The following is a 144,179-nucleotide window of genomic DNA, read 5'->3' on the forward strand; positions in this document are numbered from 1 at the left end:
TTATTACCCTATTATTTCTAGACTTCTGAGATTTGCCTACATATCTGTTTCTCTATCTCCCTCTGACTGTTTGGGGGCCTATAGTACACTCCCAGCAAAGTGCTTACCCCCTTTTTGTTTTTATGTTCTACCCATATGGCCTCATTAGAGGAACCTGCTAAGATATCATCCCCCCCCTTACAGCAGTAATTGACTCCTTGATTAATATTGCGACACCCCCTCTTTTACACCCCCCTCTGTCTCGCCTGAAGATTCTATACCCTGGAATATTGAGCTGCCAGTCCTGCCCCTCCCTCAACCATGTCTCTGTGATAGCAACAATATCATACTCCCATGTGTTCATCAACACCATCAAATCAAATCAACTTTTATTGTCATTGTTAGTGCACAAGTGCAGTACAATGAAATGTAGGCTTGCGGCTCCTGAGAGTGTACATTTAGATTAAGACATTTAAACATTCAACATACATTTGGCTTGTAATACATTAACATAACCATAATAAAGTGCATTGGCAGATGTGCAGGCTTTAGAGTTTATTTGTGGAGTTCAGTAGGATGACAGCCCTGGGAAAGAAGCTGTTCCTAAATCTGGTCGTACGGGTGCGAATGCATCTGTAGCGTCTCCCAGATGGCAGGAGGGCGAACAGACTGTGGCTGGGGTGGGTAGGGTCTTTGATGATGGACCGTGAACTCCGTAAACAGCGTTTCTGGTATATGTGCTCTCTGGTCGGTAGCCGGGTGCCGATAATGCGTTGGGCAGTTTTGACTACCTGCTGCAGGGCTTTCCGGTCATAGCTACAGCTGCCATACCATACTGTGATACAGTTTGTCAGGATGCTCTCTATTGTGCAGCGGTAAAAGTTAGAGAGGATCAGGGGTGACAGGTTACATCCCTTCAGCCTCCTTAGGAAATATAGGCGCTGCTGGGCCTTCTTCACCAGAGAGGAGGTATTGAGGGACGAGAGGTCTTCCGTGATGTGGACTCCGAGGAACTTGGCTGTCCACCCTTTCCACCACAGCCCCATTGATGTGGATGGGGGTGTGACTTCCACCTTTAGACTTCCTGAAGTCCACAATGATTTCTTTGGTTTTCTTGATGTTAAGGGCCAGGTTGTTATCGGCGCACCACTTCACGAGATGCTGGACCTCCTCCCTGTAGGCTGACTCATCGTTGTTGGTGATCTGGCCTACTACCGTGGTATCATCTGCAAACTTGATGATGGTGTTGGAACCATGAACAGCCACACAGTCGTGGGTGAAGAGGGAGTAGAGGAGGGAGCTCAGCACACATCCTTATGGGGCCCCTGTGTTCAGGGTCGGGGAGGTGTGGTTACCTAATTTGACAGACTGGGGTCTGTTTGTTAGGAAGTCCAGGGTCCAGTTGCAGAGGGAAGTGTTCAGGCCTGGAGTTTGGTGGCCAGCTTGTTGGGGACGATAGTGTTGAATGCTGAGCTGTACTCTATGAACAGCATTCTGATGTAGGTCTCTTTACCATCTAAGTGATTCAGTGCCAAGTGTAAAGCAGTTGTGATTGCATCCTCCATCGATCTGTTTGCATGATAGGCAAACTGGTGTTGGTCAAGAGAGGCGGGAACACTGGCTTTGATGTGAGCCAGGACCAGTCTCTCTCAACACTTCATTATTACTCGCAAGACTCCTTGCATTAAAATAATTGCCATCCAGCCTTGCCATACTCCCTTGTGCCATTTATATATTTGCTCTGCCTTACAGGCAGACTTGTTTTTTCTTCTATATTTGGCGCTGCATCACCCCCTACTAGAGCTCCACTCCGTATCCCACCCCCCTGCCAAGTTAGTTTAAACCTCTCTTCCCCCTGCCCCCCCTCCAGGATGTTGGTCCCGTTCCGGTTCAGGTGCAACCCATCTGACTTGTACAGGCCCCACCTTCCCCAGAAGCAGACCCAGTGATCCAGGAAACTAAAGCCCTCCCTCCTGCACCAACTCTTCAGCCACGCATTCATCTGCTCTATCCTCTTATTCCTATACTCACTAGCACGTGGCACCGGGAGTAATCCAGAGATTACAACCTTTGAGGTCCTGCTCTTTAATCTGCTACCTAGCTCCCTAAATTCTTGTTGCAGGACCTCATCCCTCTTTCTACCCATGTCATTGGTACCAGTGTGAACCACAACCTCTGACTGTTCGCCCTCCCGCCTTTCAGTGACATCCCTGGCACCAGGGAGGCAGCATACCATTCTGGGGTCACGTCTGCAGCCACAGAAATGTTTCTGTTCCCCTTACGATAGAATCCCCTATCACTATTGCTCTCCCACTCTCTTTTCCTCCCCACCTGTGCAGCTGAGCCACTCGTGGTGCCACGGACTTGGCCCTTGCTGCATTCCCCTGAGAAACCATCTCCCCCAGCAGTATCCAAAACGGAAAATCTGTTGAGGGAGATGCACCCAAGGGACTCCTGCACTACCTTCCTAGTTCTTTTACTCTGTCTGGCGGTCACCCATTTCCTGTCTGCCTGCGCACTCTTTACCTGCGGTGTGCTATCCACGAAGATCTCAGCTTCGCGGATGCTCCACAGTGACTCCGGCCGCAGCTCCAGCTCCGAAACGCGGATTTCGAGTAGCTGCAGCTGGAGACACTTCCTGCACATGTGTTCGCCCTGGACACCTAAAGTGTCCCTGACTTCCCATATAGCACAGGAGGAGCACTCCACGCTGCCCTGTCATGTCCTACCCTAATTTACTCCCTTTAAATTAAAGAATATTAAATACACGGGACTTTGCTTCACTTTACACACTACTTACTAATCAGCTCCTTCCCTGGTTGTGACGTCACTTCAGCGGTTTCGCAGTTGTTGTTCATCCGCTGCTGAAACCCTCATCCATGCCTGTTTCCTCTAGACTTGACTATTCCAACGCACTCCTGGTTGGCCTCCCACATTCTATCCTACATAAACTTGGTGGTCCTAACTCGCACCAAGTCCCGGTCACCCATCACCCGTGTTTGCTGACCTACATTGGCTCCTAGTTAAGCAACGCCTTGATTTCAAAATTCTCATCCATGTTTTCAATTCCTCCATGGCCCCTCTCGAATATCCTTCAGCCCCCCAACCAAGATAACTGCACTCCTCTAATTCTGCCCTCTTGAGCATCCTTGATTATAATCGCTCAACCATTGGTGGCTATGCCTTCTGTTGCCTAGGCTGGAATTCCCTGCCTAAATCTTTCCGCCTCTTTCCTCCTTTTTAAGACGCTTCTTAAAACCTACCTCTTTGGTCACCTGCCCTAATTTCTCCTTATGTGGCTCGGTGTCAAATTTTATCGTCTTATAATACTCCTGTGAAGCACTTTGCGACGTTTTACTACGTTAAAAGCGCTATATAAATAAAAGTTAATATTTACACACCTAAAATTGGCAAACATTTATTGATGAGGACTGTGCCTATTTAAAATGCAAAAGAAAACAATTTTTTTTAAAAAGCCTCAAGTAGCAATGGAATTTGGTAATTTTTTCCACATTAAACATTTCATGTTCTTAAAGCAAGGGATGTTAACAGTGGGGAATGGAACACTTTCCATATCAAACGGCTAAACCCCGATTCTTAACTGGGGTTGGCAGGGGGAGCAGCTGGCTTGCCCCGACTTGCCAATGTGAGGCCTGGACCATTAACATAGTCCATACTCTGACTTTCTTACAAATTATTTTAATTTGTTGTTTTTGCTGAATTAAACTGCTTGAATTTTACACCTCCAGAAATTCAAACAAAAGTGGGGAGACCCACGACAGCTGAAAAATTCTTTCTTCTAACTTGCAAAGCAGAGAACCTGTATGCACCTTGCAGACAGATTGTTTCTTTTCTTCTTCGTATGGTAGTAATAAAAAATAAATTAAATATCTATCTAAATCAGATATCCAGGCCAAAGCTTCTGTGAATTTCCTCTGAAGACAGTGCTCCAGGGTCAGATTAGGATGCTTTAATCTTCCATGACCAGTTCTGAGGCGATTGATGGTTGTCCACTGTTTGCGAGGAAGGTTTGATCCGTCAGGTTGTACCGTGGGGTCCTCTAAGGAATCCATTTGGTATGTCACGGTTCTTCCAAACCTTCTAGAGTTGAGACAGGTTGGTTAAGTCAGCCTGGATCGGCATGTCTTTGCTGGTTTAGCGGTTGTATTCTCTGTAGACTGCATATTCACGGCATCAGTATGGTGGTGTAATGTTTGAAAGCACAGGCACCCAAGGTGTTGGTGTAGATAAAAGCGCACTGGTGATCATTCTCAGTCTTGTTCAGCTGGACATCAACAGATTTGACATGCAGACTTGATAGACCATACCAGAGAGGAGTACACCTGTTGTATGGTGGGTTTGAGCGCATGTGTCCCATGTGGATCTGGCAAGTTTCTGGATCCGGTTGATGCTACTCTTTAGTTATTACCAAGGTTCTGGAGATGATGTTCATATGACTGGGTGCGTAACTAAGGGCTTTTGGCATGGTTCACCTCTGCGCCGCTCATTATATAAAATGTAGATGAATCAGGGCAGTTTCATGCATTGGCTCCTCAACATAGACAAAAGAACTCAAGATACAGCTACAAGGCCAATTCCAAGTCATAGAAACATAGAAGATAGGAGCAGGAGTAGGCCATTCGGCCCTTCGAGCCTGCTCCGCCATTCAATGTGATCATGGCTGATCATCCAAATTCAGTACACTGTCCCTGCCTTCTCCCTGTATCCCTTTACCCTCAAGAAATATATCCAACTCTTTCTTGAATATATTTAATGAACTAGCCTCCACCACCCTCTGTGGCAGAGAATTCCACAGGTTCACCACTCTCTGGGTGAAGAAATTCCCTCATTTCAGTCCTAAATGGCTTACCCCTTATCCTTAGACTATGACCCCTGGTTCTGGACTCCCCGGCCATCAGGAACATCCTTCCTGCATCGTCTGTCCAGACCTGACAGAATTTTATAGGTTTCGATGAGATCCCCTCTCAATCTTCTAAACTCCAGTGAGTATAAGCCCAATCGACACAATCTCTCCTCATACGTCATTCCTGCCATCCCAGGTATCAGCCTGGTGAATCTTCGCTGCACTCCTTCCATGGCAAGAACGTCCTTCCTCAGGTAAGGTGACCAAAACTGCACACAATACTCAAGGTGCGGTCTCACCAAGGCCCTGTACAACTGTAGCAAGACATCCTTGTTCCTGTACTCGAACCCTCTTGCTACGAAAGCCAACATACCATTTGCCTTCTTAACCGCCTGCTGCACCTGCATGCTTACCTTCAGCGACTGGTGCACAAGGACACCCAGGTCTCTTTGCACTTCCCCTTCTCCCAATCTATTGCCATTCAAATAATCTGCCTTCCTGTTTTTGCCACCAAAGTGGATAACCTCACATTTATCCACATTATAGTGCATTTGCCATGTTTCTGCCCAATCACCCAAGCTGTCCAAATCGTACTGGAGTTTCCCGACATCCTCCTCGCAGCTTACCCTCCCGCCCAGCTTTGTGTCGTCTGCAAATTTGGAGATATTACATCCAATTCCCTCATCCAGATCATTAATCTATATTGTGAACAGCGGGGGTCCTAGGACCGATCCTTGCAGTACCCCACTAGTCACTGCCTGCCACTCGGAAAACGACCCGTTTATTCCAACTCTTTGCTTTCTGTCTGCCAACCAGTTCTCTATGCAAGTCAATACCTTGCCCCCCCCAATCCCATGTGCCTTAATTTTGCACGCTAATCTCTTATGTGGGACCTTATCGAAAGCCTTCTGAAAGTCCAAATACACCACATCCACTGGTTCTCCCTTATCTATTTTACCAGTTACATCCTCAAAAAATTCCAGTAGATTAGTCAAGCATGATTTACCTTTTGTAAATCCATGTTGACTTTGTCCGATCCTGTCACTGCTTTCCAAGTGCTCTGCTATTACATCTTTTATAATAGACTCTAGCATTTCCCCCACTACCGATGTCAGGCTTACCGGTCTATAATTCCCCGCTTTTTCTCTACCACCTTTTTTGAATAGTGGGGTAACATTAGCTACCCTCCTCCAATCCATGGGTACTGTTCCAGAGTCTATCCAGTTCTGGAAGATGACCAGTAATGCATCTACTATTTCTCGGGCCACTTCCTTAAGTACCCTGGGATGTAGACCATCAGGCCCTGGGGATTTATCGGCCTTCAGTCCCATCAATTTTCCTAACACCATTTTCCTACAAATACTGATTTCTTTCAGTTCCTCTCTTTCATTAGACCCTATGTTCCCTGACATCTCTGGGAGGTTATTTGTGTCCTCCTTTGTGAAGACAGAACCAAAGTATGTATTTAGTTGGTCTGCCATTTCCTTGTTTCCCATTATAAATTCCCCTGATTCTGACTAAGGGACCTACGCTTGACTTCACCAATCTTTTTCTCTTCACATATCTATAAAAGCTTTTACAGTCAGTTTTTATGTTCCCTGCTAGCTTACTCATATTCTGTTTTCCCTTTCTTAATTAATCCCTTTGTCCTCCTTTGTTGACTCCTAAACTGCTCCCAATCCTCAGGATTATTGCTTTTTCTAGCCAATTTATATGTCCTCTCCTTGGATCTTATGCTATCCCTAATTTCCCTTGTTAGCCACGGTTGAGTCACTTTTTTTGTTTTATTTTTATGCCAAACTGGGATGAACAAATTCTGTAGCTCATCCATTCGGTCTTTGAATGTTTGCCATTGCCTATCCACTGTCAACCCTTTGAGCGCCATTCCCCACTCAATCCTACCCAACTCGCTCCTCAGACCATCGTAGTTTCCTTTATTTAAATTGAGGACCCTTGTCTCTGACTCAACTACTTCATTCTCCATCTTAATGAAGAATTCGATCATATTATGATCGCTCTGACCCAAGGGGCCTCGTACAACAAGATTGTTAATTAATCTCCTCTCATTACATAATACCCAGTCTAAGATGGCCTGATCTCTGGTTGGTTCCTCGACATATTGGTCCAGGAAACCATCCCGTAAACACTCCAGGAATTCTTCCTCCACAGTATTGTTACTAATTTGGTTGGCCCAATCTATATGTAGATTAAAGTCACCCATGATGACTGCTGTGCCCTTATTGCACGCTTCTGTAATTTCCCTTTTAATGCCATCCCCAACCTCCGCCTTACTGTTGGGAGGTCTATATACCACTCCCACTAATGTTTTTTTCCCCTTAGTATTTCTCAATTCTACCCATAAGATTCCACATCATCAGAGCTAATATCCTTCATTACAATTGTATTAATCCCTTCTTTAACCAGTAATGCTACCCCGCCTATCTTTCCTGAATATCGAATACCCCTGGATGTTGAGTTCCCAGTCTTGGCCATCCTTGAGCCACGTTTCTGTAATCCCAACCAAATCGTATTCGTTTACCTCTATTTGCGCAGCCAATTCATCCACCTTATTACAAATGCTCCTCGCATTAAGACACAAAGCCTTCAGGCTTGTTTTTTTAACACTCTTAGACCTATTAGAATTATTATTTACTGTGGCCATGTTTGATTTAATCCGTTGATTTCTCTGACTGCCACTGTTGTTTTTCTCCTTCCTATCTTTTGCTTTTATCCCTGTTTTCCTTTCCTCTGTCTCCCTGCTCAGGTTCCCAACCCCCTGCCATTTTAGTTTAAACCCCCACGAACAGTGCTAGCAAACCTCCCCGCAAGGATATTTGTCCCGCTCTGGTTCGGGTGCAACTTGTACAAGCCCCACCTTTTTCCCAGAAGCAGGCCCAGTGATCCAGCAAACTAAAGCCCTCCCTCCTGCACCAACTCTTTAGCCATGCATTCATCTGCTCTATTCTCCTATTCCTATACTCACTAGCACGTGGCACCGGGAGTAATCCAGAGATTACAACCTTTGAGGTCCTGCTCTTTAATCTGCTACCTAGCTCCCTAAATTCTTGTTGCAGGAACTCATCCCTCTTCCTACCTATGTCGTTGGGTCCCAATGTGAACCACAACCTCTGCCTGTTCACCCTCCCCCTTCAGAATGTCCTGCAGCCGTTCAGTGACATCCTTGACCCTGGCACCAGGGAGGCAACAAACCATCCTGGAGTCACGTCTACGGCCACAGAACAGTCTATCTGTTCCCCTTACGATAGAATCCCCTACTACTATTGCTCTCCCACTCTCTTTTTTTTCCTCCCTTCCTGAGCAGCAGAAGCACCCCCGGTGCCAGGAAGTTGGCTGCTGCTGCCTTCCTCTGGTGAGTCATCCCCCTCAACAGTATCCAAATTGGTATACCTGTTTGAAAGGGGGATGGTCACAGGGGTCCCCTGCACTACCTGCCTGCTTCTACTGCTCTGCCTGGTGGTCACCCATTTCCCTTCTGCCTGTGCAGCCCTACCCTGCGGCGTGACCAACTCATCATACGTGTAATCCACGACACCCTCAGCATCGTGAATGCTCCACAACCCATCCATCCGCAGCTCCAGCACCTCAATACAGCCTGTTAGTAGCTGCAGCTGGATGCATTTCTGGCACACGTGGTCATCAGGGACACTGCCAGCGTCCCTGAATTCCCACATAGAGTAAGAGGAGCATAACACGGGGCTGGGCTCTCCTGGCATGACTTACCCCTTTAATTAATGTAAATTAATTCATAATTAATGTAAATTAATTCAATACCACCAGTTAAAGATATACTCTAGGGTGCTTATTTACCAACTGTCCCCACTACACCAGAGACCCAATAAATACACAACACAGAAATCTTTCCCATTTGACACAAGATGAATGGTTTAGTATATTTCTAGCATTTTCTGTTTCTAGGCAATGTTGGCAGCATTCGTGGAGGTTTCACCATGACATTGACCATGTGACATCTGCTAATACTGCATTTCCGTATAAAAGTTGGGTCCCCTATAGTTGAGTATCTTTACACATGGTTTTGCTCCAGCAACTGCTGTTATGCGAGAAGTTCCAAGAACTATGGCAAGATCCCAGGTAACTACAGGCCAGTCAGCCTAACATCAGTGGTGGGAAAACTTCGAGACCATAATTTGGGACAAAACTGTCACTTGGAAGAACATGGCTTTGTTAAAGGTTAATCGCGTCTGACATACTTGAGTTCTTCAATGAAATAAGAGGGGGCTGATGAAGGTAGTGCATTTGATATGTATATGGACTTTCATAAAGTGCCACATAATACTTAGCAAAATTGAAGCCCATGGGATTAAAGGGGCAGTGAGAGCATGGATATGAAATTGGCTAAGAGACAGAAAGCAGTGTGTCGTGATGAACGGTTGTTTATCAGACTGGAGCGAAGTATCGGTATTGGGACTACTGCTCTTTGAAATTATGCCCCAAATGTGAAAAGTAATGCATTCTGGAAGGAAGAATGAGGAGAGGCAATATATATATATATATTTTTATTAAATGATAGTATTGAAGGGGGTGCAGGAACAGCAAGACCTGGGGGGGTTCACATACACAAATCTTTGAAGGTGGCAAGCCAAGTTGAGAAGGCTGTTAAAGCATACAGGATCCTTGGCTTTATAAATAGAGGGAAAATTGTACAAGTGTATGGCAAACCTTAATAAATCACTGGTTAGACCTCAGCTAGAGTATTGTGTCCCAATTCTGGGTACCACACTTTAGGAAGGATGTAAAGATTTACTAGAATCGTACCGGGGGATGAGGGACTTCAGTTATGTGGAGAGACTAGAGAAGCTGGGATTGTTCTCAGTAGAGAAGGTTATGGGGAGTTTTGATAGAAGAGATGGGGAGAAACTGCTTTCACTGGCAGGAGGATTAGTAACCAGAAGACACAGATTTTAAGATCATTACCAAAAAATCTAAGGCGGGGGGGAAATGAGAATTCTTACGCAGCAAGTTATGATCTGAAATACACTACCTGAAAAAGTGGTGGAAGCCGATTCTGTAGTATCCTTCAAAAGGGAATTGGATCTATACTTGAGAAATTTGCAGGGCTATGGGGAAAAGAAGAGGAGTGGGACTAATTTCAAAGCCAGCACAGACACTGACCGAATGGCCTCCTGTGCTGTATGATTCTATAACCAAGAAGCCACCCATAAGCAGGTGAAGATTGGGCAAAAGTAGGAAGTGATTTGCAGAGGGGGGGAGGAACTTTCATCACAACAGCAGCTAACAGTAAATCACTGAAATTGCACAGAAACACGTTGATTCCCTTCATAAACCAACAGTAATACAATAGCTCAGTCTGGTAGTAATGGATGTAACACCCTATTATCCTACCTGTAACAAATAGTAATCCTATTTCGCACTGATATTTACCATGACTACTAGCAGAATCCCCCTGCACTGTGCACAAGATGTGGTCAGGCTTCCCAGTCGATTGACCCTGATCAGCAACCATGTAAAACTCATTCCTGTCCATGATTTGATATACCAACCTTTTAACTTACTAAGGCACAACAATTTTACATATGTAAGTTCTGTACAAAAACCGTATAGCCAATCCTAATGGCAGACAAAAAATGGGTTGTATAATTGTATCAGTAAGCATCTAGGTAGCTTCAAAAATCTTGAATACATTGTGAGAAATTAGTGCAGTTAACAGACATCAGTACCCTCTGTCTTTTGAACACATTTATATTTACCAGTTTAATACAAGAAATTCTGTATCCAGGATGGTTTCCCCACAGGATTCATCCTCAAAGTCAAATCGATTTTAACTTAAAGGCAAAACAGGCCATAATAAAATTAATAAAGATTACACACTCTAATGAGTGAGCCTGGTCCACATATAATGTTTATTGATGTAATAAAACAATACAGTTAGTGTTAGATCCAACCACAAACAGCAAAAGATGACTGAGCAAAAACAATCCAAGTTATACAGTACAATCACACGAGCAAAAAAAATGTTTGAAGACCATTTCATTCACGAACTGGTTTGGGGCTGGGGAATTTGCCGAGGGGGGGGGGGGGGGGGGGGAAGAAAAAGGAAGTGAACTCATAACCTACCTGATACCTTAATTGGGAATTATAAGTGACAAAGTGCTTCAGAACCAAGACAGAGACTGGGTAACCAAACAAACTAGGAGGTTTTCTAATACAATGCTGTTTGTTACATTTATACTCTATTACTACCTACACAATGCAGAATAAGCAGCAACATTTATACTTAAAGTATTGCTAAGAACTTCCACAACTACAGTAGGATTTACTTGCGCTGGCAAACAAGTGACTAATTAATTATCAATAAAATGTTAAACTGCACATCAATTGAGACATTGCCCATATTCAAGCTGCCAACATTCAGTTTCCAACAATCAGCTACCCGTGAGGAAGTTGGTTCCTCGTAGCTGTCCAACATAAGCCGTTCTAGATTTAAAAATGACGCACAAAAAAAAAAGTACAAAGTGATTATTTGTGTATGCATTCCATGCTTAACATGATTTTTTACTAAATAACTAAAAAAATCAGTTGGAGCTTTTATCCTCTTAAAAACTAGATTTTTAACTGCAAAACATATTGCATAAAGGACTGCTGGTACTTCTTAAGAAAATATATTTTGTGCAATTGTGGCTACAATTAACAGCTGGCAAAGCAACAATGCTCGTCAGGCAAGAATCCTGAAATAAGTGAATTGTATAGACAATTTTGCCCATCCATGTTAAAGAATGGTCACAGCCTGACTAACTAGAAAAAGGTGCTATATTCCCTTTATTAAGATTTGCTCAACATCTTAGATTGAAAACCAATATAAATTCAAGAATTAGACACTTATGTAAAATGTTATCAGTGCTCATTAAAATAGACCACTAAAATTCATTTACATAGGTGTGCCACTGTCATACAATCCATCCACCTGATACCATCCAAGGCTTGTCCATGTGCCTAAAAGCATCAAGTATCAATAAGATATTTTAAATTGTGAGTTACAGACCTAGGCCAACACTGCAAATAAAGAGCAGGTTATGGATGGGGTCAGTGGAGGAGCACTGCTAACAGGAAAAACTGCAGTACTGTAGCCAGGCTTCTATAACAATCAGATTTAGAAAATATAAATAGACTGCTTTGGGTGATGGGGCTTCACCATTGTCCATTATTTTGTTCAGCACTGTGAACTTAGTTGACCTGATCCAACGCTCTGAGAACTTCTTCACCCTGAAGCAAGGTTCTGTTGTCTTGGATAGGTGCATTCACTTCACAGTCGTAATTGGTGAGTGTTGGCAAGTTATTGCCCTCTGCTGAGTGAGTGAGAAGCCTGGTCACTATATCTGAAAGTAAAATTTAGATAAATGTAAGAGCTAAAGGTAAGTATTGAATCAAAAATATTTAAGTGCACTTTTTAAAACAGCTATAAGCTTTCAGAACACAAAACCACTTTAATAAGGGATTAAAATATTCTAATTAGCCATCTCCATTTATTTGCTTTATTCAACTTAATAGTAGCATAAATGTCAGTTTCTTTAAAAAAAAACTGAAATGCTAAAAGTTCATTTTCACATTGAAAAGAAATTACATTGCCTAAACAGAATGCAGATCAGGTCCAGCAATTTAACTTTTTTGCCTTGCATGGGACCTTTTGATTCAACCATCAACAGAATTGGCCATGCTGCATTTAAGAGCTTATTTCAGTCATGGTTTTTAGGTCATTTCTTAGTTATTTGTAGGTCAGTCTCCACATTGAAGAAAGGTAACTCTTTTAAAATTAAGGATTAGAAATTGCAATTATTGTCAATAGATGATTAGTTAAACCTAAGTGTCCAACCAGTCTTTAGAAATACTAAGATCATTGGGGGAAAAAGATACAGTTTCAGAGTATATGAAGCTGGTATCATAATAGGTTGAATTTGACATTAGATTTGGGAGGGAGAAGGGAGAGTCACAAATCCGGGTTTTAAATTTTAGTAAGGCAAGCTCTGAAGAGCAGTCACATGAGAACTGCTGAAACAAAAACCTTGAGTAAAGACACACAGTTATAGGGGACCCAACTGTTCAGGTAAATGCAGTAATATTTGCAAACTGTGACAATTGTCACGTGATTGAATGTCACTCGATCAAACCTCCAGGAATACGTCCGAGTTAGCAACCCTTGGAATCCTGTTCAGCGTGGATTGGGGAGAGGAAGAGAGAAAGAAGGATAAAGAGAAAATGGGAAGTAGTATATTAAAAGAAAAATCACAGAACAAACTTGCCTGTAGGTAACAACAGAAGTGTCTTTTGTTGACTGCTGTTGGCATCAACTCCTTTTGCACGCTTCGAAGTTTGTGGTGTACTCACTGGAGGGTCAGTGTTACTTTGGAACAATAATCCCTGTTCAAAAAAAAGTGTACTGCATTTTCACTGGAATCTAGTAATCAGCAAAACACAAATTTCTGATAGTGGAAGCTTAAACATTTTCAACTTTTCAGGTAATTAAAACATTTATAAAACACCTGATTATATTAATTATATCTGTACATGAAAAATCTATACATTAAAAATAAAGCTATGAAAATCCTTAACTTCACTGAAATTTAAAGCACTTCTCAATTACTGCAAGAGTCTTCAATTGTACTTAATTACTGTAAATGCTACAGTAACATTTGTAGCATTTGCTGTGGTTATTGACTAGTTTGTATTTGTGCATTAAGTTCACACCAAGTACAAATTCCTATGAGCAGTAATCAAGGAAACTATTTGCAATTTTCAGAGAAATGGACAGAATCTTGGAACATGAACCCAAAAACACTGGTAAAAATTCCAGGTAATAAACTGAGATTGTCCCATTCACTGCAAGCCAGTGGCTCTGCTTACAGGACTGGTGAATTATAAATGCTAATGAATACTTCAAATCAGATATTGTTGCAACCTACCATGTGTTCAGTTGGAGTTACACTGCACTTGATGTAGTCTCTGAAAGGGATCTGAAGCCACAGGGCTTTTTGTTTAGTAACCCCTGTCGCTTGTATATTGATGCACACCCAAAACCACAAAAATGCAATGTAACTTCATCTTTATCCAAATGGTTGTCTGACTGTTCTCAATTTAAGGAAGAATGTAGGGCAAGAACTACAAATTCAATTAGACAGTTATTTTTCCCCAAAGTAAGGGCTCTTTCAGAAAAGCTTAGAATTAAATGAAGTTGAGTGGTCATGCAGATATAAATTCAGCTTGTCTAGCTCCCATTTGTTTGCGTAATCTCAAAAACTGGCTTCGACAGAAGCTTAACGTTTTTCAGTAGTGAGACAGTAAAGCCAATTTGAAGTAGCTTACTGCAATTTTTTTGAAATGCAAAATAATCTTGTACCTAATTTTTTCTTAATACATAAATTCTTGCCAACGACTTATTGTAAAGTTTTAACTGATCGGAAATAAAACGGCACCAATGCATATTTAATTACAAGCCTTGAACAAAAGATTCATACAGCTGATTAAACAATTATTTTAATTCCAACAGCTAAAGGGTTCAGATACAACTATATAAGGCATAAGCCTGTACATGAAGTATTGGTAGCTATTTAACCATCAGAGTGTCATAAACAAGTCTGATCTTGATGTCACTCAGGATCAACACGGATACTTGCTGGTTAATCATATTTCCTCCCACCCCCATACCAATGCTAGGGACAGAGTTCAATTGGATGTTTCCCATTACCACTGAATTCCCAACAGGGAGAATTCACTGAGCTGGGTTCTTTGAGGAAAAATGGATGAGAGTCTGAGGGAGACAACCAATTAGAGAGCAGTTTTGGTGGAAACAAAGGGGGAACGAAAAGATGCTTACAATACGAATTAGTCACTTCTAAAATACTGCACAAGCTTCCCAGTTTCCAGTCTTAGTTTATCCAATTTCCCAGCTATTGCACAAGTCTAATTTAGTCTTTCTAATCCCAGCAGTTATTTTGGCTCAGTTTGCTGAAATCATGTATAGCTAATTCTAAGTGCTTGTAACCATACTACAATTGTTGTCATGCACTTTTAAAAACAAAGTTTGCGAAACATTACATTATAATTAGTTACTTATAACTGTTTCAGTTTAGAAGTTGCCCAGTGTATCATGGCTCTTCAGAAGTTTACTCAATTGCTGAACTTTTGTAGCTGCTTAACCAGACAAGAAATGTTTCACTTCTATGGCTCAGATTTCTGTGTTGTGTTAAGAGGATTCACAAAACTCTTAAGCTAATCTTAATGGAAGAGGTGATATAACTGCCATTTGGATTTCTGATTCACAATAATTTAAGCATGGTTTTGTACATGAAAGCCTTTAGTGATTCTGTGGGCTCCACTATACAAAGGGTTCCTTACACTTCCTTTTACAGAAACATTAATTCTATGCTAATTGTTGAACAGACAGTGGTGTTAAACAGAGTTAAACAGAATAAAAACAATGTCATACAGTTTAGGAAGTTTGTACATCGACAATCTGCAATACTGGAATAGCAAAATCTGCCATAAGGGGCAGTTTAAAGTTGCAACTGCAAGAATACAACTCAAACAATAATTTAAATGCATATCGGTTAATAGGCGTGAACAAAAAATCTGTAGGAATTTTCTAAGTTCTGCTAATTTACTTTTGTAAGCCTTCCAGCCACTGTACTTCTGCTTTCAGTCGCTCAATATGCATATTTAAGCTCCAATATTCCCAAGTATACCAAAAACTATAAAGTACTCTATTCCATAGGAAACTTTTCTACACTATTGGGGGGAGAATTCAAAACCACTCCTGCCCCTGCTCAAAAGTATGGGTATAGAATCATACTACATTTCCTCCACTGGTATTGTTGCTTGCAACCCAAAACCCACTTACTAAACATACTATGTGGGGTAGAATATCAGAAACTTTAGATGGAATATTAAGAGGCAGTACATAAAACTACACCTACAATTCCAACTGCTTGGAACAGGGAGGCTGCATTTTCCAGCTTGCGTTTCCTCGGTGAGTTGTGCAAAACCAGCAACTTGGGGCTCAGCTCTTCATTTGGAGCTCCTTCTATTGCAGATCTTTAAGCAATCAAAACACAATTATAGTGCAATTGCATTAGTACAAACCTCTCTAACATTCAGATATTTTTGAAATTTTGTGCTGGAGAATGCTGCATTTTCTTTGTAGACAGCGCTAGCATCTAGCACTCTCAGGTAATGTAATGTAAAGCACAGATGGTGCAAACTCCTAGCCATACCACATCAGCTAGGCATTTTCCTCTTTCCTCATAGAAGCAGTTTTGTGTTGAGGGCCCCATGCCCACTAAAAACTGAATTGACGCTGCCCAACTTTACAAGGCCCTCGCAGCTACCAGAAAATATTCATCCCATTAAGTCTGGGCTGAAGCCAACTGAGGTGGTGAAATGGCAGTTTCTAACCCAGTGGAGCACCAGGGTGCCTGGCCTTCAGAATAAGAGGTATCTTGCTTGGGTATGATCAACCATTGCCACAGACAAGATAACACTCCTGCGTTCATGCACAACAATCACACCAAAAGTGGAGCAGGCCAAATTAATTTTTTGACTGTCTGCAACAATGGGTGGAGGAAACTGGCTGACAATGTATTTTAAACTGGAAAAAGTTTATAGAATAGGGCATGTTAAAAGTAAAAAGTATTTAATAAAATGACAAAGAAAACATGCAAGAAGTGTACATAAAATTGTTAATTAATATATTAAATGCAAAGGGAGAAAAAAAACTAGTTTAATGGGACAGTCACATTTTGAACAAAGGACTGTGATGGAGAGTCCTTGGCCCAGAGCTGGAATCTAAAATGCAGGAGGTAATTATTTGCAGTTAGATGATGTTTCAAAAAAAGTCCGACCACAAAAAGGGACAGGCTGCATGGTTTATTATTTTCCCTCCATTTTTGAAAGTGAGATTGAATGAAGTGGAATTTATTTTGACTTACTCTATATGTTTACTTGCTGTCTATTAATAAAGCTATACAATTCATATCTGCCCCATCTCACTTAAGTGTTTCTCAGTCCGGCTTCAGAAAGATTATAGGGGCATACATGATCATAATGGGGTCCTATTGTTACACCCCTGGGTTACAATATCTTATTATTAGCTATTGGGCAGTATGGGCACGCTCCCTGACGTAAAACACTTGGACTGCTTCCAGGAGTGACCAGCACCACTGTAATCAAGGGAATATCTAAAGCAGACCTGTTACCTTACCTTTTACTGTAAGTAAGCAATGCCTTCACTGGAGACATGGGACTTTGTGGACGTGGAATATCAGTCTGTTGTGTCAGCAATCCTTTTCCGCTAGTTCGGATAGGTGAAGCCGTTCTGCTTTTCTCACTACACGGTGAGCCTGGGGTACTATCTTCTACTTTTATGTGCATGGAAGATGATGACTTTGTTGCAGCCAGAGGCTCGATATTTTCCACTGCTTTTTCAAATGCTGGCATGTATTTGTCTGGAGTGTTATTAACAGATGTTCCAGCCTGCGGGAAGATGTCAACCACAGTGTCCAGGCTCGGTGTACTGGCAGTGATGGTTTGAGAATCAGCAGGTGGCGAAAGTTGGTCCAGTGATCGAAGCTGAAAGTCGTCATCCATTGGGATGTATGGAGCCAACATCTCCAAATCCAAGTCATCAATGTCCTAGTGAAATGTACCATTACATTAACAAGTCGCCAGAACGTATTAAGCTTTGCATAGAATTTTGTGTTCAGCTAAAATTAGTAATAGTCTCAATTTTAGATTTAAAGTAATCAGAAGTAGATTTTGAATCTAATGATTCAATCAAATCGGTTACATGTGTAAACCAAATTCAATTATTTACACATCAACTGCTGTTCCTCTGTCCTAATATAAATGCTTTTTTAACAGTGTTCAGCTGTGGCTCAGTGGGTAGCACGCTCGCCCACTCAAGACTTGAGCACAAAGATTTAGGCTGACACTCCAGTGCAGTGCTGAGTGAGTATTGCACTGTCGGAGGTGCCGTATTTCAGAAGAGATGTTAAACTGAGGCCCCGTCTGTGCTGTCAGGTGGTCATCAAAGATCCCATGGCACTATTTTGAAGAGCAGGGGAGTTATCCCTGGTGTCCTAGCCAATATTTATCCCTCAAATCAACATAGCAAAAGCAGATTATCTGGTCATTATCACTATGCTGTTTGTGGGAGCTTGCTGTGTGCAACTAGCTGCCACATTTCCTACATTACAACAGCGACTACACTTCAAAAGTACTTCATTGGCTGTAAAGCACTTTGGGACGTGTTGAAGTTGTGAAAGGTGCTATATAATGCAAGTCTTTCTTTAACAGAAACACCACCCCTCTGGTGGAATTCTCTCTATAAAACACAATCCACATTGGCAACAGTAAGTGAAAAGTTCAACTGAATGTAACATGGACATCATACCTTAGTTATAGTATCCTTGAGTAATTCACTTAAACTAAAGTGCTTTGGTACATGCTGAGACACTATGGGGGTAATTTTAACCCCCCAAAACGGGTGGGTTTGGGTCGGGTGAGAGGTTAAAAATCTGCAACAGGAACCCAACCCGCCCACTTCCGGTTTAACAGAAGTGAGACCAGGGGCGGGTGACCAATCCGCTAGCAGGAGGCGGGCTGGTCGCTGAAACCTTTTATGGAGGCTGCGTGTCATCATTTTAAGTGTTTTTTTTAAACCCAGGCCTCAGAAAACCAGACAAGTAAAAGGAGGCGAGCAGGGCTGGATCCATAAGGTAAGTGCCTTTACAGAACTGCTAGTGGGGCCAGGAGGAGCGTTTCCTCCAGGCCCAACAAGCTACCCAGTAAACCTTCAGCAACCCCTGCAATCTCTCTAGACCTGCCGACCTGCTTTTTGCTTGATGGGTCCCTTGTGCTGAAACCTGGAGAAAAAAAATTAAGATGCCCTGCAGTTAAAAACTGCAGGATGTTCAGGAAACCTGTACTTCTGGATTTCCCATCCACAACTCCTCCTCCACCCCCACCCCCCTCACCGACTGCACAGTCCTGTGAATATCGGGGCCTAAATGCAAGTGCAGGGTCTTTCTTTCTGAACTGCCTTCACTTTACAGTTAAGTTTAGTTTCTGCTTTTATTTAATTAAAGCACTATAGTATAATGCACAGTTCAACTCAAAATCAGCATTTTATGCTTAGTGTATATATAACCTCTTTTGATGGTATGAAGCTATCATCATACCTGAACAGAGAATGGGTTTTTGGCCTCTGGGTCAATTGCGAAGAGCTTTTCCACTATGTCCAGTTTGAACTCGCTGGAAATGTCGGTGTCCACATTAAAGCAGTAGTCTGAAGGACTGCTTGGCTGTGAAAAGAAATAGCATGATGCACTCCAGTTATGATGAATGAGTAAAAGCCAATCGGGAAACAAAGATCATAGAGCAATATAGAACCTGAATTTTAAAATTCAAATATGGACATCTTCTCTTGCAGGGAGGGAAACAAATTGTTGGGTGTTCTGCTGTTTCTCCAGTGCTGCCATCAAGCACTTCACAGTGGCCAAGTTAACAGCAGCACTGGTAGTGGCTCAGGGGGATGCAGTGCACCCTACCCTCATACACAGAGGTGAGTGCATTTCATTGCCTGAAGGTACAGCTCATGTTAGGGTGACATACTTTTACAATTAATATATAACTCTATAATCAAGTTTATAAATAAGTACACCAGTTATATTTAGTAGCTTGTTGACAAACATTTGGTAAGAAACTTACTTGTGGTGAATTCTGACTGGTGCAAGGACAGGAAGAGCTACTTGACTGCTCATTCATTTGTGGAATGGTAAATGAAAATTCCATCGACTCTTGGTTTGTTTCAAGCTTGATAATGGATTCTAAATTCAAGGCCGGGGCCGTGCTACTGCACAGCGACTTTGTCGTGTCGGAGGGAGGCAGGGGCGACAGCACCATGTCTACAGTCTTCTGGTCAGTGGAAGAGGGCAACATGACATCATTGTAGAGAGGGACCTCATCAAACTGCTGCATTACTGAATCTAAAACAAAAAAATTTACAAACTTCATTTGACTTTGTACAGACTTATTCATCCCCTCAACAACTATGAAAGTTTACTAACCTGAATAAACCAAAACCTGACTTTGTTTCATTTATGCAAATTCACCAGATTGCAAATAGCTTTGACAGCTACGAGAATGCAATTTGGAAATCCCAAACGCTCCAAGTTGAATCCTGCAAGTCTGAATGTTCAACCCTTTCACCATTCCTTGGACAATATTGATCTCTCAACCAACATTACTAAAACAGATCATCTGGCCATTACATTTCTGTTTGTGGGACCTTGCTGTATGTAAATTGACTCCAAATTTTCCTAAATTACAACAGTGACTGCACCGCAAAAAAGTACTTAACTGGCTGTAAAGTTTTTTGAGACATCTGGGGGTCATGAAAAGCACAATATAAATGCAAGTTCTTTAATATCATAAAATAGTTGAAAGGCACCAATTCATTTTTCAATATAAAGGATATCTTCATTAATCTTTTCACTTTTTGTATATGTATATTATTTACCAATTGCTCATCCTACAGATATATTCTGCTATCTTAGGGTTCTGGATCCAGAAATACTTTGGGAGCACCTGCTTTTCCTTGTAATTCATGTAATGGAGCCATGGGAAAGCTCAAGTGTGCACTCAAACCTGTGTCTTCCTGCAACCCATACACTTATAGCTACCTATAAAAGAATTGTACAGAGGATAGGAGCACATTTACAGAAGGATGTGAAAAAGTAAAACAGAATGTAAGCTGGATAAGAAATAAATACAACTGAATATACGAGAAAACAAAGTACAAATTTTAACAAGTATAAAGATGCACTAAATAAAAACGAGTCTAAAATTTCCTGATCTTCCCCTCCAGCCCCACAGTACTGCACAGGGCTCTGCATGTGAGCTTGAACAGCAAATATTAACGGGGTATTTTGCCGTGGCAGCCAATAAAATCCTATTCGCATTAGAAATCTATAAGTGTGCAGTTCTAGCAATGCTTACTGGATAGCAATCAAGAGCAAAGTTGAATTTCTCCCTCTTCTCACCTTGAGACTTGCCAAAGGTAGTAACTCCATTCATGCCAGCTAATTCAGCAGAAAATGGGTATCATAAATGAGACTATACCATGCATTTACCCACTGACATTTCTCTTAGACCTTTAAAGAAAGATCAGGATCCTAGTCATTATTTATTTGCCAGCGCATCTCATCCAATGGCTTATCCTTCAGTCCCTGCATGCTCAAATGCTACCTCCCATGTGCACCTGAGCAACATGATCAATAATCATCAGGCCAGCTTCCATATATATGCCAGAGATATGCAGCTTTCCCTCTCGGTCACCACCCTGGACACGACAACTCTTCAAGCTGCCTGTTGGACATCAAGTCACGAATGAGCCAGAATTTCCCCCAGCTCAATAATGCTAATCCTGTATAGCTCTTACTAGAAACTTTACATCTTGGCCAGATTCCATCTTCCTTTCCAACTGCTCACTCAGGCTGAATTCAGCAGTGAGCAGCTTTGGGGTTTGCCTTTAATGCTGCTCAGACTCTCATCTACAGAGTTATCATTTCCAAGCTCCATTTCTCAAATTCTCTCACTGCCCTCAAGCTACTCTAAATCACCCAGAACGTTGCTGCCTATATCTTACTGGCCTATTATTCCTGTCCTTGCTGACCCCCATTGGCTTTCTGTTCCTCAACACACTTGGCTTTTCTCCACCATGGCTCTGGAACCTTCTTCAGCCTTCCCAATATGCGCTCAACTTCAGTCTACTAGTTAGTTCCCTCTGCTATTTCTGTATGACTACCAATGCAACAGCCTCAGTCATCGTACCCCAGAACTCTGGAATGTTCTTCCTAAACATCTGCAGCTTTTTACATCTTTCTCCACCTTCAGAAGCCTATTCAAAACATGCCTCTCCCTATTACTGCTCAGTTTCTAATCGTCCTTGTGACGTGCCCTCAGGATATTTTGATTTTGCTATTTTCAAAGGTGCTATACAAATGCAAGTTGTCATACTTGGTTCCCCTTTCTTTTCTTGGACCAGCAGAGATAGATGGGAAGAAACCTTTTTCCTGGGTGTTAAATGTTTTCAAGTTTCAAGTGTTGCTAGCTCCAAAGGGCATGCCTGGTGCACACCCCTCACTGTTCCCTGCAGAATTCATAATAGACACAAAAAAATACATTAATATGCACAGGAACAGTTTCCAACCTGAGGGGCTGAAATCCAGTGAGACAACTGTATCGCCTGCAGCTGGTGCAAGTTGAGTCAAAGCCTCTGGTTCCTCCTTCAGTTTGTCAAAAAGATTGTTGGTCTCTTCATCTGTGGATGAAACAGGGCTCTTACTAGGTTCCTCAGGCTTCTCCGCAGATACAGGTACACGCTCAGTCTGATCCAGTGAAAGAACCACTTCTTTCTCAACTAGACCACTGGGAAAAAAATGATTAATATAAGTTATCCCATGAACTTCATCATAGAATAATGAACTATGAGGCTCTTTATTCATTTCAAACATCTACTCCCCCAGATGTGAACCTTTTCACATCTGTTCATATCAACTTTTTGTAACTGCAAGTCTAAGGAGCTAGAAAAACAAAAATTAAACTCTATCTGCATTTCTAAAAATCAATTCTTCTTCGCTGCTTTATCTCTGCTACTTTCAAGTTTCCATCATGTATTTCAGGTGAAAGTGTTAAATTAGGCCAGACTTGTTCATGGCACCAAAACTACTGCTCATTATCTAAGAGGAAGCATACTTTCTGGGAAGTCTCCCTTCCCTCTCCCCATTTTGCTATTAATTACCTGTTAATGGGGAAGGTATGTTTGAAGAAAACTGCTGAGTTAAATTTATTCCAAATATATTCTGTAGTGCTACGCTTGCTTAGCAAAAAAAATTGGATAATGGGTCTTACTATTGCTGTTTCCATAAAGAGGAATGTATTGTATTAATGAAGTAATGGACACATCCATTCTAAATGGAGGCTGGATTTTGTGAATGGAGGCAGGACTGCTGCTTGTCAATGTCCCGCCTCCATCCTCGCCTGACCATTCCGAGGGATTTTTCCCTGATTGAGCTCGTTAAGCCCGCCCTGCGGGCTCAGCAGGCCAATTAGGGAAGAAGTCACTGACAGATCATGTCAACGTCAGATGTGCTATCTGTCAAGACTTCTTGAAAGAAATAACAGCATTTGACAGCTCTGTGAAGCTGTCAAACACTGACATTCTCTTTAGTTTGATGAGTCTTTGAGGTGAGGACTCATCAAACATTGCAAATTTGTAAATTTCAGCCATTACCTGAAATTGATGAGCAGGATGTCTGCTCTCCCCATCCTCTGCAGCCAAAGGCTATGGAAGGAAATCAAGGTAAGTGACCACTTTTTTAAACTTATCACTCACCTTGCATACTTACCACTCCACACTTGCACCCATCACTCACCTCTACATCTTACTTCCAGGTGCCTCTGACCACCTCCACGTCTCCTCCAACCCGGCGGGGTTCTCCGGTCAGGAAGCCTTCACCTGTGAAGGTAAAATGGCACTAATCCTTTTTTCTGCCTGTTAACTACCTGTCAACAGGCAGTTAAAAGGATTAAATGCCTTTCCCGCCTCCAGGAGACGGGACCTGAAGCTGTGCATCTTCCCACCTCCTGGCAAATGGGCGCAAAGGCGAGTTTGCCATCCGCCCCCAATTTCTCCGAGTTTACCGGCTGTCCTGCCTCCTCGGGGCTTGGAAAGTCGAGCCCATACGTTCTAATGGAAGTCATGGACACATACATTCTTCCTTTAACCAACTAAGTTGGTTAATTAAAATAATGAAAATGGCAGAAACTAGAATTTGCCTTGCATGTTTTGGAAAAGAGTGAGCATTCTATAATAATCTTCATAACCATACAAGGTCCTTATTACAGATCCTTACCTTAAAACATAGTTCACACAGACAATGCACTGGGGTTGGGAGTTTTTGGTGTTGTAGATCACTGTGGCCTGAGTCTCTACCCAAACATAGCCACCTTCCTTGCCCAACATCCTGTACTGGCCGGTGGTGGCCTGGCCTTTAGTAAACACTTAAGAAAACAAAATAAAAGGCAACTGTTAATTGTCATATTGTAGCACAGGAAGTGTTTTCAGCTATGGCGATCATTTCTCTATATAGAGTGCATACAAGTAACATGGCTATATGGTACAGTGTTCATGAACAAAGGGGGAACCTGTACTTGAATGCTATCCATCAAATCCTTTTTGGATGTGCAAGTGGCCAGCATCATACTGAGCTGGGATGGGCACAGTTCGACACAATGGCATTAGGCCAAGGGACTGGAAAGCGTTGGTACCCTTGGAACTGTATGCCAAAAAGGATTCAGCAGATTCAAAAGTGGCAAGAAAGTTATTCAAAAAAAGTATGACTTACAGTCATGATGGGTTTTGGTCAGATGGTCTGAATCCATGGCATGATAATATTCATAGACCGAGCGGCCCAACAATTCCTCTGGCTGGTAACCCATTAACTCCGTTATTCTGCATAGCAAATTTAAAAAAAAAAAAAAGAAAAAATATATATATACACACACAAAAATAACATATGTACGGTTCACTGTTGAAGTGTCATGCTGTAAAATTAAGTGCCACATCTCTCAATCCAGAGTTAGACTGTTTTGAGGGAGTAAAACACATTTTTAGTAGGTATGCAAATTTGTAAGAGAATTTACATTCAAAACGGGAAAAAAACTTGTTTAAAGCAACGATGAGAGACAAGGCGACATTGCAAATTCTAAGAGGTAGATAGCTGGAATTAGTGATTCTCGTGAGTTATCATGATCTCTTGCTTGGTTGTCTTTGGGGGTCAGAGAGAAAGAGTTTTTTTTGTAAATTGTCCTGGTTCCATTCCTCTACCAAGAGTTGCTGCAGTGTGTACCATCTACAAGATGCACTGCAGCAACTCGCCAAGGCTTCTTCGGCAGCACCTCCCAAACCCGCGACCTCTTCCACCTAGAAGGACAAGGGCAGCAGGTGCATGGGAACACCACCACCTCCAAGTTCCCCTCCAAGTCTCACACTATCCTGACTTAGTATATCGCCGATCCTTCATAGTCGCTGGGTCAAAACCACACGGACTGCAGCGGTTCAAGAAGGGGCAATCAGGGATGGGCAATAAATGCTGGCCTTGCCAGCAACGCCCACATCCCATAAATGAATTTTTTTAAATCTTGCTGTAGGTTGATGGTGTATACGGCTATCCCAGATCTGAATGGACAGGCTCGATGGACCAGATGGTCTTTTCCCATCCTTTTTCAATTAAGCTATAGCTGAAAGTAGCATTTGGTATAAAAGTGGCTTAACAGAATCATGTTGCACAACTTTGTTACAATAGAGATACTTTATTTCTATAGTATCATCTTTAATGTCCTCCTAGAAAGTATGAAATCTTTATCTTCCAGGTGACAAGACTGCAAGCAAGAGGGAGAGAATGAACAACCAGCCCCTACATTGAATTACCAGTACAGTAACCTAGCCACACTACTGTACCAGAGGCCTGGACTAATAGTTCAAATCCCACCACGACAGTTTGAGAATTTAAATTCGGTTTAAAACAAAAATAACCTGGAAATAAAGCTGTCAGAATTTTCTAAAAACCCAACTGGTTCACTAACGTCCTTTAGGGAAGAAAGCTACTGTTACCCGGCCTGGCTTATCTGTGACTCTAGTCTTACACCAACGTGATTGACTCTTAACTGCCCTCTCTTGCCACACAGTTGATCAAACCATTATCTCTGCTCACTTAAGTCCAACAAACGCAGACTTGAACAGTTATGGTGGACAACTGGTTTAACCATTCACCGCTAGATCTGGCTGGACCATATAAAGCACTACTGGGTCCTGCTCTCGCCTGCCAAAACTGCTCACTATTTCCAGGATCATCCTGGAATGCAAAGATAACCTTTTTTTCTACTGCAAACTGTCTTCTTAAAACCTTCTCCTCCATCCTCGCCTCCAACAACAAGTGCGAGGACCTCACGGACTTCTTTGTCACTAAGATTGAGACCATCCATTAAGCTGCCTCTGCTGCTTCCCTCCCTTCCCCAAGCCCACCAGGCCAAACTTCCTCTAAGGTTCCCCCTTGTCCTAGCCCTGAACTAACATCTTCCTCGTTTCTCTCTCAAGTTCCCTCATGCCCTCTCCACGCTCATCTTTTCCATGAGACCCACCTCCTGCTCACTCAACCCTATTCCCACTAAACTGGTGACCACCCAACTTTCCTTCCTGGCTCCCATGTTAGCTGATATTGTTAACGGTTCTCTCTCCTCAGGTCCTGTCCCCCTCTCCTTCAAATCTGCCATCATCCCTCTCCTCAAAAAGCCGACTCTTGGCCCCTCCATCCTTGCAAACTACCACCCCATCTCCAACCTCCTTTTCCTCTCAAATCCTTGAACATGCTGTCACCTCCCAAATCAGTGCCCACCTTTCCCAGAACTCCATGTTTGAATCTCTCCAATCAAATTTCTGCCCCTGCCTCAGTAACAAAACACATCCTGTGATTGACAAAGGTAATCTATTCCTCCTCTACCTGGCTGAAGCCTTCGACATGGTTGATCACATCAGCCTCCTCCAATGCCTCTCTACCGTCATCTAGCTGGGTGGGACTGCACTCACCTGGTTCCATTCTTAATCTATCAATTGTAGCCAGAGAATCACCTGCAATGGTTTCTTTTCCTGCACCTCTGGTGTCACCCAAGGATCTATCCTTGGCCCCGTCCCATTTCTCATCTACATGCTGCCTCTTGGCGACGTCATCCGAAAACACGCCAGATTCCACATGTACGCTGACAACATCCAGCTCTACCTCACCACCACACCTCTCGACCCGGCCGCTGTGTCTAAATTGGCATGCTGCTTGTCTGACATCCAGTACTGGATAAGCAGAAATTTCCTCCAACTAAATATTAAGACCAAAGCCATTATCTTCACCCGCAACCTTGGTGTCGTATTTGATCCCGAGAAGAACTTCCAACCACATATTCACGTCATTACCAAGATCACCTATTTCCACCTCCATAACATCACCCGAATTCGCCCGTGCCTCAGCACATCTGCGGCTGAAAGCCTCATCTATGCCTTTGTTACCTCCTAGACTTGATTATTCCAATGCACACCAGGCCGGCCTCCCATTTTCTACCCTCCGTAAACTTGAGGTCATCCAAACTATGTTACCCGTATCCTAACTTGCACCAAATCCCATTCACCCATCACCCCTGTGCTCGCGGACCTACATTGGCTCCCGGTTATCCAACGCCTCTTAAAATTCTCATCCTTGTTTTCAAATCCTTCCATGGCTTCGGCCCTCCCTATCTCTAATCTCCTCCAGCCCTACAACCCTCCGATATCTGCGCTCCTCCAATTCTGGCCTCTTGAGCATTCCCGATTTTAATGACTCCACCATTGGTGGCCGTGCCTTCTGTTGCCAAAGCCCTAAGCTCTGGAATTCCCTCCCAAAACCTCTCCCCCTCACTACCTCTCTTTCCTCCTTTAAGACGCTCCCTAAAACCTACCTCTTTGACCAAGTTTTTGATCATCTGCCCTAAAATCGCCTTATGTGGCTGGGTGTCAAATTTTGTTTTATAACGCTGTGAAGTGCCTTGGGATGTTTTACTATGTTAAAGGTGCTATATACAGGAAACTTTGTGCTATCCGGAGGTGAGCTATCCGGCAAACTGGAGCCACTGGCAGAAATCAGGTGCCGTTTTTTATTCTTGTTTGTTTTCTTTGTTTTTTTCCCCCCACAGTCAAGCAGTGCAAGGTCTGTAGCTATAGCAACAGCTTTAGCTACAGACCCTTGTAGCCACACACCAGTGTTTAGAAGCTGTTGCTAAGCAACAGTAATTGTTGTCTGATACGGAGATAAGAATCTCCGTATCTTTCAACATTAACTCTGGAGTGTACGGCACTTTTTAGGCAACGGCAGCAGCTCGGTCCCATCGGTGCCGGATAGCACAAAGTTTCCTGTAACTACAATATTTTGTTGTACAAAGGAGGACAGCAATGGTCAAAAAGGTGGCCCCCCACCACCTTCTCTGGCAACTGGGGATGGGTAATAAATGCTGGCCTTGCCAATGACATCCAAATCCTGAGAATGAAAAAAAAAAATGTCCAGGCACACACATTATTACTAATTTTAATCCAACTCCATTCCTAGTAAAATATGCATTTTATAATCTTAGTGGAATGTGCTTGACATAACAAAATGCAAACTGAAGTGTTTTTTTTTTTTTAAAAACAGCAAGCTTGGTTCAATTTTTAATAAATATCATTGCCCTTTTTAGATACTTGCTTTTGGGATAATGTATAGGTTTATGAACAGCACTTCAAAAAGATAAAAAGAAGTGCTCATTTGCAACAAAGATCTTATTACTATTTTTATTGCACAAGCTAATTAGCCCAATTTGTAACTAATTCAATATACATTAGTTTGTCTTGACCAAATTGTAACAAGTGTAGATTTTAAAGTCTTAAATATTTACATAAACTTTAAAGCTTGTATTACCATACCTCCACTATTTTGTTAAATGTAAATAAGCAGATGAGCTTAATGCACTCTCATGAATTCTAAAATACAAGTTAGATGTAATGCTTGCTTCAGTAACAAGCAAACAATCCAATAGCTAGCTACCAGCTTAATAAATGGACTAAAGTAGAAGTTAACATTTCATCTTTTTTGGAGTTATTTTAGGAATAATTGGAGGCATCTGAATGGTCCTACCCAATTATTTTTAAGATGGGAATGTTATACTATGGGCTCAAATAAAATATAAAAACATGAACAAAATAGTGTGTTTCCTTCACGGCGCAGATTACGCACTAACCTTACAGAAACCTGTTTGCAGGCCCAAAATGTTGGCTTTAACAAAACAGTGCAGCAGGTCCTGTGTCTTTAGGGAAACGAGATTTAAACAGTTTAATTTAATTTCTCACCATTAAAACTGCTTTACTTGATATTCATCCTTTAGACTTTCAAAGTAATTGCCATTTTTATTTAAAAAAATTATACCCCTTTTTCACTTCAATCTACAAGAATAAAATCTTTTATCTGAAGGGAATTTGGGACACAAATTTGAACTGTTCAAACACGTTAAAGCCTTGAGCATCCCTGATTTATAATCGCTCAATCATTGGTAGCCGTGCCTTCTGTTGCCCAAGTCTTAAGTTCTGGAATTCCCTGCCTAAACCTCTCCACCTCTCTTTCTTCCTTTAATACGCACCTTAAAACCTACCTCTTTGACCAAGCTTTTGTGGCTCGGTGTCAAATGTTTTGTCTTAGAATACTCCTGTGAAGCGCCTTGGGATGTTTTACTACGTTAAAGGTGCTATATAAATACAAGTTCTTGTTGTTTTGATAAATTCAAATAGATAAAAAGAAGTTTAATAGATGTGGAGAGGAGAGTTTATTCTGATGCTACATAACTCACCTCTCATCACAGTAGGAGAACTTCATGTCCAGGCTATGACGACTCAGAAATGTCTTGCTATCCAGTGGTACCTCTATGTTGGATGGGTGTGGAATGGGTTCACAGATCAAAACCAGACATGTCATGGGTGGCTCCTTGTAACCACAGTGGGCCTGCTCATTACTGGATTTGTACACTCTAATGTGTCCTGTGCAATGAAGGACCTATAAAAGATCATCAAAGTCAGCATTTGTTAGTTGCCAGGGTTTTAAGCACCTCACTTACTTTGAATTAAAATCTGCTTCATGAAAACTGCTGAATTATTCTGTCTTGATCAGAAATGTTTTAATTATTTGCTGGCACAGAAATACAACCACTATTAAGATACTTGCTTTTAATACCACTGTTGGCATACAACAGTTCATGATTTTCTCAGGCCATTTTAGGGAGGCAGCAACTCTTCAGACGACATGAGAAAATGTAAACTTAAGCATTTGTCTCTGTCCTAGAACAACTGCATCTCCTCCACCAGCTTATCAAGAAGAAGTAATTGTTTTTGCTGTTTCAAGGGGAAGGAAAATCTAGAGAGAATACTTTTGGTACTTCCCCATCTTACAGAAAAATCAAGAACAGGATTTTACTTTTTAAAAACATTGGGCCAGAAATTCAGGTCCCCACAGGCGAGTATGCACTGTGTACTCCAGCGTAGGGCCAACAAAAGTGCCGGTTTCGCGCATGCGCAGGAAACCAGAACTTCCGTTCCCTTGAAGGAAGGGATTCACCGGTCAAACGCGTGCGCCAGAGAGGCAGCGCGTACGCCTGGAACTTCCGATTAAAAATTTTTTTTTAACCGGTTTCTCCGTGCGGGTAAGTCCCTAGCAGCTGCGCGTGAACAAAGCAGTCGCAAGGCCTGCTTTTAACAAGGTAAGAGGTTAATTAAGTAAAATTAAAACATTTTTTCCACAAGTTTATCATTTTAAAATACTTTAAAGAAACGCAAGTTTATTTTTAGCCCCATTAAAAATTTTATTTTTTCAAAAATTTAAATTTGTTTAAAGTTAATTTATGTAATTTATAGTTATTTTTAAAATGTGATTTAAAAAAAAAAAATGTATTTGAAGTTTTGCTTAGGTTATTACATTTTCTTACTAAAGAATCACTAAATAGTAATCAGAAGTGGCAATCTTGGCTGATTCTCATTCACCAATTACAGACAATGGGAATGATGGAAGGGCCCTCCCCCCATCCCAGCTGAAACCAGATAACTCACTCCAAATCAGGGATTAAACCTGGGACATGTGCAATCTATATTGATCAGCAGCATCATGCTTGTCTCTATAATAACAATTGTTAAACTAATTTAACCCAAGGTTTTCATTTTCAAACAAGCAGGAACAAAAGTTGGACCTACAATGGAGACTTAACTAGCCACAGGCAAGTGATATCCAGTTTATTGAGCAGTGCTTGTTTAGAATAATATTTTGCATATAAATGCAAGTTGTTCATTCATATTTGTATTGAAATGTTCGTAAGTTAAAAATTGTGTAGCATTAATTCATGTAAATGTGAACTTTAAACTGAGTTTAACTATTCTGATAGGATGATCACAGGGTTTTTGTCTCTCTCTCTCTTTCTGGAAGTTTATTACTTATTTTATTGCTCTGTGTGACGAATTCCCTGTCCTAAAAGTGCTCTTCAGTTTGAATCAATCTACCCTAATTTTACTCCCGCAGTATAATTTACAGTAATATTCCAGGATCACCTTTTCCTCAACCCTAATCTCTCGGGTCACCTCAGACACTTCCTTTCCAGGCTCAGAAGCCCACATTTCACCAGTCTGTTCTCCTAACTCATACCTTTGATACTGGAGATTGAACTCGTGGTTCTGCTCGGCGCTGCTTCCAGCACTTAGATGCCTCACCTGGCAACCAGAACTGGACTCGGTATTCAAGAAGCAGTTTGACTATAAAGTTTGTTCATTACTTCTTCTGACCTATAATCCACTGTTTTGGCTATGTAGTTCAATATCCAATTGGTTTTGTTGATTGCTGCTCTGCATTGGATGGACATGTTTAGCTAAGATTACTGAGGTCTCCTTCAGATTCATCCTTAAGCTATTGCAACACCATTCTCACTGTGTATATGTCAGTATTTTTTCCTTCCTATGTGTAGCACTTTACATTTGCCTGCATTAAATTTCATTTGCCATTGTTCTGCCCACTTACATATCTTGGCCAACTCATTCTGTAATTTCTGAGTTGCCTCTTCCGATTCCACAGCCTCTCCCCCTTCAACCAGTTTCTTATCCTTTCTCAGGATTTACCTTTTAATACCCACAGCTTTTGAGTTTTTCTAGCTTTTCACCTAGAACTTTGTCAAAAGTCTTTTGGATGCCAAGGTCCAACATGTCATGGGGCATGCCACAGCCCACTTAGTGTCACTTAAAGAAATTAAGGTCTCAACTATACAAGATTGCAAGTCCAATTCTGCTTTTGGCAAAGATACAGGAAACTTTGGTTTATCCGGAGGTTATATGTCCGGAATACTCGATCTAACGATAAAAATCAGGAGCCGTTTTCTATACGTTTTTTTAGTTCTCGTTGCTTTTTTTTCCCCCCCCCAGTCAGGCACTGCAAGGTCTGTAGCTATAGCAACAGCTTCAGCTAGAGACTCTTGCAGCTGCAGTAGACTGTTTATGAAGCTGTTGCTAAGCAACGGGGTTTGTTGATTCACACGGAGCTTTTCAGTTCCGTATGTTTCAACATTATGCTGGTATGTCCGGCACTTTTGATGGTACGGCACCAGCTCGGTCCTGTCCGTGCCGGATATCAGAAAGTTTCCTGTAACTATTTTTAAAAACTGCTTGAGATTAATGAAAGCATAGAATTAACAATTATCATAAACTTCACACCTTCCATGTTGCAGACTTAATATTGACAGTGCGGCCCCGACTCGTTAAAGTACATTTCATTCGTAGGAAGAAGTTGCGTTCAATGTTCTGATCCTTCCCCTTCTTAAGAAGTCCTAAAATGCAGAAACCACAACTAGAGTTACTAACATGGACATGGCATTTCCAAGTAACAGAAACAATGCTGCAGTGATTAAAAAAAGAAAATCTTGGATTGAGATGATAAGTAGAATTTTCTTCTAGTTTGCCTTTACCAAACAGGTCAGAATTGTTTGTTTTGAACGAAGTTGCTCAAGAAAGAATGATGTGTTAAGAGTTCTCAATGTTAATTCAACACAGCAAGGTTGGGATTTATCAGTTAGCACTTAGTTGGATTGATGCATAACTTGAACTTTCATAACAATTTAAAGAGGTCAAATACTGAGAAGCAATTAGTTCAGCTAGTCATTCATTGCAAAATGTATCCCTAGGATACAGAATATTTTCATGAGCAAGATATCATTTAATCTGACAAGATGCAATGATGAAACCGAAGACATGTATAATTAATTAGAATGCTGATGCAGGAACCCAATATATATACAAGCAGATAATATATATTTGCACCAATGTCCACAGGCTAGCAATGAGCACAATTATTTCTATTTCAGTTTAACTCAGTCAACTAATTAGATAAGCTGCGTCTTCAACATTGGCTGCATTTTGAGACTGTGCTGTCTGGTGCCCAAGTCAAATTCATATCAAATTACACCAATGCTTTTGCTGAACAGCTCGTGGCAAATATTACAGACCATTTGCTGTGTCACAAAAAAAATCAAGTATTTGAATTACTTGGTTACAACACTAACCTTTTGCTTTGACCTGACCACTTGGGCCCATGCTCATTAAATTACTGCAAGAACTGTGGCCACACATTTTAAGTTAGTAGTTATCTCTTAATCAATCTGATCTGTTGTGTTTCAGCTCTCCCATATGCCCACACATGATTCTAGTGGCTGGATCTGCTGTATAATAGAAAACTGACCAAAATCACTCCAGATGACATTGTCTCCTAATACAGGAAACACTTTTATATCCGGCACCGGCGTGGTGATCAAAAAGTCCGGATTACAGAGAGGTATACTTACCAAGGTACGAGAGCCCCGTACACGGCCACAGGTGCAGGAGTCCCGGTTACACGGCCACTAATATAAAGTAAAACTTACCTGAACCTACTACTGAATTTTGCCGGTTGAGAGGTTTGATTACAGGAAACTTTCTGATATCCGGCACTGACTGGACCGAGCTGGTGCCGTAACATCAAAAGTGCCGGACATACCAGAGTTAATGTTTAAACATACAGAACTGAGGAGCTCCGTGTGAATCAACAAACCCTGTTGCTTAGCAACAGCTTCAAAACAATCAGCTGCAAGCGTCTGTAGCTGAAGCTGTTGCTATAGCTACAAACCTTGCAGTGCTTGACTGGGGGGGAAAAAAAAGCAATGAGAACTAAAAAAAAAACATAGAAAACGGCAAATAACAACAGAAAATGCTGGGAAAACTCAGGTCAGGCAACATCCGGGGAGAGAAATATAGAAAACAGCTCCTGATTTTTGCCGTTGGATCGAGTATTCCGGACATATAACCTCCGGATAAACCAAAGTTTCCTGTATTTAGGTGCCGGTTAAGAGTTTCCTGTAGTATGCATTCAGCTCCAGCAATCCTATTGGTAACATTGTTAATCACCATCAAGCTGCTAACTTTAACTCCTATATAAATCAGCTGTGTGTGTTGATTCTTCAATCTTTCTCTTTCTTCCCCCCCACCCCACAGCAGTTATGAAGAATAAAATTAAACCCATTTTGTCTTGTATGATATATACCGATAATTAAGAATACAAAGGAAAGCTTTTAGAAATTATGTGCAATTACTTCACGGCTTTTAAATAAATTAGTATCTAAAGTGAACACAGCAATCAAGTCCCAATAAAATGCAGAAAAGGTTGAGCACAAAACAACCCCAACTAGTGGATGCAGGCTGAAGCACAACAAAAACCTGCCCATAAATCTACACAAAATTGGCAATCTCAAAAGTCAGAGACTATTTGCCTAATGTGAGGAGAACATTCACAGTGATGCAGCACGTGTTGCCTTTGAGGCTGAGGTTCAGCTAGTGTGCGGGCATCAGTCCGTGCTATTCCTGGTCTGAAAGCAGCTTTAACACTGGGCCGGTGCTTAGGATGGGGATCCCCTATGGCTGGTGGAGTGGTCCGTACCCCTAGTGGTCTACCCGCCTTTCTCCACCACATTCCCAGGCCACGGGAGCCTTCTCTGCCAGATTTTTCATGCTTCCCTTCCTTATACAGATTGAGTATTATGCATTAAAGCACAGGAAAAAGTGCATCTTTTGTCAGCTGATCAGAAAGCAGCATTAATTGTGTGCACAGCCCAGTGGAAGGAGGAGGATGGTGCCAGAAGATACCAGCAAAGGTCTTTAAAAAGAAAATGCACAAAAATGAGCAGCAGAGTACACTCACTCATTTACAGTACAAAAAGCTAAAAGTCTAGTACTGCGAAAGATTGTGGCATGAATTGCTGGAGATCAAAGCCAGGGACCAGCTGCAATTAAATGAGTCATCAGCTATGTCTACTCAGGACAAGTATTAATGCCAAAATGTTTTCTTACCCTGTCTGTGAGAGAGCATTTCCCGCATCTCTTCATGATCACAAGGGTGGGTGAAATCAAAAACACTGTGCCCAATCAGCTCAAACTGCACACATAAAGGAAAAAAAAGCATTGATAATCATAGGTACTAAGAAGGTGCCAAGTGTATAAACTGAAATTTGAGTTTCTGGATTTGTGCACAGCTAGAAAAACAATTGGTTAAGACAAGCATTTTCCTTCATAATTCTCAACTCGATTTATCTGTAGCACTTCTAACGAATCAGAATTGATATTTTAAAGTATTGAACAGGTACTTCACAAAAGTGAATATAAATATGATTTTATTACAAAACTGGCACATTCTCAACTCCTCCCATTTAGACACCCTCCCTTTGCACAGAAAAGCGTCACAATCACACAAGACCTATTCTGAATAAGCAAACACGATCATCTATACCTGGGTGAGTCCCATGCACTTGTTGACATTCTCAGACATGTAGATCATGTCTCCATCCTGTGTTAACACCATGACAAATCCTTCCAGGGCCTTCAAGTAAAAGCTGTTGAGTTGTTTCTCCAGGTCAGCTTCCGTCTCAGCATCCCCTGTACAAGTTACATACAAGTCAAGTAAATTTATTTTTTTATCACTTATTTGATTTCAAGCTTGAAAGTAGTGGAGGCGAATAGCATTGATGCATTTAAGGGAAAGCTAGGTAAACACATGAGGGAGAAAGGAATAGAAGGACATGTTGACAGGGTTAAATGAAGTAGGAGTGGGGAGGTAGGCTTGTGTGGAGCATAAACACCGGCATGGACCAGTTGGGCCGAATAGCCTGTTTCTGTGCTGTAAATACTATGTTGTACTACGTTAAAGTGGCTATATAAATGCAAGCTGTTGTTGTATAAATAGGTTCAAAAACAATGGCCCGGATTTTGCTGTTCACCTCACGTATAGTTGCCCAGAGACTTTTTGCGGGCTTGTCAGCCGAGATTTCTAGTAATCGAGGATCTGTGGCGTGGGAGCAGACCAAGCAGTAGCATAGCTCTTCAACCAGATTGAAGAATCGTCACAGACAATAGGGCTGGATTTTCCCAGCCCTGAGGAGGCAAGTTTGGAGGCGGGACTGCTGGGAAAATGGGAAAAATTGGGAGTGAGTCCCAACCCACCTCCAAACCATCTTCCCGGGAGGCGAGTCCCCGACTCACGCAGGGACCAGTCTTCTAGTGGCGGGAAGGGGATTAGAGCCAATTAGCTGCCTGTTAACAGGCAGTTAAGAGGCTTTTCCCCATTTTCAGCCTGATGTGGGCTTCCCGAAACCCTGTCAGGATCAGCCGAAGTGCAAGTGTGCAAATGACAGCTGTAGAGGTAGTGTGATGGGTGCAATGGTGCACAGGTAAGTATGACCGGTGAGAGAATGTACTGAGAAATATTTTTATTCTGTTTATGTATCTGCAGGTGACAAGATTTGATGTTTCTATGAAGCCTCATCTGATCGGGAGAATTGACAGATGGCTGGCTTCTGCTATCTCACATGCAGCTGCCATCTGTTTTCTCCTAAGGAGAGTCATTGGTGATCCTAGGTACAAGGGCTCACCTTTGGACAGTGTTTGACAACACCTCAATGCTGTCAAACACTGACAATTCATCTGTCAAAAAATTATGGGGCCTGTCCCTTTTAAGAAAACCGGCAGGTGAAGTGTCATGCACTGATGTCATCTGACACCGGCATTCCCTTAATTGGCCGGCAAGCCCGCAGGGTGGGCTTAACGAGGCCAATCAAGGGAAAATAGCGTCTGTTTCTCAGACGTTGCTGGGGGGCGGGACTAGAACCCGGAAGGCAGCAGTTCCGCCCCCAACTCTCCTCGGCTGGCAAAATCCAGCCCATAGTCTGCAAAGCAGGAAGTAAAAAAAAAAGGAAATAATTACAATGAAATCATTCTACAGGAAGAAAAATGAAGGTTGGGACATTCACTTATGTCTCTCCTTTAATCCCATGTGGAAGAGAAAAACTAAAAAAATTACTATTTTCCCCCCAAATCTGCAACATTAATTTTCTTGAGGGAATGAGACTCCGCTCTTCCATAAAAAATTTACCAGGGCCAGAGAGGTTGTTCAGCAGTAATCACTTATTACGCAATTAAAAACTAATTTACTAAGATTGCCCTAGCCCTAACTACTACCATCTTTAGTGTGGGACTAGTGGGTAATTACCTTAAGTTCACCCCATTAGTGATCTCTCCGCAACACACCGGTCCACTCCTCAATCACCCTCAACAGCCCCTCCCCTCCCCATGGTACCTTCCCGTGCAAGTGCAGGAGATGCAACACCTGCCCTTTTACCTCCTCCCTTCCCACTGTCCAGGGCCCCAAACACTCCTAGGTGAAACAGCGATTTACTTGTACTTCTTGCAATTTAGTATACTGTATTCACTGCTCGCGATGCGGTGTCCTCTACATTGGGGAGACTAAACGCAGATTGGGTGACCACTTTGCGGAACACCTCCGTTCAGTCCGTAAGGGTGACCCCGAACTTCCGGTCGCTTGTCACTTTAATTCTACGTTCCACTTCACCTCTGTCCTCGGCCTCTTACACTGTTCCAATGAAGCTCAACATAAGCTCGAGGAACAGCACCTCATCTTTCTATTAGGCACTTTACAACCTTCTGGACTTAACATTGAGTTCAACAATTTCAGACCATAACCTCTGCCCCTATTTTTTCAGGTGGCAGCTGTTGATGCAAATGGGGATAGCAAAATCACCATTTAACCACTCCTGCCTTCCACCCCATCACAGACCGTCCCTTTTGTTCTTTCCTCCCCTCCCCCCTTTCCCTGCATCTGCCCTGCTTAAAATCTGTTACATCTCTAACTTTTTCCAGTTCCGACAAAGGGTCACAGACCTGAAACGTTAACTCCGTTTCTCTTTCCACAGATGCTGCCTGACCTGCTGGAATCTGCACAGAGATCACTGTAATAACATCAGTGAAGGCTGCAACAGCACAGCCTGTGGAGGAGCAGGGTATCTCTGACAGCAACTTCTTGATTTCCACATTTAACTGCCCGTGTGTGGACGCCAGAAGTTGCTGTTAGTTTTACTCTGGAGTAACGGTGAGCACCAACAGCCTCGTCATTATTAGTCCAGCAAAATCTGGGCCATGATTTTGCAGCCGGGGCAGTGGGGGCCAAGGCGACTGTGAGACAGTGAAAAGGTAAGAAGCAGGGGTTGAGAACAACAAAAGGCCAGGTCTATTGGGCCAAAATGTGTTTTCCCATTCTTAAATAGTTGATAAAAAAGCAAGTACCTTTTTACTTCTATTAATTTTACATAGCTGCATGAGATTATCTTTTTTTTAAAAAGTTCCACTATTTTGCAGATTAAAAGTGGCTGCCATTTTACACAGGCTTTTTGAACAGCCCAGCAGCATAAGATTCCATTTTGCTGTGGTATTATGGCTCTACAGTATATTAATGTGACATTATTTGAATATTCATGCTTTACCTGGTCTACAAATTAGGATCATCTCATCTGCTTAATAAAATCATTTATACTCCACAGAATCAATTCCACTGAAAGTCGCTGCCTAATATGTTAGTTCCTGCGGTGCTAAATCTGCCATTTATATTTCAGGCAGATTTGGCAATGGATAACTGCATGTATGAGATTGGCACACATGTAGCTTCCCTAAGGTCATAAACACAATGAACTGGTCTGCTACAATCTTATTGGCGTCTATCTAGGTCTCTAACTGAACAGTCCTTTTGGTACATCTGCTCAATATCACAATTATCTAAATCCAGTTAGCAGCGCAGTATACTTACTTGTGCAAACCATTTCAAGAAACAAATCTGGTTTGCAAAATAAGCACTCAGATAAAATGTCTATATAGGGTTAGATCTCAAATATTGCATTTCAAAATTCAGCCACCCAATGCCATGCTGCAGTTGCAATTGAAGAGGATAATGGTTAGTTTCAATAAATTATTAAGCAACAGTAAAACTGAGGTTCAAAGACATAACGCAAGAAAAGAAAAATCAAACAATTCATGATTGGCTGAACTAGCCAGATTGGACTTCAATCAAGTAAAAATATCCACTCGTCCGACTCCAACCTGTTATCCCTCCCTCTCTTTGCCCCACCATTGGCTGCTAAGCCTTCAACCTCCCAGGCTCCTTGGAATTCCCTCCCTAAACCCTTCTAATGCCCTCCTTAAAACCCATGTCACCGATCAAGTTTAGTCACCACCTTAGGTTTAGTGGCCATTTTGCCATATGCCCACGTGAAGCGCCTCGGGATGTTGTTCTACGTTAAAGGCGTGGTAATAAATGTAATTATTCAAGTATACAGAAAGTGAATATTCTTTTGAAATTCCTTTTCTTACGATTTGGACTCAGCAATAAGTATGTTCTGGAGGTTTTCCATTACCATTTGATGATAGTGCTGTGCAATGTAGGGCCTGAAGGGATATTGGATTTATAATGCAGAGCATGAACCATGTTAAAAATTACCAGATTATGGGAAAATTCATTATCTTGTACACGGGGTACAATTTCCAAAATTCCATAGATTCTAGAATGGTTCCCACAGATTGGAAGGTAGCAAATGTAATCCCATTATTTAAGAAAGAAAGGAGGGAGAGAAAACTGAGAACTACAGACCAGTTAGTAGGGAAAATGCTAGAATCTCTTAAGGACGTGGTAACAGGGCACTTAGAAAATAATAGGATTGGGCAGAGCCAGCACGGATTTATGAAAGGGAAATCGTGTGAGGTTGTAACTAGCAGAATAGATATGGGGGAACCAGTGGATGTGGGGTATTTGGATTTTCAGAAGGCATAAGGTGCCACACAAGAAGTTAATAAACAAAATTAGGGCTCATGGGATTGGGGGTAATATACAGGAAACTCTCGATTTACCGGCACCTAAATAACCGGAAATCTCTGTTAACCGGCAAAATTCAGGAGTAGGTTCAGGTAAGTTTTACTTCTTATTAGTAGCCGTTCCTGGATCTGTGGCTGTGTAACTGTGGTTCTTGCACCTGTTGCTAAGCAACAGGACCGCCTGAATCTTGTGGCCAGGGTTCCTGCACTTGTTGCTAAGCAACAGGGACGCCTGGATTTGTTGCTGTGTACGGGGCTCTCGTACCTTTTACTATACCTCTAATCCGGACTTTTTGATAAACCGGCACCACGCCGGTCCTGTCGGTGCCGGATAAAAGAGTTTCCTGTACTAGCATGGATTGAGGATTGGTTAACGGACAGAAAACAGAGTAGGAATAAAACAGGTCATTTTTGGGTTGGCAGGCTATAACTAGTGGGGTACCACAGGGATCAGTGCTTGGGCCTCAGCTATTCACAATCTACATCAATGATTTGCATGAGGGGACCAAATGTAATATATCCAAGTTTGCTGCTGATACAAAGCTAAGTGGGAATGTAAGTTGTGAGGAGGATGCAAGGGGATAAAGACAGGCTAAGTGAGTGGGCAAGAACATGGAAAATGGAACATAATGTGGAGAATTGTGAAGTTATCCACTTTGGTAGGAAAAATAGAAAAGCAGAGTATTTTTTAAATGGTGAGATTGGGATATACCTGGTGTTCAGAGGGACCTGGGTGTCCTTGTGTGGTGTATGTGCGCTGTAATGCCGGTAATTGCCACTCGGGCTATATAAGCCTGTATATATCCGTTAGGTATTTACTAAGCAAAGTGGGGGGGGGTTCTATGAACCAACTCCTGTCTTCAGTGTCTTTATCAACACACGGACACTACACCTTGTACACAAATCACAAAGTTAACATGCAGGTACAGCAAGCAATTAGGAAAGCAAATGGTATGTTGGCCTTTATTACAAGAGGATTTGAGTAAAAGAGTAAAGACGTCTTACTGCAATTATATAGGGCCCTGGTGAGACCACACCTGGAGTATTGTGTACAGTTTCTGGTCTCCTTACCCAAGGAAGGATATACTTGCCATAGAGGGAGTGCAACAAAAGGTTCACCAGACTGATTCCTGGGATGGGGGGATTGTCCTATGAGGGGAGATTGAGTAGACTAGGCCTATATTCTAGAGTTCAGAAGAATGAGAGGTGATCTCATTGAAACATACAAAATTCTTACAGGGCTTGACAGGGTAGATGCAGGGAGGATGTTTCCCCTGGCTGGGGAGTCTAGAACCAGGGGTCACAGTCTCAGAATAAGGGGTCGGTCATTTAGGACTGAGATGAGGAGAAATTTCTTCACTCGGGGTGGTGAATCTTTGGAAATCTCTACCCTAGAGGGCTGTGGAGGCTCAGTCAATGAGTATATTCAAGACAGAGATTGATAGATTTTTTGAATATTATGGAATCAAGGGATATGGGGATAGTGCAGGAAAGTGGAGTTGAGGCAGAAGATCAGCCATGATCTTACTGAATGGCGGAGCAGGCTCGAAGGGCCAAATGGCCCACTCCTGCTCCTATTTCTTATTTATTTCCTGTTAAATGAAAAAGTGTACATAAGGTCAAGATTGGAACAAGTTGAGAGCACAGAAGGTGGGTTTCATTGAGATGAGGCCCAAGGAGATAAAAATAGATGGCTAAAATTACTCTCAAACATTGAGCACAAGATAAAATGTGGTGTATTGCAGGAAAAGCTACATACTGTAAATAATTTCTGAAAGCTATTAGAGCCAAATACAAAAAGAACTTTGGGATGTCAACATGAAAGATGCTGTATAAATACAAAGTGCTTCACAGCCAATAAATTACTTTAGACTTATCTTTATGTAGAAAATATTTACCTGTATTAATTAAAATAACTAATAGCTTTAACTACAAATTACTCACCAGCATTGAGCAGTTTCCTCATGCGTAGGTAGCTGATGGTCAACCTCATGATAGAGGCTTTGTCTAGATGAGAGGTGATACTGTGAGGAAGGGGCAGTTCATGGGCCAGTTCGTAGAAGACCTCGGACTCTTTGCTTCTTCGGCATCTGGCAGCATCACGAGACTTCTCCTTTCTTCTCTCCGAGTTACCACTGTTGGGATTAAAAATAAGAAGCCCCTTCAGGAGGAGATATATGGTATAACAGAGTGTGATAAATAGCTTAACATCTATCTTACATTCCCTGCAGCAGGGAATGTATGGTAAGTTACACTGAAAGCAGAGGCAGTCTCCAATCCCACCAAGGAAGCAGCAGGAAATTTGCAAAAACTCAGGTGAACAGCAAGAAAAATACACACTCACTAGACTGAACACAGCAAACTTCATTGAGGAAAACACCAAGTACAAAAACATAATTTGTCTGCTTCCTACAGGCAAGATGGGCCAAATAGCAGCCTCCTGTGCTGTATCATTTCTATGATTCTAGGAACTGTTGTACAGTTAAATTCAACCACAAAAGCACTTCAAAGAGAACTTATTCCTGCAATGCTTTACACTAGGTGGACTGAGAAAGCACAGGAGCACACATCGGACTATCCAACTTGTAGTTTAATGAATGAAACACAAAACAAGCTGCAATTTCTAAATCGTGACCTGAAAATGTTTAGTTAATATAGGCTCAAGTTACTTAGACTAACTTTTAGGACATCTAGCAAGTTCAGGGTAATTCTCCGTGGGCCATCTGGCTCTTTTCAGCTCATGCTGAAAATACTGTAACATTACTGAGCCAATCATGAATTACTGCATTAACCTTACACATTTAAGACAATTTTAGCCGAATCTGACTTTGCAGTGAGAGCTGTCATACAATCCTCCAAATAACTGCTCCGAGCAGGATCAAATTTCAGAGTTAACTGCCCTCAAAGGTCACGTGATTCCACCAGCTGTATGCCGTCTTCTAAACAAACCTCGAACTTGCTGTATGTTTGACTTGACTTCATATGGACAAATGTCTATTTAAAAGCAGTTTGAGTTACCAGACATTGACAGATATTTATAAAAATCGCATCAATGGTTAGAAACTGAAAACCTAGACCAAGGCCATAATTAATGACCATTTTTTCCTGAAATAAAAACGGCTCTATGACACTGCCAATGAGAACTTCTTTCAACAGCGTCCACACCCTAAGCCAGCAGGTTCTCTGTCGACAGCTATGGCACCAGAACATCCAACATTGCTCTCAAACTCATTAAAACAACTTGACTGCTTCAATGGAGCAACCGAGGTAGTCTTTAAAATCCTGAGCCTTAAATAGCATTTTTTTTGTTGGAAGTTCTAGATTGCCTTTGAAGCTGGCTTTCAGCTAAAAACCAATTTTGAGCATCAAGGGTCCAACCTCCAGAATGGGACCTCAAAAGGTGGATAACCATTTAAGTTTAGGAGTATATATTTAAAAATGAGATAGACTGTGAAAGAAATAATGAATGGGAGTGAAGACATGGTGAGTAGAAGTGATTAAAACTTCAATTTTTTTTATTTTAGTGGTATAAGGTTAGTAAGAAAGCAAGCTGCTCCTGACAAGTGGCATTATAAATTGGTGTCTTAGCAGCACTTCAGTCCCCGAGCTGAAAGCTGACTGGTCCAGGGGTTTGGATTTTCCTGGAGATCTAATTATCCATTAAACGACTTTAAATTGTTTTACCCTATTTATACAACATCCTGATCCCTCTCCGGTCAGGCAACACTATTTGCCGAGATGGTTTTATTCAGTCACAGGAGAAAAATTGTGAATAGTGGTAAAGGTAAACAGTTGCCTGCAGCACAGCCTACCATCAACCTTTTTATTCTGCCCATTGGTGGCTCAGCTCTCCGCCAGCCTCTGTTCCTTCAAAGTATAGTGCGACAACAGGAATGAAGCCTACTGATTTCAATTGTGTGAAAAGTGCAAAGACACTCAACTTGCATCAGAGCAGGTAAATTCTTGCCAGTGGACCCACCCCATTATGATTTTGCCAAAACACGCCACCCCTTATCCTAAAGCGGCCGATTCCCACTGGAGTACGAGGTCAACGCATCCATTCTTTACATGTTAGCTAAAACAGTGCCCTTCGTCTTGAAGGGCATCACAGACTAATCATGTTCCACGAGACATTAATACACACACTTCCCAAAGGTCACTGAAAAGAGATCAGCAGCAAGAACCCTAGCCAATTTCTCCCATCCCCAGTTCAGGGTGGAGGCTAATCAGCGAATTCATCACTGACCAAGTATCAAACCTGTGGTCTTCTGGTCTCCATACTACTCTCAATTCCAAGTTGCTTAATTTGAATGGTCTGTTAATTAAAACATTTTTGAATGCTTCCTGTGGTTTTATTTACTACAAGTGATTGGAAAATTCAACTTTTTTCAACTAAAAATGATTGAATTAATAGACTTTAGATGGTTTAGTGCTACACAGTGCCAAAGATTTAGGGGGAGAAATTCGGCATAGCCCTGTTTAGGGCACCATTAGCGGCCGTGCGCAAAGTTTCGCGCTAAGGCCGAGGTGCTACCTCAAGGCGGGCGCAGCGCAGGTGCTGCCAGTTAGCGATTGAACACAGACACACTGGCGCTGGCCAGTTCTTAAAGGGGAGGGTCGATCTTGCTCTGCAGCCACACCCTGCTCATTGGAGCCTTGAATCTCGGCCTGGGCAGACCTGTGGCTAAATCTTGCAGCCAAACACTGTGGAGAGGGCCAGGGAGCGAGCACAGCGCTTCTGTGAGCGGGCCTTGGAGACTCTGGTTGGCGCGGTGGAGCGCAGAAGATCCATTCTGTACCCAGAGTAGCAGGAGGCCTTTGCCACGCAAGTACAGAAGTGTGTGGAGGGAGGGGGCTCAGTCACCCATCTCCAATGTAGGAAAAAGTTCAATGACCTCACTCGGGTCGTTGGGGTGAGTGCCTTTTTTTCAAAACCCCTCCATCTCAACCTCACTTTATGGCCAGAGGGTCTTAAAAGCCCCAATACCCAACACTCATCCAACACCTATGGCCCTTTCATCAAACACACACGCACATTCCACACTTTGCATACAGTAAGGGCTATTCAACCATGGGAGGCATTTCAGGCAAGACCGTGGCTGTATATTTACTCAGACGCCGTCCTTTTTCTTGCAGGCCAAGCTGTCTCATAATAGACAGCAGCAACGGACCGGTGGAGGGCGGCCTCAGCTGCAACCCCTCAGCGATCTTGAGGTGCGCGTCCACAGGATTGTGGCAAGCCGGGTGATTGGTCCAGTCACCGCTGGAGACGCCGACCCCGTTCTGGACAGCAATGTTAAGGTCATCACCTTTTTGTCCTCTCTCCTTCCTTTGTTCCTCACAACAGCAGCCTTTGACACTTTCAATACAAATCCCTAAATCGCTGCACTCATGCCTCCCTTGCTGCCACCCTGTCCTCACGCTAAAGCCACTCTTGTACCTCCCTGCTTTCAGATGATGATTCACCAGGTGAGGAGACGGGCCCTCAAGCTGCCAGTGGGAGTGAAGCTGAAGGCGAGGAGGAAGCCGGAGCATTAGCGCCACCCTCTCCCGAGGAAGCCCATGCCCACACAGAACACGCCTTCCCTGGAGGGTAGCGGTCTGATGAGGGTGAAGCTCCAAGACCTAGCGGGCTGCAACAACGCGATGGGGGTAGGGAAGCTCGGGGGGCCTTCTCCCCGGAGGGAGAGTATGCCATCGAGTCCTGCTGCACTGGACGCAGAGGAGGAGCGAATCCTCGCTGAAATGAGCGTCCAGGCGGCTCACAGGCACACTGTGCTCATGGCTGCAGTGGGAAGGGTGCCCGAATGCATTGAATCACTGGCAAGGAGTGTGGAGCACTTTGCTGTAGCACAGGCGGCTGCTACGCAAATGTTTAGTGCTGCAATTCAGTCACTGGCTGCCATGACCCCATCTCCGACTGCTCTCATGCAGACTCAGATTGAGGCCACGCGAGCACTGACTGCTGCCATCCTCGCTGGTTCGGACACATTTCCCTGGGGCTCTCACCGCGCCGCAGCAGGCCAGCAATCTGTGCTCCAGCAGATTGCTCTGGATGCTGAAGTGGGAGTGCCAGTGTGTCGGTCGAGCAAGGAGGTGCTGTCCTCTCTCAAGATGACAGCATTCCTGCTGCCACCACCGTCACTTCTCCACTGCATTTGCCACCGCCTGTAGGACAGACTGCTGCCGCCCATGCAGAGTTGGTGCAGTCTGCAGCCGGGCCCTCCATGCCTAGAGCTGGTCGAGGCCACCCGCAGTCTCAGGTTGTGACAATCAGCAGCCTTCCACCAGCCTTGCTGCAGCCACTGGGGTCCCATTACGGAGGAGCTGCAGGGTGGGAAGGGGGGAATTTCGAAAGGGAAGCAGATCACCCTCGATAGGAAAAAAGTAGGAGGTGTGACGAAATGTTGTTCATTGTTTTATTAAAGGTCGAGGTTCGTGGTCAATTTTTTTTTTTTTTTTTTTTATAAACTGCTTTGGACATTGTCTCCAGGTTGTGAGAGCCAGTTATGTTAATGACTCTTTTTTGTGTTTCTTTCTATTAGTTTGTTGTGGAAATGAGACAGAGTTTGTAAAATAAATAAGTTTCTGTATTCAAAATGTACATGTTTGGTCTTTGCAATCATTGTTGCCTTGACCGGCTTAGGGGTTGCGGGATGGTTTCATGGTTTCATTCAGGTTGTTTGATTGGCAGAAGCCATTTCCTCAGAAGGGGCCTAGAAGCGACTTGCTATTAGCCTTTGACGGATGGCCCTTCCACTTTGTACATTGTGTGCCTCCCTCTCGCCTTGGTGCTGCTGATGATCATCCTCATCTTTCTCCTGCTCCTCTGGTGGTGCTCCAATGTCTGGTGGCATTGGCTGGGTCCTGAGGATTGCAAAGTTATGCAGCACACAACGAAGTGGGAGACTCGCTCAGGCGAGTACTGAAGGGCTCCTCCAGAATGGTCCAGACAGCGGAACCGTTGCTTGAGCACGCCGATTGTGTGCTCAACGATGTTCCTGGTAACTTGATGGCTCTCGTTGTACCGCAGCTCAGCAGGGGTGTTGGGCGTATGGAGCGGTGTCATCAGCCAGGTGCACAGAGGATATCCCTTGTCCCCGAGAAGCCAACCACCTGGGTGATAGTGCCTGGAAAAGGTCTGCCACAGAAGTCTGGCGCAGGATGAAGGCATCGTGGCTGCTGCCAGGAAAGTGGGCATTGACAGCGAGTATCAGCTGTCTGTGGTCACAGACCAACTGAACGTTTAAGGAATGGAAGCCCTTTCAGTTGTGGAAATCCTCGGCATTCTCATGCAGCGCACGCAAAGCCACATGTGTGCAGTCAGTGGCGCCCTGCACCATGGGGGAAGCCCGCTATCATCGCAAAGCCCATTGCGCGTTGTTGCTGCTTGTCCGGGGTCATGGGGAAAAGAGATGTACTATCGTCTCCTTTTAAAGAGGGCATTTGTGACCTGACAGATGCAGCAATGCACCGCGAACTGGGAGATATTGGCGATGTCCCCAGTAGCTGATTGAAATGAGCCGGTGGCATAAAAGTTGAGAGCCACTGTTATCTTCACTGCCACCAACAGAGACGTCCTGGTCCTCAGTTGAGGCTGCAGATCTGGCTGAAGCAGGTGGCAGAGCTCAGTGACCACCTCCTTGCTGAAGCGCAGCCTTCGCAAACACTGCTCCTCAGACATATTAATGTAGGAGAACTGTTGGCGAAAAACCCTGGGAGGGCAAGGTCTCCTGTACAGAGGCCTGTTGGCCCTCCTCCATCTGGCCACGATTGCCACTCTCTCTCTGCGTCTCTGTGCCCTCCGAATGTGATGGAGAAGGACGATGTTCCCATCCATTGCAGCCCCCATAGTATCTAGGCAATCAAAGTTATGAAGGTCGAAAACCAAAGTACCTGTAAAGTTATGGTCCAAAGCCAAAACTACCTCAGACAGCATTGACTCAATGCAGAAGTCTCTCTTTCTCTCTCAAAATCTCTCTCAGAAAGAGTGGTGCAAAAATGGCCACCACACAAAAGCCAGGAAGAGGCCCCCTTTAGATAGAGAGAGCGAGCGAGCGCGTGCGCGCGCCCCCCCCAGCGACTGGGAAGCATTCCGGTCGCTGGTTGCGCCAGGTGGAAAGGAGGGGGGCGCCACTCAATTTCCAGTCCAGGGCACCCCAAGGGCGTTGCACTCTCGAATGACGTCGAGATCTGTGTGCGCAGGAGATCGGACGGTATTGTTTAGCGCCGCCGCAAAATGTCCGGTCAATTTTGCGAGAGGCACAGATATCGCCGCGCCCGGGTGCTAGTTGCGTTGCACCCCACTTAGCGCCCTAAGGCGCTAACGGGAGGCGCAAACCAGCTGAATTTTTCCCCCTTATAATCGTAACCTCTAAAAAGGTATTTGGCATAATAAAAGGTTTGAATTTCAAATTTCCAGTGGCCTAAATAAATGGGCAAACATATGCCAAAATTGATCATGTGTGGGGAGGAGGGGGTGGAGGAGAGAGAGAGAGAGAGAGAGGGAGGGAGGAGGAGAGAAAGAAGGAGATCAGAGAGCAAGCCAGAATCCCCACCACCGTCTGGCATTATTCTGCAACATTTTACTTTCTTAATACCCATCCTCACCACTAGAAGACACTGAGTTGGCTAGATGCAGAACACAAACTGGTTTCTGACATGTTTAAGTTTAAGTGTTAATGCTAAATTGAAATGGTGTGAAAAAAATTACTTCAGTGATGTGTTCTGTTTTTGAACATCGCCATATTTTATAAATACAACTAAAATACTAACTGGAAGTAACATTGAGGCAGAATATCAACACTCACTGACGTTCATATTGTGCAGTCTAATTTGAACAGCTTGGATTCTTCTTGTAGTATTTGACTAGCATATCAACTATTGGATATATGGTTAAATTAAACAGTGCCAACAACTGTAATAATCTTGCAATCTTAAAGGGAAAAGCGGAATAAAAAAGGTGGAGCAATATACAAAATTTTAAAGCAAAATAGCATTGAAATAGTAAGAATAAAAGGCAGATAAAAAGCTTCCTTTGCCTCAAAACTGAGTTCAGTTAGGAAAAAATCCATAGCTTTCTTAGGATGATGAGGACCAGTAACTTTTTTCAGTGAGGAACCATCATCAGTCCAGATTTGCTGCACAATTACATCACCATGTTGTATATTATATATGCATGTTTAGAATAATACACACAGAAGGAGGCCAGTCAGCCTATCGTGCCTGTGCTGGCTCTTTGGCAAAACTATCCAATTAGTCCCACTCCCCTGCTCTTTCCCCATAGCCCAGCAATTTTTTCCCTTCAAGTATTTAGCCAATTTTCTTTTGAATGTTACTATTGAATCTGCTTCCGCCGTCCTTTCAGACAGTGAATTCCAGATCACAACAACTCACTGTGTAAAAAAAAAAAAAAATTCTCTCAAGTCGCCGCTGGTTGTTTTGCCCGCCAATCACCTTTTTCAACAGTTTCTCCTCATTTACCCTATCAAAAACAGTTTGTGATTTTGAACACTTCTATCAAATCTCCTCTAAACCTTCTCTGCTCTAAAAAAAGGAGACCACCACCAGCCTCTCTACATAACTGAAGTCCCTCATCCCTGGTACCATTCTAGTAAATCGCTTCTGCACCCTCTTTAAGGCCTTGACATCCTTCCTAAAGTGTGGTGCCCAAAACTGAAGAATACTCCAGTCCAGGCCTAAACAGTGTTTTATAAATGTTTACAACACCACCACCAAGTATTTATATAGCACCTTTAACATAGTAAAACGTCCCAAGGCGCTTCACAGCAGTATTAGAAGACAAAAAATTGGACACCGAGCCACATAAGGAGAAATTAGAGCAGGTGACCAAAAGCTTGCTTAAAGAGGTAGGTTTCAAGGAGCGTCTTAAAAAGGAAGAAAGCGAGGTAGAGGGGTTTAGGGAAGGAATTCCAGAGCTCAGGGCCTTCGCAGCTGAAGGCGCGGCCACCAATGGTGGAGTCATTAAAATCGGGAATGCTCAAGAGGCCAGGATTGGAGGAGCGCAGCTATCTCTGCGGGGTTGTGGGGCTGGAGGAGATTACAGAGATAGGGAGGGGCGAGACTATGGAGGGATTTGAAAACAAGGATGAGATTTTGAAATCGAGGCGTTGCTTAACCGGGAGCCAATGTAGGTCACCAAGCACAGGGATGATGGGTGACCGGGACTTGGTGCTAGTTAGGATACAGACAGCCAAGTTTTGGATGACCAAGTTTACATAGGAGGCCAGCCACGAGTGCATTGGAAGTCAAGTCTAGGAGGTAACAAAAGCATGGATGAAGGTTTCAGCAGCAGATGAGCTGAGGTAGGGGCGGAGACGGGCGATGTTATGGAGGTGGAAAGAGGCGGTCTAGTTATGCCATGGATATGTGGTCGGGAGCTCATTTCAGGGTCAAATGTGACACCAAGGTTGCAACAGATGTTAGGGAGAGGGATGGATTCAGTGGCGGGGACCGAAAACCATGCCTTTGGTTTTCCCAGTATTTAACTGGAGAAAATTCCTGCTCATCCAATACTGGATGTCAGACAATTTAGAGACCGTAGAGGGGTCAAGAGAAGTGGTTGGGGAGGCAGAGCTGGGTGTCGTCAGCGTACATTTGGAAACTGATGCTGTGTTTTTGGATGATGTCGCCAAGGGGCAGCATGTAGATGAGAAATAGGAGGGGGCCAAGGATAGATCCTTGGGGGACTCCAGCGGTAACTATGTGGGAGCAGGAAGAGAAGCCATTGCAAGTAGTTCTCTGTTTACGGTTAGATAGATAAGAATGGAACCAGGCGAATGCAGTCCCACCCAGCTGGACGACGGTGGAGAGGCGTGGAGGAGGATAGTGGTCAACCGTGTCAAAGGCTGCAGACAAGTCGAGAAAGACGAGGAGGGATAGTTTAACCTTTGTCAGTCACAAAGGATGTCATTTATGACTTTGCTGAGAACCGTTTTGGTACTGTGGTGGGGCGGAAACCTGATTGGAGGGATTCAAAGATGGAGTTGCGGGAAAGACGGGCATGGATTTGGGGGCGACAACACGTTCAAGGACTTGAGAGGAAAGGGAGGTTGGAGATGGAGCGGTAGTTTGTAAAGACGGGGGGGGGGGGGGCGGCGGTCAAAGGTTGTTTTTTTTGAGAAGGGTGATTGATGGCAGATTTAAGGGAGAGGGGGACAGAACCTGAGGAGAGAGAACCGTTAATGTCAGCAAACATGGGAGCCAGTAAAGGAAGTTGGGTGGTCAGCAGTTTGGGGAGAATAGGGTCGAGGGAGCAGGAAGTGGGTCTCATGGACAAGGTGAGCGCAGAGAGGTCATGAGGGGAGATCGGAGAGAAACTGGAGAAAGCTGCGAGTTCAGGGCTAGGGCAGGGGGGAACCTTAGAGGAAGTTTGGCCCAGTGGGCTAGGGGAAGGAAAGGAAGTGGCAGAGGCAGCTGAACAGATGGTCTCAATCTTAGAGACAAAGTCCATGACCTCCTCACATTTGTTGTCGGAGGTGAGGGTGGAGGAGGACAGGGGAGAGGGGTTTAAGACGACGACTAGCAGTAGAGAACAGAAGCCGGGGTTTATCTTTGCATTCTAGAATGATTCTGGAATAATGAGCAGTTTTGGCAGACGAGAGCAGGACCTGATAATGCTTTATGTGGTCCAGCCAGATCTGGTGGTGAATGGCTAAACCAGTTGTCTGCCATATCGGTTCAAGTCTGCACCCCTTGGGCTTAAGGGAGCGAAGATGAGTTTAGCATAAATTCCTTGCTTTTATACGCTGTGCCTCTATAAAAAAAAAACAAATGGAATCCTTGGCTTTTTTAAAACAGCCTTTTAAACTTGCCCTGCCTCCTTCAAAGATTTGTGTACACACCCCCAGGTCTCCCTGTTCCTGCACCCACTATAAAATTGTACCTTTATTAGTTCATATTGCCTCGCATTCTTCCTACCAAAATCATAGAAATTTACAGCACAGAGGGGGGGGGGGGGTCAATTAGTCCCACTCCCCTGCCCTTTCTCCACAGCCCAGCAATTTTGTCATACTTCCCTGTATTAAATTTCATCTGCCATGTGTCTGCCCATTTCACCAGTCTGTCTATGTCCTCCTGAAGTCTTTTACTATCCTCCTCATTGTTTACTACATTTGAGTTTCATGTCATCTGCAAATTATGCCGTGTACACCCAAGTCCAGGTCATTAACATATAATCAAAAAAAGGAGAGGTCCTAATACCGACCCCTGGGAACACCATTGTACACCTCCCTCCAGTCTGGAAAAATAGCCATTCACCACACCTGTTTTCTGTCCCTTAGCCAATTTTGTATCCATGCTGCTACTGTCCCTTTAATCCCATGGGCTTTAATTTTGCTAACAAGTCTATTATGTGGTACTTTGTCAAACGCCTTTTAAAAATCCATAAACACATCAATTGCACAACCCTCTCCATTACTTCAAAGAACTCAATTAAATTAGTCAACTACGATTTGTCTTCAACAAATCTGACCTTAATTTATTAGCCCATACTTTTCCAAATGCCAATTAATTGTGTCCCAGACTATTCTCAAAGTTTCCCCACCACTGACGTTAGGCTGACTGGCCCATAGTTACCGGATTTATCCCTCTCCCCTTTTTAAAAAAAAACAGGAGTGTAACATTTTGCAATCGTCCAGTCCTCCACCGCAATATCCAAGGAGGCTTGGAAGATTGTGACCAGAGCCTCTGCAATTTCCAGCCTTACTTCCCTCGGTAACCTAGGATGCATCCCATCCAGACTTGGTGACTTTTCTACTTTGAGGACTGCCAACTTTTAAAGCACCCCTTTATTTTTTATCCTATCCAATATCACGATTGCCTCCTCCTTTACTGCTGCATTGGCAGCATCCTCTTCTCTAGTGAACTCAGGTGCAAAGTGCTCATTCAGTACCTCAGCCATGCCCTCTGCCTTCACAAGAATATCTCCTTTTTGGTCCATAATCGGCCTCACCGTCCCTTGACTATCCTTTTACTATTTAATTTAATATAATATCTTTATAAAAGACGTTTGGGTTCCCTTTTATGTTAACCATTAAACTATTCCTATATACTCTCTCTTTACCCCTCATTCCCTTTTTTAGATCTCCTCTGTACTTTCTATATTCAGCTTGGTTCTCTACTGTATTATGAACCTTACATTTGTCATAAGCCTTTTTCTGTCTCATTTTAACCTGAATCTTTAGTCTTCCAGGGAGCTCTAGCTTTGAATGCCCTTCCCTTTCCCCCTCATGGGAATGTGTCTAATCTGTACCATTGTTCAATTATGGTTTTGCCTACCAATTATTGATTCCAAGCCACCTGGGCCAGATCCCTTTTCAACTCATTGAAATTAGGTCTCCTCCAGTTAAGTAGTTTTATGCTCGACTGTTCCTCGTCCTTGTCCATAACTATTCTAAACCTGATATGATCACTGTTCCCCAAATGCTCTCCCACTGAAACATGCTCCACTTGCCCAACTTCATTCCTCAGAACTAGATCCAGCACTGCTTTTTTCAGCATTGGGCTGGAAACACATTGATCAAGAAAGTTCTCATGTACACATTTCAGGAATTCCTCCCCCTCTTTGCCCTTTACATTGTTACTAGCCCAGTCTATATTAGGATAATGGAAGTCCCCCATTATCACTACTCTAGTTCTTGCATCTTTCTGTAATTTGCTTGCAAATTTGCTCCTCTATCTTCTTCTCACTATTTGATGGCCTATAATATACACCCAGTAGCGTAATAGCTGGGACACCAACATCTGGGAATCCCTGGCCCAAGACCGCACAAAGTGGAGGAGAAGCAGCCGGGAAGGCGCCGAACGCCGGGAGCAAGCGGAAGCCAAGCGCAGGGAGCGCACGTCAACCCAAGCACCCCACCCACCTGCCCCTTCAACCACCGTCTGCCCCACCTGTGACAGAGACTGTAGGTCCCGCATTGGACTCATCAGTCACCTGCGAACTCATTTTTAATGTGGAAGCAAGTCATCCTCGGTTCCGAGGGACTGCCTAAGAGGAGCTCCTCTATTGTTCCTTAATTCCAACCAAATAGATTCTTTTACCCTTCACATACATCATCCCTCTCCAATGCTATAATTTATTTAATCAATACTGCCAACCACCACCCCTCCCCTTCCTTTTTCCCTTCCCTATTTTTCCTGAATGCCTTGTAGCCAGGAATATTAAGTTCCCAAATCTCCCCTTCTTTGAGCCAAGTCTCTGTTATTGCCACTATATCATAGTCCCAGGTGGCAACTTGTACCTGAGCTCACCAACCTTATTTACCACACTACATGCATTTATGCACATGCACTCCAAACCCATCTTAGACTGCGTCGCATTTGCCCCATCTGAGCCCTCCTATTTCTGAACTATTCTTTACTCTAGTGCTATTAGTCTCTCCCAGTCCTCTGTGCACCTTGTTTCTCCTCTCTAATATGTATTATGAATCACTGTGCTATACAAACTAACATTAAGTTTCTGTAGAAATTGAAGTACGTGGCTAAGGGTAAAAAAAATACATCCATGGCAATCAAGACATATATGCCTGCAAAAGGAGGTTATGGTTGTTACCGCATGAATCAGATTCCAAGAATTATGCTGACAGAAAAACACATGTTTAAGTTTTGATATGAAGCTCTGTACATGGCATGCATGTGAAGGTTATGCTGATGTGGCAAATTGCCAAAGATAACAAAGGATACTGGAGACAAGAAGAGGAATGCAGGATAATGGACATCTGCACTCAAAGCGTGTAGTTAATTCTGGAAATTAATGGACTGCTAAAAGGTAATAAACAAAAGGTCATGCAAGAGTAAAATTGCACTGACAAATTAGAGCAACAATAAATAAACCAAGTAGCGAATTTAAGTCAAATACGTCCGTTTTTCTGACTTCCTCGACTTCTACGTTGAATAAAATTGGTAATTGCCAATACAATACAAATTTCAGGCAACTGATAAATGCAGTATTTTAATTGTCAAATATGATTAATAATGGCAGCTGGTTCTGCACAACAAAATCTTGGGCAAAGTATAAAAGCAACAACCAGGCTATATTATAGACAAGAAGAATCCAGAAAGCACAGTTGTGACTGATCAGCCACTTTTAGCAATGATAGTTACTACAGATACACTAGGATCAATTCTCTGAGCTTCCATTACTTGTGTTCCCATGTTCATACAGTACATGAAATACTCCGCTCCATTGGTCCTGCTGGCACAGCAACATCTGCTCTTCTCGGTCAGATCCCTGTTTCAATGAACTTGTACAACTTTTACCATGCCTCCAAATAGGTGCAGTTGATTGGTCCCTGGAGCAGGGAGAGTTGGTAACCAAGCATACATTTAAGCTCACCAAAGGATGACATTAAGAGAATTTTTATGCAGAAGGTTGGGAGGACAAGGAATGCCCTACCAGAAAAACAGTGTTGGAAGCAAATAGCCAAACAGTGGGAAGTATTCAGAGAGGTTTTTGGAACAAAACAAAACCAGTGCATGGCAGACTTGGTAAATGAATGCTTTATATCTGTTTCTACAATAGAGGAAGAGGGCAAAATACCAGCAGTACAAAGAAACCTAAAAATAGGTAGAGGGAAGAACTTACTGGATTGAATATAAATGAAAATGTTAAATGGAGAATATAAAGGGACTTAAGAAAGGCAAACCTCTAAGATTATAAATAAACCAAGCATGCAGGTGCAGCAGGCGGTTAAGAAGGCAAATGGTATGTTGGCCTTTGTAGCGAGAGGATTCGAGTACAGGAACAAGGATGTCTTGCTGCAGTTGTACAGGGCCTTGGTGAGACCACATCTTGAGTATTGTGTGCAGTTTTGGTCGCCTTATCCGAGGAAGGATGTTCTTGCCATGGAGGGAGTGCAGCGAAGATTCACCAGACTGATACCTGGGATGGCAGGAATGACGTATGAGGAGAGATTGGGTCGATTGGGCTTGTATTCGCTAGAGTTTAAAAGAATGAGAGGGGATCTCATTGAAACTTATAAAATTCTAACAGGACTAGACAGACTAGATGCAGGAAGGATGTTCCCGATGGTCGGGGAGTCCAGAACCAGGGGTCACAGTCTAAGGATAAGGGGTAAGCCATTTAGGGCTGAGATGAGGAGGAATTTCTTCACCCAGAGAGAGTGGTGAACCTGTGGAATTCTCTACCACAGAAGGCAGTTGAGGCCAATTCATTAAATATATTCAAGAAGGAGTTAGATATATTTCTTAAGGCTAAAGGGGTCAAGGGATAGGGTACTGAATTTGAATGATCAGCCATGATCTCATTAAATGGCAGAACAGGCTCGAGGGGCCGAATGGCCTACTCCTGCTGCTATCTTCTATGTTTCTGTGGTTTAGGGTATTAAAACAAACAGGTGGTGAAATTGTAGATGCATTTGTCATAATTTTCCAAAGCTCTCTAGATTTGGGAATTGAGCCTTTGGATTGGAAAATTGCAAATGTCACTCCATTATTTAAGGAAGGAGAAACACACCAGGAAACGACAGACGATCAGTTTAATGTCGGCTGTGGGAAGGTTACTGGAATACATCAGGGACAAAGTGACTGAACACTTGAACAAATATTAACTGATCAAAGGGAATCAGCACGGATTTGTGATGGGTAGATCATGTCCAACTAATCTAGTTTAATTTAGAGGTCACTAACATGGTGGATAGGAGAGCATCTACAGATATTGTTTATATGGCTTCCAGAAGGCAATTGATAAGGTTCTGCACAAGACATTAGCAAAAATAAAAGTACATGGGATTAGAGGTGAACCTGGTAACATGGGTCAGTATTTGGTTAGGGGAAGAGCCAGAGATAAAGCCAGGGATAAAGGGGATGTACTTTGATTGGCAGGGTGGGTCAAGTTTCCCAGGGACTTGTACTGGGGCCTCAGCTTTTCCCCAAATATATTAATGACTTGGATGAAGGAATAGAGAGTTGTATATCAAAGTTTGCAAATGATACCAAGTTAGAAGGCACAGCAAGTTGTGTAGAAGGGAGCAGGTAGTTACGAAAGGACATAAAGTGAGTGGGCAAAACTGAGCCAGATGGAGTTCAATTTGAGGAAGCGAGGGGTCATCTACATTGGATCCAAGAAAGACAAATCAGATTATTTGCTAATTGGCGAGAGACTAGGAACTGTAGCGGAGCAAAGGGATTTGGGTGTCCGTGCACACACATCACTAAAAACTATTGCAGAGGTGCTAAAAGGCTAATGGAATGCTGGCCTTTATCTCAAGAGGGCTGGAATACAAAGGCGAAGATATTATGCTTCAGTTGTACAGAGCCTTGGTCAGACCCCATCTGGAGTACTGAGTACAGTTTTGGGCACTGCACCTCAAGGGGGTAAGTGCAGATTTGTCAGAATGATACGGAAGCTTAAAGGGTTAAATTATGAGGACAGGTTGCCTAAACTTGAAATACTCCCTGGAGTTTAGAAAGTTGAAGGGTGATCCAATTGAAGTGTTTAAAATGATAAAAGGATTCAGGAAGATAGATACAGCGGAACTATTTTCTCTGGTGGGGGAAATCCAGAACAAGGCGGCATAATCTTAAAATTAGTGCGAGGCCATTTAGGAGTGAAATCTGGAGGAATTTTTTCCACACAAAGGGTAATGGAAATCTGGAATTCCCTAACTAAAGAGGTTGAGTGTGCTAGGGTATCGAGGGAAATGGATCGGAGGTACAACTAAGGGCCATGATCTAATTGAATGGCGGAATGGGCTCGAGGGGCTGAATGGCCAACTCCTGTTCCTAACTTTTATATAAAAGGGATGTGGATAAACATTTAAAACAAAATGTAAAGCTTATGGGGAAAAGCCAGAGGAATGGGACTAAGTGGATTACTAAACCAGTGCAGGCACAATGGCCAAGTGGCTTCCTTCTGTTCTATAACATTCTATGATTCTGAGAAGCATGGGAGGGAAGAGAAAGACCATACAGGAAAAGACTTATAGAAAAGGAAGAATGAAAACAAGAGTTAAGCAGATACAAAGAGAGAAAAATGAGAAGCGAAGAATTTGCAGAAGTTAGTGGATGTCAGAAGAGGTTAGCTTGGAATTTTTTTTTTTTTTTACTTCTCTAGTTAAGAATGCAACTCCCCAAGGACAAGTCTTTTGAAAGCTCAGAAGCCATACCTTGGCATTTGCTGCCAATTCCCCAGTTTTACTCTAATTATGGACATCCAGAAACACTACTGCTGAATTACCATCAATAATCTCTCAGATATAAAATGTAGTTACTGAAATAAGCGTTTAGGGACAGACATGTAAACCTTGCACAACAAAAATTCAGTACTTCAAACATTAGTTAGTTGACCAATGTGAAGGCACATTTGTAAACCATGCATAGAAACAGAAATGATTCCTGCATCTGCAGTGGTGCAATAAGCAACACCAGCAGTACTTCCCAAACTGCGGAATTCCAATGTTCAAGTGCGGCATGTAACAAATAGACTAAGTTAATTTTAAAAAATTTCCACTGGCAGCTTGTATTTTTTTTTAAAGCTTGAAAGTACAAATTAAATTAATACAGTCAGAGCAACTTAAATGTTTCCAATTCAAGAAAGTTGGCACTCATTTCTCAAAAGACTTAAAAAATATAAATACCACATATTTGCTGTACATGAAATTGGCAGGTGACCTGTACAGTAAAACATTGCTCACTTAAAGATTACTTTGTATTAAGGGATCAAAATACTGTAAAGCTTAGACCTGATGCCAGTGAAAAGGAAATCTGGTTAATGCATAGAATATGGTAACTGCCATTGGGATACATCAACTCCATTGCTCCCATGATTTCTCAGACAATAACAATTATAACATGGAAACTGCATAAAGAATGGTTATTCATGAAATGATATTATTAGGTTCAATAAATAAACTGAGTACGTTATACTGTATAGCACTTTGACACTGATGAGAAAATGTTTGTAAGTGTGTGTCACTTGGGGGGGGGGGGGGGGGGGGGAGAAGAAAGAAGAGTGCTTCAAATTGGACATGGAGTCTAAAGACTTAACTTCAATCTCTACTTCCGCTCTAAGTTGGCCATACAAGTCAATGTACAGACAGTACCAGGAGAAACCAAACACAGAGGGGGAAAATAGCTGAAGAACCAATCCCTGATGGCTTGGGTGCAGCACAATGACCTGTGGGTCGTTAAGTCTAATCACTTAGGAGCCCTCCCCATAACAGTGTCCAAACAGCATCAAATCCTGGAATTGGTTTAATACCCAAAATATTGGGCATCGATATACAGCCTCCTCCAAAGATGTGAAAAGATTAGAAATTCTGGAACAAAGACCACTTTCAAAGACGAACAGCAATGTCTCTCAAGAGGCAGAGTCAAAGGAGTCAGGTCACAGGCCCCAAATCAACTTCATCCAGACAGCTCTCTCTGCAGGATACCAATTATAATCAACTGCTTCATACCTAGACAGAATAGGGAGTGGAGACCCTAGTAACCACAGAAGATATCCACCCAAAAGTCAAGCCACATATTGATCACATTAATGAGATTTAGTGTACAGCTACTGAAAAGAAAAGAAAAATTTACCAAAGGTGCACTGAAGGAGATGTCAAGGATAGAATAGCTCAATGCACTGATAAAAGGATAGACACACGAAAGCTTCTTTGGGATTTATTAGCTTAGGGTAATACGAAGGTTTGTGCAATACACAGTTGATAGCACTCTTGCCGTAGCACAAGGTTGTGGCTTCAAGGCCTACTCAAGGACTCGAGCACATAATCTAAGCTGACATTTCATTGAGACGCCATCCTTTGGATGAGACATTTACACATACAGGAGCCACTAGGGCAAGCTGATGCAGTCTTGGTTTAAAGATACCATGGTTCTTCCCTCAACTAATTAATACATCTTGCATCGCATTACCACTTGTGGGACCTTGTGTGCAAAATGCCTGCCACATTCACCGAGCACTTTGGAATGGGGCAGGGCTTTGCATCAATAGGATAGATTTTGGTTACACACAGGATGTCAGACTCATGTTGTAGAGCACCTTATTAGCCACCTTACAGATTTATGTAGTGTAGGGGTACATTCAATGCATCACTAAGCAGTACACAGTGCACCAACTATTAGCGTAGAAAGCATTCTGCCACTGGATGCAGAATCCGATTCTCCTCCCACCCACCATCTGAGAGCAGACCCCGCCATTGGCAGCCCTATGCTCTGAAATTCCCTTCCTAAACACTTCCGCCCCACCACCTCCCTCTTCTCATTCAAGACCCTCCTTAAAACCCATCTCTGTGGCGAAGGTTTTGGTCACCCTTCCCAATATCTTGTCCTTTGGCCCAGCAATCATCATTTCCCCTTCAGCCTCCGTGAGGCACATTGGGATTTTTTTCTACATTAAAGGCGCTATATAAATACAAGTTGATGTTCCACCTTCAAGCAAATTTACCCAGAGATAACTAAACAAAACTTAGCAATATTGGTATCGAATTAGACTGGGGACATAAATGTGACCGATTCCTTAACGACTGTGACTGGATTAAAGGGACCATCACCAAGCCAATTCCATTCAACATCTGTGAATATGTGGACAGGGGGGCACAGTGGGAGGTGGAAACAAGGCTGTCCTAACCTGCTGAAAGCACCAAATCTGGATAGCCCACCAGACTGAACGGGCTTTTTAAAAAACTATATTCCAAAGATATAATTTCATGAAAAAATATCACATCTCTATGATTTGCAGAGAATCTTGTATACTTACTGCTTTATAGACTATGCCTGTTAATGTTCAATGTTATAACACATCATTAGAGACTTTGAGAACAATGGATGTGCATAGAAAATGATCAGTTTGGCACATTAAAAAGACGTGTCCTGGTGTTACAGAAAGGAGGCGACAGCCCCTGTGACGCTTGCACACAGGAATCAACTAAAAGAGAAACAGACGAAACAAAGGCAACTAAGCATTTGGAACAAATTTACATTTATGTAACACCGTATGTCCTCGAGTGTCCCCAAAGCACTTTACAGCTAATAATAGTGACTACATTTCATAAGAAAAAAACACGGCAGCTAATATGCACACGACAAGCTCTTGTAAACAGGAAATTAATAATCAGATAATGTGTTTTTGTTGGTATTGGTTGAAGAGCTTAAAACTATACTTTTCTCACCTGAAGAGGGACACAAAAATTACAGGGCTTAGCTCTGGAAATCAACTACAATAAAGACTGGAGCTTAAAAAACCTTTGCATAACTAGGAAAAAAGGAATTGAGCTATTGCACAGGTCTTAGGCCTTTACACAGTGTCGAATCAATAAATAAGATTGGTCAAGTTCCTACCAGTGTGGAGGGGTGACTGCATAACGAATGCCTCTTTCAAATCCAGTACTATTAAAAAAAAGAGGGCACACCAGAACGGAGGATATTTGAATGTTGTAATTTTCAAAATGTACTACAATAAAATAAGTTCCCCAGATACTAACCTCAAACCAGCCTCTTACTTCCTTTCCTTTGCCACAAATCGACAGGAAACCCCCATTGATGTCAATGCTTAAGTCATGACCATGTCAAGTTGATCTCAAATATTTTTTGAACCAGCTCTTGTTCAATCTAAATGATGAGCAACTTGAAACAATAGGAAAACTAAATCAGACATGTTAAAATATAGAACAATGCACCTCAAAGTTTACTAAGATACCCATCAACTATGCCAATTGATTTTGTGCCTATGGCTTGAAGTTATGACAGGAAGTGTTTTTTTTAAAACACATTATATAACCACATGTACATTACAATGCTGCTGCTGAAGTCAGGGCCACTATCATAGCAGCACTATAGCATAAAGTTTCCTGGAAAATGGCAAACCACATCAAAAGGTGGCTTGCCCCAGAAGTAGCACTGCCAGTGGCTGCTTCCAATCTTCCCCAGCTATTGTGCACATGTAGCTGCTTCTCTGTTGCCACTGGTACAGTGGGCTGCATACCACAATGTGCATTCCACAGCATCAGAAGCATTCGTATACTGGAGTACAGAATTGTTTCCCTTTGAACCCATTTTGTAATGTGAAGGTGTTGCAAGTTACGAAAGATTCAACAGTACCTGCACTGATGCTAAAAAACCCTTTGATCTGGAAGTGCATGCAAAGTAAATACTAAACACCAACCCGCACCCAAACAAAATTAGATCAAAATACTACTTCGCTCAATATTTTCTGTAGACTTATTCAGTGCAAAGTATACACGTGAATACATAAATACAGTTGACAAATTTCCCCCACCCCTGAATTTTCTTTGTAAAGGCACAGATTTAACTTAACAGACAGTGGCAACCTCATCCAAGTGATCATTTTTCCACAAGAAAGGTATCTGCATATCAAGAGTTATGCTCTTAAAAGGACCATGAGCTAAAGTTGAAGGCATTAGGAAAACCCCACAAATAGTATCACTGAAAGATGTGCCTTCAGAATTTTCCAGCAGTAGTATCCTATGTCAGTAACATTATAAAATGATGGAATTAGCAGTGTGTGGCACTGCACAAAATGAGAGCGGATTTAAAGCAGCAATAGCAGCCCTCCAATGTTGGCTTGATCAGCAGAAGGGAAAGTATTTTTTGAAAAATATCTACACTTAATGTTCAGAACTTGGCCATTAAACAAGTTTTAATCATTTTAATTACGACTGCGCTTCTCAAAACACTAAAACTTTAAGGAACCTGAAAATCTTAATTTAAATCCACCTCTGTTGGTGCACCCATATATAGTTTGTAATAATGGGTTCACTTTCGATTCTAGCCTACATAAACTTTTGCAAGGCTACATTTTAGCAAAAGCTGGTCAATGCTGAAGTCTGCTTATTTTGTATGTCGCTAACTTATTCCAGTACTGAATATCAGCAAGCAGCACGATTAGAAAGAAATCAAGAAAAATTCCAAGGTTTCAAGTTCAGAGAGTCACAGCACAATATACAGCAGAACCAGTGGTTCACAAAGAAAACCAAGAGTCACGATGCAGAGTCATTCTGTAACTAAAGCCAACATCTTTGACAGACTGTGTGCGGTTGGTAGCAACCTTGAAGTAAATTTGCCCAATGTTCCAAGGCCCATCGACCGGAAGACTAAGCAGGGATTCCCACTCCTGATAGTAATCCTGCAACTCTTGTGGAAAGCACATGGATACAGGCAGTGAGTACAGGATGAAGGCAGGTTGTTATGCCCCACCACAGTAAAATAGGCTGCCACCACTCACCAATGAAAATGGCCTTTGAGAGAGGGGCAAGAAAGAGGAAGTTAAAATTAGGCAAAATATTGTTCAATTTTTTTTATTTGAACAGTATTAATGTATGGCACACAAAGAACATAAGCAAAATCTGACATGCAAGAGACATACAGGAAACTTTCGATTAACCGGCCCCTAAATAACCGGAACGCTCTATCCACTGGCAAAATTCAGGAGTCGGTTCAGGTAACTTTTTTTTTAAACTTTTAGTTACTTTTTTTAATTGATTTGTTGCTGTGCAAGGGTGTAGCTGAAGCTGTTGCTAAGCTACAGAGACGCTTGCAACTTGTGCCGATTGTTTTGAAGCTGAAGCAACAGGGTTTGTTGCTTTATACGGAGCTCTGAGCTCCGTATCTTTTATTATAGCATTCGGTTATCCGGAATTGATGATGAACCGGCAACACGTCGGTCCCGTCCGTGCCGGATACTAGAAAGTTTCCTGTATATTCAGCACTTAACTCACTTTGTGCAATCCTTATGCTGTTCTATTGTTACACAATACAAAAAACACAACAATCTTCACGCACCTCTGTAGTCTGATCAGTTTACCAAGGAGTACAATCTCTCCTGAAGCTGCCATAGCCAGATTTACAATTCTGGTGGCAAAATGAGAAGTACAAATCAATTGGGAAACTTTAGAAAGACAGTGAATCTCTGCAACATTAAAAAACTGGAGTGTGTTAACTTCAGAAAGAAATTTTAAAACATAGAAGATAGGAGCAGGAGTAGGCCATTCAGCCCCTCAAGCCTGTTCCGCCATTTAATGAGATCATGGTTGATCATCCAAATTCAGTACCCTGTCCCTGCTTTCTCCCCCTATCCCTTGATCCCCTTAGCCTTAAGAAATATATCTCATATAGAGTCATACAGCACGGATAGAGGCCCTTCGGCCCATCGTGTCCGCGCCGGCCATCAAGCCCTGTCTAATCTAATCCCATATTCCAGCATTTGGTCCGTAGCCTTGTATGCTATGGCATTTCAAGTGCTCATCCAAATGCTTCTTAAATGTTGTGAGGGTTCCTGCCTCCACAACCCTTCCAGGCAGTGAGTTCCAGACTCCAACCACCCTCTGGGTGAAAAAGTTCTCTCAAATCCCCTCTAAACCTCCCGCCCTTTACCTTGAATCTATGCCCCCTAGTTATTGACCCTTCTACTAAGGGAAAAAGCTCCTCAGTATCCATCCTATCCATGCCCCTCATAATTTTGTACACCTCAATCATGTCCCCCCTCAGCCTCCTCTGCTCCAAGGAAAACAAACCCAATCTGCCCAGTCTCTCTTCATAGCTGAAGCGCTCCAGCCCTGGTAACATCCTGGTGAATCTCCTCTGCACCCTCTCCAAAGCGATCACATCCTTCCTGTAGTGTGGCGACCAGAACTGCACACAGTATTCCAGCTGTGGCCTAACCAGTGTTTTATACAGCTCCATCATAACCTCCTTGCTCTTATATTCTATGCCTCGGCTAATGAAGGCAAGTATCCCATATGCCTTTTTTACCACCTTATCCACCTGTTCCGCCGCCTTCAGGGATCTGTGTACTTGCACACCCAGATCCCTCTGACCCTCCGTCTTGCCTAGGGTCTTAGCATTCATTGTGTATTCCCTTGCCTTGTTAGTCCCCCCAAAGTGCATCACCTCGCACTTTTCCGAGTTAAATTCCATTTGCCACTGTTCCGCCCATCTGACCAACCCATCTATATCGTCCTGCAGACTGAGGCTACCCTCCTCGCTATTTACCACCCTACCAATTTTTGTATCATCCGCGAACTTACTGATCATACCTTTTACATTCATATCCAAGTCATTAATGTAGACCACAAACAGCAAGGGACCCAGCACCAATCCCTGTGGCACCCCACTGGCCACAGGCTTCCAGTCACAAAAACAACCTTCGACCATCACCCTCTGCCTTCTGCCACTAAGCCAGTTTTGTATCCAATGTGCCAAGGCACCCTGGATTCCATGGGCTCTTACCTTTTTGACCAGTCTCCTGTGCGGGACTTTATCGAAGGCCTTACTGAAATCCATGTATACCACATCCACTGCGTTACCCTCATCCACACACCTAGTCACCCCCTCAAAAAATTCAATCAAATTAGTCAGACATGATCTTCCCTTGACAAAGCCATGTTGACTATCCCTGATTAATCCTTGCCTCTCCAAGTGGAGACTAATTTTGTCCCTCAGAATTTTTTCCAATATTTTCCTACCACTGATGTTAGGCTCACTGGCCTGTAGTTCCCCGGTTTTTCCCTACTTCCCTTCTTGAATAATGGTACTACATTAGCAGTTCTCCAGTCCTCTGGCACATCCCCTGTGGCCAGAGAGGTCCTGAATATATGTGTTAGAGCCCCCGCAATCTCTTCCTTTGCCTCACACAGCAGCCTGGGATACATTTCGTCCGGGCCTGGGGATTTATCCATTTTTAGGCCTGCTAAAACCGCCATCACCCCCTATTTCAGCTCCCCTCTGTATCCCATCCTCCTGCCAAGTTATTTTAAACCCCCCCCCCAAGGATATTTGTCCCGCTCTGGTTCAGGTGCAACCCGTCAGACTTGTACAAGTCCCACCTTTCCCAGAAGCAGGCCCAGTGATCCAGGAAAGTAAAACCCTCCCTCCTACACCAACTCTTTAGCCACGCATTCATCTGCTCTATCCTCCTATTCCTATACTCACTAGCACGTGGCACTGGGAGTAATCCAGAGATTACAACCTTTGAGGTCCTGCTCTTTAATCTGTTACCTAGCTCCCTAAATTCTTGATGCAGGACCTCATCCCCCTTCCTACCTATGTCGTTGGTCCCAATGTGGACCACGACCTCTGCCTGCTCACCCTCTCCCTTAAGAATGCCCTGTAGCCGCTCAGTGACATCCATGACCCTGGCCCCGGGGAGGCAACAAACCATCCTGGAGTCACGTTTGCGGCCACAGAAACGCCTATCTGTTCCCCTTACGATAGAATCCCCTACCACTATTGCTCTCCCACTCTTTTTCCTCCCTTTCTGAGCAGAAGCGTCCCTGGTGCCAGGAAGCTGGCCGCTGCTGCCTTCCCCTGGTGAGTCATCCCCCTCAACAGTATCCAACTTGGTATACCTGTTTGAAAGGGGGATGTCCGCAGGGGTTCCCTGCACTTCCTGCCTGCCTCTGTTGCTCCGCCTGATGGTCACCCACTTTCTTTCTGCCTGTGCAGCCCTACCCTGAGGCATGAACAACTCGCTAAACGTGCTATCCACGACCCTCTCAGCATCGCGCATGCTCCAAAACTCATCCACCCGCAGCTCGAGCGCCGCAATGCGGTCTACAAGTAGCTGCAGCTGGATGCATTTCCCGCACACATGGTCGTCAGGGACACTGGCAGCGTCCCTGACTTCCCACATGGAGCAAGAGGAGCAGAACACGGGTCTGAGCTCTCCTGCCATGACTTACTCCTTTAATTAATTTAAAAATTTATTCAACACCCCAGTTACAGGTATACTCTAGGGCGCTTTATTTACCAACTGTCCCCACTACAACACAGAGACCCTAGAAATTTAACACCACAGAATTCAAGCTGGTCTTGAAAAGAGAGAAATACTCACCAACCAATCACTTACCTGCTTCCTGCTGACGTCACACTTGAATTACTTTTTACCTCTCTCCCGGAACCTGGATTGGTATGCCTCTGACTGCTCCCGCGCAGGTCCGCTGCTTCTCCGGTCTCGGGGCTGTGGGCCTCGGTGCCTCTGACTACTCCCTCTTATACTCAGCCGCCTCGGGCTGCTCCCGCGCAGGTCCGCTGCTTCTCCTTCTTGAATATATTTAATGAATTGGCCTCAACATTCCAGGTTCACCACTCTCTGGGTGAAGAAATTCCTCCTCATCTTTGTCCTAAATGGCTTACCAATTATCCTTAGACTGTGACCCCTAGTTCTGGGCTCCCCAGCCATCAGGAACATCCCACAGACTTCAAATTTACTAGGGCTCCTTGATGCCACACTCAGTCAAAATCAGTCTTGATGTCAGGGGCAGTCATTCTCACCTCTAGAATTCAGCTCTTTTGCCCATGTTTGGACCAAGGCTGTAATGAGGCCTGGAGTGGAGTAGTCCCGGTAGAACCAAGCTAAGCATTGGTGAGCAAGTCATTGGTGAGTAAGTGCTGCTTGATAGCACTGTCACCGACCCCTTCCATCACTTTATTGATGACTAGCAGGGGAGGCCCGGCGTTGCCAGGGCAGTTTAGAGGGCCGCGTGGTTGACGGCCGGCCGCTGCCCCGCTCTGTGTCTCGGGCCGAGCGGTTGTGAGGCCCGGCCCGAGTGACCCCAACTCACCTCCCGCTCCGGCGGGCCGACGCAGTCTCGGGCCGCGCGGTTGACGGCCGGCCGCTGTCGCTCCCCCGCTTTGTGTGTCGGGCCGCGGGGTTGACGGCTGGTCGCTGCCGGTCCCCCGCTGTGTGTCTCGGGCCGAGCGGTTGTGAGGCCCGGCCCGAGTGACCCCAACTCACCTGCCGTCTGTCCCGCTCGCTGTGGAGGAAAAGCAGGGGGAAAAATGGTGGCAAAGTTTCGGGAGGCTGCAGGATTAGGTGCCGCCCATGACGCACCGATTGGTCAACCATCAGGTCACTGAACTGTAGGATTGGTCAACCATCACGTCACTCAACGTTAATGAGCGGTAGGATTGGTCAACCGCTAATGAGCAGATTTTTGAACGTTTTTTGTATACTGTCGGAACAATTTTTGTCTGAGCAAAAAGTAAATACGCCTATGACACTCCCCTGATCATAACCTTTCTTTCCTGGACCGAATATTGAGTGACGCCCCCTGTCTTACCGCCTGCCGCTAGCAACGACAGGTTGAGGGGAGCATTTTGCACTCAGGAAGGGACTGGGGGAGCGCTATTTAAAGGTGACCGCTTCCTGCCTTTTTTTGTGGCCGAAATTTTTGCACCACACATTCTGAGTGAGAGAGAGAGAGAGAGAGACTTCTGGAGATATTCAAAGCTGTGTTGAGGAGTTTTGGGTACTGAGCAGCACTTTGCAGGTTCATTTTTATTTGATCTTCCTTGCATCGATTTAGAAGAGACTATGGGGGCTGCACTCTGAGCTCTTCCCCTGGGCCTCTCCATTGTTGTTTCCAACAGATTTGATGTACAGGTCTCTCCAAGCCGAGATTCAAAGCTGCAATGAGCAGGGTGTGGAGGGAAAGCAAGATCGACCCTCCCCTTTAAGAACTGGCCAGTGTCAGTGTGTCTGTGTTCCATTGCTGACTGACATCACATGAGTTTCGCCAGCGCTCCGAGGTAACGCCTCGCTCCTCGGCATTAGCGCCTTGAGAGGTGTGGAGCGCCTGATTTATTGCTCCAATCACCTCCAAGGGCGATAGAAGCCAAGTTTGCAGTCAGAGGCGATAATTAGCGCCAGGCGCTAAACTTTGCGCCCGACCTATAATCGCACCCCAAACGGGACGATACTGAATTTCTCCCCCAATGTGCTTAATGAATACTTTAATAACCAACTTGTAGTAAGGGACCTTTAGGGAAGAGTGACCATAATGATAATTCTGAGTTTGAAAGTGATTTAGTTAAATCCAAAACTAGGGTCATCAATCTAAACAACGCAAACTATGTAGGTATGAGGGACGAGTTGGCTATGGTAGGTTGGGAAACTACATTAAAAGGTATGATGGTAGACAAGCAATGGCTAGCATTTAAAGAATTAATACATAATTTACAACATGCATTCCTTAAAGGCACAAAAACCCCACAAGAAAAGTGGTCCAATTGTGGCTAACAAGAGAAGTTAAAAGATAGTATTAGATTAAAGGAAGAGGCTTATAATGTTGCCAAAAAGAGTAAGCCTGAGGATTGGGAGGATTTTAGAATTCAAAGGAGGACCAAGAAATTGATAAAGAAAGGGAAATTAGAATGAGAGCAAACTAGCGAGAGACACAAAAACAGACTGTAAAAGTTTTTATAGGTACTGTATGTAAAAAGAAAAAATTAGCGAAGTAAATGTGGGTCCCTTACAGGCTGAGACAGGAGAAATTATAATGGGGAATAAGGAAATGGCAGAGAAATTAAACAAATACTGTGTCAGTCTTCACGGAAGACGACTCAAAAAACTTCCCAGAAATAGTGGAAAACCAAGGTGCTAGCGAGAATGAGGAACTGAAAGAAATTAGTATTCGTAAAAAAAATAGTACTGGAGAAATTAATGGGACTGAAAGCAGATAAATCCCCTGGATCGGATGGCCTACATCCGAGGGTCTTGAAAGAGGTGGCTATAGAGATAGTGAATGCATTGGTTGTCATTTTCCAAAATTCTATAGATTCTGGAACAGTTCCCGTGGATTGGAAAGTAGCAAATGTAACCCCGCTATTTAAGAAAGGAGGAAGAGAGAAAACGGGGAACTACAGACCAGTTAGCCTGACATCAGTGGTAGGGAAAATGCTAGAATCAATTATTAAGGATGTGGTAAAAGGGCACTTAGAAAATAATAATAGGATTGGGCAGAGTCAACACGGATTTCTGAAAGGGAAATCGTGTTCGACAAATCTGTTAGAGCAACCATCTTCAGCCAGAAGTGCCAAGTGATCCATATCGGCCTCCACTTGAGGTCCCCACCATCACAGAAGCCAGTATTCAGCCAATCCGATTCACTCCATGTGATATCAAGAAACAGCTGAGTGCACTGGATATAGCAAAGGCTATGGGCCCCAACAACATCACAGCTGTCGTGCTGAAGAATTGTGCTCCAGAACTAGCTGCGCCTCTAGCTAAGCTGTTCCAGTACAGCTACATCACTGGCATCGACCACACTGGTATCTACCCGACAATGTGGAAAACTGCCCAGGTATGTACTGTCCACAAAAAGCAGAACAAATCCAATCCGGCCAATTATCGCCCCACAGTCTACTCTCAATCATCAGCAAAGTGATGGAAGGTGTCGTCAACAATGCTATCAAGCAGCACTTACTCACCAATAACCTGCTCACCGATGCTCAGTTTGGGTTCCGCCAGGAACCAGATCATTACAGCCTTGATCCAAACATGGACAAAAGAGCTGAATTCCAGAGGGGAGGCGAGTGTGCCTGCCCTTGACATTAAGGCAGCATTTGATCGAGTGTGACATCAAGGAGCCCTCGTAAAACTGAAGTCAATGGGACTCGGGGGAGGGGAGGGGAGGGGGGGGGGGCGGGGAAACTCTCCACTGGTTGGAGTCATACCTAGCACAAAGGAAGATGGTTGTGGTCGTTGGGGGTCAAGCATCTCAGCCGCAGGAGATTGCTGCAGGAATTCCTCAGGACAGTGTCCTCGGCCCAACCATCTTCAGCTGCTTCATCAATGACCGTCCCTCCATCATAAGGTCAGAATTGGGGATGTTCGCATGTTTGCACAGTGTTCGGTTCCATTTGCAACGCCTCAGATAATGAAGCAGTCCATGCCCGAATGCAGCAAGACCTGGATGACATTCAGGCTTGGGCTGATAAGTGGCAAGTAACACCTGTGCCACACAAGTGCCAGGCAATGACTATCTCCTACAAGCAAGAGTCTAACCACCACCCCTTGACATTCAACGGCATTACCATCACCGAATCCCCCACCATCAACATCCTGGGGGTCACCATTGACCAGACACTTAACTGGACCAGCCACATAAATACTGTGGCAACAAGAGCAGGTCAGAGGCTGGGTATTCTGCGGTGAATATCTCACCTCCTGACTCCCCAAAGCCTTTCTACAAGGCACAAGTCAGGAGTGTGATGGAATACTCTCCACTTGCCTGGATAAGTGCAGCTCCAACAACACTTGAGAAGCTCAAAACCATCCAGGACAAAGCAGCCCGCTTCATTGGCACCCCATCCACCACCTTAAACATTCACTCCCTCCACCACCGGCGCACCGTGGCTGCAGTGTGTACCATCTACAAGATGCACTGCAGCAACTCCCAAACCCGTGACCTCTACCACCTAGAAGGACAGGGGCAGCAGGCGCATGGGAGCACCACCACCTCCAAGTTCCCTTGCAGGTTACACACCATCCTGAGTTGGAAATATATCGCTGTTCCTTCATCATTGCTGGGTCAAAATCCTGGAACTCCCTCCCTAACAGCACTGTGGGAGTACCTTCACCACACAGACTGCAGCGGTTCAAAAATGCAGCTTACCACGCCTTCTCAAGGGCAATTAGGGATGGGCAATAAATGCTGGCCTTGCCAGCGACACCCACATCCTGGAACGAATGGGAACAAAAAGTTGTAGGCCCACATTTTCATGGGTTTACAATGTTGGCTTCGTGTAGGTTGGCTGGATTACACCATGAGTGAAGCCAATGGAAAAGAAATGCTATCTATAGCTAGCCGCATGCCAGTAATGTAAAAGCGTTGAGTAGCACCAGCCTGTGCCTAGATTTTAGCCAGTTAATGGCAAAAGACAACTGATTTCAGCGCTCGAGTTTGGGTGAAGATGATCAGGCTCAGCTGTGATCAAATAGGCTACTATCACTCTTAATTTATCATTTGGCTACCTGGAGGGTAGCTGACATGCATGGAAACCTAATTCAGTGAGCAGTCCGCAGCTTCAAGATGAGAGAAAATTGATTAGATAAAAAGTTACTGTTGTTACCCTGCTATACCCATCAAGTTGCGGGCGGGCAGAAGACAGACAAAAATTGATACAGGTAAAATAATTTTGCTGAGGTAAAGTTACCACAGAGAATCTTGCACTTTGTATTTTGGGTGATTTCCACCTAGGCTGGCCGTCTGCATTGATCTAGCTGGTCTCAGTAGATGTAGCAGCTGAACTACTACAATTAATTTCGCACCCCTTAAAAAAAAAAGGGTGAACAAAAGGCAGTCAGGCTTCCCCTCGAGACCTCTGTCACCCCTGTTTCCCCACTCTTTTAATCCCTGCTTGAAAGGAACAGAGAACAGGAGTTCAAAGCTCCACACAGACCACCAGCCTGCTGTCACTCGCTATCTGGGCCAACAAGGAATCACTGTTTTTACAAGGCAACAAAGGGCTCCTGGCACCATACCCCAGCCAAGGGTCCACATCTTCAGGTCATAGTCATAACGGTGCAGAAGGAGGCCATTCGGCCCACCGAGTCCATGCCGGCTCTCTGTAGAGCAATCCAGTCAGTCCCATTCCCCCGCTCTATCCCCGTAGCCCTGCAAGTTTACTTCCCTCAAGTGCCTATCCAGTCTCCCCTTGAAAACATTTGAGTGTCTCCGCTTCCACCACGTCCGTCGGCAGCGCATTCCAGGTCATCACCACTCACTGTGTAAAAAAGTTTTTCCTCACATCCCGCCTGAATCTCTTGCCCAAAACCTTAAATCTGTGTCCCCTAGTCCTTGTACCATCAACTAGTGGGAACAGCCTTTCCCCGTCTAGCCTATCCAAACCCGTCATAATCTTGTACACCTCTGTCAAATCACCCCTCAACCTCCTTTGCTCTAATGAAAACAAATCCAGCTTCTCCAGCCTGTCCTTGTAACCAAGATTCCCCCATCCCTGGAACCATTCTGGTAAATCTCCTCTGCACCTTCTCAAGGCTGACGAGGAGAGAAAAAAAACTGGATGTTCAAACAACTTCCATTTATATAGCACCTTTAACATAGTAAAATGTCCCAAGGCGCTTCACAGGTGCATTAACAAAATATTTGACACTGAACCACAAAGACATATTAGGACAGGTGACCGGGAGCGTCTTAAAAGGAGCGAGGTAGATGGAGAGGGAATTCGAGAGCTTCAGGAATAGGCAGCTGAAGGCACGGCCGCCAATGAACAACTACTTGCATTTATATAGCAACTTTAATGTCGAAAAACAGCCCACGGCACTTCACAGATGTATCAGAGAAATGGATGATGAGTCAAGGAACGAAATATTAGGTGGGCTTTAAGGAGGCTCTTAAAGAGGGAGCGGGAGATGAAGCGGCAGACTTGATTTATGGAGGGTGTTCCTAATCTACAGCTCTTTAAACCTGCATCGTCCTACTCTGAACATAATGTTCCTCCTCATCTCAAAATACTGTTCCTGCTCACTAACCTTCCTGATCTGACAAATTAGGAGATCTCTGCTGGGACAGTCATATACAAGAGTCATAATTAGCCTTAGCACTGCTAAGAAGGGGGGACAAATTCAGCCAGACTAGCAGGAGGTGGAGGTAAAGAAAGTGAGGAGATGGTCCCGGGTACAATTCTGGTCTGTGCTGGCTTAACTGATCTCAGCCAGGGTAACAACTGGAGTACTACAATTAGCCTTGGTGCCTTTGGGCAAGGGAGGGAAGAATTCAACCAAGGTTCTGACTTTTGATCACTATCCAGTGACTCTTGCACAAAACTGATGCATGGATATCAGACAAGGATAAGATCATAAATGAGTAGCTTGCAGACACTCACTAGCCATGTACGCGAGAAGAATAGCTATTTTACTAGAGGGCTGCTGGCACTCACTGCACCATACTCTAGCACGAGTCAATTTCTTTCATTGCAGGACTGGAAATAAAACATATATTAATCTCCATTTCCAACTACCCAACAATCAATACTTGGTACAGCATGTAAAAAATACACATGAAGAAACGTGGATGCACTCCAGTGACATCAACCACGTAGATCCATATGGAGCGCACCCATTATATAGTACTGGAGTGAGTGTTAGTCAATTTATTTCCGATGGATGAGTAGATTTATGATTATCCTGAAACTACAATTACACTTAAAACAATGCTGAATTGTAGAAATATTACTGTAGCACATTCACTTCCTCAGGGCAGTGTCCTGGGCCCAACAATCTTCAGCTGCTTCATCAATGACCTTCCCTCCATCATAAGGTCAGAAGTGGGTTTGTTCGCTGATGCCTGCACAGTGTTCAGTGCCATTCACAACTCCTCAGATAATGAAGCAGTCCATCCCCGAATGCAGCAAGACCTGGATGACATTCGGGCATGGACTGAAGTGCCAGGCAATGACCATCTCCAGAATAAAGCAAGCGTCTGACCACCGCCGCTTGACCATCAACGGCATTACCATTGCTGAATCCCCCACCATCAATATCCTGTGGTCACCATTGACCAGAAACTTAACTGGACCAGCCACATAAATACCGTGGCAACAAGAGCAGGTCAGAGGCTGGGTATTCTGCGGCGAGTGTCTCACCTCCTGACTCCCCAAAGCCTTTCCACCATCTACAAGGCACAAGTCAGGAGTGTGATGGAATACTCTCCACTTGCCTGGATGAGTGCAAGCTCCAACAACTCAAGAAGCACGACACCATCCAAGACAAAGCAGCCCGCTTGATTGGCACCCCATCCACCACCTTAAACATTCACTCCCTCCACCACTGGTGTACTGTGGCTGCAGTGTGTACCATCTACAAGATGCACTGCAGCAACTCACCAAGGCTTCTTCGGCAGCACCTCCCAAACCCACGACCTTGTCCACCTAGAAGGACAAGGGGAGCAGGTGCATGGGAACACCACCACCTTCAATTTTCACACCATCCTGACTTGGAAGTATATCGCCGTTCCTTCATCGTCGCTGGGTCAAAATCCTGGAACTCCCTCCCTAACAGCACTGTGGGAGTACCTTCACCACACGGACTGCAGTGGTTCAAGGTGACGGCTCACCACCACCTTCTCAAGGGCAATTAGGGATGGGCAATAAATGCTGGCCTTACCGACGATGCCCACATCCCATGAACAAATAAAAAGAGAGGTACCTTTAGGCTCCACAGAGATGCCCAAATATCAATTTTAAAAGAAATAGAAGATAATTCAAAAATGACGACCTCAATCGCTAAGTGTTAAGATTTGGATCACAAACTACCACTGTTTCCTCACTGGACCAGACACCGGCTACAGCTGTGGAGACAACCCAACGATGCTGTGAGCCACTCTGGAACTAAAAAGCAGTCTCAAATTTATAGTCTCTCAAATTTTATGTCCAAGCTCAGCATCTCCTGCCATCCGTTTATATTGAAGGCTCTTAAGCTGCCAATATCATTTTAATGAATCAGAAATTAAGGAATTTTAAGTGGCATGCACGGAGAAAAGATTAGTTTTCACCAGAACCCCCACCTATAAAGCTGATATTTAGGCATTTCCATACACAATAGTTTATGCTTTCACTGATCTAACAAGAATTTCCTCCTCCCAATAAAAGATCACAAACAATCTGCACACAGTGGAACCGAGATTGTGTGTGAAACTTTTGGTGGAAAATGAGTAGACCAGTCGGAGTCACTGCTTTTTTGGGGGTTCAAGAGCATGGTCTTGCCAGTTTGCAGGTCCTCCAAGTGCACACCTCCAACTACTGGAACTGTAAGATTCAAGAGAGGAGGTCAAAAAGGCTCTCCCAATTTCAACCCACCTCCAGAGTTGAGCACCAAAAGCAGCAGACACTCATCTCCTGTCGTCTTCATAGTGCTCAGAACTGATAACATTAAAAGTGAACATTCCAATGCATTCTCAGCGTCCACCTCGATAGCCAGAGTCCGTGGCTAGCATCAGTGAAGCATATTTTCCTGGGTCTCTCCAGCCTGTGGCAGGTCAAGCGGTCGGAGTCTTGGGCACGTGTAACTATGGGCTGACATATCAGCCATCAATATACAATAATTTGGGTGCTGTCGATTATCCACTAATTCCTGTTACCTGCCAGAGATTCTCCTCCATTATGGTGGATAATTGAGGTGCCATTATCATATAGATAATGAATCCAAGGATGACAAAAACTATTCCCAAATAAAAAGGACCAGGCTACTGGAAATGCAAGTCACTCTGCAAGCATAATTAAATGCCACCAAAATCAGAAAGCACGAACATTTAAGATACCAAGCACCGACATTCTACTTGTTATATAACTGGTAACTAGAACATGTTCGGAAGTCCAGTGATTTAGGTCAAGGGCATCTAAGCTTTAGTCTTCATAGGCCAATTTAGTGTGCACCAGAGCTCGGGGGTCCATGAATAAATTTAAATCAATGTTCCCATTCGTTTGTAATTTTTTATGAAAAGCTGCTGACGCTGACAAATCTTAACTATAAACATAATTATCTGTATATTAAATAACCACCATGTTATTTTTGTAGAAAGCATGCTAACAAATTTTTATACCATTAAGAATAGCTCTATTCAAACCCCACGCTCAAAAAATTAAAACAGGACAAACCTGCAAATAATGTAAGCACACACAGAATTGAATTGCTTGGGTTTTAGGAGTTGAATAATTGGGAATTTGAGAATACATCACTTGCCCATAGTTTAGACACCCCTGCTTCAAAGAAAATAAAACTCATCTTGTAGTCATTTATCAGTTATTATGTGGCATCACTCAGTGGAAATTATTATTAATGCAAAAACATTTTATGTATATACGTATGTAACCCAATGACAACCAAATTTTACCTCATTTGATTACTTCATTTGGATGAATATATATATTCCGTGTAGACAAGTCTTAGACCTCCAGCTTAACAACTCAAAAACAATGATTTGTTTAAAAATCCGGATTATCCGCGGTATGAATTGTGTCGTAACAGAAAGAGCTGCAACACAATAATCGTTTCCTCTTCGCCCCCTCCAAATGGACACGGACAGGTCGGGGATTATATTTACCATTCGACCAGATCTTACAAGTGTCCAGAAAATAAGTGATCGTGAGTTTCAAAGGGAACTTGTACAATTAACCCGTGCAACTAAATTCCACAACACAATCAACGTGACTTGTCATCAAAGCCATTAGTAGGTTTGTTTAAATCTCTGAAACTAACCTCGCACAATTCGATACACATTATTCCACACCAGCGGCACTATAAGAGAAACATCTCCATCAAATGCAATGATCTAAATTCTCTGGCTTAGAAACAAACGATTCATACTGATCGCAAAAGGGAAACAAAACTAAAATATATTAAAACTAAGCAGAGAAGTCCGGGTCTCTGGTTAATCCCTCCCGAACCTTCAGACCGGATCGAGATACCCCCCTTTCATCCGCGACCTCCCGTTCGCCCAGGTAGAGCCTGACCCCAACTAAAGCCACATTAATAAAACCAGGGGGGATGGAAGTCCCTTGAAACAAAGCGGCCCAAGGTCACCCCAGTGGCCGGCCTCACGCCAGGAGGCCGCACGGCGCCCTCCACGCCCCTTCGGACTGAGCCCAGGCCGCGCAAGCTGCTCAGCGGAGACTCGGCTCCACAAAATGGCGACGCGGGACCCGAAGCAGAAGAGAATCCGAGCTGAAGCTGGTCCCCTCTCGCCCTCAGCCCTGGGCAGCGGGAAGCGAAGCGGTAACCGGACTGTAGGGTGAAAGAGGAGAAGGAGGAATCAGCCAGGCCCGCCGACCCACCACAAAAAAAGCCCCTCCCCCAATCAGCGGTAAAGGGGCCGCACTCACCACTTCTTCTCGCTGCCGGCCTCCATCGCCTTTATTGTTCCTCCCGGTCTCCGGAAATTCAGGCCAAAAGCACGGGGCTCCGAATCTGGGTACTGGATACTGCGATCGCTCTCACTCTCTTGTTAAAATTTCGATTCCGCACAGCCGCCGGGCTGTCACATCGGATTGATTGCTCGGACACACCGCCACCACACAGAATGGCGCCCGCTAACTTACGCCGCCACCAACTTTCTTTCGGCCGCTCCGCTTCGCTCGCGCTCGCCCCCACTTGCGTCACCGGCACGCAGGTGCTGGCGCAATGACGTCAGTGCCGTGCCGTGCCCCCTCCCAGCCCCAGCTGCAGGCTCCTCGTGCCGCGAGCTCCAACAGGAGCACTGTTCTACAACAGACAACAAAACACAAGGCAGTCAGCAAACTCTCACCGTTAACTTCTGGCTGTCGTGCTCTGTATTGCCTTGCAACCTAGATCTCATTAAACATCGGAAAGAAAAGCAGATAATGCTCAGCCGGTCAGGCAGCATCTGTGGAGAGATAGACACGGAGTTAACGTTTCACTTGTTGAGCTTTCCTCAGAACTGTAAAAAGTTAGAGATGTAACAGGTTTTAAGCAGGGGCAGGGAAAGTGGAGGAAAGAACAAAAGGGAAGGTCTGTGATAGGGTGCAAGGCAGGAGTGATTAACTGATAAAAGGTATGTATGATGGTGCAAAGCAAAAGGAGATGGCAATGGGACAAGTAAAGAAACAAAAGATGAGTCTAGAAGAGGTGTAAATGGGAATGGCAGAATCATCTTATTAAACATCTGTGTTTAAAAAAACTCTTGCCTTTTGTTAGTTAGAAGGAAGTTGGTGTATAACCTACATAAAACAATGATTTTTTTGTGGTGGTATGGCAGTTTGGGTTACAATGTGATGAAGAACCAGGAGCTCTACATCACATTGATTTCTTGTAGAAAATAGCAATCATTGTAGAAAAGGCAACTGGAAAAGAGAGTATGCAATTTACTTTTTATATCGATCAATATAAAAGTCTTGTGTCTAGTGAGCACCCATCACACTTCATCAAGTCAAATATCAGAATGAAAGAGAAAGAACAGCGCCTTTCAGATGCTCAGGGCATCCAAAATATTTGACAGCCAATGAATTACTTTTGAAGTACAGACATTGATTGTCAGCTATTGCCATGGGATATGTAATGTCCACCTGTATAAACAAATGAGGCTTTGGTTTAATGTCTCATCCAAAAGCTGGCACCTTCAACAATGCAGCATTCCTGAAGTAGTATTTTTTTTTAAGAGCACTGATGTCTGCACCCAGTATAATAAATTCCAAGACCACTAAGTCCATATTTCAGTTTGAACATGAGGTGATAATTATGATAAAATCTGAGAACCACAATCATTTTACATCACAGTAACAACTATTTAATAAGTTCCTTAAGCATAATACAATGTCATTCTAGTGAGAGAAAGACTTTTTTTTAGCAATAATTCAGTATTTCGAATGCATTGCACTATATAAATTGAACTGAAACTGTGGATTTTACACAGAACCACTACCGAATACTATGGAAAAAACACAAAAAAGGGGCTGGGCTCCTCAGTGGTTCAATTTATGTAAATATATTATGTTGGTACCAAATAATGCAGAAGTAGAAGATCCCAAATTTAATCTCTAGTCTGTGACTTTGATGCACTATCCGTCCTCATCCTTATCGACCTGTCTGCAGCCTTTAACAGAGTTGACCACACCATCCTCCTCCAATGCCTCTCCTCCATTGTCTAGATGAGTGGGACTGCCCTCACCTGGTTCCATTCTTACTTATCCAGTCGTAGCTAGAGAATCTCCTGCAATGGCTTCTCTTCCTGTCCGTGCCATCAGCCATGTAGGTCCTAAGCTCTCAAATTCCCTCCCTTAACCTTTCTGCCTCACCATCTCTCTCCTCCTTTAAAACCTACCTCTTTCACCAAGCTTTTAGTCACACTTCCCAATATCACCTTCTTTGGCTCAGTGTCATTTTTTGTCAGATTACGTGCCTGTGACGTGCCTTTGGACATTTTAATACATTAAGGGGGAGAAATTCGGTATCGGCCCGTTTGGGGCGCAATTATCAGCCAGGCGCAAAGTTTAGCGCCTCACCTCCGACTGCAAACTTGGCTTCTATCGCCCCTGAAGGTGATTGGAGTGCTAAATCAGGCGCTACACACCTCTCTTAAGGCGCTAACGCCGAGGAGCAAGGCGCTAACTCAGAGCGCTGGCGAAGCTCAGGTGATGTCAGTTCGCAACGGAACACAGACACACTGGCGCCGGCCAGTTCTTAAAGGGGAGAGTCGACCTTGCTCTCCAGCCACACCCTGCTCATTGCAGCCTTGAATCTCGGTCTGGACAGAGCTCAACTTGAATTCTGCTGCAAAGAACAATGGAGAGGCCCAGGGAACGAGCTCAGCGCTTCAGCGACCAGGCCTTGGTGGCTCTGGTTGGTGCTGTGGAGCGGCGACAGGCAGTGCTCTACCCACAGTGTGGCAGGAGGCCATTGGCCCGCGATTATAGGAGAGTGTGGAGGGAGGTGGCTCAGCACGTCTCCTCCAGGAGCATGGTGTCCAGGACCCACACCCAATGTCGGAAGAAGTTCAGTGACCTCACTCGGGTGGCTGCTTTTCAATACCTCTATATCCCTCCATCTCAACCTCACTCTATGCCCAGAGGGTTTAAAAACCCCAAACACCCAACACTCATCCAAGACCTATGGACATCTCATAAAACACACACGCACATTCCACACCTTGCATACATTAAGGGCTATTTAACTATGGGAGGCACATCAGGCAAGCACATGGCTGCATACATTAAGGGCTATTCAACTATGGGAGGCACATCAGGCAAGCACATGGCTGCATATTTACTCAGACACTGTCCTTTTTCTTGCAGGCCAAGCTATCTCACAACAGGCGGCAGCAGCAACAGACAGGTGGAGGACCAGCTGAGCTGCAGACCCTCAGCAATTTGGAGGCGCGCATTCACAGGATTGTTGCCAGCCAGGTGATAGGTGCCGTGGCTGCTGGAGAGGTCAACCCCCTTGGGGACAGCAATGGTAAGTTCATCAGCTTTCTCTCCTCTCTCATTCCTCTTGTCCCTCACAACATCAGCCTTTGACACTTTCAATCCAACTTACTAAATCGCTCCACTCCTTCCTCCCTTACTGCCCCCCTGTCCTCAGGCTAAAGCCACTCTTGTACCTCCCTGCTTTCAGATAGTGAACCACCAGCTGACCAGCCTGTCCCTCAACCAACCAGTGGGAGCGAAGCCACAGACAAGGGGGAAGAGGAAGCCGGGGCCTCAGCACCTGCGCCTCCCAAGGGAGCCCATGCCCACACTGGGACAACGCCTTCCCTGGAAGGGAGCAGGGGGGAAGGGTCTGATGACGACGAAGCTCCGGGACCCAGCGAGCTGCAGCAACGCGATGGGGGTAGGGAAGCTTGGGGGCCATCTCCCCGGAGGGAGAGTAGGCCAGCTAGTCCTGCTGCACTGGACGCAGAGGAGGAGTGCCTCATCGTGGAAATGAATACCCAGGCGTTGAACATGCACACTCAGCTCATGGGAGCAATGGGAAGGGTGCCTGAAAGCATTGATGGTCTGGCAAGGAGTCTGGAGCACTTCGCTGCAGCACAGGCCGACGCAACGCAACGTCTTAGTGCTGCAATTCAGCCTGCTGCGATCCAATCTCAGACTGCTCTCATGCAGTCTCAGATTGGTGTAACGCAAGCACTGACTGCTGCCATCGTCGCTGGTTCGGCCACATTGCCCTGGGGCTCTCACAGTGCCACAGCAGGCCAGCAATCTGTGCTTGAGCAGATTGCTCTGGATGCTGAGGTACTGCCCCGGGGGAGTGCCAGTATGTCGGTCGAGCAGGGAGGTGCTGTCCTCTCTCAAGATGACAGCATTCCTGCTCCCACCACTGTCACTTCCCCATTGCACTTGCCACTGCCTGCAACACAGCCAGCGCAGACTGCTGCCGCCCATGCAGTGTTGGTGCAGTCTGCAGCCGGGGCATCCAGGCCCAGAGCCGGTCGAGGCCGTCCTTCAAGGACATCTGTAGTCTCAGCATCTGACATTCAGCAGCCTTCCACCAGCCTTGCTGCAGCCACTGGGGCCCCATTACGGAGGAGCAGAAGGGGGGAAGTACGCAAGGGATGGAGATCACCCTCGAAGGGCAAACAGTAGGAGGTCTAAATAAATGGTGGAAATGTTTGTACTAAAGGTCGAGGTTCATCTAATAACATTTGTTTAGTGTTTTGACGTTTATCTCCAGCTTGTGAGAACCAGTTCTGTTAATTAATGATTTGTTGTGTTTGTTTCTATTAGTTTGTCCTGAATAAATGACACACACAGAGTTTGTTAAATAAAAAAGTTGTTGTATTCAAAATATATATGTTTGGCCTTTGGAATCATTGCAGCTTTGGCTGGCTATAGGGGTTGCGGGTTGCTTTCCATGATGTTGTTCTCCATGCCAGAAGCCATCTTCTGAATAGGGGCCTAGAAGCGGCTTGTTATCAGCCGCTGACGGACGGCCCTTGCAGTGTCAACATTGTGGGCCTCCCTCCCACCTTGGTGCTGCTGCTGATCATCCTCCTCATCCTCTTCCTCCTCCTCGTTCTCCTCCTCCTCCGGTGGTGCACCAATCCCTGGTGGCATTGGCTGGGTCCTCAGGATTGCCAGATCGTGAAGCATGCAGCATACAACTATGAAGAGGGAGACTCGCTCAGGAGAGTACTGCAGGGCTCCTCCTGAGTGGTCCAGACTGTGGAACTGTTGCTTGAGCATGCCGATCGTCTGCTCAATTATGTTCCTGGTGGCGATATGGCTCTCATTATACCACAGCTCGGCAGGGGTGTTGGGGTTACGGAGCAGTGTCATCAGCCAGGTGCAGAGTGGATAACTCTTGTCCCCGAGAAGCCAACCACTTGGCTGATGCGGTGCCTGGAAAAGGTCTGGCACACCAGTCTAGCGCAGGATGAAAGTATCGTGGCTGCTGACAGGATAGCGGGCATTGACAGTGAGTATCAGCTGTCTGTGGTCACAGACCAACTGGACATTTAAGGAGTGGTAGCCCTTGCGGTTTCGGAAAACCTCTGCATTTTCATACGGTGCCCGCAATGCCACATGCGTGCAGTCAATGACACCCTGCACCATGAGGAAGCCCACTATCCTAGCAAAGCCACATGCGCATTCATGCTGTTTGGCCCGGGTCATGGGGAAAGAGATGTACTGGCGTCTCCTTTTATAGAGGGCATTTGTCACCTCCCGGATACAGCAATGGACCGCAAACTGGGAGATATTGGCGACGTCCCCAGTAGCTGCTTGAAAGGAACCGGTGGCATAAAAATTCAGAGCCACTGTCACCTTCACTGCCACCGACAGAGACGTCTGGTCCTCAGTTGTATTTGGACTTTCAGAAGGCTTTAGATAAGGTCCCGCATAAGAGATTAGGGTGTAAAGTTAAGGCACATGGGATTGGGGGCAAGGTACTGACTTGGATAGAGAACTGGTTGGCAGACAGGAAGCAAAGAGTTGGAATAAATGGGTCTTTTTCCAAGTGGCAGGCAGTGACTAGTGGGGTACTGCAGGGATCGGTCCGAGGACCCCAGCTATCCACAATATATATAAATGATCTAGACGAGGGAACTAGATGTAATATCTCCAGGTTTGCAGACGACACAAAGCTGGGTGGGCGTGTGTGCTGTGAGGAGGATGCCGAGAAACTCCAGTATGATTTGGACAGGTTGGGTGATTGGGCAGAAGCATGGCAGATGCTGTATAATGTGGATAAATGCGAGGTTATCCACTTTGGTGGCAAAAACAGGAAGGCAGATTATTATCTGAACAGCAATCGATTGGGAGAAGGGGAAGTGCAACGAGACCTGGGTGTCCTTGTGCACCAGTCGCTGACGGTAAGCATGCAGGTGCAGCAGGCGGTTAAGAAGGCAAATGGCATGTTGGCCCTCGTAACGAGAGGGTTCGAGTACAGGAACAAGGGTGTCTTGCTGCAGTTGTACAGGGCCTTGGTGAGACCACATCTTGAGTATTGTGTGCAGTTTTGGCCGCCTTATCTGAGGAAGGATGTTCTTGCCATGGAGGGAGTGCAGCGAAGATTCACCAGACTGACACCTGGGATGGCAGGAATGACGTATGAGGAGAGATTAGGTCGATTGGGCTTATACTCGCTGGAGTTTAGAAGAATGAGAGGGGATCTCATTGAAACTTATAAAATTCTAACAGGACTAGACAGACTAGATGCAGGAAGGATGTTCCCGATGGCGGGGGAGTCCAGAACCAGGGGTCACAGTCTAAGGATAAGGGGTAAGCCATTTAGGACAGAGATGAGGAGGAATTACTTCACCCAGAGAGTGGTGAACCTGTGGAATTCTCTACCACAGAAGGCAGTGGAGGCCAATTCATTAACTATATTCAAGAAGGAGTTAGATATATTTCTTAAGGCTAAAGGGATCAAGGGATATGGGGAGAAGGCAGGGACAGGGTACTGAATTTGGATGATCAGCCATGATCTCATTGAATGGTGGAGCAGGCTCGAGGGGCCGAATGGTCTACTCCTGCTCCTATCTTCTCTGTTTCTATGAGGCTACAGATCTGGTTGCAGCAGGTGGCAGAGCTCAGTGACCACCTCTTTGCTGAAGCGCAGCCTGCGCAAACACTGCTCCTCAGACAAATGAATGTAGGAGAATTGTTCCCGGAATACCCTGGGAGGGTAAGGCCTCCTCTACAGAGGCCTGTTGGCCCTCCTCCCTCTGGCCATGTTTGCCACTCTCACTCAGGGCTTTTATTACACCCTCTTTGCCAGTTCCTAGGTGCAGTGTTTCTGCTCTGTATTGCATTCTTGTGATCCCTGCTGAAAAAGTGCACATTTGGGAACACCAGCTGAAGATAGGATTACGTTTGGGAACATCAGATCAAGACAGGATTAAGTTTGCCTGGATGTTTTCCATGAGCAAATAGCACGGTGATGCTCAATGTCAAGGCTCACACCTGAAGAATGAGCACTTGGACAAGATACCAGAGAACTGCCAACTCCTGTGGAATCATGGCCTAGAGTGATTCAACATCTTTCGTAGAGGAGAAAAGAGAGGGAAAAGTTACAAGAAATCCATTGGATTTGCACTCCGACACCATGCTACAAATAGTTAGGTGGATGTGATTATATTTTAAAATAAAAAATTGTGACAGCAATGTTCTTTTAACTCCTGAGCAGCAAATATGCACAAAGGGTGGACAGCTTTAAATTCCTCGGAGTCCACATCACGGAAGACCTCTCCTGGTCCCTCAATACCTCCTCTCTGGTGAAGAAGGCCCAGCAGCACCTATATTTCCTAAGGAGGCTGAAGGGATGTAACCTGTCACCCCTGATCCTCTCTAACTTTTACCGCTGCACAATAGAGAGCATCCTGACGAACTGTATCACAGTATGGTATGGCAGCTGTAGCTACTATGACCGGAAAGCCCTGCAGCGGGTAGTCAAAACTGCCCAACGCATTACCGGCACCCGGCTACTGACCATAGAGCACATATACCAGAAACGCTGTTTACGGAGGTCACGGTCCATCATCAAAGACCCGACCCACCCCAGCCACAGTCTGTTCACCCTCCTGCCATCTGGGAGACGCTACAGATGCATTCGCACCCGTACGACCAGATTTAGGAACAGCTTCTTTCCCAGGGCTGTCATCCTACTGAACTCCACAAATAAACTCTAAAGCCTGCACATCTGCCAATGCACTTTATTATGGTTATGTTTATGTTAATGTATTACAAGCCAAATGTATGTTGAATGTTTAAATGTCTTCATCTAAATGTACACCCTCGGGAGCCGTAAGCCTACATTTCGTTGTACTGCACTTGTGCACTAACAATGACAATAAAAGTTGATTTGATTTGATTTGATTATATAGTACAAATGTAAACCACGTTTGATAAAATTATTAATGGAATTTCAAATACTGTAAATGTATTTGGAACCTTTGTAGTACTATAAACATCAAGTCCAACAATTCTGAGATACCTTCATAAAGGAAGCAAAATGTCACTGTTACATTGAATAAACATACACTAAGTTGAGCTTTAAAAGCAATGGGGCAGATTTTCCTGTACCTGGTGCTATTGGATTCCCTGGATACAACAAATACAGGCAACTTTCTGAAGGCGGACAATTTTAGCTTGGTCAAATCGGCATTAATGAGGTGTTAACAGCCTCAAAATAGGGTCAGTGGACTTACCCGTTAATGCAAATGTTTTGGTCGCCGCCATTTTTAAATGACCTTGTTTTATTCATTCATGGGATGTAGGCATCGCTGGCAAGGCCAGCATTTATTGCTCATCCCTAGTTGCCCTTGAGAAGGTGGTGGTGAGCTGTCTTCTTGAACCGCTGCAGTCCATGTGGTGAAGGTACTCCCACAGTGCCGTTAGGTAGGGAGTTCCAGGATTTTGACCCAGCGACGATGAAGGAACGGCGATATACTTCCAAGTCAGGATGGTGTGTGACTTGGAGGGGAACTTGGAGGTAGTGGTGTTCCCATGCGCCTGCTGCCCTTGTCCTTCTAGGTGGTAGGGGTCGCAGGTTTAGGAGGTACTGCCAAAGAGCCCTTGACGAGTTGCTGCAGTGTATCTTGTAGATGGTACACACTGCAGCCACGGTACGCTGGTGGTGGAGGGAGTGAATGTTTAAGGTCATGGATGGGGTGCCATTCAAGTGGGCTGCTTTGTCCTGGATGGTGTAGAGCTTTTTGTGTGTTGTTGGAGCTGCACTCATCCAGGCAAGTGAAGAGTATTCCATCACATTCCTGACTTGTGTCTTGTAGATGGTGGAAAGGCTTTGGGGAGTCAGGAGGTGAGACACTCGCCACAGAATACCTAGCCTCTGACCTGCTCTTGTTGCCACAGTATTTATCTGGCTGGCCCAGTTAATTTTCTGGTCAATGGTGACCCCCAGGTTTTTGATGGTGGGGGATTAGGCGATGGTAATGCCGTTGATTAGATGGTGGTTAGATGCTCGCTTTTTGGAGATAGTGATTGTCTGGCACTTGTGTGGTGCGAATGTTACCTGCCATTTATCAGCCCAAACCTGAATGTCATCCAGGTCTTGCTGCATGCGGGCATGGACTGCTTCATTATCTGAGGAGTTGTGAATGGCACTGAACACTGTGCAGTCTTCAGCAAGCATCCCCATTTCTGACCTTATGATGGAGAGAAGGTCATTGATGAAGCAGCTGAAGATGGTTGGGCCCAGGACACTGCCTGGAGGACCTCCTGTATCGATGTCCTGGGGCTGTGATGATTGACCTCCAACCACCATAACCATCTTCCTTTGTGCTAGGTATGACATCAGCCAGTGGAGAGTTTCCCCCCCAATTCCCATTGACTTCAGTTTTACTAGGGCTCCTTGAAGCCACACTCGGTCAAATGCTGCCTTGATGTCAAGAGCAGTCATTCACACTTCAGCTCTGGAGTTCAGCTCTTTTGGACCAAGGCTGTAATGAGGTCTGGAGCCAAGTGATCCTGGCGGAACCCAAACTGGGCATCAGTGAGCAGGTTATTGGTGAGTAAGTGCCGCTTGACAGCACTGTCAACGACACCTTCCATTACTTTGCTGATGATTGAGAGTAGACTGATGGGGCAGTAACTGGTCGGATTGGATTTGTCCTGATTTTTATGGACAGGACACACCTGGTCAGTTTTCCACATTGTCGGGTAGATGCCAGTGTTTTAGCTGTACTGGAACAGCTTGGCTAGAGGCGCAGCTACTTCTGGAGCACAAGTCTTCAGCATGATAGCTGTGATGTTGTTGGGGCCCATAGCCTTTGCTGTATCCAGTGCGCTCAGCCGTTTCTTGATATCACGTGGAGTGAATCAAATTGGCTGAAGACTGGCTTCTGTGGTGGTCCCCACCTGGGTGGCCGAGGCACCTGCCTGCTTCAGAAGGTCGGCCTATTTTGATATGCAAACCGAAGTTGTATGATGTACATAGGCTCCCGATTGAAACTTTGGAAGACAACTGGGCAAAGCATCACTGTGCTCGCACTGACCAGAGTTACAGATGGAACAACCAAAAAATGTAATTTTTCTCCAGTGCTCCTCCAGGCCCCACAAAAATAATCTGGACCACTGCCCCATCAGGCTTAGAATAACCAATTATTGGCCTGGATATTCCGCTCGGAGGTTTCCCGCGGACAGAAGCCCCCGACCTGCAAAAAAGAACCGCACCGACCTTAATGCTCTGGACCCACGTAAACTTCCGATGTGATCCTGAGGACTTCTGGCCAGCGTATGACGTCACGCCGCCCAGGAGCGCAGTGTGCGCGGAGCCTAGGGCTTCGCGCGTAGGGGAGACCCGCCCTCAAATGTTATATTTGCATAGGCCACGCCCCCAATTTTTTTCAACTCTTCAGAAGCATTGGCAACTGAAATTAGCTGCAAAACTCAATGGTAAGTTGTTTCTTTATAGTTTTTTGAATCTTTTGTAAACTTTTAGAAGCTTTAAAGACTTTTACATGGATTTGAAGAATCTTAAATAGTTTTAAAGAGATTTGAAGCAATTTAAAGAGTTCTAAAAGCCCTGAAAACATTTTTAAAATTCATTTTAATTAATCAGCAAAGTGAAATGGAAGGACTGAGCACAATTCGCATGATTAAGAGAGCTCAGAATTTCAGTGACGATGACATCAGCACACTCCTCAATGAAGTTGAGGCGAAGCGCCCGCGGATCCTTGGGAATGAGAAAGTCCAGGGCGCCGCGCAAAGGACAGATGACAGCTTGGACAGAAGTTGTCAGCGTGAACCCCACCATTCCACGGACAGCAGAACAATGCCATTACTTTGACTCCCGCAGAACCACCCTTACCTGCTCCCAGCACAGAAACAGTGCAGGCCCACGAGACAGCAGCTCCGCCAGTCCTGATGCAAGCAAACGTTGCCTTTCAGCAGCAGCAAGCCTGTTAGGAGACAATTGCTGAAGGGCAAGAGATGGCACACAGGACCTTTCAATTGGCAGCAGAGGGCTCCGGTCACGGGGAAGAGGAAAGCGCAGGAGACAGTAGGTTGTCACCTTTTGCACAATCCACCTCCTTTGACCCTCAGGCACAGATGCGAGGGGGCAAATCGTTCAATTCTTTAATGTTTCGTTTTATTTAAATGTTAAATGTTGTCGTTGCTTTTTTTATTGAAATATATATTTGTGACTGAAAGTGTATGTAACTGTTTCGTTTAAAAAGTACAGCCTCTAGTCACTTTGAAAAAAATTTCAACTTTTTTATTTGCAAAATATTTAAAATTACAACTGTTTGAAAATTAGAAAATATCTTGAATGTCTTTATTGCACTAAGAAACCAAAAAAGTCACTTTAAACTGTTTACAAATTTTATTCAAAGAAATTATGTTTGCGAATGTTTGAAAAGTAGAAAATAGCTAGTTAACATTTAAAAGTTAAAAACTAAGAACATCAAAACTGAACCTCAAAAGTCTTTGATGCTGCAATAAAAGTTCACTGTTTCACTTTAAATTGTGTCTGTTCCTTTCTTTGCCTTGCTGGGGGAGGGGGAGGTACAAGGCGACACTATCAACACCTCGTGAAGGTGTTGGCTACTAGCAGTTCCTGAGCAGTCTTACTTTCGGCAGCACTTGGCTCCTCCCCATCAGGCCTGGCCACAGGCACATTAGCATCGTCCATGTCCTCCATTTCAGCAGGGGAGCTCCTCTGCAGGGTTAAGGGTCAGTCTTTCCTGCAGGGCAAAGTTATGCAAAGCACAATAGGCCACCACAATCCTTGCCACTTTCAGAGGCGAATACTGCAAGGTCCCCCCTGACCTGTCCAGGCACTGGAAGTGTGATTTCAGAACCCCGATTGTCCTCTCCACCACTTGCCATGTGGACACGTGTGCCTGGTTGTATCTCTCCTGAGCCTCATTATTTGTTATGTGGTAGGGAGTCATCAGCCATGGTCTTAGCGGGTAGCCCTTGTCGCCCAATATCCATGCAGATCCTGGAGGCAATGTGCTGAGGGTGCCATATAAGTCAGAGTTACGGAGGATGAAGGAGTCATGAGCACTTCCCCGGTGATCTGCATTCACGTTTAGGATCCTGAGGTGCGCATCACAGACTATCATGACATTCAATGACTGAAACCCCTTCCTGTTGATGTATGTCACAGGTGCATCCAGTGGTGCCTTCAATGCAACATGGGTTCCATCACAGAAATCACAGAATCACAGAAACCCCACAGTGCAGATAGAGGCCATTTCGGCCCATCGAGCCTGCACCGACACATATCCCACCCGATCCCCGTAACCCCACGTATTTAATCCCCCTAACACTAAGGGTCAATTTATCATAGCCAATCAACCTAACCTGCACATCTTTGGACTGTGGGAGGAAACCGGAGCACCCGGAGGAACCCACGCAAACACGGGGAGAATGTGCAAACTCCACACAGACAGTCGCCCGAGGCCGGATTCGAACCCGGGTCCCTGGCGCTGTGAGGCAACAGTGCTAACCACTATGCCACCGTGCTAACCACTATGCCATCGACGACCCCAATCACTTTGGGAAATCTAGCAATGCTATAAAATGCAAGGGCCATCTCCTTTTGATGGTGAGTGGACAAGTCAAAGTCTATGAACTCTGAAGCCCTACGGAAAATGGCATCTGTGACCTGGTGAATGCAGGCCAACGCAGCATTCTGGGAGATGTTGGAAATGTCATCGGTGACTGCCTGAAATGGCCCACTTACAAAGAAGTTCAATGCTGTGGTTACCTTCATGTTCACTGACAAGGCAGTGCGGGCCTTCGAGCGTGTTTGAAGGTCCTCCTTTAACATGTCACATAGTCGGCCGATTGCCTCTTTACTGAAGCGCAGCCTCCTCACACACAACTCCTCCGACAGCATCTCAAATGACAGCCTCTCCCTGTACACTCTCTGGGATGGGTAGTAGTTCCTCCTGATCAGGAGATGGTAATGGTTCCTCAGTCTTCTTTGTTGTTCCCTGGCATTTCCAATTCTCTGATGCACAATCGCACTGAGGATCAGGGCAGCATTCTCAAAGGGCATGTTTCTCCCTCACAGGCTTCCTCTTTAAACAGATGAAGTACTTGTAAGGAAAAAATGGAAAGAGTTGTAAAAGTAATTTTAATAAAGTGAGTGGCTAGAAAATCACGTCGGGCTATGGTGGGAAACGTGCGGTATCGGATTGGGAACACGTCATACCCGCCTGATGAATATCACGGCCCGAGATGATTTTCTAAGAACTTTAACATTTTCACAAAGTCATACATACAATTTTTAAAAGGCATGGAAAAATTAACATATAACTAATTGATATTTTCTGGCATAATTTTTTAAAACTTCAGTAAATGTTAAATAATTCATTTTTTTAAACAGTCATTTTCATATTTAAGAAAATGAAATCTAATTCAATAGAATGATTACCTTGCACACAGCAAGAGTTGCTCTTTATAACTACACTACTCAAAACAAGATCCAAAACCGTTTTTAACAAATTAAAGTTGATAAAAACTTACCTCAGGCTTTCTACAAAGAACTTTGCTCACCTTCACAATTAAAAATGTTCCGTTTCCAAGCCCATTGCTGAAAGAGTTCTTCTTCCTGGAGCTTCTTCCAGTAGAATGCAGGCTGTACGCCTGCTTTTACTAGGCGCAGCTGTTTCGGACGTACTTGGACTGAAGCATTTGAGAAAAAATCAGAACTTTGAGCCGGTAGCGCTGCCTACCCTGTGCATGCGTTTGATCTGTCAAGCCCTTTCTTGACAGATCGGAAACGCCGGTTTCCAGCGCATGCCTGAAACCGGCATTTCCGATGTCTCTACGGGTGAGTACACAGTGCGTACCCACCCATAGGGATCGGAATATCCGGGCCAATGTTTAATAATACATATTTGGGAGAGGCATTTCAAAACATATTAAGTAGAATAGCAATGTATTTACAACCACTATTTTGCAAAACTATTCTTCAGTCTATGTGTCAATATTCTGCATCATAATTTTGCATCAGAAATTTAAAAATACCCAGATGCTGCTACAGATGCCTCCAGGAAAATATTTTTCAAGTTCAAATTTAAATTGGCTAATGATTAATAATATGCACTAGGATGAAATTAAAAGAGGCCTAGAACATTGCTGGTTTGGTTCTAAAGACTTCAAGAGATGATCTGGGCATTGCTGAGGACTCAGAACTGGCCCTGCTGAAAATGTAACTATGCCTTTCAGATCAGTACAGATAAAGTTGTACAAATCAACCAGTATGTCCTTTTGTTCAAGAGGAAACCCACTCACTAGGAGTTCTTATGTTTCCTTTTGGATTTGGCTTGGGAACTGTATGTTGTAGTCTTACTCCTGGTGCATGAAGACTATGGCCAGAATTTTCCCATTAAAAAAAGGGTGGGTTTGGAGCATGGGGGCAGTTAAATTGTTAAAAATGGGATTCCTGACTTGATCCCACCTCCAACCTGCCCACTTCTGGTTTTGCCGGAGGTGGAATTGAGGCGGGACGGTGGGGGCGGTGGGGGGGTGGGGGGCGGGCGACCAACCCACTCCCAGGGGGCGTTACCTCAATTTAAATATTGTAATGAGGCTGGCAGCCTCTATTTTCCCCTCCATTTTGAATTTAACTGCCTGTGGACGCGTTTCACACAATTCGTGAAACCCGGCAGTTAAACAGAGGCAGGGTCTGCTGCATCCAGGAGGTAAGTGGCTTTATACCTACCTCCTGCCTAACCCTCCTCCCGCGATCTCTCCCCGGACCGACCCCTTGCAACTGAGGCCTATCCGCCCACAGCCAGCCAGCCTCTCAAGCAATTCAAATTAGGCCGTGCCAGTAAAGTTGGCAGGGTGCCCCTCCACCCCCCTGTTGTCCCGAACCAGCCTCCCCGAAGAAAATTCCAGCCTATAGGTCAGGCAAAGCTTTTGAGCCTGCCAGTCTGGACAAACTGAGACAGGCTTCATGGTTTTCCAAGTACACCTTCTGTAGCACAGGCCCAGGCCAGCTGCAATCAGGTCTGCAAGATTTGAAGCTTAGACCTGCAAAATAGAAACTTGGAGCAAGCTGATGAGTATTCAACAGGAATATAATTGCTGAAGATAGACAAACTCTGGTACTGGCCACAACTTGAGAGATCTATTTGACTCAAGATGCACAAAAACAAATTTGCAGAAAGAGGAAAAGTAATTTAACTGATGTAGTGTCCACGTATCAATAACACACGGACTGCAGGAGAACAATAATAACAGGTGTTTACTGAACAGAGGGTATGCTGGAACTGAAAGTACAGAAGCCTGCTACGGCTTTATATACAGGTGTGGTCACTGCCGGTACTACAGTATAAAAGCAGTTCTCTCTTAAAGGTACATACACAACAATTCCTCCCCTTTTAGATAAACAGTACATAATATTCATTTAACAATTAAATAATAACTAATTACAATTACAATTTTCTCTGTACTATATACATCAACTGAAGTAATCATTTATAAATTCAGTCTTTGAGGAGGCTTCTTGATCCTGACTGGATAGCGCCTTTCTCGAGTATCCTGTTCTTGCGGCGGAGTCGATTCTGGCTCATTGTCATTGGTTGGTTCGTCAGCTTCCAATACCACTGATTCTGAGGTAGACGCAATCTGTACTTCGGGTTCATCACCAGGTGCGCATGCTCGTGGTATGGGTTTGACTTGTTCCTGTGACTCTAGAACCTGGTCAGCATGGCGTCTCACGATGCTCTCTCCAACATCCACTGTGTACATTAGTGGTCCCTGCTGTGTGCATATCGTTCCTGGCTGCCATTTTTCTGTTCGGTAGTCGCGGGCCAAAACTGGTTGCCCTATCTTGAAGCTCCTGGTTGGCTTCTCGTTGATGTGCTGGAATTGCATATCCTCAACATCTCGTCTTATGTTTGGTTTGAGCAAATCCAGGTGACATCTTAGTCTTCGGTTGAAGAACATTATGGCTGGAGCTTGGTTGGTGACTGCATGTGTCGCATTCCGGTAAGCAAACAAGAAATTATCCACCTTGTGTTGTAGTGGTATGTCGTCATTATACATCGCCTTTATTGCTTTTTTAAAGGTCTGAACAAACCTCTCAGCCAATCCATTTGTGGCTGGATGATATGGGGCAGATGTGTAATGTTTTACCCCATTATTCCTCAAAAACCTCCGGAAATCCTCGGACACAAACTGTGGTCTATTGTCGGAGCAAATCTGTTCTGGCAAGCCATTCCTGGCGAAGATGGTCCGTAGGACTGGAATAGTTTTCTCCGTGGTGGTGGAGGACATTTTAATGACCTCTGGCCATTTCGAATGTGCATCTATGGCGATTAAAAACATTGAGTCCATAAATGGACCAGCAAAATCAATGTGTACCCATTGCCATGGAGATGAGGGCCACTCCCATGGGTGTAGCTGGGCCTGTGGTGGAGCGTTTTGGACCTTCTGGCATCCTGTGCATCTCCTGGTCATATCTTCGATTTCTTTATCGATTCCCGGCCACCACACAAACGCCCTGGCTAGGCTCTTCATTTTTACCCCTCCCAGATGACCCTCATGAAGCTCATTGAGCATTCTATCTCTCAACTTGGGTGGAATTACCACTCGGGATCCACACATCAAGGTCCCCCGGCACACTGACAGCTGTTCTCTCCTTGGCGAGAATGCTGGCAACAGTGAGTCGTCATGTGCTGGCCATCCCTTCACCGTCAAATCATAGACCCGAGAGAGTGTCGGGTCATTTCGGGTTTCCTTCTCTATACTTGAGTTTGTAACAGGTAGACATTCGACTATGGTTGAATGGAATATCTCAACAGGGTCCACTGCAGGTGCTTCCTCCACCGTAGATAACGGTAGGTGCGACAGCCCATCAGCGTTTCCATGCTGTTTCGTACCCTTGTACTCTATGTCGTATTGATGTGCCCCTAGAAAAAGGGACCATCTTTGCAGCCGTTGCACCGTCATCACCGGAACGCCCTTCTTTGGGTTAAAAATGGAGACCAGAGGCGGATGATCAGTCAGTAGGGTGAATTTCTGCCCGTGCAGATAGTGATTGAACTTCTTCACCCCCCACACCAGGCTGAGGGCCTCCCTGTCAATCTGGGCGTAGTTACGCTTGGCTGAGGTTAACGAGCGCGACGCAAAGGCTATTGGCCTCTCTGAACCGTCAAGGAATTTGTGTGACAGCACCGCTCCAATGCCGTAGGGAGACGCATCACATGCCAACCGAATCGGTAGTGTTGGATTGTAGTGGGCCAATGCTTCTTTTGAAGTGATTAGGCATTTACATTTCTGAAAGGCACGCTTACACTCATCACTCCATTTCCATGTTACTCCAGTTTGCAGCAGGGCATTCAGTGGGTGCAGAATTGTAGATAAATTCGGCAAGAACTTATGGTAGTAGTTCACCAACCCGAGGAACGACCTCAGTTGTGACACATTTTCCGGTGCTGGAGCCTTGACTACTGCCTCAATCTTGTCTGGGGGCTTATGTAATCCCTCCTCATCAATCATGTGGCCACAATACGAGATTTGTCTCCTGAAAAACTCGCATTTGGGGCGGTTGGCTCGTAGCCCATATTCTTGTAATCTAGTGAGCACCTGCTCCAGGTTGGCAAGGTGTTCACTGTCATTTTCGCCCGTAACCAGGATGTCGTCCAAATAACACTGGGTCCCCGGGATCCCTTGCAGGGCTTGTTCCATCGGCCTCTGCCAAATAGCCGGGGCTGATGCTACCCCGAATACCAGTCGGTTGTACTGGTAAAGACCTTTGTGAGTGTTTATCGTGAGGAATTTCCTAGATGCTTCTTCCACCTCCATTTGTAGATACGCTTGGGCCAGATCAATCTTCGTAAAGCGTTTCCCTCCAGATAGTGAGGCGAAAATATCTTCTATCCGTGGAAGCGGATATTGTACTGTGTGCAGGACGGGGTTCACAGTTACCTTAAAGTCCCCACAGATGCGAACCTTCTTCGGCTCCCCAGGCGTGCTGCTCAATGATTTCTTCATTACAGGAACGATGGGTGTGGCCCACTCGCTCCAGTCCACCTTGGACAGCACACCCGAACGCTCCAGACTCTCCAGCTCTGCTTCAACGGCTGGGCGGATCGCGTACGGTACCGGTCTGGCCTTAAAAAATTTGGGGTTTGCATTATCTTCGATTTTTATCATTGCCGTTACTTCTTTTAGAGTCCCAAGTCCTTGTTGGAACACCTCTTTCGCGTCAGTTAGAATTTTTGACAGTCGTCCAGGTGTGACGTCGTCATCCTTTTTGTCAGCCACAGTTAGCGCCTGAATGGAATGCCAATCCAATTGTATTTTTCGGATCCATTCACGTCCCAATAATGGTGGTCCTCCATCTTGTAGTATATATAGATACAGTTTCTGTGTTTCCTTGCCGCTGTATTTAACGGGCACCTTTATTTTTCCTCTGGGGTAGACTTTTTGCCCCGTGTATGTCTTCAATACAATGGATGTGTCCTTCAAAGGTATGTGTGAGAATAGCCGCTCATAGTCTCGTCGATTCATGACAGTTAGGGCTGATCCTGTGTCCAATTCCATCTTTACTTGGGACCCTGCTATCATGAGGGTGACCCAAATGGTTCAGTGATCCTCCTTTGCGATCACGTTGTGTAACTTTAGACAACTTAGTCTCCTGCTCCCGGAGTCATTATCACTCTCCTGATCTTCTGAACTACTGTCTGTCATTTTTTTTACTTTGTTGTACTTTTCTTCAGTAGTTCTTTTAGTGTTGGTTTTCTTTCCCGACCTGCAGACTCTTGCTATGTCCCACTTTCCCACATTGCCTGCATACTTTGTCCTTAAATCAGCAGTCCTTCTGATCATGGGTTGTTCTGCCGCAGCGATAGCACTTTTCTGCTCCATATGCCATTTCGTTAGCGCTATATTCTTGTGGTTTCTGTTGTATTTCGCAGCTCCCCGTGCTGCTGCTTCGTAGGATACTGCCACGCTGAAAGCCTGTTCTAGCGTCAGGTCCTTTTCCGAAAGTAGTCGTTTCTGGGTTCCTTCACTCTGGAGCCCGCAGACAAACTTATCCCTTAAGGTATCTGCCAGTCCTGCTCCGAACTGGCAGTGCTTCGATAACTTGCGTAGTTCCGTAAGATAGTCAGCATTGCTCTCATCTTTGTGCTGGTTTCTTTTATGGAACTTGAATCTTTCTGCTATCAGCAGCGGTGTAGGGTTTAGATGTTCCTGTAAGATATTGACAATCTCTTCAAAATTTTTCTCCATTGGTTTAGCTGGGGTAATTAAATTCCGCAATAGGCCGTACGTTCTCGCGCCCATCAAATTTAATAATACCGATGCCTTCTTTCCATCGGCCACCTCATTTGCCTTGCAGTACACTTCAATTCTTTCCACATATGTGGTCCAGTCTTCTATTTCGTTGTCGAAAGCAGTGATACTGCCACTCTTCGGCATCTTGGGTGGTTTAAAATGGTGCCTCCCGCGCTTTTCCTTCTTCCCCAATGGATTAAAATGGCGCCTCCCGCGCTTTTCCTTCTTCCCCAATGGAATAAAATGGCACCTCCCGCGCTTTTCCTTCTTCCCCTTGCTGCCAATGCTGCTCCTAGCATTCTAAATGGTAATGGCGGCGCCCCACGGCTTCGGCGCATCTCTCTTTTCCTTCCCCTCGTTTTATTTTCTCTACGCCGCCTGGTTCTTGAGCACCGACCGCGCCCTGTGCATTCCACCCTCTCTCTCTCTCTTTTCCTCCCAACGACGCTGCACGGCCCCTTTGCAGAGCCGCTCGATCGAGCTCGAGCCCGCCGCAGTCCGGAAGGGTCAGCGCACTACCTGCTACCAGCACGATTTGCTGGAACACCTTGACTGTGGAGCCAAGCCCAGCTCTCCACAGCCTCCCCTGCGATTCTCTGAACTCCGATGGATCACTGGGCGGTTGCCCGTGGTCGACGCCCGTTGCTCTGACTTTGACCTCCAAGAAGCTTCTTTTCAGGGTTGGATCCCCGTGAGGTGATGCAGTACTGCAGGTGAGTTCAAACCTGCCCGTCGCCAGTGCAGTGTCCGCGTATCAATAACACACGGGCTGCAGGAGAACAATAATAACAGGTGTTTACTGAACAGAGGGTATGCTGGAACTGAAAGTACAGAAGCCTGCTATGGCTTTATATACAGGTGTGGTCACTGCCGGTACTACAGTATAAAAGCAGTTCTCTCTTAAAGATACATACACAACAACTGAAGTAGCAGTTTTTTTTATCCTCCCTACACCAGCATTCTAAACATTCCCAACCACCTACAGCCTTGCCCCATTTCCCAAGAAAATGTCTGGTACGAACTCTCTATTATCTTCCACTTGATCTGGAGGGTGGTGAGGCTGCCTCCGATAAAAGTATGTTGCACAAGCTAACAAGTTAAAAATATTTCCAAAGAAATAAAAGGCACTTTAAAAATAAGATAATTAGCATTAACTATTGTTTAAGCATAATATTAACATGAAGCATATACGATTTAAGTGAAGATAAATAATTTGTGAAACTGAATTGAAAGGCTCCTTCCTCCCAGCACTTGTGACAGCCTGAAAGCAAATAGTAGTCTCACACAACAGAAATAACATGCTGTTGGCCCAGCTTACATTTAAAGCTAGATTTAGATTTTCAATAAAAACTAGTTGATGACCCATGGCATTGCTCATGGGTCTGGGAAGCTGAAGCTCAGGTTTGAGCCAATCAATTGGAAGTGTGATATATACTTTGCATGTGTGACTAGATAGCTAGATAGATAGATAGAAAAAACTAGGTAGATAGGCAAGTAGGTAGCTAGGTAGGTTGATAGGTAGGTAGATAGATAGGTAAATAGGTAGCTAGGTAGGTTGATAGGTAGGTAGATAGATAGGTAAATAGGTAGCTAGGTAGGTAGGTGGGTGGATAGATAGATAAATCCTGTGCTTGCAGGATGGCTCAGCATGTTTATTCAGTGACCAGGAATTTTCAATCCCCAGCTTGATCCTTGGTTTGCACTGAGCTAGTTGACCTCATCCAGCTGAGATCAGCTAGTTCAGTGGAAACCAAGGATCAAATTGATTTCAGTGCCCTGAGTCAGGGAGTGAAAAAAAATAACCAATGGTCCCTTTCCCAACCACTGTCCAGCAACACTTGCTGGAAGTGCACGTGTGAACATTAGGTGAAGACAGGATTGGAGTCTGTTGCAATGCCCCCAGTGGTTGAACAGTCTGCCAACATTCACCATGAAGGATCACATATGAATAATGGCCACTTGGATGAAGTATCAGAAGGGAATTAGAACCAGTGAAATTGTACCCAGCAAGGAGTCATTGCCTTCAAAAGGGGGGGTGGCGGTGGTGAGAAGAGAAAACATTGACATGACAAGGAATAAAAAGTTTGCGATAGCAAAATACTGCAGATGTTGGAAATCCGAAATAACAACTGTGGTGTATGTAACCGTTCCACCTTTAAGAGAACTATTTTAAGAGTTGCACTACTTTATCTTGGCTGCTGTATACTGTAATACCAGTGGTGACCACACCGGTATATAAGTGCTGTGTAAGGATTTATTGGGCAGTTCAGCCCGGACCTTCGATTAGTAAAGACCTGTTAAAATTTACTCTTGTGGTCTGTGTAGTAATTCTCACTATAACACACAGACTTAACAGTGGCGACGAGTACGATCTTACCCTGCGGCAGAGATACATCCAAGGCAGTTTAACGGGCGTCGAGAAGAGGCATCCGCCCTCATCATTCTGCTGAGAAAAGACTTGGGTCTGCAGAGCAAAGGAAGAATTCTGACATGAAGCCTTCCATCAGCAACAGGCAGTGATCATCCCTTCTATCACGGTGGTGGGTAAGCCGATCAGCGACGAGCAGCAAGTCGGCCACGTTGGCTGTGAAGTAGGGGAGGGAAAAACGGAGGATATAAGGGCGGAGAACTTGACCACGGCCGGGGAAAAGAGCCGGACAGAAGTCGGGGCCAGAGGCGCTGAGACTGGGGCAGCGTAAGGCACGGGAGCCGCGGTGAATGCAAATGCAGCCGGTGTAAAAGACCGGGCTGCAAGCGGGCTGGGAGACGCAACAGCGTCGAGAGAGAGCTCGACCGCGACCGGTGAGAAAGGCCGGGCAGCTACCGAGGCCGCGAGGCGCAGCGACCGGGACAGCGTAAGGCGCGGGAGAAAATAAAAAAATTAAAAAACCGCGGAGAACTCAGCCGCAGCCAGGGGAAAGGACCGGACTGCAAGAGGGGCTGGGAGGCACGATTTGAGAACCGCTGGGGAGGGCGAACGCAGCAATACAGCAATCGCCATTACAGCCAGCGGGGGAGAAAGGCAAACGCGGGAAGCCGCCATTTTCGTAGGCGGGGGAAGAAGACAAGCGCGGGAAACCGCCATTTTGAAAAAAAAAATAAAAGAAAAATTTCTTTTTGTTTCTCAAGAAGATTGCAAGGATGCCTAAGCGTGGTAACATCAACAATTTTGATCCCGATGTTGAAGATTGGGCCACGTATGTAGAACGCATAGAGATATATTGTAAGGCAAATAAAATATCAAATGAAGATAAAGCACTAACCTTACTAAACTCAATGGGTGCAAAGACATACGGGCTATTGAAGCATCTTCTATCACCAGCTAAACCGGCGGATCAGACTTTCGCTAATATTGTTGCTGTCCTGAAGAATCATTTGAACCCCACACCGCTGATGTTAGCGGAACGATTTAAATTTTATGCGAGAACGCAACTGAAAGAGGAAAGCAACGCGGAGTATTTAATTGAACTGCGTAAGCTAGCGAAATACTGTCAGTTTGGAGAAAGACTGACAGAGGCACTGAGAGACAAATTCGTGTGTGGATTGTCGAAAGAAGGAACACAAAAGCGGTTGCTTGAAGAGAATGATCTTACACTTGATAAGGCTGTCACTATTGCAGCATCGCACGAAGCCGCAGCGAGAGGCACTGCGGAAATGCAGCTGAAGGCAGTGGTACTCAGCGTAGATCAAATGGCTTTGGGTACAACGAAATGTTATCGTTGTGGAAAGACAACACACGATCAGAACCAATGCTGGTTTAAAAACCAGGAATGTCGAAAATGTGGCAAGCTCGGTCACATAGCTAAAGTATGCCGGTCAGGAAAGAAGACCAGCAACAAAAAGTCACCGCAGGAAAAGTGCAGAAAGGTACATAAGGTGGCTGAGAAGAGTTCAGATGAACAGAATTCGGATTCAGACTCCAACAGCAAGGAACTGGGTAGTCTGAGAATTCACAATGTGAGTAAGGAAGCTGACCGACAAACTATCTGCGTCACACTGCAGATAGCAGGAGTCCAAGTGAAGATGGAATTGGACACCGGATCGGCGTTGACGGTCATGAATAAGCAAGATTACAAAAGGTTATTCACACATATTCCCCTACGGGATACGGAGATAGTATTAAAGACATACACGGGGCAAAGAGTATACCCCATCGGAAAGATAAAAGTCAAGGTGGTACACAAGGGCAAAGAACACCAAGGAATGGACATATATGTACTACCTGAGGGAGGTCCACCACTTCTGGGACGGGAGTGGATCAGGAAAATAAATATGGACTGGCACTCCCTAAAAGCAATAACGGTAGATTCCGGAAAAAAAGATGTCAAACCTGAACGATTGTCCAGAATATTGGATGAGGGCCTATGCAGCAGTGACAGTGACAAAGCCGAGAGTGAGAACTCGGTGAAGACAATCAGCTCAGACTCTGGAACTGATGATGGTAAGACCAGCCCATGTGCAAAAGACAAGTCTAAAATGGACTTGCAGACTAATGATGGAAAAACGAAGGAGTGCATAAATGCTCCAGAAGAGAACAAAGTATCAGAACAGAATTCCACTGAACAACAACAACATAGTTTGACAGAGAATTCTGAGTCTGTCCAGTCTACAGACATGCACATTTCGGAGAAACACCGGACTCGAACTCAACTCAATCTCAAACTACAACAGCAATTAGAACAAATGATTCGCCGTTTTGAGCAAGAGATGAATGCAAAGAAAAAGTTCTTTGACACAGAGTTGGAGAATCTGGGAAGACAGCAGAAGCAGCTGATTGAGAAAATGGATCAGGAACACACAAACCGTCTGCGCGATGAGGCCAAACGAATCAAAGCTGAGCAAGAAAGGGAATATGTCAAATTCATCGATCAGTTGAAAGCTAAGAAGAAAGAGCACCCTTTTGTGAGCAGTGTCAGCAGTAATAAGCCACTCAGGGAATTGGTGGCAGAGGCAAAAGCTGAAGTGATGGAGGAAATAGAAGACAATAGAGAAGAAGCAGAAGATGATGACTCATCTGAACCATTATCACCCCTACCAGGTCATGCACGTGGTCCCTCCGAACTGAGCCAAATCAGTCTGGAAGTAGAAAAACTTCCCAAGGTACTCGAGCCTTTAGAAGTCAGCAATGCTGGTTCTGAAGTTACGAAAGTTCAAGCTGTTAAGTCCAGTGAAGGACTATTAGATGAGTCACCACAGCAACGAGAACCTACTACACCACCGAAAACTACTACACCACCGAGACATTATCCGGACCGAGTCAGGAGGCCTCCTCAGAGACTGAATCTGTGAACTGTTTTTACATGACGTTGTGTATATATGTTATGTTATGTTTAATGGGGAATATATACTGTTAAGCTAAAAAGGGAGGATTGTGGTGTATGTAACCGTTCCACCTTTAAGAGAACTATTTTAAGAGTTGCACTACTTTATCTTGGCTGCTGTATACTGTAATACCGGTGGTGACCACACCGGTATATAAGTGCTGTGTAAGGATTTATTGGGCAGTTCAGCCCGGACCTTCGATTAGTAAAGACCTGTTAAAATTTACTCTTGTGGTCTGTGTAGTAATTCTCACTATAACACACAGACTTAACAACAACAGAAAATGCTGGAAAAACTCAGCAGGTCAGGCAACATCCATGGAGAGAAATTTGAGTTGACGTTTCGGGTCGAACCCTTCTTCAAAACTTTGCTCCTTGATATGAAAACCCATTCAGATTTTATAGTGCTTTTGTTCACTTTGCATGTACTGGCATATTTACCAGGTTAAGGTGCAGCACCATTTGTAATAAAACCTCATTCCAAGCGGACTTCGCTTAGTATGAATTTAGTGCACATGGTCCAGGTGGTGTGCAGAGTTTACGACAATGTCTGAAGTATATCTAAACACTTCAATGTGCTACAGATGCAATATCATTTACTAAAAACAATGGAATTTTACTGATTTTATCAATTTGGTTCTGCTAAATGACTTCAGACACTTGAAGCAACCATATGAAATTTATTGAAGATTTATGTATTTTTTCTTCTACCCCTCTTTTTCCACCCTTTTCTCCTGAAGATGGTGAATCATGCTGGGGTAAAGTTCCACTGATACTTCACCCATCAACATTCTTTATGTGTGAGACTAGACAGTGAGTGTTGATGGGCTACATGACCATCAGGAGTAATAATGACCGGGATTTTACTAACTTCGGCGGGTCCATGGCGGGCACCGTCTTTGGCAGATCCTGACCCTGTAGCTGGCTGTAAAATGAATTTCCCTTAATGGGACTTATTAAGCCCGCCCAGCGCGTTTCCTGACCAATTAGAGGAAGCAGATCTGGTGACGTCATTTGATGATGTGTCATCAGCCGTTTTCCTTAAAGGGACCATGGCCGATTTTAATTTGACATTTGTGCTGTCAGTGTTCTACAGAGATGCAGGGCTGCACCGAGGCTCTCCCATGACTCCCTCCATATGCTTATGGAGGGAGTCACAGCACACAGGGAGGTCCTCTTCCCTTCCCATGGACGGAAGCGACCTCCCCAGGAGATCAACACAGCCTGGTTGCACATTGCACAGGCGGGCTCAAGCAGGGATGTGGTCAGGAGGACCTGGGTGCAGTTCCGCAAATGTTTCAATGACCTCAGTAGATCACGAAACATTAGTACAAAGCCACACTCAACCTTATCACATCCGCATCACTCTGCCTTCCCTACCCTACTCCTGCACATCCTTACTCACACCAACTTACCTTGCACCTCCAACCATCCCTCTCTATCTACATTATCACTTCCCCATCTCACTAGCCATCCCTCACACTCACCCTCATCCTAGTGCAATCATATCAACTAACAACACACAAAAGTAGGCACTTGGGTGTTTTAGCCAATGTTCATGTAAAGTTTCTGCTAATGTGGTGCCAAACATTGAAACCTTTATTTTCAACACTTTGTGTTCTTGGACAGATTTGTATGCACCTTTGGAAGTGGCTTAGTGAGTTGCAGTGAATGGTGAGATATAACGGTACCCCCTGCAATGGTGATGAGTGTGAAAGGAATGGCTTGGGCATTGTAGGGATGCTTTATGGTGTTGGTGTGGGGTGGTGCCAACCTGGCGCATCATGTGGCAGCCAGGGTGTACAGCGTCAAGTGAAGTAAATCTGGCCATGGTGAGGCCATCCCTGGCCTCCCGGGCAGCAATGTGGTCGGGTGCTGATGCCCTCTGTCCTGTGCAGTGTCAGTTGATTGCGGAGAAGGTTGGTGTTGTTGGTGGTGCTACTGGTGTGCCTGGTGCTGCTGGTGTTGGGGCTGATCGTGGTGGGCTTCTGAGGACCAAGGTGAGAGAGTATAAAGGGCACCCATGCTGATGGAATAGATGGCAGGTGAAGTAGAGATAACAGAAGCGATCTGTCAGTGGTGAGAGAGGTAATGAGGTCAGACTGGATGGAGACTTGTGTAAAGACTTGCAGCATGGTGAATCTGTTGTGCAGTGAGGAAGAACTTGTGGCTGAGGGAAGATATCTCTGTAAGGTGGGAGCTTTTACTGGACATTTGAAGCTGTCAACTCAACAGCTGATTCAATGGCCACTGAACACCTGCTTCAGCTTGACAGACGTGGTCCACGACCAGCATGAACCCCATGGGCGAGCACGTAAAATCAAAAGGCGAGCTCAAATGTATTTTTAATGATCTCTAAACAAGGTCATAATTACCTGAATTGCCTCCCCCGTCGCTGCGTGTAGGATGTGCTCAGCGCTGACAGACCCGACATTGGGAAAGGTGCGTGGGTTCACAACGCTGGAGAAAAAAACACTTTCCCACCCGACCCGCCACCAATCACGCCCGCTGACCCCCCGGAAAATCTCGGCCAATGTTTCTATTTGAATTTTATTGTGAAATTCCTATTGGAAAAATAGACCTTTTGAAGTACTGAATTCTTGTTTGGTCTGGCAAGCTCATATCCAAACACTCATAGAATCATAGAATGATACAGCATAGGTGGAGGTCATTCGGCCCATCATGTCTGTGCTTTGAAAGAACTATCCAATTAGTCCCACACCCCTGCTCATTCCCCATAGCTCTGCACATTCTCCATTTCAAGTATCTATCGACTTTTTTGAGCCTCCTACCAATCTCTAAAACAGTAGTAGCTCCCTTCACTTCACATAGTAGGCCAGCATGTTAATCCATCGTATTGAATTGTCAACATGTCAACAAGTCACTCCACAGTGTTAAGATATGGGCTTGTGGCTACGTTCACTAAACAGGTTTCTGACCTCAACTGTGCCGTTATAATGAAGAGCTGAGTGGGGACCAGACATTTCCCCACATGGAGACCAAGTAAGTAAAATAAAGGAAAAGCCACTCTTGGACACCTTCTAGGTTGATTATTAGCAGAGGCTCAGGATAATTTGCCAGCCATGGGGTGAGCTTGGCATGTTGCATTGTTTTAAAATCATACCACTTAAGAAGATTTTGTTAATGTCTTGACTGCTCTACATGTTTCAGTAACTACTTCATTTTATACAAAGCAGCTATGACCCATGTCTAATAAGGAACTTCATTTGCATTAGCCTATGAACTTTTGGACTCTAGCAACAGCTATCAGTATTATTAAAAGAGGAAGTAGCTAAAAACATATTAAATAGCATTTACCTGAGGGAATGCAGATTGGAAAGTCACATGGTGAAAAATTACTTTTTATTACATTAAATTTTTTAAAAGACAATCGCAACATGTAGGGAGGACATTAGAAACCTTCCCCCTCTAAAGGCTCAGTTGGCTTTAAGGTAGTGTGTAACTGAATTGTCATGAATCTTACCATTCATGTAGAAATGACTCATGAGATAACACTGGCCGGCCAGCTGGTGGCGCCGTCCAAGGAAAGTATGAATACTCGGGCGTGGGCCCAGCTTGCTCAGGACGATTTTGTAACCAGGAACTAGTGGTGTAACTAGAGCTCATGGTTGTGAAACAGTTGATTAAAGCCTTGTTTTATACTCAAACCAAGTGCTTAGTAGTTTTCTTACATCATGAATAATACAGATCAGATAGGTCCCAGCTTCTTTCTTAGTCAGGACAATGGTAGAGACATTACAACGGGCCTCAGTGCCCTTGGGTTGGGCTGGGGACATTTTTAACAAAAGATGAGTTCCCTTTCCTGATCAACATCCAGATTCTCCAGCTGGAATGTGCATGTTTGTGGACACCAGGCGAGTGCCAAATAAATCTTGGCCAACACTTACTGTCTAGGCTCTCATATGAACAATGCTCATTTGGGCAAGGCAAAGTTGCTTAGCAGCCATTCATCCCATGCCCGAGCAAAAAGTCTTTGGGCAGAATTTTCCCACAACACCAATGGGACCTTGGGTGTGGTGAGTGACTTTGTCCATAAATTTCGGTCCATTGACATTAATTGATAGAAAATCGCAAGCAATTCACCGAGGGTTTCCAATAAGTGGCAGTAGTGGAGAAACCTCGAAAAATGGTGTTTTCAGGAAGAGGGTTGAGGGCGGGGGGGGGAAGGAAACTAGCAAAAAGAAAGAAATTACTTTAAAGAACACAATTATTTTGCAATAGAATTCCACACACAGTGACTTCTGAACTTTGACAGGGTTGTCAAAGGAAGGAAATACATGGTAGTTCTCCTGTAGGATGCAGGGAGGAATAACCGAGTAAGAGTTTTTCTCCCAGTCCCATAATATCCTGTCTTCTTAATTCACTCACTCTTGCTGTGGTACAGTTCCATTGGTGTTGGTAGCCAGGTGTACATTACTCATGCATGAGCTGAGATTTTTTTAAATTATTCATTCATGGGATGCGGGCATCGCTGGCAAGGCCAGCATTTATTGCCCATCTGTAAATGCCCTTGAGAAGGTGGTGATGAGCTGGTGTTTTGAACCGCTGCAGTCCGTGAGGCACTCCCACAGCAATGTTGCCACGCGGCTGCACAGCTGTCTGGAGTTCCCATGCATGCTGCATACTGACTTTTAAATGGAAAAATCCAAGCATGTGTGGGAATTTGAATGGGCCACGCATTCTGTTAAAGGGGCTGCACACCCCTAAAAAAATTAAAGAGAATATTGTCCCATAGTGCTGTTAGGGAGGGAGTTCCAGGATTTTGACCCAGCAATGATGAAGAAATGGCAATATATTTCCAAATCAAGGTGGTGTGTGACTTGGAGGTGAACTTGGAGGTGGTGGTGTTCTCATGCGCCAGCTGCCCTTGTCCTTCTAAATGGTACAGGTCATGGGGTTGGAAGATGCTGTCGAAGAAGCCTTGGCGAGTTGCTGTAGTGCATCTTGTAGATGGTACACACTGCATCCACGGTACCCCAGTGGTGGAGGGAGTGAATGTTTAAAGTGGTGGATGGGATGCCAATCAAGAGGGCTGCTTTGTCCTGGACGGTGTCGAGCTTCTTGAGTGTTGTTGGAGCTGCACTCATCCAAGCAAGTGGAGAGTATTCCATCACACTCCTGACTTGTGCCTTGTAGATGGTGGAAAAGCTTTGGGAAATCAGGAGGTGAGTCACTCGCCGCAGAATACCTAGCCTCTGGCCTGCTCTTGTTGCCACAGTATTTATGTGGTTGGTCCAGTTAAGTTGCTCCACTTCCTTCTTAGAGTACTAACCCCAAATATCAGGGCAGTGCATTCTGCAGCGCTACGCATGGGGCCACGTAGTGCTACTGCATGGAAGGGCTCTTCCCCTCATTAAAGGGGAGTGCACAAGCCCACAACTCTGCGGGGCCCTACCTGGAGCACCTGGGTGTGGGGTGCCGTGCCAGCGGCCCGGCACTCAAGAGGCATGCAGGGTTGTTAGATTGTGGCACGGACCCAGCGTTGAAAGACGCAACGGGCCACAACAAGTAAGTCGGCCGATGTTTTTTCCCCCGCCCGCCACCTCCCCTTTAGTTACCACCCTGCAAGCCTCCTGCTGCTCCGTTCCTGCCCCCTGAATCGGTCGCTACCATCGCCTAGCGCAGATTCAGGGGGCACGGGCCAATTTTGCAGGCGGGGTGAAAACGGGGCGCTGTGCACGGTGATGACATCATCATCGCCTGCGCAACGGAGCGAGATGCTACCAGTTACCACCGAACTAAACTCCCGTTGAATTTAGCAGGAATCGTTAGCGGCACCACGCCCGGGTGAAAAGTCATTTGTGCCCCATTATCGCCCCCTGGAGGCACTAACAGGAGGCGCAAATGCACCGAATTTTTATAGAGTCTAGATTTTCTACCACAAATATGTTCATAAAATATATATATTTTTAGGTTCATTAGGAGTGAAATCAGGAAACTCTTTCTCACACAACGGGCAGTGGAAATTTCTCTCCCCTAATAGGCTGTGGATGCTGGGTCCAATTGACATTTTCAAGACTGAGATCGATAGATTTTTGTTAGGAAGGAAATCGAGAGATATGAAAAAAATGGGTAAATAGAGTTGAGGTACAAATCAGCCATGATAATAATCGAATACGGAACAGCCAGAGTGGTTGAATGGCCTACTCATGTTCCTATCCTCCAATACCTGCTGACTAGATCCTCTGATTTCTATTACTATGTGCTATGCGTGGGATTGTGGGCTTTACTTCATGCTGCAGCATCTTGCATTACCGTCAACCACTGTTGGACTTTTCCTTGTAGCTTTACAGTATGTGGGGCAATTTTTTGCTAGTTACCATTCTGTGTCTATTATATCATATAAAAAGTCTGAAAGACTAACAAAGCTTTTTAAGAATAATTTTTAAAAAGTTAAGGGGGGAAAACTGGCTTGTGCCCCCTTTGAAACACAGAAAAATAGGAGCAGGAGTAGGCCATTCGGCCCTTCAAGCCTGCTCCGCCATTCAATGGGGTGATAACTTTGCCGGGTTTTAGCGCCCCGAAAAAGTTAGCGCCGCCGTGCCCGAAATTGAATGGTAGCGCCCCATGCAGGAGGTGGGGTGCTACCGGAAGCGCTCCCACTCCCTCTTGGGGCACTCCCATGGAATATTGCGGTGCTACGTGCAGCAGCGCCACGCGTGCCGGCACATAGCACCATGCTACTGCAGGCCTCCCTCCCCTGATCAAAGGGGCGGGGCCTAGTGCAGCACGCACCGGGGCCCTGCTGGACCACCGGGGAGCGGGGCGCCGGCAAAAGAGCCCGGCACTCGAGGAATGCTGGGCAGACCGATCGCGGCCGGCACCCCGCAGGAGGAGGCGAGTCGGGGCAGGTGCTGGCAGGCGGCCCAAAAAATTATGGCCGCCCGGCAACTGCCCTTTATTTATCGCCACCCCGGCCACAAACACGGCACCCTGACCCTGTCGGACATAGCGGCCGTCGGTAGATAAGGGAGTGCGGCACCGCGCCTGGACGCTAGTTGCTTTGCTCCTCCTATTAGCACCTCGAGGGGGTGCTAAAAGGGCACAAAGTCACCGAATATTTCCTCCTAAGTTTCTTAAAAATCAGCATAACTTGGACTACAATATATTTGGTCTGGAGAGAGCTGAAAAATATAGAAACATAGAAACATAGAAGATAGGAGCAGGAGTAGGCCATTCGGCCCCTTGAGCCTGCTCCGCCATTCAATGAGATCATGGCTGATCATCCAAACTCTCAGTACCCCATATCTGCCTTCTCCCCATATCCCTTGATACCGTTAGCTCTAAGAAATATATCTAACTCCTTCTTGAATATATTTAAAGACTTGGCCTCAACCGCCTTCTGTGGTAGAGAATTCCACAGGTTCACCACTCTCTGGGTGAAGAAATTCTTCCTCATCTCTGTCCTAAATGGCTTACCCCTTATCCTTAGACTATGACCCCTGGTTCTAGACTCTCTGACCGTCGGGAACATTCTACCTGCATCTAGTTTGTCCAGACCTGTCAGAATTTTATAAGTTTCGATGAGATCCCCTCTCATTCTTCTAAACTCCAGCGAGTATAAGCCCAATCGACCCAATCTCTCCTCATACGTCATTCCTGCCATCCCAGGGATCAGCCTTGTGAATCTTCGCTGAACTCCTTCCATGGCAAGAACATCCTTCCTCAGATAAGGCGACCAAAACTGCACACAGTACTCAAGGTGTGGTCTCACCAAGGCCCTGTACAACTGCAGCAGGACATCCTTGCTCCTGTACTCAAACCCTTTCACAATGAAGGCCAACATACCATTTGCCTTCTTCACCGCCTGCTGCACCTGCATGCTTACCTTCAGCGACTGGTGCACAAGGACACCCAGGTCTCGTTGCACTTCCCCTTCTCCCAATCTATTGCCATTCAAATAATAGTCTGCCTTTCTGTTTTTGACACCAAAGTGGATAACCTCGCATTTATCCACGTTATATTGCATCTGCCACGCTTCTGCCCAATCACCCAACCTGCCCAAATCATCCTGGAGTTTCTCGGTATCCTCCTCGCAGCACACTCGCCCACCCAGCTTTGTGTCGTCTGCAAACTTGGAGATATTACATCTAGTTCCCTTATCTAGATCATTAATGTATATTGTGAATAGCTGGGGTCCTAGGACCGATCCCTGCGGTACCCCACCAGTCACTGCCTGCCACTCGCAAAAAGACCCGTTAATTCCTACTCTCTGCTTTCTGTCCGCCAACCAGTTCTCTATCCAAGTCAATACCTTGCCCCCAATCCCATGTGCCTTAACTTTACACGCTAATCTCTTATGCGGGACCTTATCGAAAGCCTTTTGAAAGTCCAAATACACCACATCCACTGGTTCTCCCTTATCTATTTTACCAGTTACATCCTCAAAAAATTCCAGTAGATTAGTCAAGCACGATTTACCTTTTGTAAATCCATGTTGACTTTGTCCGATCCTGTCACTGTTTTCCAAGTGCTCTGCTATTACATCCTTTATAATGGACTCTAGCATTTTCCCCACTACCGATGTCAGGCTTACCGGTCTGTAATTCCCCGTTTTCTCTCTACCACCCTTTTTGAATGGTGGGGTAACATTAGCTACCCTCCAATCCATGGGATTCGCGGATCACCTCATGTTTGATCACATCATTGCTTTTGTGTGTTAAGCTCGCCCTTTGGGTGTTTTCCAGCTTCCAGCATCTTCCAAGTAATTGCATTCAGTACATCCTTGTTTCGATAAAGAGTGTGAAGCAAGAAAGACATTTTCAAGGAAATTGCAACAGAAGAAAGCTACTAGAAGCCAGTGAAAGGGAAAACGGATGTTGTAAGAGGCACTGTTTCCTGACTCATGTGCCTAATTGGCTCATGCCAAAAACTTGCTCAATTCAGACACCGTCAGTTAAGACATTATGCAACAATATTTCAATCTTTCTGGTATATCTCACTGAGATTATGACACAGATTCATTCACATCGATAGACATTCTTTGTAAAATATTCAGCAGCTAAGATTAAGGTGATAAAAGATTTGTGTTGGCAATAATTACAAAGTCTATATGGCTGGGGTGTCTCTAGAGCAGCCCAGTGATATCCTCACACCAGCTCCATGACAAAATAAACATCACCACTTTCTATCTAAACAACTTCAGTTTTACTATAACTTCCACAAGCATACACTAGAGCCCCAATTTCCTGAGGCTCCGCTGGTGGCATGGCGGCTTGCTGCTGGTAGGCGTGAGTTGGAAAATCTGGTCCATAAACGTGCTCCTGATTCCCTAGTCTGTGCTAAATTAGTTGATCCTTCCCAGCATAGAAACAACAAAATGGAGCAATATTCACACAATGACTGCATAATATTTGGTGCAAGTTTTGAGAGAAGACAGATTCAAAGTTGCCTAAATGTTGTACTGTACATATTTGTGCTAAAAAAGGAAGGTTTGTAATTTTGTGCTGCCAAAAAGGGGGTTATTTTGGCCAAAGGGTGAAAACAGGTGCTAAATGGGTGCTGTGCTAATAAGACACGCCTGCTTGAATGTCTGGATTCAGCACACAATGTTGGTCCTAATTGCTAATTACCATAATTTGAACTTGCCTGGAGGTGCTAAAAGACACCTGTAAATTTAGCACTCAAGTGCTGATTAGACGCAATTTTCGTGGAGCAGAATATGTGGGCTCCACGGATCTACTTCCACTGACGGTGTGGAGTGCACTGGCTGACACACATTGCAGGATGGCTCAGAGACCGAGGGAGAGGGCGCACAGGTTCTCGGACATGGCACTGGAGGACCTGGTGGAGGGGTTCCAGAGGAGGAGGGATGTCCTGTACCCGCCGGGGGCGAAGGATACCACCCCGCCCTCCTCACCCTCCTGTCCCTCTCTCCTGCAGCAGCTGGTGCTGTTCTGCCTGTTTTCATGTGCTCCTCCCATTCCTCATCCAGACCAAGGGGGACCCCTAGCAAGATGCCCATGACCAAGCACTCCCTTTCTCCTGGTGACTCCTATAAGGTAGAGTAGCATATAACTTACTCTTTTTACATGACGTCCTCAGAGAATTTGTGCAATAAATGTTGCTAGAGTGTTGGTGATGTCTTGACAAAGTGTCCCAGAAAGTCTCCCGCTGTGTTTCAGAGCTCCTCTTCACAGCTCCAGCAGCAAGTGAACATGAAATGATGAGTATCCCTTTACTAGTGCTTGAAATCCACATCAATGCCTTGTTTACTCCCAAACAGCTGGTCGCTGTTAGGAGAGGGTGTTAGGACAAGTGCTAGTCACCAAAATGCCATGCAGCCTCCTTAATGAGCACTAGCTGGCATTTTAAGTGGCAATCGGTCCCTGAATGATCCTCTGGGTGGCCTTTCCTAGTGCAGGCTTTAACTCCTTTACCAAGAGGGTGTTGTTAGAAACATGGGCTCAACTGGCTCAAGACCCCATCTTGGTCACCTTGGAGGATCATTAGTGCTTGACCACGTCGCCGAAAATTGCCCCCAAAATGTACAACTTGTGATCAATTCCCCCTCATCAGTGTATTTTGTTTTAAAAGTTATTTTATCTCTGTGGATTTGTAGATGAGGTACAGTCACAGTTCATTAGTGCATCTATTGTCTTTAGCACATATTGGCCTGGATTTTTCTCTCAGTGGTGAAGGAATGGCGCTTGCCATTCACCTCGCTGGCAGCGGCCCACAAAGTTTTTGCAGGCTTTTGAGCGGAGAATTGCTCTCATCCAGCTTCTGATCCAGAATGGCGCCCTCTACAGGGGATCTGTGGCATCTCTGAGCAGATTATGAAACTGTGAGGCTCTTCAACCAATCAGATTGCAAAATCCTCACTGAGGCATGCAGAGTCTAAACCAGGAAGTATAAAGTAGGAAGTACAAATTAGAAAAAATTCTCCAACACTAATGAACTTCTGAGTGAATGAGATGCCACATTTGTAAAATTAAATTTTCAGGGCCAGAGAGGTTGTTTGGCAGTAATTATGATTTATCACACCATTAAAAATTCACTTACTCCTGAATGCAGCAGTCCTAACCTTTTCTGCGGAACTAGTGGGTAAATATCCCAACTTCAAACCATTGCATTCATTTCAGTGCCGAGTCTATCGGCAAGGACTGTTACAGCGCAGCCCGTGGAGGAGCGGGGTATTTCTGACAGCAACTTCTGAATTTTTGCGTTCAACTGCACATGTGCGGACACCAGAAATTGCCTTCTGATTTACTCTGTTGTTAGCCTCACCATTATTATCTACGCAAAATCCGGGCCATTGTTTGGGAGATAGGCTCAAACTACAGCACGGATGGAAAACAGGCATACAATTGCTGACATTTCAAATGGTTGGTCAGTAGAGAGCTGTTGACTCAGTAGAGGAACTATTTTTATTATAACCTAATAAATCAGTATTTTATGTATAAACATTTGCTAGTTTATACTGTTGGTGGAAGAAGCAAAACCAAATCTGTTAATAATATGATAGTAAAGCCTTCAGTGTGCCAGTGCAGCCTTCGCTCGCCTGAGGAAGAGAGTGTTTGAAGACCAGGACCTCAAACCCGGCACTAAGCTCATGGTCTACAGGGCAGCAGTGATACCCGCCCTGCTGTATGCCTCATAGACATGGACCATGTACAGCAGGCACCTCAAAGCACCGGAGAGGTACCACCAATGCTGCCTCCGCAAGATCCTGCAAATTCATTGGCAGGATAGGTGCACCGACGTCAGTGTTCTTGCTCAGGCCAACATCTCCAGCATCGAAGCTTTGACCACGCTCAATCAGCTCCGATGGATGGGTCACATTGTCCGCATGCCCGATACGAGACTCCCAAAACAAGCGCTCTACTCGGAGCTCCGGCACGGCAAGAGAGCCCCAGGTGGGCAGAGGAAACGCTTCAAGGACGCCCTCAAAGTCTCCTTGAAAAAGTGTAACATCCCCATCGACTCCTGGGAATCCCTGGCCCAAGACCGCACAAAGTGGAGGAGAAGCATCTGGGAAGGCGCCGAACACCTCGAGTCTCTTCGCCAGGAGCAAGCGGAAGCCAAGCGCAGGCAGCGCAAGGAGCGCACGTCAACCCAAGCACCCCACCCACCCGCCCCTTCAACCACCATCTGTAGGTCCAGCATTGGACTAATCAGTCACCTGCGAACTCATTTTTAATGTGGAAGCAAGTCATCCTCGGTTCCGAGGGACTGCCTAAGAAGAGAAGAGTAAAGCAGATCACTTTATCAAAGCAGAAGGCAACATTCATTGGAAATCAACCTCATTGAATTTTTTGAAGAGGTAACAGAGAGAGTAGATAATGGTAATGCATTAGATGTAATTTATCTAGATTTTCAAAAGACCTTCGATAAGGTACCCCATAATAGACTAATGAACAAGGTCAGAGAATGTGGAGTCAGGGGACAAGTAGCAGAATGGATTGTTGGCTGGCTTCAAGACAGAAAGCAGAGAGTGGGAGTAAAGGGTAGCTATTCACAGTGGCAGAAGGTGGGTAGTGGTGTTCCACGAGGATCAGTGCTGGGATCACTGTTGTTCACAATTTATATTAACAATTTAGACTTTGGAATCAAAAACACAATTTCTAAATTTGCAGATGACACCAAATTGTGGGGATAGTCAATACCGAGGAGGACTGCAACAAATTACAGGAGGACATTAATAAACTTGCAGAATGGGCATAAAATTGGCAAATGAAGTTCAACACAGACAAATGTGAGGTATTACATTTTGGTAGGGAGAATAGGGAGGTCACTTATTACTTGGAGGGTGCGAGTCTAGGTGGGGCAGAGGAACAAAGGGATCTCGAAGTACAAATACACAAATCACTAAAAGTTGCGATACAGCTTAGCAAGGCCATTAAAAATACAAACCAAGCACTAGGGTTTATTTCCAGAGGTATAGAATTGAAAAATAGGGAAGTAATGCTAAATCTGTATCGAACCTTGGTTAGACCACACTTGGGGTACTGCGTACAGTTCTGGTCGCCATATTATAAAAAGGATATAGAGGCACTGGAGAGGGTGCAGAGAATATTTACAAGGATGATACCAGAAATGCGAGGGTATACATATCAGGAAAGGATGAACAGGCTGGGTCTCTTTTCTCTTGAAAAAAGAAGGTGGAGCGGTGACCTAATAGAGGTCTTGAAAATTCTGAAAGGTTTTGATAGAGTGGATACAGAGAGAATGTTTCCACTTGTGGGGAAGAGCATAAATAGAGGCCATCAATATAAGATAGTCAGCAAGAAATCCAATAGGGAATTCAGAAGAAACTTCTTTACCCAAAGAGTGGTGAGAATGTTGAACTCGCTACCACAGGGAGTGATTGAAGGGAATAGTATAGATGCAATTAAGGGGAGGCTGGACAAGCATATGAGGGAGAAGGGAATAGAGGGTTATGCTGATAAATTTAGATGAGGAAAGACCGGAGGAGGATCGAGTGGCGGCATGGACTGGTTGGGCCGAATGGCCTGTTTCTGTGCCGTATATCCTATGTAATGTAAAAGCAGAAGGCAACATTCATTGGAAATCAAGGTCTTCCTGCCTCAGTGAAATTGTTTACATTGGCCTGTTTAAAAAGCATATTGCATATCACTTCGCAAGGGCAATTAGGGATGGGCAATAAAAGCTGGCCTTGACAGTGACGCCCACACCCCCTGAACAAATAAAAAAAAACTTACATAGCCCAACTAGGTGAATCATTGGTTTTTTAAAAAGTTTTAGATGCATACAGTTTAAAAACCACCAACATGTGGGAATGCATAAAGTATTTTTGCAAGCAAAATGCCCCTCTTCACCATTGCGTACCACGGTTAACCTGTGCTTTGAATAAAGGTTTGAAAATGGGGTTACCATGCTGCAAATTTTCAGAAAATCTTCTCGTGACGGAGAGGCAACACATTCACTTCATACTGTTATAGTTACAGTGGATGTTTCAGTGGATGTCAATACATGCCCTTCTTTAGTTTTAACAACCTATCACTCGCGTACACACTCAACCAACCAGCAGTCTGCTTGTGATGGGGCATACCAGTTCCCCCCGCAATTGTGAACACTGTGCCTGAAGTACGCCATCTAGTGGGCCACGTGACCAGAATCTATGATTGGGTGAAAGTAAAGCACCAAGGAATGACTGCCTAACAGGTTTATTTTTCCACTTGGGAAACACATTTTGCTGGTTTAAAATGCTAACACCAGTTTAATGTTGCCGAGTATAGCTTTGGCCTCCTTCACCTTAACTCCTCCACTAAGTGCTGAACATACTGGCATACATTAAGTACAGTTCTTCCTTTTATGTGCGCCACGATCCCGCCCATTTCTTTAAAAAGGAAAGATGTTGATAACGCCATAGAATTAAGAACCACCCAATCGCATCAGCCACTGGTCTGTACAAAATTTTGGAAATACAGAGCGCCCCAAATGAAGACTATTGTGGACTGCTTGGCTCTGCACACTGCAGATATTCCATCAAATGCAACATAGGTCAAATCCTTATGGGACATGGCACTGTCAGAGAAAATTGTGTAGAGCTTCAGTCCTCAACAAAGTGTTTCAGACTTTCTGGCAAGCTTTTTTTCAGATGTAGAGGAAGTGAGAATAGAAGTGGGTAGAAAAGCGACAATGGGTAAAGAACTTCTCTAGTCACCATGTGCATTCGAAGACTGCATTTGATTTTGCTACACAAAGAGCAACAACAGCAATCAGTCCTCCATTCGATGAATTTGAATGTTCAAAGACATTCTGTAAGATAACCAATATCCTCTTTCTCTTGAGTTTACCTAACATATTTCCAACTGCTTCAAGTTGTGCTGTTTTAAAGCAATGTAATGCATCATGAGATTTATGCGATTTGCGGAAAAACACAATGGGATGTGGGCGTCGCTGGCAAGGCCAGCATTTATTGCCCATCCCTAATTGCCCTTGAGACGGTGGTGGTGAGCCGCCTTCTTGAACTGCTGCAGTCCGTGTGGTGAAGATACTCCCACAGTGCTGTTAGGGAGGGAGTTCCAGGATTTTGGCCCAGCGACGATGAAGGATCGGCTATATATTTCTAAGTCAGGATAGTGTGTGACTTGGAGGGGAACTTGGAGGTGGTGGTGTTCCCATGCACCTGCTGCCCTTGTCCTTCTAGGTGGAAGAGGTTGTGGGTTTGGGAGGTGCTGCTGAAGAAGCCTTGGCGAGTTGCTACCTCTATAGGGTAGATTTTCCAAGTTCTCATACACAACAAGGTGCCTCAAATGCCACAAGCATGCATGGGTGAACCATGGGCTTGCTGCCCGCCATTTTCCAATGCAGACTTGCAGTGATGTAAGTTACCTCATCACATATGAGATCTCAAAATTTATCTTTAAAAGTATTACACCGATTATAAGGCTTTTCACAGGAAAATATTTCAGCCCTGCTATCATTTTGAGTGACTGAGGATCAGTTTGGAGCGCATGGAGCACATGGAGAATGCAGCAGGCAAGGGGTAACTGGTACTATAAGGAAAGTGTAGCTGTTTTAACGTGAATTACTAAGTGCAGTTTAATTGTCCTTAAGGGACTATTGTGTGGAAAGTTCAGTTTGTGGTCTGCCCAGTGTAAATTACAGCACTGCTGTATTTTAGTATTGTTTTTCAGACACAGTACTGAGTATGTGGACCTTCATTACTGTATTTGTACCTAATTATTTTGCCAATGGAAAGGTTCATGACTTTAGTGCCATAAAGGTTTGGCTTTATGTGCTTGTACTTAATCCTATAAATATAAAAATCATCCCATGAAAAATGAAGCACAAGATGGATGCCAAGATGATATTCTAAATGCCCCCGTACTTGTCTAAAATGAGTCTAGAACATTAAAAGGAAATGTTTATATATTCATTTTTGTTTCTGGCTGAGTTTCTCCTGTCCTCTCCTTGATCCCTTGCCGACATACAATTCCCTAGGGATCAATCAACCTCTGGTATTTTGGCCAAGTGGCCATTCTTCATCTGTGAATCCAGACAGTGTGTGTTGGCTATTTGACTGTGGGAACATTACAGTTAAGCCATATCTTGTTCTCCACCACGCACAAGTATTTTCCAGTAGGAGTCACTATGTAGTGATCAGGTTTGAAAATCCTGGCTGATTTGCTCTTCTCCAGTCCAAGAAAGAAAGATATTGGATTGATATGGTGCTTTTCACAACCTCAGGGGGCAGGATTTTCATTGGGCCGTGGAGGCGGGATTGGAGGCGTGTGGGGGGTTAAAATCTCGAAATCGGGGGGCACGAACCCATCCCACCCCCAACCCGCCTCCATGCCAGTTTCAAAGGAGGTGGATACCCGACCTGTGCTGGGACCCGCCTCCCCGAGGCGGAAAGGGGATTAGTGCCAATTAACTGCCTGTTAACAGGTAGTTAACAGGCAGTTTTTAGCCTAATCCCTATTTTTATTGCTGAAGTGTGGGATTCCCGACGGCTCCAAACCACGCCAAGTTAGCGAGGCGGACCGTCGGGCTGAAGGGCTTGGAGGGTTCGAGATGTCCGGTGTTCAGATGAGTGATGGGTGCATGAGTGCAGAGGTAAGTGTGTTTGGTTTGTGTGTAAAGTGTTTAAAGAAGTTTTACTTACATTTACTTACCTTTACAGCCTTCCATCCTTCAGGCCTCAGGAGTCCCTCATCTCACCGGCACAGAAAGCAGAATGGCCACGAGCTGTCAAAAGTTGCAGCATTCAGCTTTCTGTTCTGGAGAGATCTCTGAATCAGCCTGAGAGGAAGGAACTTAGAGTACAGATTGTCAGTGTTTGACAGCTTCAAACAGTTGACAAATGCTGATATTTCATCTGTCAAAAGCTTTTGACAGATGAAATGTTAATCTGTGATGTCACCTGTTGCCAGGTGGCCCTTAATTGGCCTGCTGAGCCCGCTGGGCGGGTTCAACAAGGTCAGTCAAGTGAAAATCGCGTGGGTTGGCCATAACTCGATGGAGGCGGGACTACAACCCCAAAAGTTGTAGTCCCGCCTCCTCAATGAAAATCCAGCCCAGAATGTTACAAAGTTCACAGTCAATGAAGTAATTTATTTTTCAAGTGTGATCAGTATTGTAATGTAAGGAAAACACAGCAGCCAATTTGCACACAGGAAGGTTGCACAAACAGCAACCAATGACATAGGTAGAACTGCTGAGGGAGTTTGAAGAGCTAGGGTCTAAATTGATAAGCAGAACCTCAAGGGTAATAATCTCTGGATTACTACCTGTGCCACATGCAAATTGGCATAGAGTCAAGCAGATCAGCGAGTTAAATGCGTGGCTCAAACAGTGGTGTGGGAAGAAGGGGTTTCAATTCATGGGGCACAGGCATCAGTACTGGGGAAAGAGGGAGCTGTTCCGTTGGGACGGGCTCCACTTAAACCGGGTTGGGGCCAACGTCCTAGCGAATCAAATAACTAGGGCTGTGGATAGGGCTTTAAACTAAAAAAGGGGGGGGTCAGGTGAGGGGAAATTTAGAAATCTAAAGAGAACGATCAAGGCAATAGAGCAGTGTAGGGATTTGGGTAAAGATAAGCAGAGTATGACAGGAAGGGACGTGAGTTTAACGGTAGCAGTGCAGCAGAGAATAAGGTCAAAGCAGGGAATAATGATAAAAAAATTAAATTAAAGGCTCTTTATCTGAATGCACGAAGCATTTGAAACAAGATAGATGAACTAGTGGCACAAATAGAGATAAATGGGTTTGATCTAATAGGCATTACAGAGACGTGGTTGCAAGGTGACCAAGGTTGGTAACTAAATGTTCCAGGGTACTTGACATTTTGAAAAGACAGTCAAAATGGAAAAGAAGGGGGTGGGTAGCTCTGATAGTAAAGGATAACATAAGGAAGGTAGAGAGAATGGATCTCGGCTCGGAAGATCAGGAAGTAGAATCAGTATGGGTGGAGATAAGGAATAACAAAGGGCAGAAAACACTGGTGGGAGTAGTATATATAGAATAAAAGGAATTTAGGGGAGTTAAGGTATCCATCTCAGGATAGAGCAGTTTGTTATATGAAAGTGAGATAATGAACATCTGAAGTGGGACAGCTCTGGCTTGGGCTTCCTGATTGAAAGGGGACAAGGCCAGGCCTAGTACCAATTGTATCAGGCAGGATAAAGACCAGGGAGATAGGACGAATTCCAATGGAGGAACCTTCAAACTGTAAAAACAAGAAAGACAAATTGGCTGAGATCATGAGACCCCTTTGAGGGAGGGTTTTCATTCAAGCATGGAGACAAAGAACTCGACGCTCCATTGGTACTGAGGTTTTGGGGGAATCGCTATAGGTTAACTGGTCTTGTCAATAATTTGGCCTCAGGCCCACCTCTAAAAAGAGAATAAAAGTAACACCCTGAGGGTTTGCCCACACAGGCGGAGGGGAGAGCTAAACAAAAGTTGGGCTGGTCGAGCGCTCTTTCGAGAGTGATCCCATACTCACCAACTCGGAGGTTCTAGATGATAGGAAGAGAGGCCACAAGCCAGAGAACTGTTCACGCACGCCAGCCGTCTGTCCGATCAGGTCCAGTACCAGCAGCTTGTCACGGTCGTATGTTTTTGCTAGTGTATTACTAGTGTGTTATATTCTGTCCTAAACTCCGATTAAACACAATATACCCACCATATTAGTTTGCACTCCATCCTGTTTATCAGAGATACGCGAATCTCTACACCGTAGCTATATCGTTGGACAGAATATTAATCAAGAAATAGTAGGGGCTTGTAACAAAGGTAATGCAATAATCGTGGGGACTTTAATCTTCATATAGACTGGACATATCAAATTTGCAAAGACAAATTCATGGAATGCATTTGGGACAGTTTCCTAGAACAAAACGTCATGGAACCAACCAGGGAACAAATTATTTTAGATCTTGTATTGTATACTGAGACAGGGTTAATTAGCAATCTCATAGTAAAGGATTCTCTGGGGCAGAGTGATCATAATATGGTAGAATTACACATTAAGTTTGAGAGTGACTTGCCTAAGTCCGAAACTAGAGTTGGCTAAGGTACATTGGAAAAATAGGTTAAAAGGTATGGTGGTAGATAAGCAGTGGCTAGCATTTAAAGAAATATTTCATAATTCTCAACAAAAATACATTCCATTGAGAAACAAACACTCCATGGGAAAAGTGATTCAACCGTGGCTAACTAAAGAAGATAAGGATAGCATTGGATTGAAAGAAGAAGCTTATAATGTTGCAAATAATAATAGTAAGCCTGAGGATTGGGAGAATTTCAGAAACCAACAAAGGATGATCATAAAATTGATAAAAAGGGAAAAAATAGAATATGAGAGAAAACTGACAAGAAATATAAAAACAGATTGTAAGAGCTTTTACAAGTATGTAAATGGAAGAGAGTAGCAAAAGTAAATGTTGGTCCCTTAGAGGTTGAGACAGGAGAAATTATTATGGGGACTAAGGAAATGGCAGAAACATTAAACAAATATTTTGTATCTGTCTTCACAGTAAGAAAGAAAGACTTGCATTTATATAGCGCCTTTTACGACCACCGGATGTCTCAAAGCGCTTTACAGCCAATTAAGTACTTTTGGAGTGTAGTCACTGTTGTAATGTGAGAAACACGGCAGCACAACAAGCTCCCACAAACAGCAATGTGATAATGACCAGATAATCTGTTTTTGTTATGTTGATTGAGGGATAAATATTGGCCAGGACACTGGGGATAACTCCCCTGCTCTTCTTCAAAATAGTGTCATGGGCTCATTTACATCCACCTGAGAGAGCAGACGGGGCCTCGGTTTAACGTCTCATCCAAAAGACGGCACCTCCGAGAGTGCAGCATTCCACTGGAGTGTCAGCCTAGATTTATGTGCTCAAGTCCCTGGAGTGAGTCTTGAACCCACAACTTTCTGACACAGAGGCGAGCGTGCTACCCACTGAGCCACAGCTGACACTCAGTAGAAGACACGAAAAGCTTACCAAAAATGGTGGGGAACCAAGGGTCTAATGAGGGTGAGGAACTTAACGTAATTAACATAAGTAGAGAAAAAGTACTAGAGAAACTAATGGGACTAAAAGCCAACAAATCCTAGGGTTCTAAAAGAGGTGGATGAAGAGATATTGGATGCATTGGTTTTGATCTTCCAAAATTCACTAGATTCGAGAATGGACCCGGCGGATTGGAAGGTAGCAAATGTAACACCGCTATTCAAGAAAGGAGGGAGAGAGAAAACAGGGAACTACAGACTAGTTAGCCTGACATCAGTCATTGGGAAATGCTGGAATCCATTGTTAAGGAAGTGGTATCAGGGCACCTAGAAAATCATAACATTATTAGGCAGTCAACATGGTTTTATGAAAGGGAAATCATGTTTGACCAATTTATTAGAGTTTTTTGAGGATGTAACTAGCAGAGTAGATAAAGGGGAACCAGTGGATGTAGTATATTTGGATTTCCAAAAGGCATTAGATAGGGTGCCACATAAAAGGTTATTACACAAGATAAGGGCTCATGGGGTTGGGGGTAATATTGTAGCATGGATAGAGAATTGGTTAATGGACAGAAAACAGAGAGTAGGGATAAACGGGTCATTTTCAGGTTGGCAGGCTGTAACTAGTGCGGTGCCGCAAGGATCAGTGCTGGGACCTCAGCTATTCACAATCTATATTAATGACCTAGATGAAGGGACCGAGTGTAATGTATCCAAGTTTGCTGATGATACAAAGCTAGATGGGACAGTAAGCTGTGAGGAGCACACAAAGGGCTGGATTTTACCAGCCCTGAGGAGGCAGGTTTGGAGGCGGGACTGCTGGGAAAGTCAAAAAGAATGGGAGTGGGTCCCAAACACGCTCCCAACCCACCTCCAAACAATCTTCCCGGGAGTTGTGTCCCTGATTTGCGCAGGGACCCGAATCCTAGTGATGGGAAGAGGATTATAGCCACTTAACTGCCTGTTAACAGGTAGTTAACAGGCAGTTAAGAGGCTTTTTCCAATTTTTAGACTTCTGCTGCGGGCTTCTCAATGTCGGGGAACCCTGCCAGGGTAAGTGAGGCGTGCTGTGAGTCTGTTGTTATGTTGGTGTATAGATGACAGCTGCAGAAGTGGTGTGAACGATGCAATGGGACACTGGTGAGTATCAGAGGTAAGGAAATGTTGGGAAAGTCATTTTTAATGTGTTTAGATTTTTCTGTAGGTGGCAAGCTTTGAAGTGTTTGAAGTGTTTGTGTGGCCTCACCTCAATGGGAGTAGTGACAGATCGCATCTGTACCCTCACCTGCAGCTGCCATCTGTTTCATCCTAAGGAGAGAGTCACTGGAGAGCCAGGGTGCAAGGGCTCACCTGTGTACAGTGATTGTCAGTGTTTGACAGCACCTCAATGCTGTCAAACACTGTCAAATCATCTGTCAAAAATTTATGGTTCATGTGCCTTTAAGAAAACCGGCAGATGAAGTGTCATCAACTGACATCATCTGACACCGGCTTTCCCTTAATTGGCCAGCAGGCCCGCAGGGCGGGCTTAACAAGACCAATCAGGGGAAAATAGCGTTGGACGTCGCTGGGGGCAGGACTAGAACCTGGAAGGCAGCAGTTCCGCTCCCAGCATGTCTCGGTGAGTAAAATCCAGCCCAAAGAGTCTGCAAAGGGATAAAGCTAGACTAAATGAGTGGACAGTTCAAGATTCAAGATTCAAGATTCTTTATTTGCCATATGTAACTAGTACAATGGAATGCTTACTCCCCAATCACTCCCACAATAAAGCTGTGGGAGCTCACAGAGACACGTCAGCTATTTTTACAGCGCCTTGTTCAGAAAGTCAATTCTTTGGTATCCAGTGGCAGTGGGAGCACGATGTCCCTCAGCCGCTCCGTCCTCCCCACTGTTGCCGGCTCGGCTCCACGTGCGGTGGCCTGCTTCTCCCGCTCACCCTCTGGCCACCATTCCCGGCTCCCCTCCTCCCAGTCGGACTGCGAGTCGTCGAGTCTGCTGCTGTGTCCCGATGCGCTGCGCTCCTCCGCCCGACTCGCCGAACACATCCTCCGGTCGCCGCGGCCTCCACCTCACCGTCACCTTACCTCACAGTAAGTTGACAGATGGAATATAATGTAGGGAAATGTGAGGTTATTCACTTTGGTAGGAAGAATAGAAAAACAGAATATTTTTTAAATGGAGAGAAACTTTTAATGTTGGTGTACAGAGAGATTTGGGTGTCCTTGTGCAAGAAACACAGAAAGCTAGCATGCAGGTACAGTAAGCAGTAAGGAAGGCAAATGGCATGTTGGCCTTTATTACAAGGGGGTTGGATTATTATAAGACTATAAGGAAGTCTTGCTACAATTGTACAGGGCCTTGGTGAGACCACACCTGGAGTATTGTGCACAGTTTTGGTCTCCTTATCTAAGGAAGGATAAACTTGCCTTGGAGGCGGTGCAACGAAGATTCACTAGATTGATTCCTGGGATGAGAGGGCTGTCCTATGATGAGAGAGTGTGTAGAATGGGCCTATAGTCTCTGGAGTTTAGAAGAATGAGAGGTGATCTCATTGAAACATACAAGATTCTGAAGGGGATTGACAGGGTAGATGCTGAGAGGTTGTTTCCCCTGGCTGGAGTGTCTAGAACTAGGGGGCATAGTCTCAGGATAAGGGGTAGGCCATTTACGACCAAGATGAGGAGGAATTTCTTCACTCAGGGTTGTGAATCTTTGGAATTCGCTGCCCCAGAAGGCTGTGGATGCTGATCCTTTGAGTATATTCAAGGCTGAGATCGATAGATTTTTGGACTCTAGGGGAATCAAGGGATATGGAGATGGGGCGGGAAAGTGGAGTTGAGGTCGATGATCAGCCATGATCTTATTGAATGGCGGAGCAGGCTCGAGGGGCTGTATGGCCTACTCCTGCTCTTATTTCTTATGTTCTTATTAAGATAAATGACGTGATAATCTGTTTCGGTGATGGTGGATTAGGGATGAATGTTGGCCAGGACAATGCCTCGGCTCTTCTTCAGAGATTGCCATGGGATATTTTACATCCATCTGAGAGGGCAGACAAGGCCTCAGTTTAACAACACAACTGAAAGACCGCTCCTCCCTCAGTACTGCACTGAGGTGTCAGCCTAGATTATCTGTTCAAGTCATGGTGTGGGGCTTGAACCACAATCTTCTGACTTAGAGGCAAGAGAGCTACCACTGAGCCAAGGCTGACATGTAGTCCCGCGACACTAAGACCAATTGTACCAATTTTACTGTCACTCTGCCTGAGTTCCTCTAACTCAGCAGAGACTGGGAACTGAACCAGGGGTATTCTGGTCTGTATGTCAGTTACTTAATACCTTACTAATTAAACCATCAGAAATCCTCATGCATTGTTTTTTTTACATGTGATAGGCAGAGACTTTGCATCCAAAACTCTGCTGCCCATATCCTAACTCGTACCAAGTCCTGTTCATCCATCATCCCTGTGCTTGTTGATGTACATTGGCTCCTGGCCCAGCAATGCCTTGAATTTTAAAATTCTCATCCTTGTTTTCAAATCCCTCCATGGCCTAGCCCTTCCCTATCTCTGTAACCTCCTCCAGCCCTACAACCAATGTTCCCGCTAAGCTACACAGCCACGTGGTCATCTGCAAGGTCCTGCGCCGGCGGCTCACCGGCTTTTATATTGTAGGTACCGTGCATGCACAAAAATTTGAATGAGCCGTGCATTGGGGGAGGCAGTGCGGCTTATGGGGGTCATTGCCTACAACCCTTGAGATCTCTGTACTCCTCCAATTCTGGCCTCTTGCACAGCCCCAATTTTCTTCACTCCACAATTGGCGGCCGTGCTTTCAGCTGCCGAAGACCTAAGCTCTGGAATTCCCTCCCTAAACCTCTCCGCCTCTTTACCTCTCTCTCCTCCTTTAAGACGCTCCTTAATACCTATCTCTTTGACCAAGCTTTTTGGTCATCTGTTCTAATATCCCCTTTTGTGGCTCGGTGTCAAATTTTGTTTGATAATCACTGCTGTGGAATGTCTTGCTGTTTTACTAGGTTAAAGACGCTATATAAAGACAAGTTGTGTGCAATGCTGTACTCAAGGTTCTTCCTCTCTCTTCCCTCCTCTGCCTTATTTCAGGTGGTACAAGTGCCATTTAACTAACTGTGCATCTGCAAATTTCAGCTGGAAAATGTCAAGTGAAAAGTGATTATAGGAGAGCAAAAAGAAAATAGTTTCTTTGCATAAGATTGATTCCATGTGAATTGAACCGATGAGATTGTAAATATTACAAATTGGTAAGGAAACTGAATATAAAATTTGATTTGATGCTGATATTTTGAAGCCTCTTCTATCCTGTTTTATAGTACTATTAGTGAGGTATTCATTTCTTCCTGTTAAAAAAAATCAGTGGGCAAATGCACCACAGTGAGGAACTGCTACTTCTGGGATTTTGCTGTGCACAACAGGCTGCCTCACTGGCCTACGTGGCAACAGCGACCACACTTCAAAAATAAAACTTGAAATGCTTTGGGGCGACCTGATAGGATGCTATGTAAATGCAAGTTTTTTTTTCTTCCTATCCCAGCACCTCAGCTGCAATCAGTTGAACTCAGCACATCTGCAAATAAACCTTCCTGGTCTGTATGATTCCACTATTCACTGGATAAACTTGTGCCGCCACCATTGGGGAATCCCAATGCTATTCTTAATGCAGTTTCGGCACCACCATTTGCGTGATCCATGCGCATTTGCAGCCAGGGTTGGTAATAGATCTGGGCCTCTGCTAACACTGCTTTTGTATTGGCCGCATGGCTGTTTGTCCTCACATTTCTCCTCCTTCTGGGGAACCACAGAGCATCCCAAATAGCATAGTTGAGATCATGAACTAAGTGGGGAAACTGCAGGAACATGTTCTAGCACCGTGACTAGGTACATCACTCATTAAAGCCCCAGATAATTTATACAAATAAAAAAATGCAAATGCTGGTCACAGGAGGCCCATCAACTTTGAAAAAGAGAAAAAGTTAATCTATCGGATGTCACGCCTTCATCAGAACTGTAATCAGAAAGATAAGATATTAACGAGAGTCGTGACCTCTGGAACAAGTTGCCAGCACGCACAGTCAGTGCAGATTCACTAAAGGAATTCAGAAGGGAGCTGGACAAGTTGCTGAGTGTGGCCACCATAACTGCAAGGTAGGTGGGTATTGGGAGACGTGTCTCTCAGTCAACGTGTTCTCCTAGAACTTGTGTGACTGCCTTTGTGGAACGGAGAGGAATTTCCCAGAACTTTTTTTCTGAAATTGGCCTAAGGTTTCTTTTGCCTCTCCCAGGAGGGTGGGTGGGTGGGGGTTGGGGATGATCGTATACAAGTCACACCTCAACAGTACAGGCCTGGCTCAATGGACCAGCTAGTCTCCTCCTGCCCTTTGTTTTCGTATGTAACATTAACCTGTCTTTTCTCTTCACAATTATAGAATATTGCAGTACAGAAACAGACCATTGAGCTGGTGTTTTTCTTCACAGGAGCCACCTAGTCTAATTCCACTCTCCTGCTTGCTATTCATGTAAACCATCAAGTTTCTGTGTGTCTAACTTAAGTTTGAGTAACCTCTTTAATACCATAACCTCCCATTACTATTTTACACCTATCTCTGCTGGGTCGACAATTTCAATATCCACCGTCTTTGTGAAAACTGAGCCAAAGTACTTATTCGGTATTTCTGTCATTCCCTCACTCTTCACTACAAGCTTTATTCACACACTTTGCGATCCTACCCATACCTTAACTATCCTGTGCTATTAATGTGCCCATACAAAGCCTTGTTACTGCTCTTTTTCTGTTGCTAATTTTCTTTCACACTTCCTCTTAACTTCTCTGGTGTCAGCCTTGGCTCAGTTGGTAGCACTCTCGCCTCTGAGTCAGAAGGGTGTGAGGTCATGGCCCACACCAGAGACTTGAGCACATAATCCAGTCTGACACATCAGTGCAGTACCGAGGGAGTGCTGCACTGCCAGAGGTGCCGCCTGCCCTCTCAGGTGGACTTAAAAGATCCACTAGCACTATTCGAAGAAGAGCAGTTCTCTCAGTGTCCTGGCAAGCATGTACCCTTCAACCAACACCTAAAGCCGATGAGCTGGCCATTTATTTAATTTGTGGGACCTTGCTCTGCGCAAATTGGCTGCTGTGTTTCCTTACATTACAACAGTGACTACATTTCAAAAAGTAATTTATTGGCTGTGATGTGCTTTGGGATGTCCTGAGGTCATGAAAGGCACTATATAAATGTGAGTCCTTTCTTTCCTTTCTTTCCAATCTTCCCTTTTGCAGCTATCCTACATTCTCTATATTTATCTTGGCTTTATTATATACACTGTGAGTGCTAAATAGTTCATTTATTAGTTTAAAATTTGACCTAATCTCCCAATTTATCCAAGGCACCCCAGCCTTCAACACACTTCCTTTTTCCTTACTGGGATACATTAATTTGTACCCATTCAATTTACTGCTTAAATATTTCCCACAATTCTGGTTGCCAATTTTCCTTCTGTTTAATCTGGGCAAGGTCCCTTTTCTTCTTGCTATATTTTGCTTTTTCCCAGTCAAGTCATCTCTTCCTCAACTTTTTTATTCTTAGTTGTATTGCGATCAATGTTTCCCAAATATTACCCTATATTTAAGTTACCTATTTACTTTAATTCCGGTTAAGCCATGTTTACTTCCTTGTTTAACACCATAGTTTGCTGAGAAAATAGTCCTGACACACTGCAAAATAACTCCCCTTTTTATTACACTTTCGTTAACCCAGTCAGTTTTTGGATAATTAAAATCTCCTGTGGTTATAACTCCTTTGTCAATAAGCTCCTCTCTAATTTGTCTACAAATTTCATCATCAACTTCCTTGCCACTGTTTGCTGTTCTGCATTACACTCATAGTAATGTGACCGAGCCCTTGCTATTCTTTTTTGCTCAATTCAAAAGGATTCTGTTTGGATCATTTCTCTATTTAAATTCTTATTCGTTAGTGCTGTGATATTATTTCTCATTAATACTGCTATCCATCCCACTTTTCCTCCTTTCTTAGCCCTCACAAAAGTTTTATGCCCAGGAAGATTTAATTGTGAATCCTGATGCAGCTGTTGCCATGGTTCCATTACTGCTATTAGTTCACGATATTCAATCTTCCTCAAGGATTCTCGTTCTCCAGTTTGCTTTCCCATACGCTGTGTATTGATATATATATACACACATTTTACAGGTGTTGATGGACCTGCTGCGTATTTCCAGCATTTTCTTTTCCTATTTCAGATCATTTATACCTTGCACGTGATCTTGCAACCAGGGGATATTTTTCCGATCTGCACTTTTATATTTTAAAAACAGAATGGCCTGCAGCGAGATATGTCAAATTGTCTCCACTCAGGGGATTGACTACAACTTGCTTGTGTTGACATTGGTACTTGTAAGCTGTCTGATGACTGGAGTGCCTGACGATATTACTGCCAGCCATGATAAAGCTTCTGTGTGTTATCACAGCAACGGTTTCTAACCTTCCTGCTTATTATTAGGATCTCTTATTTTAAAAGCAAGCAAGGAAACTCCTACCATAATAAAGGCCGAGAAAAGGGTTTTGCGCCGGAAACTGGCTCAAAGTTCATGGCGGGCCTGGAACGTGAGCCCAAGGCAGGCTCCAAATTAGGCCTCATTTCTGTAAAACCGATGTCCCAGTGCAACTCGCTGGTCATGGGCCTTCGCAATATTGGCTGGCTCGGATGCCGAGCTGGCCCGCAGGTAGGTCCTGGCGGGGTGAAGTGAATGGGATGGGGCAAACCTGGGCTGGCAGCGGCTTGCAATACTGTTGTGGAGCCAGGAGGAGCTGACTGGCTCCAGATTAAGATAAATAAATAAAAAATCCACACCTTTGTGTCGGCGACCTCCAGGGCCACTGGTTAGGCCGGAGTAGACCCAACTTCTGCCGAACGTGAGAGCAGGGTCCTACAACAGGTATTAGGCCCCTGATTAGCATATTCAAGGAGCCCAACATCTGTTTCAGGTGGGTGACCTGGGCACTCGGAAGTTGCGGCTTTCAGATCGGCAGCCGGCCCACTGCCTTGGCATACCACTTTGCGTTGAAATCAATGGAAAGGAAAATTGTACAAGTTGTATAACGAGTAGCCAATCCACTACGGCTATGCTATTTGCAGCCCCACCCCGCCGAAGTTGAAAGTTCTGCCCATGAATAGTGACTGGTGCAGGTCCTCTTTGCCGGCTTGTACAGAAACACTCAGCTGCTTTTGTCTAAAAAAAGACCATGGCTGTCTCTATTGTCAAGCTGCTTTGGATTAATGTTGCTGGAAGCATTACTGCTGTCAGAATCTTAAGCTGAAACCATATCTTTCGTTGGTACCCCCTGCCACTGGCAGTAAGAGTATGACCTCATTTGAATTGCTGTCGACATCAATAACAGCAATGTGAAGTTGATATTACTTTTTCTTTCAAACGCTGCATGCATTTTCAGGGGAAAAATCAACACACAGAATCTCCATTCCCAGCTTGAATCCTACTTCCAAAATGTTGGCTTAATAAAAACGTCTGAAAGAGGTTGTTTTTCACCAATTGCTGTAGTTACTAATACTTGGTTTCTGACTGGGCTGTTTACAATTACTTGAAAAGCAGAATTCAGATGAACTGACAGTTTACAGCAAATCACCGAGCTCTTAGGCACAAATGGAAAGAGAGTTTGTAGTGTTCATTAGCATAGACATGTTGATTTATTAAAGTGGACACCTCCTTTTCCAAAGGGCTGTCAGTATAAAGCTACCCATGGAGCATTTCGGTCCACAGATACGAGCATTTTCAAATTTTACCTTCAAACATGATTATAGCAAGTTTAAAAATTAAAACAAAAAAAATCCAACTGGAGTAAAACTACCCCCAAAACCAAATTAATAAGAAAAAAATTCTGAGGCTTTTGTCCAAGTGATCCAAAAATGCCATCTACATGCCACTCATGGTACAATAACCACCTGGTAAATCAATCAGGTGCCAAGAGGCATTTGCCTTTTTAAAAATGTGTTCATCGGATGTGGGCGTCACTGGCAAGGCCAGCATTTATTACCATCCTTAATTGTCCTTGAGAAGGTGGTGGTGCGCCGCCTTCTTGAATTGCTGCAGTCCGTCTTCTTTGTAGCATTTTGGTACAACTGAGTGACTTGCTAGGCCATGTCAGAGGGCAGTTAAGAGTCAACCATATTGCTGTGGGTCTGGAGTCACACATAGGCCAGACCAGGTAAGGACGGCAGATTTCCTTCCCTTAAGGACATTAGCGAACCAAATGGGTTTTTACGACAATCTGGTAGTTTCATGGTCACTATTACAGGTACTAGCTTTTAATTTGAACTCATGTCTCCAGATCATTAGTCCAGGCCTCTGGATTACTTGTCCAGTAACATAACCACTATGCTACCATACCGTACTCTGATTTTCCAATATTTTCTTGATCTTGCCTCGGCACCTTCCTCCAGGGATGGAAGCAGCATCTGTTGCACACTCTTCCTAGTTGAGGATTAGCAGGAGGCTCGCCTTATTGGGCAATGCTGTGTAGGGTAGAGAAGCAAAGTGGGGGAGAAGAAGAAAGCTTAAAAATGAAAATGTTGCTTTTCCTCCCGAACGACCCACTGGTAGTGCAGTGAAAAATCCCAGGCCCCTTTTATTAAAAAAATACATCAGCTTTACAAGTCTTTAAGTTTGCAAGTTGTCATTTCAACAACATTCACCTCAGTCAACCTTCCTCGCCAGGACACAGACCTTGTAACAGTTCAGTGCCAGCTATGCCAGAACACGCAGTGCCTTCTCCATTAGATCAGTGAGTAAACACATACATGTCAACCTAGAAAAGTTGGCAAAAGCTAACTGGCAACAAACCACGATCCCCTCCCCCTAAAAAAACTGGCAGACATAAATACAGGCATTATGACACATGATGACTAGAAGATAGACTGATCTTTAGTGGGACTGGGCTTGTCATAACTTAAGCTGTAGTTATACCCAGCATTGCATCACTTTTATTTATTGTAGGACAGTGCAGTTTGTGGCAGTGATGGGTTTAGCAATTACTTTAGGGAGATGCAAATGCTGGAGACATGAGATTTATTTTCCAAGAGAACCTAGAGGCAGCTGCAGAAAATGTCAGAGTCTACTGCAATTCTGCCTTTCAAGCCAAAAATAATGAACTGTGGCGGAGCCACCAAGGGTCTCAGAACAATTAGTAATAATCCCTTTAACTACAGTGTAGTGCAGCCGCGGACTGCACCTTTAAACTGCCTGTTAACTGTACTGTATTGTGTTTTCCTGCACTCCACGTGATGACGTCATGACGCCGATCACGTGACCACCAGTGGCGCGAAGAATGCGATGACGTCACGACGTCAGCTTCCAGAATCTTCCAGTAGTCGTCGAGTGCCCAGCAAGCTGATTAGACCTGTGTACCATTTCTCCTGTAGTTTCCCTGTTAACTTCGTTGTTCATTAAAACCTGTTGATTTGATTCATCGAGTCGAATACCTTATTCAGATAGGAACCTCCGTTCCTACAGAACGATATTTTAAATATGAAAATAAAAGCAGTTGTACGGACTTCAATACAATTTACAGGATTCAATAAACCCGACACCAAATACATGCTAATTTGTGAACTGAATTTTTTTTTACAGCAAACACCTACAATAATCCCAAGCAGCAGTGCATAAGACAAAACAAGCTCAATGTCAAAATCTCTCTCTGTACCTGACACCAGGCAGGAGGCAGGCACAGGATTACATGAATTGCCAGTATGCTGATTTGACTTTGACATAAGCATCTTTTATTTTTAAGCAGCTTCAGGAAGGAAAAGGGCGAGTCAATATCACTGAAAGAAAAATGTAGGACTGAGTCCTGATGAATGGTCACACCCAACCATGAACCTGTTTTCAACTCTTTTGGATGGCAATCAACTTGCTGTGTCTCTTAAACATTTTGCATGAAGCTAGAAATCACTGTTGGTAATCATAGCAGATCAATCCTTAACACACTCGAATGACATTCCCCTGTCTGCTATTTTAATGAAAGGCAGTTAACATATTTCAAATTAATGGGTTAATGCCATCCAACAAAATAGGGAAGAGAGGAAAGTCATCCGAGTGTGTTAAGGATCGTCACTAAGTCATTTCTGGCTTGTAATTGCATGTTTGACTCTTTCAAAAAGGTTTATTTTCTTGCAATGGAAATACAAACCATTGTACAGTACAATCATAAAACCTACAAGTTTGAACTTTGGAGGAAATGACAGCAACAGAGAGCTGACCCAGACATGACATCATCAACAGAGCCACCTGATCTGGAAGTGACATAATTTGAGGCCCCAGAAACCAGAAGTTGCTGCATCGTGTCACTAAGCGGTCCCTAAAAAAAATGTATAAAAATCAAGGGGGGAAAAATTCAGTTGGTTTGCACCTCCCGTTAGTGCCCCGAGGGGGACCTAGCAACCGGGCGCGGCGCCACTAACGCCTCCTGCAAAATTCAGCGGGAGGTTAGCGGCGGCAGTAGCTGGTAGCGCCCTGTGGCGCTGCGCCTCCGGCGATGACGTCATCGCTGTGCACAGCGTCCCGCTCGTGCCCCAGCCACAAACTTGGCTTGCGCCCCCTGACCTACCACCAGACACTATGTCCGACAGGGTCAGGGGGGCGTTTTTGCAGCAGGGGCGGCATAAATTAAAGGGCAGGTGCTGGGTGGCCATTTTATTTTGGGCCACCTGCCAGCACCTGCCCCCTCTCGCCTCCTCCTGCGGGATGCCGGTCGCGATTAGTCAGCCCGGCACTCCTCTTGAGTGCCGGGCTGTTTTCCCGGCATCCGGCTCCCCGGTAGTCCAGCAGGGCCCTGGTGCGCGCTGCGCTAGGCCCCTCCCCTTTAATCAGGGGAGGGAGGCCTGCAGTGCCGGGGCGCTACATGCCGACATGCGTGGCACTGCTGCACGTAGCGCTGCGATATTCAATGGGAGTGCCCCAAGAGGGAGGGGGAGCGCTTCCAGTAGCGCCCCGCCTCCTGCTTGGGCCGTTACCACTCAATTTCGAGTGTGGGGGCGCTAGCATTTTTGGGGCTCTAAAAGTAGTGCCCCAGCGAAGTTAGCGCCCCAAAGGGGACGTGAGCCAATTTTTTCCCCCATGATGTTTTTTTGAAAATGGGGTGGGGGGGGTGGGGCGGGGTGGTAACAGTCTGGACGACTGAATTTAGATAGACTTGACTCACGCCCTCCAGTCTGCAGTTTGCAATCTAATATACTCCTGTTGATTATTAATGTCGCTCCTCACATTTCCCCTTGGATGCTGCCTACTTTAATGTGGATGGTGTAGGCTTTCTGCCTGATCATTGCATGGTAATAAAAGGGACCTCTACCACCAGCATGTAGATAAACTGAAAACCATTTTCAAAGTTACAAAACATAGACAAGTACTGCAAGTCACCTACTAACAGGCCAAGTGTCTACACCATACTTCATAATATACATTGTAGTAAAATCCTAAATAAAACTCATCAATATTCCAACCCATTCCCTTTTTATTTTTCCAAACCTTGACAGTGCATAGGAATGTTGAAATGAAGCCAGTTAATGTATTTACAGCAGGAACAACTTCCTTATCTCAAAAAAATTATCTGCAACTAGTCCTGCAGAAAATAAGCCTTCACACAAGATAAATGTCGGGTATGCTCCAGAAAGGCCCTTTGAGGATTTTTTTAATAATACATTTTAGCAGCTTGCTTGCTACATATATTTTCTTTAGGGACAAACACGAAATAAGTACTCCTGTAATTGCAGCTCTCAGAAACCATCAGCTCATCTAAAATGTTTCTACCTTGAGTTCATGTACAACGGAGAAAGTTATGTCTAACTGATTGCTTCCAACAGCCTCCAGTCCCACCATACAACCAATCTGACTGATACAGACAAACTTTCACAGAGACAAATATAGCTGTTAGTATGTTACTATTGCATTGCATCATATGCGTGTTTCAGCAAGCTGCTTTTATAAGTCTTGTCTTTAATGTACGTCTGTAATAAGGCTTTGCATTCAAACTTACATGATTGAGTTTTATCCTCCCTACAACCCCGAACAGAAAAAAGTTAGAGGCAGCTAGCTACCAGTGATGACTTAGGACCGGTGTAGGTTGCTCAAAGGTGTCACTAAGCAAATGGGGATATTCAACCAGCCCGACAACTTGTGAATGTGGAACTGAGGCACAGACTATGCAACATCTCCTGCAATGTCCATTGTTAGAGGAACCCTGCACTGTTGCAGATCTTGCCGAATTCAACAACAAGGAGCAAAAATGTGTCCAGTTCTGGCTGGGCTATGTATAGACTGTCCGTGGACACGATAAGAAGAAGAACCTGCTCCTGATTGCTAAACAGTCATTAAGCACACATGGGAGGATCAGCCTTGGCCGTGAGCCATCCTCGCTGCAGCCTGCCAGCACTTAATGAGGAGGCTCTCTAACATGAAGAATGGAAACCTTGGTGAGGTACCAACACCCTTGAAATGAACTAAACTCATTGGGCCGTATTTTCTGATCGGGGGGCTTCCTGCGTGCGGAGGCCTCCGATCTGGAAAAAATCTACGGACTTACCTGAGGGCTCCGGAGGTCCAGACACTTCCAATCCTGGGCCTCTTCAACTCCAAGTGTGCAGGGCCCACGTATCCCAGAGGCGCATGCGGTTCGCAAGCATCCCTGGGATCACGTGGGCCATGGGGAGCCAATCAAAGAAGGGAATCTCCCTTCATACACTTGACAGATAAACCTGTCAAATATATGAATGGAGATCAATGAAAAAACATAGTAAAAGTAAAACTTTAAATAATTTTTTTTTTAAATCACCTTTTTAAAATTAGTTGAAATTACAATAAATTAAATATTTTAAACAAAAGTTAATTTTTTGAAAAAAATAATGAAAGATTTTTACAGGGCTAAAAATAAACTTACTTTTTAAAAGTATTTTTAAATGATAAATGACTGATTGTTTTTGATTTTTTTTTACTTTCTTTCAACTCTTATCCTGGAAGGCGTAAGAATTCTAAGGATTTTCAGCGGGCGGAGGGTCTCCAGAAAGCGGAACTCTTCCCCTGTAGAGGCCCTTCTCCAGCGCAGCCGGAGGATCTGTCAAGAGCATTCTTGACAGATCGGAAATGCCGGTTTTCAGCGCATGCGCTTTGCATGCCTGAAACCTGCATTTCCGATGTCCCTTCGGGTGGGTACATAGCACGTACACACCAGTAGGGGTCGGAATATCTGGGCCATTGTGTCACTTCTTCCTGGAAAAGAAAGGAGGGGAACTGCTAATAGCTGTAGCTTCAAATTTTGAGGGGGAAAAAACCCTAATGTTTAATTGTTACATATGAAAACACACCATCCCAACTTGGAAATATATCGCCGTTCCTTCATTGTCGCTGGGTCAAAATCCTGGAACTCCCTCCCTAACAGCACTGTGGGAGTACCTTCACCACACGGACTGCAGCAACAACAACAACAACTTTATTTATATAGCGCCTTTAACGTAGTAAAATGTCCCAAGGCGCTTCACAGGAGTATTATAAGACAAAAAATTTGACACCAAGCCACATAAGGAGAAATTAGGGCAAGTGACCAAGAGCTTGGTCAAAGAGGTAGATTTTAAGGCGCGTCTTAAAGGAGGAAAGAGAGATAGCGATGCAGAGAGGTTTAGGCAGGAAATTCCAGAGCTTAGGGCCTAGGCAACAGAAGGCGCAGCCACCAATAGTTGAGCGATTATAATCAGGGATGCTCAAGAGGGCAGAATTAGAGGGTATCTCGGGGGGTTGTGGGGCTGGAGGAGATTACAGAGATAGGGAGTGGCGAAAACAAGGATGAGAATTTTGAAATCGAGGCGTTGGTTAACTGGGAGCCATTGTAGGTCAGCGAGCACAGGGGTGATGGGTGAACGGGACTTGGTGTGAGTTAGAACATGGGCAGCCAAGTTTTGGTTGACTTCAAGTTTGCGTAGGGTAGAATATGGGAGGTCAGCCAGACGTGCATTGGAATAGTCAAGTCTAGAGGTAACAAAGGCATGGGTGAGGGTTCCAGCAACGGATGAGCTGAGGCAAGGGCGGAGATGGGCGATGTTACGGAGGTGGAAATAGGCGGTCTTAGTTATGCCGTGGCTATGTGGTCAGAAGCTCATTTCAGGGTCAAATAGGGGGAGAAATTCATTATCGCCCCATTTGGGGCGCAATTATCGGCCGAGCGCAAAGTTTAGCACCTGGCGCTAATTATCGCCTCCGACTGCAAACTTGGCTTTTATCGCCCCTGGAGGTGATTGGAGCGCTAAATCAGGTGCTTCACACCTGCCTTAAGGCGCAAAGGCCGAGGAGCAAGGCGCTACCTCAGAGCACTGGCGAAGCTCATGTGATGTCAGTCAGCAATGGAACACAGACACAATGGCACCGGCCAGTTCTTAAAGGGGAGGGTTGATCTTGCTCTCCATCCACATCCTGCTCATTGCAGCCTTGAATCTCGGCCTGGAGAGACTTGTACATCAAATCTGCTGCAAAGAACAATGGAGAGACCCAGGGAAAGAGCTCACAATGCAGCCCCCACAGTCTCTTCTAAATTGATACAAGGAAGTGCAAATCAAAATGAACCTGCAAAGTGCTGCTCAGTACCCTAAACTCTTTTACACAGCGTTGAATCTCTCCAGAATGTGTGGTGCAAAAATGTCACCAGCAAAAATAGGCAGGAAGTGGTCGCCTTTAAATAGCGCTCCCCCAGTCCCTTTCTGACTGCAGAACGCTTCCCTCAACCTGTCGTTGCTAGCGGCAGGCGGTAAGGCAGGGGGCGCCACTCAATATCCGGTCCGGGGCACTACCGGGGCATTGCGCACTCGTCTGACGTCACGATCTGCCGGCACGGGAGATCGTGGCGGTAGTGTTTAGCGCCGCCACAAAATGTCTAGTTAATTTCGCGAGCAGCGCAAACATCGCCGCGCCCGGGCGCTAGTTGCTTTGCGCCCCATTAGCACCCTCTTAAGGCGCTAACGGGAGGCGCAAACCAACTGAATTTTTTCCCCCAAGGTTGCGAACAGTGTTGCTCAACCTCAGACAGATGCAAGGCAGTTCAAAAAGGTGGCTCACCACCACCTTCTCAGGGCAATTAGGAATGGGCAATAAATGCTGGCTTTGCCAGTGACGCCCACATCCCGTGAATGGATAAAAAAAATTGTAACATTGACCGTGCTGCAGTAAACCTTGTGGAGTAGATAAAAGCTTGTTAATGAAGCATTGCCAACAACTGTATTGTTACTATGGTTGCAGGATCCACAACATTATTGTTTACAGGAAAAATATGAATATTTTGTATCAACATAACACCAGAACAAGACAGCGCGTGTGAACAATTTCCTGAATGTTACCAACCCTCAGTTAAACAGATCTTTAGTGTGCATTGTTTACACACAGCTCGAACATTTCTACTTGAAGTGTATTGGAGGGCTGGGGGGAGACGATATTTTGCTGATGGGGCAAGGGCACAGATGGCTTAAGCAGCTTAACACTCATCCTGTTCACTAAATCAATCTATTTCTGAGGCAAGTCACTTGATTCAGAAGCATCTGCAGATTAGAGACTGGAGGATTTATAATATCTAATATTTGAATAGAAACATAGATACATAGAAGATAGGAGCAGGAGTAGGCCATTCGGCCCCTCGAGCCTGCTCCGCCATTCAATGAGATCATGGCTGATCATCCAAATTCAGTACCCTGTCCCTGACTTCTCCCCATATCCCTTGATCCCTTTCGCCTTAAGAAATATATCTAACTCCTTCTTGAATATATTTAATGAACTGGCCTCCACCGCCCTCTGTGGCAGAGAATTCCACAGGTTCACCACTCTCTGGGTGAAGAAATTCCTCCTCATCTCTGTACTAAATGGCTTACCCCTTATCCTTAGACTATGACCCCTGGTTCTGGACTCCCCAGCCATCGGAAACATCCTTCCTGCATCTAGTCTGTCCAGGCCTGACAGAATTTTATAGGTTTCGATGAGATCCCCTCTCAATCTTCTAAACTCCAGTGAGTATAAGCCCAATCGACACTATCTCTCCTCATACGTCATTCCTGCCATCCCAGGTATCAGCCTGGTGAATCTTCGCTGCACTCCTTCCATGGCAAGAACATCCTTCCTCAGATAAGGCGACCAAAACTGCATACAATACTCAAGGTGCAGTCTCACCAAGGCCCTGTACAACTGCAGCAAGACATCCTTGTTCCTGTACTCGAACCCTCTTGCTACGAAGGCCAACATACCATTTGCCTTCTTAACCGCCTGCTGCACCTGCATGCTTACCTTCAGCGACTGGTGCACAAGAACACCCAGGCCTCGTTGCACTTCCCCTTCTCCCAATCTATTGCCATTCAAATAATAATCTGCCTTCCTGTTTTTGCCACCAAAGTGGATAACCTCACATTTACCCACATTATAGTGCATTTGCCATGTTTCTGCCCAATCACCCAACCTGTCTAAATCGTACTGGAGTTTCACGACATCCTCCTCACAGCATACCCTCCCACCCAGCTTTGTGTCATCTGCAAATTTGGAGATATTACATCCAATTCCCTCGTCCAGATCATTAATATATATTGTGAACAGCTGGGGTCCTAGGACCGATCCTTGCAGTACCCCACTAGTCACTGCCTGCCACTCGGAAAACGACCCATTTATTCCAACTCTTTGTTTTCTGTCTGCCAACCAGTTCTCTATCCAAGTCAATACCTTGCCCCCAATCCCATGTGCCTTAATTTTGCACGCTAATCTCTTATGCGGGACCTTATCGAAAGCCTTCTGAAAGTCCAAATACACCACATCCACTGGTTCTCCCATATCTATTTTACCAGTTACATCCTCAAAAAATTCCAGTGGATTAGTCAAGCATGATTTACCTTTTGTAAATCCATGTTGACTTTGTCCGATCCTGTCACTGCTTTCCAAGTGCTCTGCTATTACATCTTTTATAATGGACTCTAGCATTTTCCCCACTACCGATATCAGGCTTACCGGTCCATAAGAACATAAGAACATAAGAAATAGGAGCAGGAGTAGGCCAATCGGCCCCTCGAGCCTGCTCCGCCATTCAATAAGATCATGGCTGATCTGATCCTAACCGCCAATCCACTATCACAGAACCATCTCCTGAATCTAACAGAATTAGACACACGAAATAGGAGCAGGATCAGGCTACACGGCCCCTGGGCCCGCTCCGCTACCCACAGGGCCATGACCGATCCGAACCTAGACTCATGTCCAAATTCCTGCCCGCTCCCCGTAACCCTTAATTCCCTTTACTTCTAGGAAACTGTCTATTTCTGTTTTAAATTTATGTAATGATGTAGCTTCTACAGCTTTTTGGGGCAGCATATTCCATGGACCTACCACCCTCTGAGTGAAGTAGTTCCTCCTCATCTCAGTTTTGAAAGAGCAGCCCCTTATTCTAAGACTATGCCCCCTAGTTCTAGTTTCACCCATCATCGGGAACATCCTCCCCGCATCCACCCGATCCAACCCCTTCACAATCTTATATGTTTCAATAAGATCGCCTCTCATTCTTCTGAACTCCAATGAGTAGAGTCCCAATCTACTCAACCTCTCCTCATATGTCCATCCCCTCATCCCCGGGATTAACCGAGTGAACCTTCTTTGTACTGACTCGAGAGCAAATATGTCCTTTCTTAAGTATGGACACCAAAACTTTACGCAGTATTCCAGGTGTGGTCTCACCAATACCTTGTACAACTGAAGCAATACCTCCCTATATTTTTATATTCTATCCCCCTAGCAATGAAAGCCAACATTCCATTGGCCTTCTTAATCACTTGCTGCACCTGCATACTAACCTTTTGAGTTTCGTGCACCAGGAACCCCAGATCCCTTTGTACTTCAGTACTTTCCAGTTTCTTGCCATTAAGATAATAACTTGCTCTACGATTTTTCCTGCCAAAGTGCATAACCTCACACTTTCCAGTATTGTATTCCATCTGCCAAATCTCTGCCCACTTACTTAGCCTGTCTATGTCCCCTTGCAGGTTTTTTATGTCCTCCTCACTCACTACTTTCCCTCCCATCTTAGTATCATCTGCAAACTTTGATATGTTACACTCAGCCCCCTCCTCCAAATCGTTAATATAGATTGTAAAGAGTTGGGGACCCAGCATTGACCCCTGCGGAACACCACTAGTTACTGATTGCCAGTCTTTCCCTGCGATATACTTCCAAGTCAGGATGGTGTGTGACTTGGAGGGGAACTTGCAGGTGGTGGTGTTCCCATGTGCCTGCTGGCCTTGACCTTCTAGGTGGTAGAGGTCGCAGGTTTGGAGGTGCTGTTGAAGATGCCTTGGTGAGTTGCTGCAGTGCATCTTGTAGATGGTGCACACTGCAGCCACGGTGCGCCGGTGGTGGAGGGAGTGAATGTTTAAGGTGGTGGATGGGGTGCCAATCAAGCCGGTTGCTTTGTCCTGGATGGTGTTGATCTTCTTGAGCGTTGCTGGAGCTGCACTCATCCAGGCAAGTGGAGAGTATTCCATCACACTCCTGACTTGTGCCTTGTAGATGGTGGAAACACTTTGAAGATGGTGGAAAGGCTGTGGGGAGTCAGGAGCAATGTTCTATTTAATTTGTTTTGGGTGTGTGGCGCATTTAACGGTCTCTGTGGTGCATTCAAATTCATGCATATGCGCTGTTTTCTTTCAATTTAAAGGTCGTTGTGCCAGCTGCGCCGGAGCTACAGACAAACGGAACATTGTTCAGGAGTTGAGTCACTCGCCACAGAATACCCAGCCTCTGACCTGCTCTTGTAGCCACAGTATTTATGGGGCTGATCCAGTTAAGTTTCTGGTCAATGGCAACCCCCAGGATATTGATGGTTGTGGATTCGGCGATGGTAATCCCATTGAATGGCAAGGGGTGGGTAGCTAGTCTCTCTCTTGTTGGAGATGGCCATTGCCTGTCACTTGTGTGACATGAATGTTAATGCCAGGCTTAAAACTAGCCTGCACCTCTTAAAGGGGAGGTGCATTGTTGCTGGAGCAGGTGCTGGGAGTCATGGTTGAAGAGGTACTGACCTGGGAAACAGTGAAGAATGGCACAATATGGGAGAAAGTGGGCACCAAGGTTTTCAGACACTTCACTGAAGGCCTTGGTGGAGGAGGTGGAAAGTAGGAGAGATGTCTTGTATCCGCTGGGGGCCAGGAGGCCCTCCAGACACACGCTCAGAAGACAGTGAGAGCAGCTAGCTGTGGAGGTTACTGCGAGGAGTCAAGCCCTGAGGACCTGGAAGGAGAGCCGCAAGAAGTTCAATGACCTCACACGAGTGGTCAAGGTCAGTGAATGCATCTTCAAATGCCATATTCTACCAACTGCACCACTAGCCTCTGCCACTGCTCAATGCACCACACCCCCATCACTCACCTACCAACAATCTCTGTCCATCAGGACTCATATCTAACATTCATAGCTTCACCTCACCCTCACACACTTAGCACTTCTGCAAGCCTCACATCCACGTCTCACAGCTTACTAGCTATTCAACCACAGCAGCCACATCACCCAAACAGATTGCACGACACTCACTGAGACACTTCCCTCTCTCTTGCAGGACAAGGTGGCACATAACAGTAGCATAGTGGTTATATTACCACAACTCTCCACTGGCTGGAGTCATACCTAGCACAAAGGAAGATGGTTGTGATGGTTGAAGGTCAATCATCACAGCCCCAGGACATCACTGCAGGAGTTCCTCAGGGCAGTGTCCTAGGCCCAACCATCTTCAACTGCTTCATCAATGACCCTCCCTCCATCATAAAGTCAGAAGTGGAGATGTTCGCTGATGATAGCAGTGTTCAGTTCCATTCGCACCTCCCCAGATAATGAAGCAGTCCATGCCCGCATGCAACACAACATTCAGGCTTGGGCTGATAAGTGGCAAGTAACATTTGTGCCACACAAGTACCAGGCATTAACTATCTCCAACAAGAGAGAGTGTAACCACAGTCCCTTGACATTCAACAGCATTACCATCGCCAAATCCCCCACCATCAACATCCTGGGGGTCACAATTGACCAGAAACTTAACTGGACCAGCCACATAAATACTGTGGCTACAAGAGCAGGTCAGAGGCTGGGTATTCTGTGGCGGGTGTCTCACCTCCTAACTCCCCAAAGCCTTTCCACCATCTACAAGGCACAAGTAAGGAGTGTGATGGAATACTCTCCACTTGCCTGGATGAGTACAGCTCCAACAACACTCAAGAAGCTCGACACCATCCAGGACAAAGCAACCCACTTGATTGGCACCCCATCCACTACCTTAAACATTCACTCCCTCCACCACCGGCGCACCGTGGCTGCAGTGTGTACCATCTACAAGATGCAGCAACTCACCAGGGTGTCTTCGACAGCACTTCCCAAACCCGCGACCTCTTCCACCTAGAAGGACAAGGGCAGCAGGCGCATGGGAGCACCATCACCTCCAAGTTCCCCTCCAAGTCACACACCATCCTGACTTGGAGGTTGTTGGATCCGTGGTTCAGTGGATAAATAATCACACGGATGCTGTACATTAACAAATAACAGGTCTTTACTGGAGGAGGGTAATCTCTAGACTGGGGTACAGAGGCATGCGCAAAGCTTATATACCGGTGTGGTCACTGCCGGTATTACAGTATACAGGAGCTATAAAAAGTAGTTCTGACTTAAGGCCACATACACTACAATTCCTCCCCTTTTAGATTAATAATAACCCCCTTAATATTCAAATAACAATTACATTTTTACATGTACATTAAATAACAAAAGTCCATTTATAGATTCAGTCTTTTGGGCGGCTTCCTGACCCTTTCGGGATAGCGCCTTTCCAGAGGTTCTTGTTCTTGGTGCAGAGGCGATTCTGACCCCTTTTCATCAGGTAGTTCATCGGGTTCCACTGCTACTGGGTCTGAAGTAGATGCTACCGGTATGTTGGGTTCATCCCCAGGTACTCGAGACATGGGGTTGACGCGTTCCTGTGACGCTAAGATCTGATCGACGTGGCGTCTCACAATGTTCTCCCCGACATCCACTGTGTACATTAATGGCCCCTGCCTTGTACATATCGTTCCGGGT

The 144,179-nt window shown here is 44.8% G+C and overlaps 1 protein-coding gene across 11 annotated transcripts; it reads right to left on the minus strand.

The window, feature by feature from the left end:
• Positions 1–10,724: 10,724 nt before the first annotated feature.
• Positions 10,725–77,645, minus strand: hif1aa (hypoxia inducible factor 1 subunit alpha a). 11 transcript variants are annotated; one of them, XM_086002835.1, is made up of 18 exons: positions 76,759–77,050; positions 61,226–61,367; positions 61,083–61,130; positions 60,502–60,669; positions 41,700–41,890; positions 35,335–35,480; positions 34,899–34,983; positions 32,238–32,350; positions 29,348–29,550; positions 24,298–24,404; positions 23,806–23,953; positions 22,101–22,318; positions 19,598–19,875; positions 19,069–19,191; positions 17,091–17,521; positions 15,808–15,925; positions 13,144–13,255; positions 10,725–12,222 (listed from the first exon to the last, which is right to left on the minus strand). In XM_086002835.1, the coding sequence occupies exons 5-18, from the start codon at positions 41,746–41,748 to the stop codon at positions 12,065–12,067; spliced, it is 2,289 nt and encodes a 762-aa protein (XP_085858961.1). In that variant the 5' UTR covers positions 41,749–41,890; positions 60,502–60,669; positions 61,083–61,130; positions 61,226–61,367; positions 76,759–77,050; the 3' UTR covers positions 10,725–12,064. The 11 variants fall into 11 exon arrangements, with proteins under 11 accessions (XP_085858961.1, XP_085858959.1, XP_085858962.1 ...); XM_086002833.1 differs by lacking the exon at positions 76,759–77,050 and adding an exon at positions 63,543–63,617; XM_086002836.1 differs by lacking the exons at positions 61,083–61,130; positions 76,759–77,050 and adding an exon at positions 63,543–63,617.
• Positions 77,646–144,179: the final 66,534 nt, after the last annotated feature.

The sequence above is a fragment of the Somniosus microcephalus genome, chromosome 12 (genome assembly GCF_052327205.1).
Source record: "Somniosus microcephalus isolate GS21.2 chromosome 12, FLI_Smic_1.0, whole genome shotgun sequence".
Taxonomy (NCBI): Eukaryota; Metazoa; Chordata; class Chondrichthyes; order Squaliformes; family Somniosidae; genus Somniosus; species Somniosus microcephalus.

Coding starts and splice junctions, on each gene's coding strand:
- hif1aa (XM_086002828.1), bottom strand. Junction 41,891..63,542: donor AAACTGATCAGACTACAGAG/GTGCGTGAAGAT, acceptor TAATCCCAACAG/TGGTAACTCGGAGAGAAGAA. Junction 32,351..34,898: donor AATGCTCTCTCACAGACAGG/GTAAGAAAACAT, acceptor TCTGCATTTTAG/GACTTCTTAAGAAGGGGAAG.